Source organism: Lissotriton vulgaris, chromosome 5, assembly GCF_964263255.1.
Source record: "Lissotriton vulgaris chromosome 5, aLisVul1.2, whole genome shotgun sequence".
Classification (NCBI taxonomy): domain Eukaryota; kingdom Metazoa; phylum Chordata; class Amphibia; order Caudata; family Salamandridae; genus Lissotriton; species Lissotriton vulgaris.
The window spans coordinates 1,992,207,797-1,992,351,975 of record NC_141693.1 but is presented as its reverse complement, the minus strand read 5'-3'; the positions used below and the strand labels follow the sequence as shown (position 1 = coordinate 1,992,351,975).

The 144,179-nt window shown below is 45.8% G+C and overlaps 1 protein-coding gene across 1 annotated transcript; it reads left to right on the top strand.

Moving 5' to 3' along the window:
* Positions 1–62,815: 62,815 nt before the first annotated feature.
* Positions 62,816–134,390, top strand: LOC147717966 (bile salt-activated lipase-like). Its single transcript, XM_086924746.1, has 11 exons — positions 62,816–62,982; positions 76,097–76,250; positions 82,576–82,698; positions 85,546–85,743; positions 92,256–92,386; positions 96,709–96,816; positions 98,847–98,964; positions 101,691–101,877; positions 105,893–106,096; positions 122,507–122,704; positions 134,042–134,390. The coding sequence occupies exons 1-11, from the start codon at positions 62,917–62,919 to the stop codon at positions 134,232–134,234; spliced, it is 1,680 nt and encodes a 559-aa protein (XP_086780872.1). The 5' UTR covers positions 62,816–62,916; the 3' UTR covers positions 134,235–134,390.
* Positions 134,391–144,179: the final 9,789 nt, after the last annotated feature.

The following is a 144,179-nucleotide window of genomic DNA, read 5'->3' as shown; positions in this document are numbered from 1 at the left end:
TTCAAGGTTTGATTGGAGCAAATGAAGGGGATTTGAAAGTTAAAGCTATCTCAACTATGATTTATTCAATTGTTTTGGGCGAAGATTCAGTAAATGCTTTCTTAAATTGTACAGATTCATCATATTATAAACGCACACGATTCAAGACAGTTGCCGCAGCTTACAATGTATGGTCTGCTGTTGCAAAAAATTGTGGATTAGGAAGATTTAACAGGTATACTAGATTGTATAGGAATAAGTCCCTACCCCCTTTAATTTTTTCTGATACCATTATGGCAGACTGGGACAGAAAATGTATTAAAAAAATAGGAGATATGCTAGACCTAGATGGAAATATACTTCAATTTTCAGATCTGATGGCTAAATTTAATATAGCAAGATATAGTTTTTTTAAGTATCTGCAGATTAGGAGTTTTTTTTCTAGGAAAAAAGGAGGTGTGGGAGGATTTAATACAAGTAACATTATGGAAGCAATAGCGCAAAGTGGGGTGTGCTCCATTCGATATTTTTATGCCCAATTGGTTGAAACGAAGAAGGACGACACTGACAAATTTGGTAGTAAATGGGCTGGAAAATTGGGAATATCGAGTGAGGTTTTTCTGAAGTCCTTGGAGTTAGGTTGTTCAGCCTTTTATTCTGCCCCACTCCAATCTCAGCATTTCAAAACGTTGTATCAACTTTATCATACGCCAGATCGCATAGCTCAGTGGGGTGCTACTACAGGGATTAATTGCTGGCGATGTAATGCTCTGGCCGCAGATAGTACCCATATTTTTGCGCTCTGTCCCAAATTAAGACCTTTATTGAAGGGTATTGAGGAATTTATGACCCATACACTTGCTTTAAATGTGACTCTAACACCGACAGTAATTATGTTAGGAGTTAGGGGTTGCGAAGGCGACCATAGTGAATTTATATTCGTAGCGATGGCGGTTCTCAGGTTGTTGATTGCTAGAGACTGGCTGGACCCCCTACCCCCGGGAATACAGCAGTGGATTGCTTTATTATTGGGGACGTTTAATCTTGAAAAGGGTATATTTGGGAAAAAAGGTAAAAGGGTAAAAAGGTGGGGAAGGAAAATTTGGGAACCGGTACATCGATGGAAGGAAAGGACAAATGCAAGTATAGTCTGATGCATTATTATATTTGACTAATAGTTTTTTTCTTCTTTCTTCTTCTTTCTGTGTCGAAGGTTATGTTTAGTACTATATTGTTTTTCTTGATAGTAACCTTGGTTTATTATATGTATTAATTTTATTTGTATTCTGTGTTATGTGTGTGCCAGAAAAATTCTTTGTTTTACAATAAAAATATTTTAAAAAAAAATTGCTTTGTAAATGTGAAAATAAAAACAAAGTTACATTATGAGTAATTGTTTCCTTGACATGGTTTCATTTACATTAACTTTACTCTGTGTCTCAGTCAAAATTACAATTATGAATTTTACCCTACTACTTAATGTTGGAAACTACATTTCCCAAGATGCATTGCTTAAAGCATGAATAGATTGCTACTCTGGAGCTGGCAACTTCAGATAATGTAATGTAATAAGTAATTGGTTTTTTAAAAAACAAGCTTTCCCTATGTTTACTTTGGCAAAGGCCACAAGTATTTCATTAAGATTACTTTTCTTACATTTTAAATTAAGACTTACCTTCAGAAGGGGTAATGAGATCAGACGTGTCTATGTTCATGACACCCACAACTGCCTCAGTCAAAAGTGTCCCTTCCACAAGGTCTTCCAAAGGGGTTGTGGGTATGTCTTTGGGGGGACCACCTCCTGTTTTATTTGCTGACTTCATTCTTGACGCAATCTTCTCCTTTGCGCGACTACGCAAGTCGTACCACCTTTTTTGTAAGTTGCTGCTTTCACGGTGGGCAACACCAACAGCATTCACCTTGGTTTGTATGTTAAGCCAAATATTTCTTTTTACAGCATCAGGCACCTTATGTGACAACTTGCCAAAAAGTTGCTCATGCCTGTCAGTCACCTCTTCAATAAGAATTTCAAGTTCCTTCTCTGAAAACTTTATTTTCTTTTTTCTTGAGGGCCCCTCTTCTACTTGGTTTTCCATCTCAATTTCACCTTAAAAGTGAAGAACACAGACTGCAGCAGCAACCTCTCAAAGCAGCCTCAAAGTCCAACTGCCAGAGCTTCAGTCAAACCAGTTCCCAGGTGCCTGTGATTGCCTTACTGGCTTCCTGGCAATCAGATTGATGGAATTCATCATGTGTCGTTTTTTGCAATTTGCGAATTCGCAAAATGCGAATTTGCAATTAAGAATACAAATTTTTGGTGCGAATCGCAAAAAATTTCGATGTTTTGCAATTCGCAAAAAAAAATGCGAAAACAATCATGAATAGACAATTGCGATTCCTTACTTGCGATTCCTTAAAAATCGCAAATAAGAAATCGCAATTTCTAACATTGATGCATGTGGGCCTTAATCTCACCGATGGCTCCCAGTGCCTTGAGACCCCTAAGGGCGATTTGTTTGAGCTTTACAAATACAAGATATTGGTGAACAGATTTTCAGAACCAAAAAAAGGGCAGTCCTAACAATAGTAAAAGGACTAAACTTTGGCCCCTAACTAGATGGAGTGTCACAATGACATTAGACTACAATGCGTAATATACAATTCCATTGAAAAGGGTACATGTAATAAAATGTGTTTCAGAAGTTGTGCACCTTGTTCCAATCCAAAAACGTAAGAACTGCTCACATTCAGTTCGATTTATTTGCATTCTGGGACTTGTAGTCCTGTATTTATAATTTTATAAAACAGGACTGGTAAGCTTCAATTTGTGTTCTGTAAGAGGGGGTTAGTGGTTGTTTCGAGATGAGCGGTTCACCCCACATTCCCCACTGAGATTCGTCCTGCTCCCCGTGACCACTGCCCCCCACCTGCCTCAATCCCGGAGCAGCTCTGAGGGCACCAAACTCTGTCATTCATGACCTTACCACGGTGGGAAGCGTTCCAGGGCACTTGAGGGAGGTGATTTCCGAACCCCAACATTTGGACACCCCAAAATATAGATCACCTTAAATTTTCTCTTGGCGATTCTGCTCCTCACCCTTGATTAGTTAGCAGAGTGATACCATAAGCAACTGGGTCCACTCAATAACTGAGTTCTAGATCAGAGAAAAGCTGAAGGGCCGTATTACAAAATCATAAAATATATAACACTAACCCACTTTTAAAAAAAGCATCAAGCAGCTTCTGCGCGGTTGTTGTCAGGAGCTCCACAACCAAACATGATATATTAATTTGGACAATGGCCCATACACCAGAGCATTCTTTCCGGCCACATTGAAATGCAGTGGAAGAGACCTTGGACTTTAGAACATGAAGAAAAATCCATTGACAGTACTTGTAATGTTGGGCCGGGTCCCAGGCACAGCGCTCCACATGCTGATGTGTCGCTCTTGCTCCTGTCTTCTCCTTGCTTTTCCCCCATTTTTACTGTTTTCCTGTTGCTTTTCCCCTACTTTTTTAAGCACCTTCTCCTTGCCAGGAAATGACTGAAGACCTGGCTGTTCCAATGAACAGATCACCACAAACCCGTTAGCAATTCCAGCGCTTTGAGACCCTCACAGGTGATTTGCGGCGCTTTGTAAATCCTCGATTGATTGATGCACTCTCATGAAAATAACCAGTCACGTCCCAGTCTCTCTTGCTCTGCGAGGAGTGTGGTGAGAGAAGGCACGCAGAGGGACGTGAGAGGACAGGGGAATGAGCAGGAGCCATCTGAACAGAACATCAGAACAGCATCCATGTCATTAACATGATGGCTTCGTGAACATTTGGCACAACTAAATCACATACATTAACACTTATAAATGGCATAATCAATTTATTTTCAGTGCAATGTTATTCATTCATTCTTTGTGTCTAGAATTCATTATAAAATCAATATTCAAAGTGGATCACTGAAATATTATCGACGGTCAAAATATTGAGTAGCAAAAATATCGTTGATAAATTATCGACGACAAAAATATCGACTTTCTATACTTATTATACAAACTACAAAAATATCGAGTAAAATATATCGAGTCTTTAAAATATCGAGAACATAAATATCGACCTACTATATATTGACTACAAATATATCGTTTTTCATCAGATTACATCTAACACTACAAAAATATCGACGACAAAAATATAGAGTACAAACATATTGTCTACTGAAAAATATCGACTTTGATTTATTACCCTTTCATGTCTAAAATACCATATTAATAGTCTAAAAAATGCATGCCACTATAGTTAATACATATTACATATAATACTAGTTACTTTTATTACATCCCTCTTTATCTACATTTTCCATACATTATATGACATGCGTGCTATTATTTTATAAATATTTATTACATTTAACTAATATTTTTATTCTTTATTTTCACTTATACATCTAATTTCTTAAACAACTAACCTGCTTTCATGCAGAAATCAGCACATATCACCATTCCCACATCTACAAACACACCAATTAACTTTAAAAAAATTGAAACTAGCGTATACAATGCTTCTTTTCTTCCTACACCTAATCAAATCAAAGCACACAAAATACACATACTATAAAAGGAATACATGCATACTCCCATTTGTTGCTGCTAACTCTATAGAAAGAAGAAGCCAACACTCAGAGGATCTTGTTCCTGAACAAACATCTTAAATAATCCAGTTTACTACCAAATTATTCAAGTAAGTTACACTTAATTATTTAGAAATCAGAAGTTGTAGTCTACTATTTTTCATATATCTCCTAACTCTTTCACTCATTTTTTTTCATCTCCTCCTACATTTCTGATAGAGACTACTCCTAAAAAATTCTATATAACTGTTCCTATTTGTTCACCAGGAATTTCTGATTGTAAGTATTAAGCATGGGCGGAAAATCCGTTTCGCTCGCGGATTTTGCGGATTTTCGGTAAATTCGCAATCTGCGAGATTCGCGAATCTCCCGCAAAATCCGCAAATCCGCGAGCAGCGGATTTTATGGCTTGCTCGCACTGTTCGCGTGAGTTCGCGGCTTCCCAGTACAACTTCGCGCCCCGCGAATAAGCGCTAAATTGCAGAAATACGATCTTAGCAAAACTGAAACTACTTACCAGGTTCAAAAGTTCAGGCTCATCATTAGTAGCCATTTCCTCTAGTGCTTCCTGAGGGGCCCCTCCAGAGTTCAGTTGCCAGTTGCAACTATTATGTGACCCTGCTCTGAACCTCAGAATAGTTACACATATGCCACAAAGGTCCTGAATTACAGCTAAGGGAGACAAGCAGGAGCCAGGCTGGAAGTTCAAATCCATTAATCAGCCCCTAATTCATTATTGTCAGTTGGGGCAGGGCAGGTGTTGTAACTAATTTTGCAACAATGAAAGCACTTAGCAAGTGCAAAAGATCACTAATCAGGAAGCACTAAGGAAGCAGGTGCCAGCTAAAAAAATATTCTGTGACACATTAATCAGCCCCAAATTAATTCAGGTCACTTGAGGCAGGGAAGGTGTGCTTTGCTTTGCCACAATAATGTACACTGACTGGACAACCAGAGGGTGCTGTGATGAAACAGAGGGTGGCATGGGTGGGCCAGAGGGTGGCATGAGTAGTCAGAGAGTGGCAGTGGTGACAGAGAGTGGCAAACACAAAAAAAAAAAAAAAATCCGCAAATTCGCGAGAATTCGCGGATTTTGCAGATTGCGAGTTCGCAAATTCGCAAAAATTCGCGAACGCGAGATTCGCAACATTCGCCCATGCTTAGTAAGTATATGTTAATGCTCTGTTATACACAAACTGGAGTTCTTAAACAATATTTTACAAGATCCATACTTTATTTTCTCTATTTTCTTAACAGATAGTCAGAGAATTTCCTAATTCGTCTCTACAAATGTCTAAAACTACACAAATTAAACATGTAAGTATATATGTCTTTGTTATTAAACACAGAAAAATAATTAAGCTATTTTCTTAACACCATATCTTGCATATTACATCTTCCCTACAGATCCTGTAAAACATCCTACATCGACTATACCAAAAGACAAGACTACCCTTGTTAAAAAAGTAAGTATACTTGTAATTTTTCTAAAAGTCCCGAAAAATACTAAAGCTATGTTCTAAACACCATGTTATAAATGTTATATATCCTCTACAGATATTCTGAATACATCATACATCTACTCTACCTACAGCTAACAAAACTACATTTTTACAAGTAAGTATTTATTTTTATTTTCCAATTTTCCCAACCATTATTAATATTTTTACTAATAATTTACATTTATTTATTCTATCTTCTCTACAGATCTCAACTTTACAACCTTGATCTACTCCACCAAATACAAAAACTCAACTGTTTAAAAAAGTAAGTATGTCTAATGCTTGGTTCAAATATACTACTAAGCTAAATAGAAAACAGCTTTATCGTAGGAAAAACGTTTGTCATGTGTAAACATTTACTTATCATTTATATGTTTTCATACTAACAGTAATTAAAGAAGAACATACAAGATTATATTTGAAAACACAGTTCTGCATTATTGGAAAAAACTTTTAGTAACTGTAAGTATAAATGCAGCAATAATTAAGTATGCACCACAAACTGAAATATCTCTTTTTTAAATATGTTTCTTTCTACTCTTTCCTAGAACAAGTAAAACAAAATGACAGAAGGTGCAGAATTTGTAATGTCACAGAAAAATAAATTACTGTTATGTTATATGGGGTATGTTTATAATCAGGAAAGACAAAGTGGCAGAAAAGTATTCTGGAAATGTACCAAATATTACTCAAACAAATGCTATGGGAGGGCTACTACTGAAGAAACAAATGTGTTATTTACCAGGGAACACAATCACCCCCCCCAATGTCACCGAAATAGAAATAAGAGATGCATTGGAAAGTATAAAAACTGCTAGCACACAAAGTGATAAACCAACAACACAAATCCTTAAAGAAGAACTGTTAAAAATTCCAGCCCATGCTTCAGGTCAACTACCCTCTATTGACTCCCTTAAACGCACAATAGCAGGCACTAAAAGACTAACTACCACAACACAACCTAACCCTACTACGTTTGAGGAAATTATCATTTCCCCAGAAATGAGCGTAACACACAATAATGACAAATGTATCCTTTTTGACAATGAAAGCAGTACAAACCGAATAATAATGTTTGCAACTGCAAGTAATTTAAGAAAAATCCAACAATGTGACCAATGGATGATGGATGGAACTTTTTAACCATGTCCAAAACCTTTTTATCAACTATATTCCATACATGGTTTATACCATCACTATAACATCCCTTTCATTTACTGTTTGTTACCTAACAAACAGCAAAATACATATACAGAAATATTAAATGTTATCAAAAATGAAATCAATAATTATTTTCCACAAAAAATTATTATTGATTTCGAGTTACCTATGATTAATAGCATTTTGAAAACATTTCCCCACACAGCAATCCAGGGTTGCTACTATCATTTCAATCAGAGTATATGGAGACATCTCCAGAAATCCACCTTAAGTATTCTATACTCAACAGATAGCAACTTTGCATATCAAATTAAAAAATTGATAGCACTAGCCTATGTTCCTGTTACAGATGTAGCGGAACACTATAATTTATTAATTGACAGCACATATTACAAAAAGAATGAAGATAAACTGACCCCATTACTGGACTATTTCGAAGATACTTGGGTGGGAAGGTTACACAGATCTGGACACCGACGCCAACCCAAATTCCACATACCTTGGTGGAATGTATATCTAAGTACATTAAACCAAGAGGCAAAAACTAACAACAGTGTAGAAGGGTGGCACAATGCATTTCAAGCTACCACTAGCAGAACCAAACCCACATTCCAAAACCTACTAGAAGCTATAAAAAAAGAACAAAGCTACCAAGAACTAAGAATCGAACAATCTGTGACCCAAATTGGTCCAAAACTAACTAAACAAACTAAATAAATGTTCAGACTCCTGCAAAGTCAAGTCACACTATATCCTACAACCAGAGGACTAGAATACCTGTCACTAATAGCTAAAAGCCTAACCCTAAAATACAAATGTATTCTTACAATAATGCAAAATATAAAAAACATTAACATTTCCAAATAATTATAAATAATACATATTTGTTTTACATATTAAGAACATTTTGGTACATTATTTCTGAACAAATATGCAATATTTATAATAACATCACACATACACATTACATAAAAATCGACATTTCCCACCCAAATAAAATTAAGTTAAAATACTTACAATTTATGTAGCAGAGAAAGACGTAATCCAGCCAAATATAATCCATACAATCCCTTACAATCCAGGACAAATCCAATATCGGAAACCCTCAAAAACCCGAAAGTTATGTAAAAATAAAATAAACGCTCCAGGAAATCCCGAAAATACAAGTGTGGACACTTTAGTATTTAAAGTGATATACACACACCTTAAAAAAAAACGGTAACGCATATTAGTTTCTCAATCCAATACGAGGCCCTCCAAAAACCCGAAAAATAGAAAAAAAAATTAAAAACCGCTCCAGGCAATCACGAAAAATAGGAGATAGATGTAAAAATATAACCATAATAAGTTATACAGTGCTTTCTCCCCCCAAAAAACGCTTCCTTCCATGGACTTCTCATGCGAGGAACCAGAACCTGTAAAAAAGCATACATAAAGAAACCCACCCACAAATACCCCATAACATTTGTAAATACACTCACAATTAACATTAAAGATGTAAGAAGACATTTCCTAACCCTTAAAAGAAAACTAGAACTGAAACATACACGACGGATCCATAACTACGACATTTCACCTAAAAGATACCTAAACAAGTACTACATACACACAAAAACACTACACAGTTCGAATATACCCTCAAACAGTACCAATCTGTAAAAAATTATATATAAAAATAACCTTACCTCTCTCTACGCGAAGCAACTCCCAACGCGAGCTTCTCCAGTCCTGAATGAAGCTCAATAACCTTACGCGGTAAAAAAGTAGTCCCCTTAAACCATATTAGAAAACGATTCATAGTAAATACAATGTTATAATACAAAATATAAAAATTACCCATACTTATTATATAAAAATAATAGGCCAGACTCATGATAATTTAATGTGTTTAAATAATATTAAATAATATATAATAATTATAATATATTATTAATATTAACAAATTAATAATAAAGGGAAATAATATATGTTAATATTTTATAATCATGTACATTTATTGGAATAACTTTTTCCTTTATTTTATTAACTATACATTATTATTTTTAATGCAAATTATTAATAATAATAAATAATATAATTTATTTATTTTTATTAATATAAATTCAATATAACCATTTGAAATGTAAACAATGGCCTAAATAAAATGTATTTTGTATTTGCTGAATGTATGTGTTTGAGAAAATAAGTTAGAAATAATTATGTTTATTATTTAATAATAATAATAAATATATATTAGTAATTATTATTATTAATTATAACAAAAAAATTGTAATCATTACTAAGTATTATCAATGAAGATAATTACCAAAGTCATTATTTTCCAATACCACATATTATTATTAGACATATTTTTTCCCTATACTGTTATAAACTTTACAACATAATATATGTATATGTATTATTTAATATGAACATTGTATTTAATATGTACCAAATAAATGTCTTACTTTGTATTTTCATATATTGAACAAATATAATAAATTTGCTGTTACTTTATAAAAATTTATATAATCTAAATATATATTTAATAATATTAATATATAAAATATTAACATTATTAAATATAAATGGAAGAAGCTGTTAAAGAAGTGAATATTTATTTTATGAAATATAATTACTTGTTACCCAAACATAAAGAATTAAAAAATTATTTTTTTCTGATTAAATATTGTGAAATATTTCTTTGTGACAATGTACAACATGTACATAAATGATAATGTGTTATTCTGCTAATACTACTTTGCAAACTACTTTTATGATAATTTTGCTTTTCATTGTATTGTACTGTACATAAATAAAAATAAAATATCTGAATAAACTTTTGTGTAATCATCCATGTTTCATTATTTTCTAAGATAATGACACAGTAATGTAACATTTTATGCAAATGTGCTGGACACTGACCAATTACAATGTACTATCCCTACTCCAGTAAAGCTAATATCAAGAAAGGTGCAGGACAATGACCAATTATAATTTACTATTCCAACTCCAGTGAGGCAAAGATCAGAGAAGGTGCTGGACACTGGCCAAGTATTATTTAGTATTCCAACTCCAGTCAGGCAAATATCAGGGAAGGTGCTGGACACTGACCAATAATAATTTACTATTCCAACTCCAGTGAAGCTTATATCAGGGAAGGTGCTGGACACTGACCAATAATAATTTACTATTCCAACTCCAGTGAAGCTTATATCAGGGAAGGTGCTGGACACTGACCAATAATAATTTACTATTCCAACTCCAGTGAAGCTTATATCAGGGAAGGTGCTGGACACTGACCTATGTAAAATTACTATTCCAACTCCAGTCATGCTAATATCTTGGAAAGTGCTGGACACTGACCAAGTATAATTTACTATTCCTACTCCAGTCAAGCTAACATCAGGGAAGGTGCTGGACACTGACCAATAAAAAATTACTATTCCAACTCCAATCATGCTAATATCATGGAAGGTGCTGGACACTGGCCAATTAGAATTTACTATTCCAACTCCAGTCATGGAAATATCTTGGCAAGTGCTGGACACTGACCAAGTAGAATTTACTATTCCTACTCCAGTCAAGCTATTATCAGGGAAGGTGCTGGACACTGACCAATAAAAAATTACTATTCCAACTCCAATCATGCTAATATCAGGGAAGATGCTGGACACTGGCCAATTATAATTTACTATTCCTACTCCAGTCAGACAAATATCAGGGACGGTGCTGGACACTTACCAATTTTAATTTAATATTCCTACTCCAGTCAGGCAAATGTCAAGGAAGGTGCTGGACACTGACCAATAATAAATAACTATTCCAACTCCAGTCAAGCTGATATCAGGGAAGGTGCTGGACATTGCGCAATTATAAATTAATATTCCAACTCCAGTCAGGCAAATGTCAAGGAAGGTGCTGGACACTGACCAATAAAAATTAACTATTCCAACTCCAGTCAAGCTAATATCAGGGAAGTTGCTGGACACTGACCAATTAATAATTTTTATTCTAACTCCAGTCATGCAAATATCAGGGAAAGTGCTGGACACTGACCAAGTATAATTTACTATTCCTACTCCAGTCTAGCTAATATCAGGGAAGGTGCTGGACACAGACCAATTATAATTTACTATTCCTACTCCAGTGAAGCTAATATCATAGAAGGTGCTGGACACTGACCAATTACAAATTACTATTCTAACTCCAGTCATGCAAATATCAAGGAAAGTGCTGGACACTGACCAAGTATAATTTACTATTCCTACTCCAATCTAGCTACTATCAGGGAAGGTGCTGGACACAGACCAATAAAAAATAACTATTCCAACTACAGTCAAACTAATATCAGAGAAGGTGCTGGACACTGACCAATTACAAATTACTATTCTAACTCCAGTCATGCTAATATCATGGAAAGTGCTGTACACTGACCAAGTAAAATTTACTATTCCTACTCCAGTCTAGCTAATATCAGGGAAGTTGCTGGACACAGACCAAATAAAAATTACTATTCCTACTCCAGTCAAGCTAATGTCAGAGAAGGTGCTGGACACTGACTAATTTCAACTTACTAATCTAACTCCAGTCATGCAAATATCAGGGAATGTGCTGGACACTGACCATGTATAATTTACTATTCCTACTCCAGTCTAGCTAAAATCAGGGAAGGTGCTGGACACAGACCAATTAAAAATTACTATTCCTACTCCAGTCAAGCTAATATCAGGGAAGGTGCAGGACACTGTCCAATTATAAATTTGTATTCCAAATCCAGTGTACCAATTGTTGTAAAATGTCCTGTACACTAACCTATCCAAATTTCCTAATCCTACTGAGGTAATAGAAATTTTCAGGTAACCACTGCACCCTATCCATGCACCCATGTTCCTTGTATGTCGTGTAACTTCTTTTCTGTTCATGCTAGAAAGACGCAAATACATTTGCGTCCAACATTAATATGTCAGCTATCCAGTCATGCATGAAAATCCCGTTAATTAAGCTTCTAGGCCTATGGTGCCAACGTCTTTACATGGTGCACTTTCACGTTTTCCTCCACGTTTTCTGGCCCAGTCGAGTTAGGCCCTTAACACCTTGGCTGCTAAGGGTTTTCCCGCTAGGTGCTGGATTTGCAGATTTACCATTGTTCATGACAAGGTCAACTCGTCATAAGCACAGGGCAGGTAAAACCCATGACGAGTTGACCTTGTCATTAGCATGGAAGTGGTTAAACAAGGCTCCAAGTTCTTTTCTCCCTCTGAAAGCTGCCGTTTAGGTATACATCCCTGACCTCTGCCTTACTTCCTGCCTCAGACGAGCGGTGCCCGGCTCGGCCTGGTTCGCTTGCCAAGACGATGTTTTACCTACAAGTTATCTGCTCAGCCTCCTCGAAAACACATTCCAGTCTAGTGAAATAGGTAAACATATTCCCGGCTGCAGAGCAAGGGGCCCTGCCTTTCTGTCTCCATGCAAGTAATGTACTGCTCCCGTTACCATGGTAGGCCCATGGCCCCCGCACACTACATGAAGATTCATATGCACGCACTAGCATTCAGTGATGAACGGCCCCTGCCCGGGAGACTTTTTACTCCAGACACTACATCCTCAAAACATACGATATCATATATGCTATAGGTACAGGTTGTTTTGACACTCCAGACATTAGTCTCCTCTACTCGTGCAAAAGTCAAAGCCCCCAGCTCTTCCCGGTTACACGTCATGCTCAGCTGCGCGCGCATATAGGTAATAGGTTTCTGCTGATTCTGCAAACTTTCTCTATGCATCCACCCACTTGTGACGTTTCATGTGACGATTCTCTGACATGTCCAGTGCACGCCCCGGTGTACGCCTTCTTACACGCCTCCTGTTACGCACATGTGTTCTTATCTCTCTCTTTTCACCTGTTACGCCTACTGTATTCACTTCCATGTATACTGTTTTACTATATATAATGTGTGATGCTAATAAAATGTTGAATGTCCCTTCCTGAACCTGAGTGGTGATGGAACCCGATGTCCCATGCTTCGAAGCATTTCATTAAAGCCCGTATGACTCAGATACCACGGACTCTGCCTCTCATTTGATTGAGCTATCCTTATGACTTTTAATTATATGGCAAAAACGATACGGTAAAATTAATTTACCACATAATTTGGCGCCCGAACAGGGACCCCCCCTTCCCCACTCGCCGGCGATGTTACGCAGGCCTTGACCCCTTCTACAGCCGCAACGGAAACCGTGCACGCCTGCGGGTTTTCCTGCTATCTCCCTCGGGCCCACGGAGGAGACGGAGACTGCGGTCCGGCATCCAGACGAGGCGGTGAGGAATGCGGAGGATCCCGACCAGAGCCCTAGTCGAGAGAGCAAGGTCCGAGGTATCCGGAGGCCCACCTGTTCCGAAGCGCATGCGGCGTAGTAGCAGTCAGATGTCGTAGCAGTCCAGTCCAGTCCAGTCCAGTTTCCGAGGCCTTCAGTTCTTGCTTCCCGGTGAGTACCGTTGTTGGGAACGCATCTAGACGGGTTCATTAATTTGTTCCCGGTCAAGACAGGTCTGGGTACACAGGCCTGGTCCAGACGTGTTCACTTAGGTGGATACGGTCAGACGTGTCTCTTTATGGGACCGGTATTGTCTGTACTGTTTTAGCAGTGCATCTAGTAATTCAGTGATTCAGTATTCTAGTATTGCAACTCGAGATTTCAGTATTTATGTGTTTTCTATGTATCAGGTAATATCTGTCTGAAATGTTTTAATGTGGTTTTAATGTCGTGGTATGAATGATTGTTTTGCTATTCATTACTGTGTTTACTGTGTCCACGTTTTAAAGCAATCCGATAATGCCACTGTTTTCAAAATTACGTCAGATAGGGACCAGGAAAGGGATACTCGAAGAAGCAGTTCCTGTTCCACCTAGGGACACTCCTGGACATTTTATGTATAATAAGCATGGCTTAGATGCCATACTGTATCTAGATTTATGGGTGGACTACACCAAGGGTCTGGAAGAAAAGTATAGATGGCCTGTCTCAGGGACATGGGATGCCGATTGCATCATGAGAGTAGAAGAAGCATTATGGAAAAAGAAAGCCAGACAATCCCAGAAAAATGCCATAGAATTATGGCGTAAAGAAGCGCATAGAAGAACAGAAAAAGAAATCAGGAAAGCAGAGAGAAGTAGAGAAGAATCCGAAAAAGCTAGAGAAAAAGAGTTACTAGAAGAAGGAGAACGAGTCAGAATAGAACAACAAGACCGACAAAGAAATGCCCTTATTACAGGACTGTATCCAGTTCTTGCCGAGGGCCTGCCTAAGGTGACCCCGGAAGCACCCCGTAACTTGCCACCACCATTGGTATCGACTAAACTCCGTCACAAACAAACCGCAGCGGACATTTTTCTTTCGTCCTATTTAGATGACGTAGCTCCTGCATATACCAATGTACGCGTACCACCAACTAATAATGTACAGCAACCTCTCCCGCCTGTTCAAAACATACAGCAGCCTGCTCCGTCCGTACAGTCTGTTCAAGACGCGTCACCTCCACCCCCCCAAGTCACGACAACTTCCTCATCCGTTGTTTTTCCCCCTCCTGTCACCACTGTCCCTGTCACAACTATTCCTGTCACTACTATTACCACTGTTCCTTCTACTGTTGGTCCTTATAATCCGTTCGGTAGACCGACAACTCAGAATCCTACATTACCTGCACCTAATTCCAATTAATGACACCAGCAACAACATCACAGCTAGGTGATGGTTACGCTTCCGCTTCAGGAGGCGCCGTAGGAGGTCACCATCGTACCCCGCCACAAGTAAAACGAACAACGCTTAGAGATCTAGCATTACAACGTACACGCAGGGCAGCGACATACGCAGCCCTTAAAGAGTATGTTACAGACTGCAGATATGACCCAGTACCAGGTGAAGACGGGATGGTACTATACTCATTACGTTTACGGCGAGTTGCAAACTATTTGATTCTTTTACCAGATATGACTAACCATCTAGACAATATATATCATTTTATAAGAACAGGGGAGAGACCAGAATGCATTCGCGAGGCCATGGCACATCAAAAGGTCGAGACACAGAGTATGATCTTACGATTTCTGATAAATTGTTTAATACGGGAACAAGATCGGCCAGATACAAGCAAAGAAGAGATGGATGTACTGATAAATTGGAGTAATCATATAACTGATGGTAAACATGATAAACAGAATAGCATAGAAGTTATGTACAGAAAGATTCGTAAAGAAATTGTAAAAATCCATGAAAAGGAAAACGAAGCTAGGGGAGCCGGGAAAGAGGATGAAAATACAGAGGAGGAAGAGATAGATAGTCCTGAAGAAGAAACGCCAGGAACAATGGCGTATGTAGGAAGAGCGAGACTTCCTAAACAGTATTCTTTTGATAGACCTTTTGACAGACCCATTCGTCTAGAAAACAAGAAACGTTTCCTTTCTCCCATACCAGAACAATGTTCTCTTGAACATGTATTTCAAGACACCGATAAAATGCTGAAAGAAAGAATAGGTTACCATGAACTTAGTACAATGCGAGATCAGGAATTAGCACGGTCAGCAGTCCAATGGGCTGGAAATGATAGCATATATAAAGATGATTCAGTAGCACAAACATTTTTGACTCTTTCCCCAGACGAACAGCGACTTGCTGGTATGTACATGATCCAGCATCTCATTTCACTATATGAGAGTCAGCATTCTGATCCAGGTCCCCTATACAATATATTGGAAGAATTACTCCTAAAAAGATGGAGAGGCCTAGGTACCGATTTAATTAATATCATTCTAGAACAACGACACAAATACAGAACTTTCCTGACTCCACATTTCGTTTCTGTTCCACCCCCAGTAAGACAACCATTTTACATAGACAGACAAAATCCCTTACGAGAAGTTCATCCCGTCCAGACCCCAGGGGGTGAGCTACAGAGAGTATTCGTATACACACCCTTAAGCAAAATGGAACTATTGGAAATGAAGAAAATAGTGCCCTGTCATGATAAAGATCCAGCAGGTTTCCACCGTGAATTAAAAGACATGTTACTCATGGGGGATTATACATATTCCGACATTCTGAAAATGTTAAAGGTATTGTTGCCGGCTGGTATTTACGAAAAGCTGAAAGAGAAAGAATGGGAGGTGGGAGATAAAAAGATTAATTGGGCTGAATTAGAAAACGAAGACAATACACGAGTCCCAGGTACTGGTCTTGGGGACAAAGCTAAAGCATTACCAGGATTATTAGTACAGGTTTTGCCGAGGTTATTGGCAATTAAAAAGGAAGATTGGGATGCAATCTCAGCCTGCAAACAGAAACAAGACGAAGACACTAGTGATTTTTATTCTAGATTCGAGAAATGTTTCATTATAAATAGCGGCCTGAAAACAAGTAGCGAATCATATCCACATCTTTTTGTGACCAAATTAGTCGAGAATTCCTTACCACAAGTCAAAAATAGAGTATTGAAAGTCGAGAGCACATGGCAAGCAAATACCCCTTCCCAAATGTTACAAATGTTACAGTACCATCAGAACAGAATTAGAGAGGAACATGATCATGAACAGAGACGTATGAGAGATACGAAAATAAAAGTACTAGTTGCCCAATCTGTCCCAGCTGACGGTCAGAAAAAGGGTACAGCACCGCCAGGCCAATCTGCAGCTCCTGTTAAAGGGAACTGCAACTACTGTAAGCAGCCAGGTCACTACATAAATGAATGTTTGGTTTTGAAACACAATATTGCTACAGGCAAAACGAAAGAGAGACCGCGTTCACCTAGACCAGAACACGTTCCACAGCATATTCCACAGAACACGCAACCACCACAACAAGCACAACAGACAGTAGCTGTACCCCAACCCCAGCCTATTGCTGCCACGCAACATGTCACGCAACAAATGTACCAGTATGCACAGTCAGATTACCCTGATTATCAGCAGTATACATGAAACAGCCTAGAGAGTGAGGTTGGCTTGCCCCTCATCGAGGTTCCTGTAGATCGAGATGGTCCCTATGTACATAGTCAGGTATTAGGGAAAGACAAAAAATTTTTGATTGACACAGGGGCGAGCAGAACTACCATTAGTCATGACGAGGTTCCAGGGGCACCCCTCTCAGGCTCACAGAATGTTTCCCTGGGTTTTTCAGGAAAGCCTATTGTTAACGAAGTGTCAAAGCCAGTTTCCCTCGAAGTTGGTCCATTGTCCCGTACTACTGACTTGTTACTTACGAAAGCATGTCCTGAAAATCTGCTTGGTATTAAAACGTTGAAAGCACTAGGTGCTGTAATATGTTGTTCTCCAGAAGGAATGAGATTGTTCTTACGTGACTTTAAAGGTCATTATGTGTTACGAGATTTTGATCCAAGATTGCAGAATGTGCCAGCACATTTATGGGCACAAGGTCCCACTGATGTAGGTTGTATGCACATTACACCGTACCGTGTCACTCTCAAGCAAGGAGTTGTACTGCCCCGAATCCGACAATACAAATTGCCACCCGAGGCTGTAACAGCCTTACTGAAGATTATTGACGAGCTCATTGCTCAAGGAGTAGTTATTGAGACTGACTCCAATTTTTTTTTTGAAATATATTTTTATTGCAGGAATTAGCAAATTGTTACATATACGACCAGCAGTATAAATCCAATAAAATCAATGAAATGCATCCCACCATCCCCCAGTAGCATGTACCCATATACCGCCATTCAGCCCACATCCCAACGGTCAGGCGGCAAAATCTAATGGGGGTACAGCAGGGAAGTAAAGCTGGTCCGGATAATTCACTGTCCGTCATCTGCTTTTCTAAACAAGCCTATAAAACCCCAAAGAAAACCCCTCCCATAAAACACTATGACCCAAATCAATCCCCACCCAACCCAACCCCGCCATCAGTGTATGGTAGCAGCCGCAGTAGGATTCATGAGAGGACCCATGAGGAGAGTATCAGAGACAGAAATTGCAATCGCCTAACGGGACTCGGGGCGCGCTGCTCCCTCACTGTCAGAGTCACTGGGGGCGCAATAATCCCTGAGGGCCTGCACTAATGTTTCCCATTCCAGCGCTGCCTCCTGTGCCTTCTCGTTATGCTGTCTCCCAGCTAGTTGGTATCTCAACGTACTTTCACCCGCTGCCCACTTCAAGAGTTCGCTGCGCCACCTGCTCCCGGTCGGACCAGCCCGTGCCTTCCAGTTCCTGGTCACCTCTCGTTTAGCTAGGAGAAGCCCCAAATCAATGAATTTACTGGAAATTTTGTTTTTGGGGGTATGTGGAAACCAATGCAAGAGTCCCACTGCCGCATCAACTGATAAGGATCTCCCTGTCACCTCCTCCAGGGTCTTCCCCACTTCCTCCCAGTAGGAGGACAATCCCGGGCAGGCCCACAACATATGGAGGAGGTCCGCCTCCGGCGCCGGGCATCTAGGGCAGTCCGCCGAGCCCGTGGCGAAATACTGTTGAATTTTCGCCGGAGTCAGATATGCCCTATGGAGTACGTAATAGTGGACCAACTGAAAGCGGGCATGGCGTGTGCCCTTCCAAGCCCGCCGCACGAGTTGGGCCCAGGTCGTCTCCGGAATCTCCTTGCCTATGTCCGCTTCCCAACGGGCTCTCAAGGTCGTGAGGGGGGTCAGCCCCTCATTGATCAGTCTGCCGTAGAGGCAAGTGACCGCCTTCACCGTGCCCGCAGACATCATGACGTATTGGCACACCGGAGACGTAGGGGGTTCCTCTTGCCCGCGTTTCCAGTGCGCCTGGATCGCTCGGACCAGGGCCGAGTGCAATAGGAAGTCTCCGCGGGGAACCTCGAATCTGTCAATGAGCTCCTGAAAGGGCAAGAGCGCCCCATCCTCATAGAGGTCCCCCACCAACTGCAGTCCCGCGTCCTCCCAGTCCGCCAACCGTGACCAATCACCACCATGGGGTAAGGCCGTCAGCATCTCTAAAGGTATTTCAGGCGCATACGGTAATCGCAATTGGCCCCGGGCGTGGGCTCGGTTCCAACACAGGCGGACGGTCTTCTCCTCCAGTGATAGGCCTCCGATTTACAGGATAATCCCGGGCTCAGTCCCGGAGCCGAGCTCTCAGGCGACCATCGCCATCGGCGCCCAAGCCACGCCCCCCCCTTGAGACTGACTCCAATGTATGTATTTCTCCGATCATTCCAATTCTTAAACGAACTGATCCAAATGCACCCCCAGTCTACCGATTGGTGATTGATCTTCGAGAACTGAATAAATGTATCATTCCTCAGTACCCGGTAGTGCCAGACATTTCTTCCCTCTTGACGGCTATTGATTCCGAAGCAGCGTTCTTTACTGTAATTGACCTCAAGAACGCATTCTTTAGTGTCCTCATTCATCCGGAAAGCCAGTATTTATTCGGATTCTCTTTAAATGGCCGAAGCTTCAAATTTGCACGTGCACCTCAAGGGTTCACGGAAAGTCCTAGTATTTACAGCCAAGCACTGAAACGACAACTAGACAGTATCCACATGCCTACTGACACTGCTCTGCTGCAATATGTAGATGACTTGTTGATCACTGCACGGACCGAACGTGACTGCGAGCGCTGCACTGACTGTCTTGTATTTCTTGGCCGAAAAGGGGCATAAAGTGTCCCCTTCGAAGCTACAATTCTGTGCCCAGCAAGTGGTATACCTTGGGCACTTGCTGTCCAAATGGGGGAGACAGCTGACACCAGACCGTATCCAGTTAATTGCACATCTGCCACAACCCAAGACACAAAAGGAGGTACGGGCCTTCATTGGCCTCACTTCTTACTGCAGACAATGGATTCCCCAGTGCGCATATCTAGCAAAACCACTCATACAGTTGACAACACAGGAGGCAGCGAATTCGACTGTACTCCCTTGGACTCAGGAACATACACAAGCTTTTGACGAGTTAAAGAATGCCTTATGTCAAGCACCTGTTTTAGCGACACCATGTTACAGAAAACCTTTTACACTTTTTGTCACTGAACGCGATGGCACAGCATTATCCGTTCTCACACAAGATCAAGCAGGACACCACAAGCCTTGTGCTTATTTTTCTAGTACATTGGATCCAGTGGCCCAGGCTCTGCCTGCGTGCTTCAAATCAGTTGCAGCGACAGCTCTAGCAATCAGACAAAGCGATTCCATAGTGTTAGGACATCCCCTGACAGTACAAGTTCCACACTCAGTGGAAGTACTCCTGAACCGTACCCAGACTCAGCACTTGACTATAGCAAGACTGACAGGATATGAATTGACATTGTTTCAGCCACACATAGAGATCAGACGTTGCAACACATTAAACCCTGCCACATTGTTACCCTCGAGCACAACTGATCCGACACCACATGACTGCGTAGAAGTCATTAATACTGTAACGAAGCCCAGACAAGACTTGACAGACATTGCATTACCCGACCCCGACTTGACACTTTATGTGGATGGTTCATGTATGAGAACAAGCACAGGAGAGTTAGTGGCCGCATATGCAGTGACCACTGAAACTGAAGTCATAGAAACACATCGTATTGACACCCTGTCTGCTCAAGCAGCAGAACTCATTGCTCTGACCCAAGCATGTATACTAGCCAAGAACAAGAAAGTAAACATATACACAGATTCACAGTATGCATTCGGAGTTGTTCACGACTTCGGTATCCTCTGGCAAGAAAGAGGTTTTTTAACTTCTCATGGCGCCAAGATACAGCATGGTCCCCTCATTCAAACTCTGTTAGAAGCAATACACTTACCTGCATCCATTGCTATCATGAAGTGCAAAGCACATACTAAAGTCACCGACACCATTTCTCAGGGTAACCACCTGGCAGATCGAACAGCTAAACTCACAGCTCAGACAGACATCCCAACGGACATGACAAAGACTGACGTTACATCACAGACACATTGTATGACAGTGAAGGATCCCATTCTAGACGTACTCGACATACAGACACATGCTACTCCAGACGAAATCAAGAAATGGACTGAACAAGGAGGGATCCAGACAGATCAGGGATGGATGACGAAGGGAAGAGCCACATGGTTCCTCCCCGACTCTATGGTTCAAGTAATCATTAACACAGCACATAGTCCAGCACACTTAGGAGAAAAAGCCATTTTAGACAGCATTCAACACCTCTGGTTCAACAAGCATTTATGAGCAGCAGCAAAACAGAAAGTGCGTACCTGCATGATCTGTTGTCAGTTCAATCCAGGCAAAGGTGTTCCCGTGGAACAAGGTGGATTCCATCCTCCTGACCATCCTTTTGAAGTCCTCCAGATGGATTATATCCAGATGGACAGATGTAGAGGTTTTAAATATGTCCTCGTAGTTGTATGTGCCCTTTCCAGATGGACAGAAGCATATCCAGTCCCAGATTACACTGCCGCGACCACTGCCAAGCAGTTGGTTCGTGAATTTTTCCCGCGATACGTCTTGCCCCGTGTCGTGTACTCAGATAATGGACAGCCATTCTCGTCCGAGCTTATGAAACAGGTATCACTCCTGTTAAGTTACCAGTGGAAGTTCCACTGCGTACGACACCCTGAAGCAGCTGGTTTCGTAGAGAGACATAATCAAACCCTGAAAACACGTTTAGCCAAAGTCTGTGCAGAAAAAGGTGTAGATTGGATAGTAGCCTTGCCAGTTGCCCTCTTCTATATGCGCATGGTTGCTCATTCCAGAACCGGACTATCTCCTTATGAGGTGGTTTTCGGGCGGCCTCCCAATATGTGGGGTACGCCTATGCCCCGCAAGATCACTGATGTCGATAGTAATATGCTGACAGATTACCTAGCTTCCTTGATGTCTGCACTACAATCTTGTCGTTCACAGGTTGCGGCTGCCTTCCCGGACAACACCCAAGTGAAACCGCATGAAGTCGTTCCGGGAGAGCTGGTTTATGTGAGAAATTTCGACCGATCAAGTCCGCTGGAGCCGAGGTGGAAACAGCCGAAGTTGGTGTTAATGACGACGAGGACTGCAGTCAAGTTGGAAGGACGCAAGGGGTGGTTACACTCCAGCCATATTAAAAAATTTCACGGACTGTGTCCAGAGACTTCGATTAAGGACTGCCCCCTTTCGGACTCTGACTCTAAACTCCCCCTGATAGAAAAAACTCCACAACAGGAGTATCGTGCCAAGTTGAGGTCTAGTAAGTCAGACAGCGTTTAATTGTTTAAGTCCCCCTCGGGTGAAGCGGTTAGACAGGTTTCTGACATGTATAAGATAGACCCAAGTAGTCAGAGAGATAGGCGTATCAAGAAAAGAGAACAATATTGTAAAAATTTGCACAGTCGATGTGTAATCGCATTAATTTTCATGTTTCTTCTGAGTCTTACGATCATATGCATAAGTTTAATGCTACATGTTTTTTTCCCTCTTGATCCTCATATGCATGCTTCCTCTAATGACACTGTAGAGCACTCTTTCAGCGACCTGCCCCCTCATGAATTATCCTATCGATTAGCAATGCGCAACAATACATTCATTCGTATGTTACACCATACTCATCAGGCCAGCAATGCCACCAATTGCTGGGTATGTGGCCGACTCCCACCTTATCAGAAATACAAGGGAGCTCTGCCTCTCTTTCCCTATCCGTTCACACATAATGGTTCATTTGGTGCATGGTTTGCTTTAATGTCCTCCCTAGACAGTAAGTCCAAAGTTTCCCAAGGCAATTGGATATGGGGGAACCTGAATACAGTCATGAATAAAGCATGTTTCCCTGACGCAGACGGTCTTCCCCAAAGGAAAGCGACCGACCTTGAAAATGAAGTGTATGAATTAGGTAACTTTTCCCTCAATCTCATGATCCTGAACGTCCAGTCCGAGACTAATTCGAACTTGCCGTTTATATCAGTTTTGCCAGTAAAGGGCGAACTGTGCGTTAGAAATAATGGCTCAGTGCATCTAGGACACAGTGACTGTAATACTGTGGTCGAATTCAGTGACAAAGGAAAGTCTACTTTTAAAGCCTCTCGCCATTCTTATTTCATTTGTGGTCACACTGCTTATGTACATCTGCCCCTTGATTGGGATGGGACGTGTTACATTGCGTTCCTATTGCCACCTGTTTTTCTAGCCCCACCTGATTATCATAGGAATTCACGTCTTGTGAATGTAAGACATAGAAGGGAGATCAAGACCCCGATTGTCGATCAGACTGAGACAACGTGGGAACAATACACAGATTTCAATAAAGGATTCTTTTTCTTTGTAGGTCCTGTTCAAAACAGTAAATTGATACGCAAATTAACTAGAACTTTGGAAGCGGTAGTGAACGAAACTACTTCTGCTTTAGGTAATCTGACCGAAGAACAATCTGCTATGAGACTTGTAGTTCTTCAAAATCGCCTTGTCCTTGACGTCATCCTGGCCGATAGGGGCGGGGCTTGTAGAGTCATCGGATCCAGTTGTTGCGTGTTTATTCCTAATAACGCGCCTTCTGTGTATAAGGCCATAACACGGCTTCGCGAAATTGCTCACCTGATACACCAGAATCCAGGCTCCTGGACTTGGTCCGGTTGGCTCTGGAGTGTGATATCCGCTTGGGGATGGAAATTGTTATCATTCCTAGGAATAATATTGGTCATAGTATTCAGTTGTTGTCTCTGTCTGCAATGTGGGCCAGCGATTTGCGGCTTGTGCGCCACAGCCTGTATTCCAGGTCCAAGTTCCCGTTCCCGAATGATAAAAGACGAACAAATGATGTTATATGAACAGATAGATGGTCTCATGAATATAGATATATCTTAAAGGGTTTGGTAGGGGCCAAGGAGGGAATGAGGTAATAGAAATTTTCAGGTAACCACTGTGTCCCCCACTCGCACCCTATCCATGCACCCATGTTCCTTGTATGTCGTGTAACTTCTTTTCTGTTCATGCTAGAAAGACGCAAATACATTTGCGTCCAACATTAATATGTCTCAGGGACATGGGATGCTGATTGCATCATGAGAGTAGAAGAAGCATTATGGAAAAAGAAAGCCAGACAATCCCAGAAAAATGCCATAGAATTATGGCGTAAAGAAGCGCATAGAAGAACAGAAAAAGAAATCAGGAAAGCAGAGAGAAGTAGAGAAGAATCCGAAAAAGCTAGAGAAAAAGAGTTACTAGAAGAAGGAGAACGAGTCAGAATAGAACAACAAGACCGACAAAGAAATGCCCTTATTACAGGACTGTATCCAGTTCTTGCCGAGGGCCTGCCTAAGGCGACCCCGGAAGCACAGACCAATTATAATTTACTATTCCTACTCCAGTGAAGCTAATATCATAGAAGGTGCTGGACACTGACCAATTACAAATTACTATTCTAACTCCAGTCATGCAAATATCAAGGAAAGTGCTGGACACTGACCAAGTATAATTTACTATTCCTACTCCAATCTAGCTACTATCAGGGAAGGTGCTGGACACAGACCAATAAAAAATAACTATTCCAACTACAGTCAAACTAATATCAGAGAAGGTGCTGGACACTGACCAATTACAAATTACTATTCTAACTCCAGTCATGCTAATATCATGGAAAGTGCTGTACACTGACCAAGTAAAATTTACTATTCCTACTCCAGTCTAGCTAATATCAGGGAAGGTGCTGGACACAGACCAAATAAAAATGACCATTCCTACTCCAGTCAAGCTAATGTCAGAGAAGGTGCTGGACACTGACTAATTTCAACTTACTAATCTAACTCCAGTCATGCAAATATCAGGGAATGTGCTTGACACTGACCATGTATACCTTACTATTCCTACTCCAGTCTAGCTAAAATCAGGGAAGGTGCTGGACACAGACCAATTAAAAATTACTATTCGTACTCCAGTCAAGCTAATATCAGGGAAGGTGCAGGACACTGTCCAATTATAAATTTGTATTCCAAATCCAGTGTACCAATTGTTGTAAAATGTCCTATACACTAACCTATCCAAATTTCCTAATCCTACACCTGTAAATGTAATATTAAAGCATACCTTTTTAATAATATTATGTTAATAAATAATATCGATGAAAAGTTTCTAATGATATTAAAAGGTTTTATATTATATAATTATTTACTAAATATATTTTCTCAAAAATTGATATTATGATCAATTATTTGTAAATGATATTACATTTATTAAGTAAATAATTATTGATTATTTATTTTTATATATTTTTTTTATGATAAATACTTTATTGTTTATTACATTATTATATGATGAAAATAACATTAATAATTATTTTTCATATTTTCTTATTTGTAATCTATTTTATAATGTTAATAATTTACTATTTTTTATTTATTTTTAATTTTGTTTGTAATTTTAAATTTTAAATTATTTTGCAATAATTATATTCCTTTGACTAATATAATTTACAAATTTAATTTGTAAATTATTTGCAGACTAGTGGTAAATTTATTATTTTGCAAAACAATTTGCAAAATTTTTAATTTTTTTAATTTTTATTTGTAATTTTAAATGATAAATTAATTTTGCACACATTATATTCCTTTGACAAATATAATGTACTATTTTTATTTATAAATTATTTGCAGACTAGTGGTAAATTTATTATTTTTCCCAAAAATTTGCAACATTTTTAATTATTTTAAATTTTATTTGTAATTTTAAAATATAAATTATTTTGCACAAATTATATTCCTCTGACAAATATAATGTACAAATTTTATTTATAAATTATTTGCAGACTAGTGGTAAATTTTTTATTTTGGAAAAAAATTTGCAACTTTTTTATTTGGTAAATTTTTTTTACAATATATAATGTAATCCCTTTTACTATTTTTCTATTTTTGCATTATTTCTAAAAAATTTTCATTTTTTTAAACTATTTTTTTAAATTACTCCCCACCCTTGTCCCCTATTAACCCTACATGCCGCTCCTAAAAATTAACAACATTTTTATTATATTTTAATAAATAATGTTTTAACTAATATTTTTTATATTATCTCAATTCTTTTTTTATTAAATCTACCATATATTATAATTTATGTTTTTTTTTAATTACTCCCCACCCTTATCCCCTATTAACCCAACATCCCGCTCCTAATAATAAACATTCATTTATATATTTATATTAGTTTTTTTAAATATTTTTAAAATTTTATCCTTTTGTCTCCATATTGTCGATATTTTTTCCTTTTACTATGTAACGATATTTTGAGTAGTCGATATTTTTGTGTCGCTATTTTTTTACTCGATATTTTATTAACATTACTTTTTTCGATATTTTGGCCAACGATATTTATTTTTTCGATATTTTATTATTATCGATATTTTTGACACAATATTTTATCCTATCGATATTATGGAGTCGATATTATTCCTAGTTACCATTCAAAGTTAATTTCTGTAAAAAAAGCCTGGACACAATGGATACAAACCTTTTTAAGAACCGCTCTGCTCCGTGAACGGGACAGGACACTCTTTGGGGCTTCTTTACAAGCCCCTTGCCTCACCGGTGTGTCACTTTTTGTGACGCACTGGTGGCGCAACCTGCTACCCCATATTTACAAGTCTAGGTAAAGCCACCCTGCGTGGATTATTGTGTACTTGTAAATATGGCCCCTTTACATGCAACACTTTGCGTAAAAGACACATGCCATGGGTGTTCCTATGCAACACCCATGGCTTCTGCTGCATTTTCAGATTTACAAGAAATTGTAACCCTGAAAATGCGTCAGAAGAATTCTATGCCTCCCCAGGGGAGGCGTAGGGAGGAGCAACAAGGAGAAATGCTTTTATTTCTCCTCGTTTTTTCCTCTTTCTATGTGTGCTGCATTCTGCAGCACATATGAAGAGGAAATCACCTCTTGTGATTGTTTTCCTGCACAAAAACAATCACCCCCATGACGCAGGCACCCTTGCACTATGATGCAAGAGTGCCTGAGTCGGCAAAAGGCAGCTAACTGTGTGCCAGCTCAGGGGAAAGCAAAGGGATCTGTCATATAATTGTAGACATCTTTAGATCTCAACTTAATCAATCCATAAATCGCCCCAAGAAACTTTTCGAAATTGTTAATCAACAATCGATCAATGCGCCCATCTGCATTGACCCTGGTGAAGGCACTCCTACTTGCGATGAATTGGCCGCCTTCTTTGTCAAAAAAACGTAACCGCATCTATATAGACCTAGAATTCAAAAGGGCTCTTCTTCCAAATTCTGGACGCTCTGCTCTACCTAACCACCAGGAGCAGCCGGTCCTCCCTAGTACTAGACCCAGGAATAATGCCTCTTCTTGGCACACATTTACACCCCTCAGTGAAAATGACATCTATAACACTCTTCATTCGATCAAACTTTCCAATCACTTCAATGACCCTCTACCTCTCCCATATTCAAAGAAATTAAGGCTGCCACCCTACCCATTTGGACAAAGATTGTTAATGCTTCTTTACTGCAAGGCATGATACCCGAAGCGCAAATTTCCCCTCTTCTAAAAAAATACAAATGCAAACTGTTCTGATTTGAATATCTTCCGTCCTATCTCCAATATCCCCATGCTGGTGAAACTTTTAGAAAAGTGTGAACAATCTCAACTCTGTGCTCACATTGAGAAAATCCAACAATTGGATCAACATGAATCAGGCTTTCGGAGAGGCCACGGCACAGAATCTGCACTCACTCACACCCTGGATGACATTTTAAAGTAGCTAGAACAAAATGATTCCTGCCTCCTTATTCTCATTGACCTATCTTCTGCCTTCGGCATTGTTAACCACAGCAAATTACTTTCCACGCAAGAACACAAGATGGGTCTATCAGATGTGGTCTTGCAATTGTTCTCTTCCTTTCTTCACAACAAATCTCAACGAGTCAAAGTGAATCCATCCGTATCTCAGCCGGCTACAGTCTTGATGGGGGTTCCACAAGGGTCTGATCTTTCACCCACACCCTTCAATCTATTCCTGGAGCCTCTAGCTAATGCCCTCAATTCAGTGAACATGCTCTTTCACATGTACGCAGATGATACTCAACTTTATTTGAAAGTCTCAACTCCATCTTGATGAACGCCCAAAACTGGCTCACTGAAAACTACCTCTTCCTCAACACCTCCAAAACTGAATTCCTTCTCATTGCTCCCCCTAACCATACCCACAAGATTGACCTTTGGATACATCATCTTTCAGCCTTCAACTGCTCCCCCATATTATCGAGTCCGCTAAATCTCTAGGAATCACCCTTGACAGGCACCAGAACGTGCAGAAACATATTAGCAATGCAACCAAGGGTGCCAAACACCAGATGAGGCTACTGAGGAATCTCAAACCATTCCTCCCACAGGAAGACTTCTAATGGGCGGTGCAAGCTCTAGCATTGCCAAGGATAGACTACGGTAATTCCACGCTCTGTGTCTCCCCAAACAAAGCTTGGTTCCACTTTCGGCTTCCATTAATGCCCCAGCCAGCTTGATTACTGGTACAAAAAAAATGATCACATATCCCCAGCCTTAAAATCCCTAAACTGGCTACCTTATGAAGCTAGACTACAACTAAAGATTGCTTGCTTGACTCACAAAGCACTGCACTTCAAGACCCCATCTATCAGGCTCACAAATTAGAATGATCAGGGGGTGGCTGTCCGTCTTGAAGTGCAAACTCACTGCTCCTGAAACCTCAAATCTTCAACAAAAAGAGAACGAGTTACAGCATTCTCAGGCATGGCCGGAAGATTTGGAATTCCCTTCCTCCGGGGGTCTGCCGAATCCCATCCACCGCTTCCTTCAAAAAAGAAGTGAAAAAATCCTAATGCTGAAGTTCCTACCCTAAAGTCCTGGTTCAACTACTTCAATACTGCTCTCTTCTCCGATGCAATGACTGTCCATTACACAGTTATACTCCTGGGATTAACAGTGTGAACAGGCCACTGCACAGCTTTGCATGTTATTTAAGGAATATTTCACTCGCATTACCTGATCGTTGTCTTTTACATTTGTGTAATCCGGTGATTAATAGTGTTGGCAGGCTATGATTTTACTGGTACCATTTACATTGCCTACTCCTCTCTGTTATTGGATCCGTCCGGTCTTGTTTCTTAAATGCTCTGAATCATGTTGCTTTCATGCTCTCGTCTTGAACCTATTTATAACGATTATGCTTGTCCCACTTTGGTATCCTGCCTTTGTCTACTGTGAAGCGCTCTGATACCTTCCTGGGTCTTGTTCGCGCTATACAAAACTTTATAAATAACATAAAACAAATGATGCATCCCTTTGCTTCGGAATTAATGTAGGGTGGCGCAGCCAAATGGCTTGCCGCACCGTGCTGCGTTAATTCCTTGTAAATAAGGCCCTTTGAGTTATAGAACTTCTAGTTCTCGTGTGAAAAGAAGGCTGGTGAAAATTGTGAGCCAGACCCTGTTGATTCTTCAGTACATGTCTGGCTTGCTTTCCTCACTGCCCTGGAGGGCTGTCCCTCCACTGTTTAGGATGCCAAGTCACTCAACTTTACCAAGGACAGCCTTCTTACCTGCCAAAGCCACATCGCAGCCAAGGGCAATAGTGCCCGATGCCAGCTACAGCAGCTGTGGAGAATCAGACAACTGATCCCAAAAAAGGAACCTAAAACACAGTTGTTCAAGACTGGACTGCGGGATCGCAGTTCTCTCACTCTTTAGAGTTTACCTACAGTGGCATAGCTAGAGCTTTTGCTGCCCCGAGTGGTCCCTGGGTTTGCCACCCTTCATACACACCAAAAATGCTATGGTGGCACTGACTGGTGCACTGGTCCATGGACTGCGGGTAAGTGCATAGGCACTGGGCGGCTTCCCTGTGACAATCGGAGGCGGCCGGAAATAGATCAGTGTGACTCGATTGCTCGCTTGGAGGTGGCTGCCTGCTCACTGGCTCCCTCTCTTGCACTGCCGGCACGCACGCCCGCCACCCTCATATCACGTGCCCAATCATTACGTGCCACCGTCCTCAGCGATGACCCATGTTTGGCCACAACTCCTCCTGCCTCACCACCGACACAGTGCTTTTCAGGGGGTGGTGCCAATCACCTCACGTGAAGTGAAGCCGCCCCCAAAAAAATGTCACCCGGGGCTGACCGCTCTCTCCGTCCCCCCGGCTTCGCCACTATTTACCTAGGCCTGCTTAATGCTTCTTTCCGCAGGCTGCTTTGTGAAGTGTTACAAGAAATGTGACCACATCACTCCTGTACTGCTCACCCGCCAAAGGATTCCCAGAGAGGCGAGAGCACAATTCAAAACCACATGCATTAGTCACAAAGCGCTACACTCATCTTCTCCCTCATACCTGTCTGAGAAACTGAGGGGCTTATTTGAAAGCCACTTGCGGCACTTTTGCGTCATTTTTAACATGGGAAAAGTGACATACGAGTGGCGCAGGGGGCTTGTAAATCAGCCCCTAAACATTTTGGGTGGCAACAGGGGCTCTAGAACTGCTCAATCTGTTCTCGTCGAGTATGTGGCCTTCAACCGAGAACAATTCAAGAGCCAAGCCACTGTCAGAAAATATCTGGAAGTATCCACTGACTTCATCAGGACAAATGCATAATTATATTCATATCCTCTCAGACTCTAGACTCAAAATCAGTAGATGTAAAAAATGATGCTTCTCAAAATGACAGTCATTGAATCATGAGGAGTACTCACCTGGAGGATTTCATATTGAGGAAGCATAATTTCTTACATCTACTGATTTTGAGTCTAGAGACTGAGAGGATATGAATATAATTATGCTTTACCATAAACTTTGGTGCTTTTGCCCTGAGGAAGTCAGTGGATACTGCCACAAGACGAAACGTGTTGGCTGAAGTTGCTTTCTGATGGAAATTGCTGTAACCAAGCTGAATTTAAATGAGATTGAAAGCCATAGAAGATCTCAACGGAAATACTCTGTGGACTTGTATTCTATTTGGACAATTGCTCAGTATATTGACCATTATTGTTTCATATATTTGTAGACTGCAGTCTACAAATTTAGTAACGTCAGGTGGCCATTACCCTTTATCCTTCACTAACCCTGGGCGGAGTATGCGGAGTGGTGCTCCGTGTGGTTCATTCGAGTTTAAAAAAACACTCAGTGGAACTACGCTCCGCGCCCTTCCCCCTCCCAAAGTAATTAAAAATAATTGAAAAAGGCACTTACCTGCCGCGTCTACCTCAGCTGCCTCCTATTTTCACTGAATAACCCCTAACCGGCCATTGCGAGGAGGAGGTAGCCGAATAGACATGGCAGGTAAGTGCCTTTTTAATTATTTTTAATAACTTTGGGAGGGTGGAGGGGCCAGCTAATTACGCTCTGCCACGGAGTTGTAGTTTTGCCTGAACTCCGCATTTACAGCGGAACGCGGAGTAGGCAAAACTACGCAAACTACGTCGGCGGAGCGTAGTTACCCGCCTGGGGTTACCTTTGAACAGTTTTGTTTGCTGTTTGACTTTACACAACATAGCGCAAGTTGTATCCAGCTACCAACCTTTGCTTAGGTTATAGTCTCTATACAGGCTGTTCTGATGAGATTAAATATTAGCTTATCTGTTTGTATTCTTCAGATGCTGTCAGAGGCTGCAGTTTAGGTTCTTCTGTTGTCATGAAACGGGAAACATCCTTTACAACGCAACCATTACATCGCACTACACTTACAACGCAGTCATTACATCGCAACGTCCTTTACTACGCATGTCACAAAAAAAGTATTACAATGCATGACACTACAACGCATGACAGTACCCTCCACCCACCTGTTTGTCATTGTTGTTAGTACATTGCATGTCACCACAACACAGGCATTACAACGCATAGTACTCCTACACTATCCAAAACTTACCCTACTGTTGCACCCCCTGGAGTTAGAATAGTCATTTTTACCCCTACCCTACCATACACTTACCCTACTGTTGCACCCCCTGGAGTTAGAATAGTAATTTTTACCCCTATGCTATCCAATATTTACCTTAAATGCAATATAATCGTATGCGTTGTAATGGTATGCGTTGTAAAGGTATAATGCGATGTAATGGAATGCGTTGTACAGGTAGTTTCTAAAAATGCAATGTAGTGTCATGCGATGTAATGGAGTGCGTTGTAAAGGATGTTGCAATGTAAAACCTGTGTTGTAAAGGCATGCGTTGTAAATGTATGTGTTGTAACGTCATACATTCTCATGAAACATTAGATTCCGTAGAGAGACTCTGAGTTACAGCATTGGTGGTGTATGCCAGCGATAGAGGCTGCTGGTGATCTAGGGTGGAGGCTAGTGATAGATGCTGCTGGTGATCTAGGGTTGAGGCTAGCGATAGAGGCTGCTGGTGATCTAGGGTGGAGACTATCGATAGAGACAGCTGGTGATCTAGGGTTGAGGCTAGAGATAGAAGCTGCTGGTGATCTAGGGTTGAGGCTAGAGATAGAGGCTGCTGGTGATCTAGGGTTGAGGCTAGCGATAGAGGCTGCTGGTGATCTAGGGTGGAGACTATCGATAGAGACAGCTGGTGATCTAGGGTTGAGGCTAGCGATAGAGGCTGCTGGTGATCTAGGGTGGAGACTATCGATAGAGACATCTGGTGATCTAGAGTTGAGGCTAGCGATAGAGGCAGCTGGTGATCTAGGGTGGAGGCTAGCAATAGATGCTGCTGGTGATCTAGGGTTGAGGCTAGCAGTAAAGGCTGCTGGTGATCTAGGGTGGAGACTATCGATAGAGACAGCTGGTGATCTAGGGTTGAGGCTAGCGATAGAGGCTGCTGGTGATCTAGGGTGGAGACTATCGATAGAGACATCTGGTGATCTAGGGTTGAGGCTAGAGATAGAAGCTGCTGTTTATCTAGGGTTGAGGCTAGAGATAGAGGCTGCTGGTGAAATAGGGTTGAGGCTAGCGATAGAGGCTGCTGGTGATCTAGGGTTGAGGCTAGAGATAGAGGCTGCTGGTGATCTAGGGTGGAGACTAGCGATAGAGGCTGCTGGTGATCCAGGGTGGAGACTATCGATAGAGACAGCTGGTGATCTAGGGTTGAGGCTAGAGATAGAGGCTGCTGGTGATCTAGGGTGGAGGCTAGCGATAGAGGCTTCTGGTGATCTAGGGTGGAGACTATCGATAGAGACAGCTGGTGATCTAGGGTTGAGGCTAGCGATAGAGGCTGCTGGAGCTCTAGGGTGGAGACTATCGATAGAGACAGCTGGTGATCTAGGGTTGAGGCTAGTGATAGAGGCTGCTGGTGATCTAGGGTGGAGGCTATCGATAGAGACAGCTGGTGATCTAGGGTTGAGGCTAGTGATAGAGGCTGCTGGTGATCTAGGGTGGAGACTATCGATAGAGACAGCTGGTGATCTAGGGTTGAGGCTAGTGATAGAGGCTGCTGGTGATCTAGGGTGGAGACTATCGATAGAGACAGCTGGTGATCTAGGGTTAAGGCTATCGAAGGAGTCAGCTGGTGATCCAGGGTGGAGGCTAGTGATAGAGGCTGAGGGTGATCTAGGGTGGAGGCTAGCGATAGAGGTTGCCGGTGATCTAGGGAGGATGCTAGTGATCGAAGCTGCTGGTGGTCTAGGGTGAATGCTAGTGATCAAAGCCGGTGGTGATCTAGGGTGGAGGCTAGCGATAGAGGCTGCTGGTGATCTAGGGTGGAGGCTAGCGATAGAGGCTGCTGGTGATCTAGGGTGGAGGCTAGTGATAGAGGCTGCTGGTGATCTAAGGTGGAGGCTATCAAAGGAGACAGCTGGTGATCTAGGGTTGAAGCTAGCGATAGAGACTGACGATAATCTAGGGTGGAGGCTAGCGATAGAGGCTGCTGGTGATCTAGGGTGGAGGCTAGTGATAGAGGCTGCTGGTGATCTAGAATGGAGGCTATCAAAGGAGACAGCTGGTGATCTAGGGTTGAGGCTAGCGATAGATGCTGCTGATGATTTAGGGTGGAGGCTAGCGATAGAGGCTGCTGATGATCTAGGCTGGAGGCTAGTGATAGAGGCAGCTGGTTATCTAGGGTGGAGGCTATCAAAGGAGACTGCTGGTGATCTAGGGTTGAGGCTAGCGATAGGGGCTGCTGGTGATCTAAGGTGGAGGCTAGCGATAGAGGCTGCTGGTGATCTAGGGTGGAGGCTAGTGATAGAGGCTGCTGGTGATCTAGGATGGAGGCTTTCAAAGGAGACAGCTGGTGATCTAGGGTTGAGGCTAGCGATAGAGGCTGCTGATGATTTAGGGTGGAGGCTAGCGATAGAGGCTGCTGGTGATCTAGGCTGGAGGCTAGTGAAAGAGACTGCTGGTAATCTAGGGTGGAGGCTATCGAAGGAGACAGCTGGTGTTCTAGGGTTGAAGCTAGCAATAGAGGCTGCTGGAGATCTAGGGTGGAGGCTAGCGATAGAGGCTGCCGGTGATCTAGGGTGGAGGCTAGTGACATAGGCTGGCAGTGATCTAGGGTGGAGGCTAGCGATAGAGGCTGCTGGTGATCTAGCTTTGAGGCTAGCGATAGAGGTTGCGTTGATCTAGGGTGGAGGCTAGCGATAGAGGCTGCCGGTGATCTAGGGTGGAGGCTAGCGATAGAGGCTACTGGTGATCTAGTGTGGGGACTATTGATAGAGACAGCTGGTGATCTAGGGTTGAGGCTAGCGATAGAGGATTCTGGTGATCTAGGGTGGAGGCTAGCGATAGAGGCTGCTGGTTATCTAGGGTGGAGGCTAGCGATAGAGGCTGCCGGTGATCTAGGGTGGAGTCTAGCGATAGAGGCTGACAGTGATCTAGGGTGGAGGCTAGCGATAGGGGCTGCTGGTGATCTAGGGTGGAGGCTATCGAAGGAGACGGCTGGTGATCTAGGGTGGAGGCTAGTGATAGAGCCTGAGGGTGATCTAGGGTGGAGGCTAGCGATAGAGGCTGCCGGTGATCTAGGGAGGATGATAGTGATCGAAGCTGCTGGTGATCTAGGGTGAATGCTAGTGATCGAAGCTGCTGGTGATCTAGGGTGGATGCTAGCGATAGAGGCTGCTGTTGATCTAGGGTGGAGGCTAGCGATAGAGGCTGCTGGGGATCTAGGGTGGAGGCTAGTGATAGAGGCTGCTGGTGATCTAGGGTTGAGGCTAGAGATAGAGGCTGCTGGTGATCTAGGGTGGAGGATAGTGATAGAGGCTGCTGGTGATCTGGGGTGAAGGCTAGCGACACAGGCTGCCAGTGATTAAGGGAATCCGCAAGGTGAAAGCCAGGCATCCCACTGTGAGGGGCCGTTGTGGAGATTAAGCAAGCTATTGCCCAGAGTCGCAGAGTGTGAACCCGTGAATCGAGTAGGCACCGGACGCGAGACTTGTCAAATCCATGGACATTTTAGGACTCAAGACCCCGCCGAGCCGGGAATTGAACCCTGGTCCCGGGCTGACCTCTGCTTCCAGGTCTGCCTCCTCTAACCAGTGAGCCACACTTCTCCTGATCTAGGGTGGAGGCTAGCTATAGAGGCTGCCAGTGATATAGGGTGGAGGCTAGTGATCGAGGCTGCTGCTGACCTAGGATGGAGGCTAGCGATAGAGGCTGCCGATGATCCAGGGTGGAGGCTAGTGATGGAGGCTGCTGCTGATCTAGGATGGAGGCTAGCGATAGAGGCTGCTGGTGATCTAGGGTGGACGCTAGCGATAGAGGCTGCTGGTGATGTAGGGTTGAGGCTAGTGATTGAGGCTGCTGGTGATCTAGGGTGGAGGCTAGCGACAGAGGCTTCCAGTGATCTAGGGTGGAGGCTAGAGATAGAGGCTGCTGGATTTCTAGGGTGGAGGCTAGTGATAGAAGCTGCTGGTGATCTAGGGTGGAGGCTAGCGATAGAGGCCGCTGGGGATCTAGGGTGGAGGCTAGCGATAGAGGCTGCTGGGGATCTAGGGTTGAGGCTAGAGATAGAGGCTGCCGGTGATCTAGGGTGGAGGCTAGCGATTGAGGCTGCTGGATATCTAGGGTGGAGGCTAGCGATAGAAGCTGCTGGTGATCTAGGGTGGAGGCTAGCGATAGAGGCCGCTGGGGATCTAGGGTGGAGGCTAGCGATAGAGGCCGCTGGGGATCTAGGGTAGAGGCTAGCGATAGAGGCTGCTGGTGATCTAGGGTGGAGGCTAGCGACAGAGGCTGCCAGTGATGACAGAGGCTGCTGGATATCTAGGGTGAAGGCTAGCGATAGAAGCTGCTGGTGATCTAGGGTGGAGGCTAGCGATAGAGGCCGCTGGGGATCTAGGGTGGAGGCTAGCGATAGAGGCCGCTGGGGATCTAGGGTGGAGGCTAGCGATAGAGGCTGCTGGGGATCTAGGGTTGAGGCTAGAGATAGAGGCTGCCAGTGATCTAGGGTGGAGGTTAGTGATAGAGGCTGCCAGTGATCTAGGGTTGAGGCTAGAGATAGTGGCTGGCAGTGATATAGCGTGGAGGCTAGCGATAGAGGCTGCCAGTGATCTAGGCTGGAGGCTAGCGATGGAGGCTGCTGGTGATCTAGGATGGAGGCTAGCGATAGAGGCTGCCGGTGATCTAGGATGGATGCTAGCGATAGAGGCTGCTGGTGATCTAGGGTTGAGGCTAGTGATAGAGACTGCTGGTGATCTAGGGTGGAGGCTAGCGACAGAGGCTGCCAGTGATGATAGAGGCTGCTGGATATCTAGGGTGAAGGCTAGCGATAGAAGCTGCTGGTGATCTAGGGTGGAGGCTAGCGATAGAGGCCGCTGGGGATCTAGGGTGGAGGCTAGCGATAGAGGCCGCTGGGGATCTAGGGTGGAGGCTAGCGATAGAGGCTGCTGGGGATCTAGGGTTGAGGCTAGAGATAGAGGCTGCCAGTGATCTAGGGTGGAGGTTAGTGATAGAGGCTGCCAGTGATCTAGGGTTGAGGCTAGAGATAGTGGCTGGCAGTGATATAGCGTGGAGGCTGGTGATAGAGGCTACCAGTGATCTAGGCTGGAGGCTAGCGATGGAGGCTGCTGCTGATCTAGGATGGAGGCTAGCAATAGAGGCTGCCGGTGATCTAGGATGGACGCTAGCGATAGAGGCTGCTGGTGATCTAGGGTTGAGGCTAGTTATAGAGACTGCTGGTGATCTAGGGTGGAGGCTAGCGACAGAGGCTGCCAGTGATGATAGAGGCTGCTGGATATCTAGGGTGAAGGCTAGCGATAGAAGCTGCTGGTGATCTAGGGTGGAGGCTAGCGATAGAGGCCGCTGGGGATCTAGGGTGGAGGCTAGCGATAGAGGCTTCTGGGGATCTAGGGTTGAGGCTAGAGATAGAGGCTGCCAGTGATCTAGGGTGGAGGCTAGCGATAGAGGATGCCCGTGATCTAGGGTCGAGGCTAGAGATAGTGGCTGGCAGTGATATAGCGCGGAGGCTAGCGATAGAGGCTGCCAGTGATCTAGGCTGGAGGCTAGCAATGGAGGCTGCTGCTTATCTAGGATGGAGGCTAGCGATAAAGGCTGCCGGTGATCTAGGGTGGACGCTAGCGATAGAGGCTGCTGGTGATCTAGGGCTGAGGCTCGTGATAGAGACTACTGGTGAACTAGGGTGGAGGCTAGTGATAGAGGCTGATGATGATCTAGGGTGGAGGCTAGAGATAGAGGCTGCTGGATATCTAGGGTGGAGGCTAGCGATAGAAGCTGCTGGTGATCTAGGGTGGAGGCTAGCGATAGAGGCCGCTGGGGATCTAGGGTTGAGGCTATCGAAGGAGACAGCTGGTGATCTAGGGTGTAGGCTAGAGATGGAAGCTGCTGGTGATCTAGGATGGAGGCTAGCGAGATAGGCTGCTAGTGATCGAGGGTGGAGGCTAGCGATAGAGGCTGCTGGTGATCTAGGGTTGAGGCTATCAAAGGAGACAGCTGGTGATCTAGGGTTGAGGCTAGCGATAGAGGCTGCTGGTGATCTAGGCTGTTGGCTAGTGAAAGAGACTGCTGGTGATCTAGGGTGGAGGCTATCGAAGGAGACAGCTGGTGATCTAGGGTTGAGGCTAGAAATAGAGGCTGCTGGAGATCTAGGGTTGAGGCTAGCGATAGAGGCTGCCGGTGATTTAGGGTGGAGGCTAGTGACATAGGCTGGCAGTGATCTAGGGTGGAGGCTAGCGATAGAGGCTGCTGGTGATCTAGGGTGGAGGCTATTGAAGGAGACAGCTGGTGATCTAGGGTGTAGGCTAGAGATAGAAGCTGCTGGTGATCTAGGATGGAGGCTAGCGAGATAGGCTGCTAGTGATCGAGGGTGGAGGCTAGCGATAGAGGCTGCTGGTGATCTAGGGTTGAGGCTATCGAAGGAGACAGCTGGTGATCTAGGGTTGAGGCTAGCAATAGAGGCTGCTGGAGATCTAGGGTTAAGGCTAGCGATAGAGGCTAGTGACATAGGCTGGCAGCGATCTAGGGTGGAGGCTAGCGATAGAGGCTGCTGGTGATCTAGGGTGGAGGCTAGCGATAGAGGCTGCCGGTGATCTAGGGTGGAGGCTTGCGATAGAGGCTGCTGGTGATCTAGGGTGGGGACTATCGATAGAGACAGCTGGTGATCTAGGGTTGAGGCTAGGGATAGAGGCTTCTGGTGATCTAGGGTGGAGGCTAGCGATAGAGGCTGCTGGTGATCTAGGGTGGAGGCTAGCGATAGAGGCTGCTGGAGATCTAGGGTTGAGGCTAGCGATAGAGGCTGCTGGTGATCTAGGGTGAAGGCTAGTGACATAGGCTGGCAGTGATCTAGGGTGGAGGCTAGCGATAGAGGCTGCTGGTGATCTAGGGTGGAGGCTAGCGATAGAGGCTGCCGCTGATCTAGGGTGGAGGCTAGCGATAGAGGCTGCCGGTGATCTAGGGTGGGGACTATCGATAGAGACAGCTGGTGATCTAGGGTTGAGGCTAGCGATAGAGACTTCTGGTGATCTAGGGTGGAGGCTAGCGATAGAGGCTGCTGGTGATCTAGGGTGGAGGCTAGTGATAGAGGCTGCCGGTGATCTAGGGTGGAGTCTAGCGATAGAGGCTGCAGGTGATCTAGGGTGGAGGCTATCGAAGGAGACGGCTGGTGATCTAGGGTGTAGGCTAGCGATAGAGGCTGAGGGTAATCTAGGGTGGAGGCTAGCGATGGAGGCTGCTGGTGATCTAGGGTTGATGCTAGAGATAGAGGCTGCTGGTGATCTAGGGTGGAGGCTGGTGATAGAGGCTGCTGGTGATCTAGGGTGGAGGCTAGCGACATAGGTTGCCAGTGATCTAGGGTGGAGGCTAGCAATGGAGGCTGCTGGTGATCTAGGGTGGAGGCTAGCTATAGAGGCTGCCAGTGATCTAGGGTGGAGGCTAGTGATCGAGGCTGCTGCTGATCTAGGATGGAGGCTAGCTGTAGAGGCTGCCGGTGATCTAGGGTGGACGCTAGCGATAGAGGCTGCTGGTGATCTAGGGTGGAGACTAGTGATTGAGGCTGCTGGTGATCTAGGGTGGAGGTTAGTGATTGAGGCTGCTGCTGATCTAGGATGGAGGCTAGCGATAGAGGCTGCTGGTGATTTAGGCTGGAGGCTAGCGATAGAGGCTGCTGGTGATCTAGGGTGGGGACTATCGATAGAGACAACTGGTGATCTAGGGTTGAGGCTAGCGATAGAGACTTCTGGTGATCTAGGGTAGAGGCTAGCGATAGAGGCTGCCGGTGATCTAGGGTGGACGCTAGCGATAGAGGCTGCTGGTGATCTAGGGTGGAGGCTAGGGATAGAGGCTGCTGGTGATCTACGGTTGAGGCTAGCGATAGAGGCTTCCGGTGATCTAGGGTGGAGGCTAGCAATAGAGGCTGCTGGTGATCCAGAGACACTTTCCATGCATGAGGGTTGTTTGGAGTCCCCTATTTTGCTCCCCACGCACCCAAATTTGACACCTACTCCAAGCGAGCCCAGTGTAAAAGACATTACATAGTGGCTCACTGCTGCTCTGTTTATTTTTTTTTTACTGAAGGCACAGCACTCTTTTAAGCATAAAGATTGTCCTTGTCCCCGAAGGACATATTAAATCTTCCTCTTTACCTGGGCCTGGCGCCCCACCTGGGATACATTCTGACCCCTCCCGCGCTCAGGGGTGTGGGGCTAGGAGGCATGGGCGGTTGTGAGTCTAGTATGAAACCCTTTGGTTTGCAGTCTCCATGTAGACTCTTTTCATGGGAGCAGAGGTTTGATTTTCGCTAGAGATAGGTCAGATATATGAGCGGGTGTGTCCTCCATGGATCACTGAAATAATATCGAGGGACAAAATATCGACTTGCAAAAATATCGTGGACAAAATATCGACAGTCAAAATATCTAGTTTGTATCTACAAACAGGTAAGTACAAAAATATCGAGTACAAAATATCGTTTACAATAATATAGTTGTAAAAAATATCGACTTTATTAAAAACAGTGTTAAATTAAATTAATATTTAAATTTAATTACTAAAATATACTTAAAAATACTTACATTAACTTATAATAATTAAATAATAAAAGAAAATAATAAAAAAAATGTTTTACAATCTTATTTGTTAAAACATATATATATAGTAACATACTATAATTAAATAAGATACTATTATATTACCGTACGATACCAGAAGTGTAAAAAATACTATTCCCACTCCAAAGAGTGCAAGCGTAGGGAAAGTGTTGGATAGCGTAGGGGTTAAAATTACTATTCCCACTCCAGTGGGTGCAACAGTAGGGAAAACTGACCCTGAACCCTAAAAATACCCCTTTACCCAAAAACCCAAAACTGACCCTGAACCCTAAAAATACCCCTTTACCCAAAAACTGAAAACTGACCCTGAACCCTAAAAATACCCCTTTACCCAAAAACTGAAAACTGACCCTGAACCCAAAAAATACCCCTTTACCCAAAAACTGAAAACTGACCCTGAACCCTAAAAATACCCCTTTACCCAAAAACTGAAATCTGACCCAGAACCCTAAAAATACTCCTTTACCCAAAAACTGAAAACTGACCCTGAACCCTAAAAATACCCCTTTACCCAAAAACTGAAAACTGACCCTGAACCCTAAAAATACCCCTTTACCCAAAAACTGAAAACTGACCCAGAACCCTAAAAATACCCCTTTACCCAAAAACTGAAAACTGACCCAGAACCCTAAAAATACCCCTTTACCCAAAAACTGAAAACTGACCCTGAACCCTAAAAATACTCCTTTACCCAAACTTAATTAATATTATTTAATTACCAATTAATTATTAATTAACAATAACAATAAAGTAAATATATTAGCACATTAGCTGTAATTAATTTAATTTAATAATTAATATTATTTTTTCCCAAATAATTAATTAACAATAACTAAAAATTATATATATAAATAAATTACTCTAATTAATGCAATTAACTAATTAATATTATTTAATTACCAATTAATTACTAATTAAAAATATGTACAAAATTATATTAATTAATTAACGAATTATTTTTAATTAATTACCAATTAATTATTAATTAAAAATATTTACAAACATATTAATTAATTAATTATTATTAAATTACTCCCCACCCTTATCCCCTATTAACCCAACATCCCACTCCTAAACATTAACTACAATTTATATTACTATTAATTTTTTTTTTTTTAACCTTTTTTCTACATATTATTGAAATTTTTTACTTTGACTATTTATATATATTTTGTCGATATTTTTGTACTCGATTTTTTTATCATTATTTTAATCGATATTTTGACCAACGATATTTTTGTTATCGATATTTTATTATTATCGATATTTTTAACTCGATATTTTGTCCATTCGATATTTTGGAGTCGATATTTTGTCTGTGCACCGTCCTCCATGTAGATACGTCTCTGCGTGGACTCTACTCATAGCATTGAGTCTCGATGCTACCGATGGCTTGAAAGGTTGGCTTCTGCCAATAGATTCTAAACTATGGCATTATGGTGGGTTCTTGGGATAGTCATCTGTTGGTTTTGGGCTAGGAATTGTCTTCTCATGAGTCACGGTGAGGTTGGGACCTAGGTGTGGGTTTTGGGATTGGTAGATCCGGCTTGGTTCTTCTGAAAGTTTTGGTGGTACAGTGAGAAGTTTGGTGCTAGGCTAAGACTATGAGAATGCCTTTAGAGATTTCCTTTGTTGAATGCTTTCCTCTGATGCATTTATTAACCCTGCTTCTCTCTTGGCTAGCTTTGTTTTCCAGCACCCCGGAACCTGCTAGCACTGGCAGCAAAGAGCTGCAAGCATGTGAGTCAGGGGATGGGGATGGTGAAGACAAAGAGGAAGATGAGGTTGTATTCCAGCCTTCGGTTGGCAGCGACAATGAAATGGAAACTGAGATCCCTGCCTTTGAGTGAAGGGTATATTGCCTACAACATGAATTGCAGCAGCAAGACTTTTACAGACTGTCAGCAGATGACGTGGACATTGAGCGCATTCCTGATGTTGGTCATGGTTACTCAACAGCACCCCACAAAGAAGGGATCTGATGGAAAAAGACCAGATCACATCTCCCACGCCAGGGCAGTGGCAACAAGGCTTGGTACATCTTTAACCAATCCATCCAATGTGTGCTTTTTATTCAAGAAACCCGTCCGTGCATCCCCCACCCTATGAATGTTTGTTTTCAGGACTTATTTAAAAAACTTCCTTTGGTCTCCTGATCAGTGTGTTCTTAGTTCAGGCTCTTTTTGTTCTTTCTCTTCAGCAGCGCATATCAAGATCATGTCTGGCTGTGTGAGATATGGTCAAAAGACGTGCTAGGTAAATAAGATAATATTGGGTCAACTAAACCACACTCACACTTATGTGGCTGCTTTTTCAGGAATTTAAGGCAAAGAGTATATTCTTTACCCTGTGTTGTGGTCTTTCTGGTAGTTGTCACAACAGGGTTGTGTGGGTAGTTTGCACATGTTACGCCCAGCCCGTTGGCTGTCGGCTCTGTTAACCTGTTCTGAAATCGGGAGATGCTGCAGTGGTCTGACACTGACCTGTCTTGACCCAAGCTGCTTTTGTGGGATTTTATATAGACCTGTGGGGAGAGGTTAGATTGCCTCGCTGTAGCCAGTTTGGACAACTAGACATCATCTCTCTGCTGGCTGCTGGCTGCTGGCTGCTGGCTGCCATGAATATGTACACCTCTCTTGGGTACTGCTGCTCCTCGGGTGCCTACAGGACAACTACTTTAGTGAATTAGTTTAAAATAAGTGGCCCTGAGATGTGCAGTTAGGGGTCTCCTTGTAAAGAGGGCTTTCCAGAGTCTTGAATTTGTCAATCTTTTTGTAATGTTCAGGTTCACTTCCCCCATGCAGTGTGTGATGGGCTTTTTCCTTCCACGCCTGGCTGTACTGTCAGAAGGTTGACAGTTTTAAGTTGGAAAGAGTTAAGAGCCAGGAAAAATAGCTTTTTCATCTGTGGCCACATGCATTTGACATGTCAGCAAACACCAAACACCATTTCAGCCAATCAGAATGGATGGCACTGCGCATATGCGCTGCTCGCGGGGGCGCACCAGGTCACAGAGTTTTGTACACGGTAGAGCTGCCAGGTACTGACTGATGCCAAAGACCATGTTAGCTGAAGGACAGGGGAGTCCAGGTGACTTGTTCCCATTGGCAGCCAAGTGTGGGCGTGGCCATTATCAGAGAACCTCATTGGCTGATTCATATCACTGTTAAGCGCTGCTTTCTGAACATTAACAGTTCCATTGCAGCAAGTGAAGAAGAAGAAGATATAAACTGTTTTTGTTCAATTTTGCTGACATTTTCAAACGAAATGTAATAAAGTATTTATTTTAAAGACAAACCATTTCCTCTTGTTTACAATGCATTTTGCTACTTGCCTGCCTCAGATAAAGTGGGCGGTAAATCTTCCTGTCACATGCTTTCCAAGGCCCATGCTCCAGAGGTTCCTGGCTATCGTGGTGTTGAAACTCTAGTTTTTATTCTATGCTTCAATATCTTAACACATCTTCCCACTGATCCCGGAAACTAAGAACCACAGCACCCCCAACAGCTTCTTAACTGCACCCCCATTTCCCCAAGAGCAGGTTGTTGTTACTAATTTAGCAATTTTGGGACAATCTGTTAGGAGCATTCGCTGAGTTCAGGACCAGGCAAGGTGTGGGTGTTTGTCCTATCCAAGGTCCGAGGCCTTCCACAGAAGGAGTTAAATATAAACAGGGGAGTATCTGAAGGGTGGGAGGAAAGCAGGACAGCAGCAGGTGGGAGCAGGCAGTGAACAGGAGATTGGAAGTCTGCAGGGGAAACTGTGTAATTAACACCAGTCCAAGCAACAGAAAGGGGAAATTGGGGACCCAATGGACACGCTGTCATAAGTGATAGTTCGTCTCCGGCTCCTCGGATGTGGTCTCCCTGCGAGGTGCAAAAGATCTTATAAGAGGCAAGGAGCAGATTAACCTCACAGGGTTCAGGGAGACACCCACAGTTCCTGTAGAGGAGGAGTCCTGGGTGCATCTCTGTGCCAGATACAGCGCATTCCTGTCCTTTTCCGCTGCGCTCGAATTCAATGGGCTGCCGTGCGCCATCGCAGGCACCTTTGCTCCATGGTGCAAGGGTGCCTGCTTGCGGGGATGAATATTTCTGTACAGGAAGGGACACCTTCCTGTACAAAAATAATCACAAGAGACTTTTCGTCTTCCTACGTGTGCTGCAGATTGCAGCACACATAGAAAAACTTAAAATGAGGAGAAATAAAGATAATTCTCCTTGTTGCACCTCCCATACGCCTACTCTGGGGAGGTGTACATTTTTGGCGCTGTCGCAGATTTACACTTTCTCGCAAATCTGGGGCGGTGTCAAAAAGCCATGGATGTTGCTGGGAACGCCGCAAGCAACACCCATTGCACGCCCCTTTAAAGCAGAAAACAGTGTTCTTGGGAACAATATTTACGAGACAGCATTAAGCCAAAAAAAGTGGCTTGGTGCTGCCTGATAAATATCATGCAGAATTCTGCGCCAAGGAACGTCACAAAAATTGACTTTCCAGCAGCGCAAGGGGCCTCATAAATGAGGCCTGAATATACTGGAAACCTGCACACTAACTAGGACAGGACAGGAACATGCAGTTGGAACAGAAGGACAGAAATACAAGACAACGAATCTGCATTCGAAAGACAGGTCTGGATGTATGCCGTCAGAACTGAAAACAAGGCAAACAGAGCAACCAGGAGACAGGGTAAAGAGGAATAAGCATTTGCAATGCAATAGGTCTCGCATTTACGCAAGTTTGAGCCATTGCCATTGTAAATGACAATACCTTTTATTTATGTTTTGTGTTCTAAAACATAAACAAAAGGCATTGTAATTTACAATACTAATGCCTAAACTTTTGCAAATGCAAGACGTATTGCATTGCAATAAAGGGCCTTCTAGACCACTTGTTAGATTGTAAATATCAGAGGAGGAGACCAACCTGCGACATCTTCAGAGTAGTGATAATTAGTGCAGTGAATACGATGTGCAAGTGTTGGAAATTACACAGACAGAAAGTGTAAATTGAGAGTTACATATGATCTAGAGGTGGTGGTACTTGTGCTACTGGTAGTACTAGTGGTGGTGGTGGTACTGGTACTATTGGTGGTGGTGGTACTGGTAGTGATAGTACTGGTGGTGGTGGTGCTGGCAGTGGTAGTAGTGGTGGTGATGGTAGTTCTCATGGTGGTAGTATTGGTGGTGGATGGCACTGATAGTGGTAGTGGTGGTACTGGTGGTGCTAGTACTGGTGGTGGTGGTACTGGTGGTGGTAGTACTGGTGGTGGTGGTACTGGTAGTGGTAGTATTGGTGGTGGTGGTACTGGTAGTGTTAGTACTGGTGGTGGTGGTACTGGTGGTGGTAGTACTGGTGGTGGTGGTGGTAGTACTGGTAGTGGTAGTATTGGTGGTGGTACTGGTAGTAGTTGTACTGGTGGTGGTGGTACTGGAAGTGGTAATATTGGTGGTGGTGGTACTGGTACCAGCAGTATTGGTGGTGGTGGTGGTACTGGTGGCGGTAGTGGTGGCGGTAGTACTGGTAGTATTGGTGGTGGTGGTACTAGTAGTGGTAATACTGGTGGTGGTGGTACTGATGGTGGTAGTACTGGTGGTGGTGGTGGTAGTACTGGTAGTGGTAGTATTGGTTTTGGTGGTACTGGTAGTGGTGGTATTGGTAGTGGTAGTACTGGTGGTGGTAGTGTTGGTGGTTTTGGTAGTGGTAGTATTGGTGGTGGTGGCACTGGTGGTGGTAGTACTGGTGTTGTGGTTGTACTTGTAGTCGCACTGGTGGTTTTAGTGGTGGTACTGGTGGTGGTGTTACTGGTGGTGGTGGTAGTAATGGTGTTGGTATTGGTGGAGGTAGTGTTGGTGGCACTGGTAGTACTGGTACTGGTAGTACTGGTTTTGGTACTGGTAGTACTGGTATTGGTGGTACTGGTGGTGGTCCTGGTACTGGTGGTACTAGTGGTGCTACTGGTACTGAGGTAGTGGTGGTGGTGGTACTGGTATTGGTAGTTTTGGTGGTGGTGGTATTGGAAGTGGTAGTAGTCGTGGTGGTGGTAGTACTGATAGTGGTAGTATTGGTGGTGGTGGTACTGGTAGTATTGGTGGTGGTTGTACTGATAGTGGTAGTACTGGTAGTGGTAGTATTGGTGGTGGTGGTACTAGTGGCAGCAGTATTGGTGGTGGTGATACCGTGAGTGTTAGTACTGGTGGTGGTGGTACTGGTGGTGGTGGTGGTGGTACTGGTGGTGATAGTACTGGTGGTGGTGGTGGGAGTACTGCTAGAGGTATTATTGGCGGTGGTGGTACTGGTGGTGGTAGTACTGGTCGTGGTGGTGGTACTGGTGGTGGTAGTACTGGTGGTGGTGGTTCTAGTGTATGTATGTATTGCGACTTATATAGCGCACGTATCACCCGAAGGCATCAAGGCGCTTGCCTTGGGAACCCGTCCTGGCTTTTCCATGTGAGATAACCCTTACTGGGCATCCCCAAGGTGAAAGCCAGGCATCCCGCAGCGGGTGGGCCGCCGTAGTGGAGATTAAGCAGCTATTGCCCAGAGTTGCAGCGTGGGACCCCATGATTAGAGTAGGCACTGAGGTGAGAATTATCGAGTCCGTGGACATTTTTGGGTTCAGGACCCTGCCGCGTCGGGAATTGAACCCTGGTCCCGGGCCAGACCTCTGCATCAGGGTCTGCCGCTCTAATCAGTGATTCAGAAAAGGGGGTGGTGATGAACAGAGTGTCTGAATTGAGCAGACCACTCTTACCCAGTCCAAAGATCAGGGCTTGATCCATCACCGTTATTTATCTCACTGCCCCATCCCAGCTCAGAACCTGGCTATATGCAAATCAGTCTGTCCCTGGCCCAGTGCATCATGGGAACAGGGCAGACTAAACTACCAAGCCAATTCTTCACCAGAAAGGAAACAAGCTACCGGGGACCGGTTTCTGGCATTTCAGCCGTCTTCGGCCCGGCTTGCTTGAATCCTGATGGAGCAGTGAGAAAGGGACTCATGTCTAAGTATACCCTGCCACACCTATAGTGGCCAAAATCGATTCAGAAAAGGGGGTGGTGATGAACAGAGTGTCTGAATTGAGCAGACCACTCTTACCCAGTCCAAAGATCAGGGCTTGATCCATCACCGTTATTTATCTCACTGCCCCATCCCAGCTCAGAACCTGGCTATATGCAAATCAGTCTGTCCCTGGCCCAGTGCATCATGGGAACAGGGCAGACTAAACTAACAAGCCAATTCTTCACCAGAAAGGAAACAAGCTACCGGGGACCGGTTTCTGGCATTTCAGCCGTCTTCGGCCCGGCTTGCTTGAATCCTGATGGAGCAGTGAGAAAGGGACTCATGTCTGAGTATACCCTGCCACACCTATAGTGGCCAAAATCGATTCAGAAAAGGGGGTGGTGATGAACAGAGTGTCTGAATTGAGCAGACCACTCTTACCCAGTCCAAAGATCAGGGCTTGGTCCATCACCGTTATTTATCTCACTGCCCCATCCCAGCTCAGAACCTGGCTATATGCAAATCAGTCTGTCCCTGGCCCAGTGCATCATGGGAACAGGGCAGACTAAACTACCAAGCCAATTCTTCACCAGAAAGGAAACAAGCTACCGGGGACCGGTTTCTGGCATTTCAGCCGTCTTCGGCCCGGCTTGCTTGAATCCTGATGGAGCAGTGAGAAAGGGACTCATGTCTGAGTATACCCTGCCACACCTATAGTGGCCAAAATCGATTCAGAAAAGGGGGTGGTGATGAACAGAGTGTCTGAATTGAGCAGACCACTCTTACCCAGTCCAAAGATCAGGGCTTGATCCATCACCGTTATTTATCACACTGCCCCATCCCAGCTCAGAACCTGGCTATATGCAAATCAGTCTGTCCCTGGCCCAGTGCATCATGGGAACAGGGCAGACTAAACTACCAAGCCAATTCTTCACCAGAAAGGAAACAAGCTACCGGGGACCGGTTTCTGGCATTTCAGCCGTCTTTGGCCCGGCTTGCTTGAATCCTGATGGAGCAGTGAGAAAGGGACTCATGTCTGAGTATACCCTGCCACACCTATAGTGGCCAAAATCGATTCAGAAAAGGGGGTGGTGATGAACAGAGTGTCTGAATTGAGCAGACCACTCTTACCCAGTCCAAAGATCAGGGCTTGATCCATCACCGTTATTTATCTCACTGCCCCATCCCAGCTCAGAACCTGGCTATATGCAAATCAGTCTGTCCCTGGCCCAGTGCATCATGGGAACAGGGCAGACTAAACTACCAAGCCAATTCTTCACCAGAAAGGAAACAAGCTACCGGGGACCGGTTTCTGGCATTTCAGCCGTCTTCGGCCCGGCTTGCTTGAATCCTGATGGAGCAGTGAGAAAGGGACTCATGTCTGAGTATACCCTGCCACACCTATAGTGGCCAAAATCGATTCAGAAAAGGGGGTGGTGATGAACAGAGTGTCTGAATTGAGAAGACCACTCTTACCCAGTCCAAAGATCAGGGCTTGATCCATCACCGTTATTTATCTCACTGCCCCATCCCAGCTCAGAACCTGGCTATATGCAAATCAGTCTGTCCCTGGCCCAGTGCATCATGGGAACAGGGCAGACTAAACTACCAAGCCAATTCTTCACCAGAAAGGAAACAAGCTACCGGGGACCGGTTTCTGGCATTTCAGCCGTCTTCGGCCCGGCTTGCTTGAATCCTGATGGAGCAGTGAGAAAGGGACTCATGTCTGAGTATACCCTGCCACACCTATAGTGGCCAAAATCGATTCAGAAAAGGGGGTGGTGATGAACAGAGTGTCTGAATTGAGCAGACCACTCTTACCCAGTCCAAAGATCAGGGCTTGGTCCATCACCGTTATTTATCTCACTGCCCCATCCCAGCTCAGAACCTGCCTATATGCAAATCAGTCTGTCCCTGGCCCAGTGCATCATGGGAACAGGGCAGACTAAACTACCAAGCCAATTCTTCACCAGAAAGGAAACAAGCTACCGGGGACCGGTTTCTGGCATTTCAGCCGTCTTCGGCCCGGCTTGCTTGAATCCTGATGGAGCAGTGAGAAAGGGACTCATGTCTGAGTATACCCTGCCACACCTATAGTGGCCAAAATCGATTCAGAAAAGGGGGTGGTGATGAACAGAGTGTCTGAATTGAGCAGACCACTCTTACTCAGTCCAAAGATCAGGGCTTGATCCATCACCGTTATTTATCTCACTGCCCCATCCCAGCTCAGAACCTGGCTATATGCAAATCAGTCTGTCCCTGGCCCAGTGCATCATGGGAACAGGGCAGACTAAACTACCAAGCCAATTCTTCACCAGAAAGGAAACAAGCTACCGGGGACCGGTTTCTGGCATTTCAGCCGTCTTCGGCCCGGCTTGCTTGAATCCTGATGGAGCAGTGAGAAAGGGACTCATGTCTGAGTATACCCTGCCACACCTATAGTGGCCAAAATCGATTCAGAAAAGGGGGTGGTGATGAACAGAGTGTCTGAATTGAGCAGACCACTCTTACCCAGTCCAAAGATCAGGGCTTGATCCATCACCGTTATTTATCTCACTGCCCCATCCCAGCTCAGAACCTGGCTATATGCAAATCAGTCTGTCCCTGGCCCAGTGCATCATGGGAACAGGCCAGACTAAACTACCAAGCCAATTCTTCACCAGAAAGGAAACAAGCTACCGGGGACCGGTTTCTGGCATTTCAGCCGTCTTCGGCCCGGCTTGCTTGAATCCTGATGGAGCAGTGAGAAAGGGACTCATGTCTGAGTATACCCTGCCACACCTATAGTGGCCAAAATCGATTCAGAAAAGGGGGTGGTGATGAACAGAGTGTCTGAATTGAGCAGACCACTCTTACCCAGTCCAAAGATCAGGGCTTGATCCATCACCGCTATTTATCTCACTGCCCCATCCCAGCTCAGAACCTGGCTATATGCAAATCAGTCTGTCCCTGGCCCAGTGCATCATGGGAACAGGGCAGACTAAACTACCAAGCCAATTCTTCACCAGAAAGGAAACAAGCTACCGGGGACCGGTTTCTGGCATTTCAGCCGTCTTCGGCCCGGCTTGCTTGAATCCTGATGGAGCAGTGAGAAAGGGACTCATGTCTGAGTATACCCTGCCACACCTATAGTGGCCAAAATCGATTCAGAAAAGGGGGTGGTGATGAACAGAGTGTCTGAATTGAGCAGACCACTCTTACCCAGTCCAAAGATCAGGGCTTGATCCATCACCGTTATTTATCTCACTGCCCCATCCCAGCTCAGAACCTGGCTATATGCAAATCAGTCTGTCCCTGGCCCAGTGCATCATGGGAACAGGGCAGACTAAACTACCAAGCCAATTCTTCACCAGAAAGGAAACAAGCTACCGGGTATTCTCAGATGTGAGACCCTTGCTCATTGCACCATCAGGATTCAAGCAAACCGGGCCGAAGACGGCTGTAATGCCAGAAACCGGTCCCCGGGAGCTTGTTTCCTTCCCAGTGTAAGAATTGGCTTTTGTAGTTTGGTTTGCCCTGTTCCCATCATGCACTGGGACAGGAACAGACTAATTTGCATACAGCCAGGTTCTGAAACTGGGATGGTGCAGTGAGCTAAAAAACGGTGTTGGATCTAGCCCTGATCTCTTGACTGGGTGAGAGCTTTCTGCTTAATTCAGAGACTCTGTCCCTCACCACCCCTTGTTGTAAATATTTTTGTCCACCCTAAGCGTGGAAGGGTATTCTCAGATGTGAGACCCTTGCTCATTGCACCATCAGGATTCAAGCAAACCGGGCCGAAGACGGCTGTAATGCCAGAAACCGGTCCCCGGGAGCTTGTTTCCTTCCCAGTGTAAGAATTGGCTTTTGTAGTTTGGTTTGCCCTGTTCCCATCATGCACTGGGACAGGAACAGACTAATTTGCATACAGCCAGGTTCTGAAACTGGGATGGTGCAGTGAGCTAAAAAACGGTGTTGGATCTAGCCCTGATCTCTTGACTGAGTGAGAGCTTTCTGCTTAATTCAGAGACTCTGTCCCTCACCACCCCTTGTTGTAAATATTTTTGTCCACCCTAAGCGTGGAAGGGTATTCTCAGATGTGAGACCCTTGCTCATTGCACCACCAGGATTGAAGCAAACCGGGCCGAAGACGGCTGTAATGCCAGAAACCGGTCCCCGGGAGCTTGTTTCCTTCCCAGTGTAAGAATTGGCTTTTGTAGTTTGGTTTGCCCTGTTCCCATCATGCACTGGGACAGGAACAGACTAATTTGCATACAGCCAGGTTCTGAAACTGGGATGGTGCAGTGAGCTAAAAAACGGTGTTGGATCTAGCCCTGATCTCTTGACTGGGTGAGAGCTTTCTGCTTAATTCAGAGACTCTGTCCCTCACCACCCCTTGTTGTAAATATTTTTGTCCACCCTAAGCGTGGAAGGGTATTCTCAGATGTGAGACCCTTGCTCATTGCACCATCAGGATTCAAGCAAACCGGGCCGAAGTTGGCTGTAGTGCCAGAAACCGGTCCCCGGGAGATTGTTTCCTTCCCAGTGTAAGAATTGGCTTTTGTAGTTTGGTTTGCCCTGTTCCCATCATGCACTGGGACAGGAACAGACTAATTTGCATACAGCCAGGTTCTGAAACTGGGATGGTGCAGTGAGCTAAAAAACGGTGTTGGATCTAGCCCTGATCTCTTGACTGGGTGAGAGCTTTCTGCTTAATTCAGAGACTCTGTCCCTCACCACCCCTTGTTGTAAATATTTTTGTCCACCCTAAGCGTGGAAGGGTATTCTCAGATGTGAGACCCTTGCTCATTGCACCATCAGGATTCAAGCAAACCGGGCCGAAGACGGCTGTAATGCCAGAAACCGGTCCCCGGGAGCTTGTTTCCTTCCCAGTGTAAGAATTGGCTTTTGTAGTTTGGTTTGCCCTGTTCCCATCATGCACTGGGACAGGAACAGACTAATTTGCATACAGCCAGGTTCTGAAACTGGGATGGTGCAGTGAGCTAAAAAACGGTGTTGGATCTAGCCCTGATCTCTTGACTGGGTGAGAGCTTTCTGCTTAATTCAGAGACTCTGTCCCTCACCACCCCTTGTTGTAAATGCTCTAATCAGTGAGCCACACTTCTCCACTGGTTTTAGTGGTAGTACTGGTGGTGTTGTTACTGGTGGTACTGGAGGTGGTAGTAGTACTGATGGTGGTATTGGTGGTGGTAGTGTTGGTGGCACTGGTGGTGGTACTAGTGGTGGTACTGGTAGTACTGGTGCTGGTAGTACTGGTACTGGTGGTACTGGTGGTGGTGGTGGTACTGGTGGTGGTAGTACTGGTACTGATGGTGGTGGTACTGGTAGTGGTAGTAGTGGTAGTGGTGGTACTGGTGGTGGTAGTGCTGGTAATGGTGGTGGTAGTACTAGTAGTGGTAGTATTGGTGGTGGTGGTACTGGTAGTTTTGGTGGTGGTGGCACTGGTAGTGGTAGTACTGGTGGTGGTGGTGGTACTGGTAGTGGTAGTACTGGTGGTGATGGTAGTACTCATGGTGGTAGTATTGGTGGTGGATGGTACTGGTAGTGGTAGTATTGGTGGTGGTGGTACTGGTAGTATTGGTGGTGGTGGTACTGGTGGTGGTAGTACTGGTGGTGGTGGTACTGGTGGTGGTATTACTGGTTGAGTTGGTACTGGTTGTGGTAGTACTGGTGGTGGTAGTACTGGTGGTGGTGGTACTGGTAGTATTGGTGGTGCTGGTACTGGTAGTGGTAGTACTGGTGGTGGGAGTACTGGTGGTGGTAGTACTGGTGGTGGTGGCACATTGTAGTGGTACTGGTGGTGTTACTTGTGGTACTGGTGGTGGTGGTAGTACTGGTGGTGGTATTGGTGGTGGCACTGGTAGTACTGGTACTGGTAGTGGTGATAGTGGTACGGTGGTATTGGTGGTACTGGTGATTGTACTGGTGGTGGTAGTATTGTGGTAGTACTGGTGGTACTGGCACTGGTAGTGGTAGTACTGGTAGTGGTGGTACTTGTAGTGGTACTGGTGGTGTTACTGGTGGTACTGGTGGTGGTAGTAGTACTGGTGGTGGTATTGGTCGTGGCACTGGTAGTACTGGTACTGGTAGTGGTGATAGTGGTGCGGTGGTATTGGTGGTACTGGTGGTATTGTGGTGATATTAGTGGAAGTACTGGTGGTAGTGGTTGTACTGGTGGTGGTAGTATTGGTGGTGGTAGTAGTGGTGATGGTGGTACTGGTGGTAGTGGTACTGGTGGTGGTGGTACTGGTGGTGGTGGTACTGGTGGTGGTAGTACTGGTGGTGGTAGTAATGGTGGTGATGGTAATACTCATGGTGGTAGTATTGGTGGTGGATGGAACTGGTAGTGGTAGTATTGGAGGTGGTGGTACTGGTAGTATTGGTGGTGGTGGTACTGGTGGTGGTAGTACTGGTGGTGGTGGTACTGGTGGTGGTAGTACTGGTTGGGTTGGTACTGGTAGTGGTAGTACTGGTGGTGGTAGTACTGGTGGTGGTAGTATTGGTGGTAGTACTGGTGGTGCTGGTACTGGTAGTGGCAGTACTGGTAGTGGCAGTACTGGTGGTGGGAGTACTGGTGGTGGTAGTACTGGTGGTGGTGGTACTGGTGGTGGTAGTACTGGTGGTACTGGTAGTGGTAGTACAGGTAGTGGTGGTACTTGTAGTGGTACTGGTGGTGTTACTGGTGGTACTGGTGGTGGTGGTAGTACTGGTGGTGGTATTGGTCGTGGCACTGGTAGTACTGGTACTGGTAGTGGTGATAGTGGTACAGTGGTATTGGTGGTACTGGTACTGGTGGTATTGTGGTGGTATTAGTGAAAGTACTGGTGGTGGTGGTTGTACTGGTGGTGGTAGTATTGGCGGTGGTAGTAGTGGTGATGGTGGTACTGGTGGTGGTGGTACTGGTGGTGGTGGTACTGGTGGTGGTAGTACTGGTGGTGGTAGTAATGGTGGTGATGGTAATACTCATGGTGGTAGTATTGGTGGTGGATGGTACTGGTAGTGGTAGTATTGGTGGTGGTGGTACTGGTAGTATTGGTGGTGGTACTGGTGGTGGTAGTACTGGTGGTGGTGGTAGTACTGGTTGGGTTGGTACTGGTAGTGGTAGTACTGGTGGTGGTAGTACTGGTGGTGGTAGTATTGGTGGTAGTACTGGTGGTGCTGGTACTGGTAGTGGCAGTACTGGTGGTGGGAGTACTGGTGGTGGTAGTACTGGTGGTGGTGGTACTGGTAGTGGTAGTACTGGTGGTGATGGTAGTACTCATGGTGGTAGTATTGGTGGTGGATGGTACTGGTAGTGGTAGTATTGGTGGTGGTGTTACTGGTAGTATGGGTGGTGGTGGTACTGGTTGGGTTGGTACTGGTTGTGGTAGTACTGGTGGTGGTAGTACTGGTGGTGGTAGTATTGGTGGTAGTACTGGTGGTGCTGGTACTGGTAGTGGTAGTACTGGTGGTGGTGGTACTTGTAGTGGTACTGGTGGTGTTACTGGTGGTACTGGTGGTGGTGGTAGTACTGGTGGTGGTATTGGTGGTAGCACTGGTAGTACTGGTACTGGTAGTGGTGATAGTGGTACGGTGGTATTGGTGGTACTGGTACTTGTGGTATTGTGGTGGTATTAGTGGAAGTACTGGTGGTGGTGGTTGTACTGGTGGTGGTAGTATTGGTGGTGGTAGTAGTGGTGATGGTGGTACTGGTGGTGGTGGTACTGGTGGTGGGGGTGGTACTGGTGGTGGTAGTACTGGTGGTGGTAGTAATGGTGGTGGTGGTGGTGGTACTGGTGGTGGTATTTGTGGTGGTACTGGTAGTACTGGTATTGGTGGTGGTGATAGGGGTACGAGTGGTATTGGTGGTACTGGTACTGGTGGTGATATTAGTGGAAGCACTGGTGGTGGTGGGTGTGGTACTGGTGGTGGTGGTGGTGTTAGTGGTTGTGGTGGTGGTGTTAGTGGTGGTACAAGGTAGGAGCTTGAGGCATATATGCAGGGTGAGGAGCTTCAGGCAACTACGGCTAGTTTATACTATAAGGATCAGTTTGAGGAAAAGATACACAGGGCGAGCTGGAACTCGGGGCATGTACACAGGGTGAGGAAGCGCTTGAGGTATATGCCGAGAGGTGAGGAGCTCGAGCACAGCCAGGTTATACAAAGAGAGGATGAGGAAGGATGAGGAATATATACACAGGGTGAGGAGCCTGATATAGACCGGTGGATTAGAAGTTTGAGGTATGTACAGAACGGGTGAGGCGCTTGAGGCACTGACGGATAAGGTGAGGTGCCTCAGGTATACTGAAAAAGAGAAGCGAGCACGAGGCATGTTTACAGATGCGTGAGGAGTTCTAAGCATATAAACCAGGTGAAGAACGTGACCCACTTTTAGAGACTCTGGACTGTTAAAACGTAAACAGGATGAGGACTTTTGGCACAAAGACAGGCAGTGCGGGGACCCAGTGGCGTAGACAGTTTATATCACTTTCAAGTGCTATAAATAAACTGTTCACATGGACTAAAAAAACGAGTGCATAGAAGCGACTAAGCTTACAGGGAAACAATATATAAATAATCCTGCTACATCTTAAGTCCCACGAACACAGGGGGCGGCAGGAGTCTGAGCAAACGGCTGTGAAATTCCCAACACTTAAAAAAAAAGGAAACCATGCTGGGCTAATTAAGCGTAAACAAGCCGACCGAGAATGATAGGAATCTATTCGTCTGCTGTATCTGCGGGATGCAAATGCATGACAGCAGGACGCTGAGTTTGTCAAGGCCACAAAGGGCACCACTAAAGTTAGGAAAAAAACAATGTTTGCTCTGAGTTTCACTAAATAAAAAATACTGTACTGTATAAAGATGCTGCATAATCCGAAACACAACAAGTTTAGCCTTTAAACACTATCCCTTCCCCATTTGTATTAACGTTCCTGATTTTTACATTAAGCAGATTAAACAAGAACACGCTGCATAAATTTGCCATCTTATAAGAGCCCAGCACCTCTTTTCATGATGCCTTTCGACTATTGTCCCAGTAACAGTGCTTTTTTTAAGCAAAGTAAATAGCGTTGTTTAATATTATGGTTTTATAAATAACAAGTGTGGGGTAAAAAACGTCTATGCAAGTTTTTTACACAGGCTAAACTACAAAATTGATTGGGTAAAGCTATTGCAAGATCAAGCTGTGGCACATCATAGCCCCAGCACTTTCCCCGTCACAAATTAAGCATGGATAGCGTCATACTAAATATAAACTGGTTGATTGTGGCGCTCAGCAGCAGCACATAATAAGAACGAGTAGTGGGAAGCAACACTTGGGAAGGAAGCAGTACAGGGTGTGTGTGATCACTTTCGCGGCCGCTTTGATGTTCTCAGTGGCTGCGCAGCTCACTGAGAACATCATAGCGGCCGCAAAAGTGATCACGCAGGCTAACAAATGGTGCGCACGCCCGGCGCACATGCACTGTACCTGATCCACCTGCAGCCTTTTGGAGCACTTTCAAAAGCCCCTTACTTAATATCTCGCAGAGCATCGCTTACGCAAGAGCTAGGCAAGACCTAAAAAGGCAACAGACACAATAACTAATCAGAATAGGAACATGGAATCAAAACCCATGAAAACAGAAATCGAAAGGCAAGCCTGTAACATTAGTAGGATCAAACAGAGTGCTGAGAGCCTCAGCAGAAGGGTCAGTTGCGAGCCGCTGCATCCTGGGCTCACTGGGCAGAAATAGCAGGAGGCCCAGGAGAGGAGCACAGGTGCAGGAAGAGAGCCGGATGCAAGGAATCAACCAGGTGCAAAGAATCAGGGAACCACCGATGAAAGGAAGGAGAACTGCGACTCGTAAAGGGAAAGACCAGGAAAACCAGCAGAAACAAGACTGGACATGGGAAATCTAGGAATGGATTACAGATCAGAGGCAAGAGAGTGAACAGTTCAGAAGGCAGATGTAAAGAGGTCACAAAAGCCATAGGATCCAGGAATGAAGACAGAGAATAAAGTACCACCACCAGGGTGTGATTGGGGCAGGGTTTGGATTAAAAAAAGACTGTAGGGAATATAATGCATCAGAAAGGTGGTGCAGAAGCCTGGACTGGAATGTGAATACATGTATATAATGATATTCTTATTCAGGGCTAAAGGCAGAACCCCAGAGGACCTTGAGCACCACCTAGTGACCAGATGGTAAAATCCTACAAGTTCTGTGTTATTCAGCTGGGTAGTAAGTACTAAGGCTGCACCTGAAATAACATAACACTAACAAAAAACTTTGAACTATTAAAATGCTTTAGCTTAGGTATTAGTAGAATTCACACTCCAGGCTCTTGTTTTATGCTGTATCTAAAAAACTGATACTCATTCGACAAACTAGAAATGCACTAAAGCCACTGTATGAAACAGAACCTTCCAGCCATGAGCTTTACAGTCTCCCGCCAATCTGTTTAAGCATCTGCAGAAATGTTTAGTTGTTCAGTGGTAGTCAGCGTTCAGATACTGAAGTAGTTGATCATATCATGTGTTCAACTTAAGCCTGTCTGCCTCCTTCTGAAGGACCACTGCAGGTAGATCCCCAACTGACCTCAGTCAAGCTGCGGCTACCCTCAAGGCGAGAGACCCCCTTGGACCACTGAGCCCTACAAAGCAGAACAGGCCTGGGTGTGAATTTTTTGGAGGTGATGCCAAGAGCCAAGGTTGTTGGATGTCTTTCGGGTGTGCTCATCTTTTCTAGGGGTGCTCATGGAGATGACACCCATTGGTTTAGTTGAATTTATGATGTTGATCCTGCAGCAGTATAGGGAGAGGAAGCCCACCGGTGGCTTGAGTCAATGCTGCAAATGAACACAGTTTCATTAGAAGTTGATATTGAGAATCCCAGTCAATGTCTCTGCATTTTGGTTCAATTTATAAAATGCACCTACAAATACCATCATTATCTGTCTAGACAGTTAGGCCTAGAACAATATAAACTGATGCAAGTCAGAAATACAGGGCTTATATACACGCCCGTGTGCCATTTCTGCGTAATTTTTAACATGGGAAAAGTGACATACGGGTGGCGCAAGGGACTTGTAAATAAGCCCCACTGTATTTTATAAATGCACAATCTTGTCCCCTTGGACTTGGACCATCAGGACGTTGATCAATTTATGAAGTTGCTGTCGATGTTCAGAGTAGGAATAAACTTGAATTTGGCCAATAAGTGTGTATTGTTCTTTGTTCTCTTAAACAGTGTCAGGATTGTTGAACAGGACATCACCATGTAGAGGTCTTTTGCAGAATGCCAGGAGTGCTGCGGCTTGGCAGCACGGCCGGCTTCTGCTCTCAATGTTGTGGATCACACGTAGTCTCTTCTGCTGTCATCATCCATGGTGGCTTGTAGATCACTGGAGGAGGCAGAGTGGATGACTATCCAAGCCGCTCGAGGCCTGGCTGGGTCTGCGCCGCTACAGCAGGCAGGACACGGGGAGCAAAGGCCCAGGTGGTGTCTTTCATCTCAACGCTACTTACTAACAGATCACTGAGATGCTCATTTACGAGACTGTTATGCTGCCGGAATGCCACTTTTTGTGACGTTCTGGTGGCGCACAGAGCTTAGCCATATCTACAAGGCCACTTAAAGCCACACTGCGTGGCTTTTCATGGCCTTGTAGATATGGAGTGAGGCAACACAGCAGAAGTCGCTGCTTTGCCTTGTACTGCGATGGCAAGGCGTGCCACGGGCGTTACGGGTTGTGTTCCCATGTAACCCACGGCATTTAATAGATTCCCAGATTTACAACAAGCTGTCAGCCTAGGAATGCTTCAAAAGCCTACGCCTTCCAGGAGGTGGCGACGGAGAGGCGCAACAAGGATAAATAACATTATTTCTCCTCATTTTTCATTTTTTCCATGTGAGCTTCATTCTGCAGCACTCGTAGAAAGTGGAAATCACCTCCATTGACGGTTTTGTGCAGGAAGGGACACCTTCCTGCACAAAAGCAATCATCTATACAATGCAGACACCCTTGCACCATGCCGCAAGGGTGTCTGCGTTGGCGCATGGCAGTCAATTGAGCGCCAGTGCAGAGAAAGAGGGCAAGAACGATAGATACGGTGCATTCCTCCCCTTTTCCTTTGCAGAGGGCAGTGCAGCAGGAGGGCATGTGGTGATGCCCTATGGCAAAATATTGTAAATGAGGCCCTTCATGTTTTTGCACATACTCCTATCTCGACAATTAATATTTACATTTGTTAGCCCCTTCGATGCTTGTGACGGAACCATTCCGTCATCAGTCACGGTTGAGCTGTGCTGATGACGGAATGGTTCCGTCACGACCACACCCAGTTATGGAATGTCCAGCACCGGGGGGAAATCGGGGCAGCACGCAAGGTGTTAAGGTTGTCTGATTAACAGGTAGCGGTATCCTTAAATTCATTAAAAACATACAACAACTAAATATAGTGTGTTATTTTGCAATGATTGACTCCTAATCCCTCTGAGAAGAGAAAATATGAGCTTTTGCTTTGGGGGCAAGCTATTCAGTTAATGTTTTCACCCAAATCAAATCCATACTCAACCTGTCTCTTCCCATCCACTCAAAGTAGAAGTCTGTACATGTGAGGATCTGGTTGTAGTATATGATATGGCTGTGGGGCCTTATCGTGTAGGGCACTCACAGATACCGTCCTGGGTCCAGTCAATATAATGTACTTAATCTTAGCTCAACCCTGGGTAGCTGTGGCTATGAGCAGTAAGGCTTGGCTAGGGAACTTAGAAAAAAGCATTTAACAGCACCAAACAAAATAATCAGAAAATCACACACCAATAAAGAGACACGACAACAATTTATAAGAATAGAGCACATTTTAATGAATTTTTAGAGAGCTTGATACCACTAAAGGGTTCTTGAGACACAGATTTAAAAGCTTTTTATCACTTTTAAATGCAACCACAAACAAGCATTGTCGAAAGAGTTTGTAAACTTTCCAAAAGTTTGAAAGAGTTAGTGTGAGTAGTCAGGCTCAGGTTAGGCAACAAAATGCAGCAGGGAAAAGAACTACGGGGTCAGAAAGGATACTTTGGACAGTTACCTGGCCAACATAGGCTTTTTGAAGCAAGTTTAAAACTTTAAAGGACGACCGGCACAGACATCAATGGAGTCGATTTGATATTGCGGATACAGGTAAAAGATGATCAAAGGATGCTCCGGGTGTGGTATGGCCAGTGGGGGTGTATCTGTAGTAGTTCCTCAGTCCTAGGGTGATGTGGGGTGACTTTGACCATGGAGGTCGGGGTCCCTTGAAGTCCACTATGTTGCAGTAGTCGAACAGCCTATGCTGCATTGCTGGTCTTGTTGCACCGTGGTTGGAGTCAAACACTTAGGTGGAGGCTGGTGTCTTTCGAGTACGATGAATCCAGACTTAGATAACACTCCTGGGTCTGACAGACACGGATGCAACTTTTGGCTATCTCAGATTTGTCCCCTGTTGTGCCCGGCGACTGCTAGTGGCAAAACGTCTGCAGTGGCTACAAGCTTGTCATTCAGGCTCAACCAGCTCATGTGTCCCTAGAGCTGGTTACATGAGATCAGATGTAGGTGGGAAATCAACTTTTCCCCTGTCTCAGGAGCCGCAGGCACAGTCCCAATCTCACTAGCCCAAAAGTGCGGCAGGTGCAGTCCTCTCCAAGGTGCAGCCTCTCTTTGTGAGGGTTAAAGGTAGCAAGGCGGTCCTTCTTCAGCCCCCTCTTTGATACCAGCGTGAATGGAGAGGCAAGGTGCCAGGGGTGCCATATTTATCATATTTATGGACGCTCTCACTAGCCAATGGGCTACTGGGACGCCTCCTAACTAGTGACGAGTTTCCTATGATATGTGGCATCTAGCTATCCCTGAGTGCCCCATTCTTGCCCCTTTACAAATGGCACAACCCTTCCTTTGTTGTAAGGAGCACGATAGCTCACCCTAGAGGTGTGGCTACCAGTGGGCTGTATGCCCATGGGAAAACTGGTTTGCGGGCTCTGTCCCCTAATTGTCTGCAGGAACAAAAGGCCTCCTGCTCAGGGGTGTCATTGCAGTCGTCCCTTCAAAAGCTGCATCTCCTTTCAAGCTCGCCTTTTGGGCTAGCACCCTGAGTGCCATCCTGGGAGAGGAGGTCTCACCTCGCTGTGCAGCAACTGGCTATGTTGCTGGGCCTGAGAATTAGTCCACTGGACCTGCTGGAATGCAGAATGGCAACTTTCTGAAAGTTGCTAACTTTAATAGTGACGTTAAATCTCGCCTGGGCATCAGATTGGATTTATTGCCATGATTAGTTTGAGAACCTACTCAACCTTGTTAGGTAGTCCCATTCAGAGGTTAGCCACGCTGGGATGCCAGACAGTAACTCTGTGTTAGCCAATGGGGCTACTAACCTTTCCACAGCAAAATGACAATTTCGAAGTGTTGCTGCTAAGACATATACAATTCATATGTCCTACTTAATAATATATAGCTAGCTGTCATAGTGCTCCATAGGCCATCCTAAGGGGAGACTTACATATATCCTTAAGGGGAGTGTTGTCTTTGTCATTTGGTGTAAAGGCAAAGTCGGACTCGCAGTGTAAAACACTGCCCTTTCAGTCTGCAGTGGCGGGCTGGGGTCCTCTTTGTCTTTGTCACATTCAGGGAGGCAGAAACAGTGCTGCAGCCCTGGGTGAACACTCAGCCTTACATGACCTGGGTACCAAATACTAGGGACTTATAAGTAAGCAATTACTTGCCAATTGGGTGTATCCGATTTAACATACTTTTCGATAGGGTTTTAACACTGGCACTGCTGTCTGGTTAGCAGGCCTCGGTGCACTCTTCGAGTCGAAAAACCAGCAGCATCAGTCCAGAAATGTGGCGGTGAACCTGCAAAAACAGGCATTTCCTTACAGTATAGATATCCCCAAACTCCCGCCTCACTTTTCCTCCCCATACAGATTTCCGTTTCAAAATAAGTTCTTCCAGCATTTGTTGTGAACAGTAATACTCCTCCCTCCAATGGGAAGCCAGGTGTTGATCAAAGAAGTGGTTCAAAATAGCCCTGGCTTCCCCTGGACAAGAACTTGGCCCGGAGCCTGAAATAACAGCAGCAGCTGCCGGCCTCCTGGGATCTTCCCAGCCCTGAGATTGATGGACGGCTCCAGATAGGTAAATCGCGAGCCCTCCTTATCTGGAGCGGGCGCGGTTATGTCCCCGATGATGCTAAGCGTAGCGGTGGAAGTGTATAAAAGTGACGTCTGTGGGTCACTTTGTGTGATTTGGTTGTCAAGCAGTCGCCATGGTCACCTGGGAGATGCGAGCTGTGGCACTAGCCTGCTGCCTGGCAGCAGTGCAGGCCACCACGGTAAGTCCATGGAAGGGGCACCACACGGGCTTCACTCTGGGCTGGTGCATTGATTTGTTCTCAGAGGTCTTGGGTGTCAATGGCACAAGACTGTAGAATTTGCAATGCCAGCTGGGCAGGGTGCCTTGGGTTGACTGGTTACCCCTGCATTCTGCTGCCACTTCCAAATCTAGAAGGAGAGAATGAATTGGGTAGGTAAGGTAAGAAGAAATGGGTCGCGAGGTGTCATTGGGGTTCAGCAGCGGCAACCCTACGTTTGAAGCTCTTGAAAGCAAGTTACTTACGATCGCGTACGATTGGGCGCTTCCTATCAGTGGGTGAGGGGCACTAGCCCACCTCACTCCATATCAAATCCCATTAACTCCTGATTGCATGGGCTGATGCCGATGGCACAGAGGTTATAAGGCAAACCCTTCACAACATTAGAAAGATTCTTGAGTCCACTTGGTGCCACTTGAGTGTTTACTTGACTGGCAGGTCCTATTAGATTTGCTAAAGCGACTCTCACATGTGATGTACTTAGTGCAGTTGTATTGTCAGTTCTCTCTAATGTATGTCCTGACTCACTAATCACAGCCTACATTCCAAGTCCACTTACAGACGTGCATGTAGATGGTGCTCTGTTTAAATTACGATCAGTTCAGGGAGTAAGATCTTCATTGTACTGGAGCAATGTGTAGCCCCATGCAGTATTGTACAAACGTAGGCCCCTATTTATAAAATATTCATGCAGCACAATGCAGCAAGCCGCCTTGCGGTGCTGCGTGAAGGAGAAAGGGCAGGAAGGAGCTGGATTTGCCATTATATGGCCCATTCCTGTCCTTTCCTAGCACTGGCGCGCTTTTAGCTGCATAGCGCCAATGTAAGTCCCCTTGTGTCATGTTGCAAGGGTGCATGTGGTGCAGGAAGGAGCACTTCCTGCACAAAAACAACCCTTAGAGGTGTTTTCCTCTTTCTACGTGTGCTGCATAATGCTGCACACTAAAATAGAGGAAACAGCAATGAGAATGAAAATATTTCTCCTGGTTGCACCTCTGGTGGGAGGCGTACCAGTCTCACACATTCTCAAGTCTACAAGTGTTGCTAAATCTGGTAATGTATCAGAATCCATGGACGGATGTGTGGGGACACCCACGCTCCTCCCATGGAACGCCTCTCTGGGGCAGAATAATGCAAGGCAGCAATTGGTGCCTTGTGTTCCTCTAGATACGTGGTACTCATAGTATGGCCCGCGGGCCACCAGTGGCCCGGCAGGCGTTCATTGGCGGCCCGCAGACCTTGCCTTGCAGTTTCTAAGTTTCAAGTAAGGCCGACAAGAAACACAGAAGATGACCGCAGGAGCATACGTTGTGAATACGTATTAAATAGGTATTCACTACGTATGCTCCTTCTGTCATCTTCTGTGTTTACTCTGTGAGGTCAGGGCACCATCGGAAAGCTTCCCAAAAGGCCCTTTAGAAGTCAGCTGCAATCTCTTTCACACCTAAGTGCCTTTTGGGAGGCTTCCTGTTTGGGCACAGACACACAGACAGAGACACAGAGAGAGAGACACACAGACACACAGACAGAGACACCCAGACAAATACACACATACAGAGACACACAGACACGCATACAGAGACACATGGACAGAGACATACAGACAGAGACAGAGAGAGAGAGACACAGAGACACACAGACAGAAACACACAGACAAAGACACACAGACACATAGACAGAGACACACAGACAGAGACACATGGACAGAGACACACAGACAGAGACACACAGACAGAGAGAAAGAGACACACAGAAACACACAGACAGTGACACACAGACACAGACAGGCACACATACTCACAGACAGACAGACGGACGTGTGTATGCCAGGTCTGGTGGCTCAGTGGACTAATGCGTCCGCTGCAGGGGACTGTGTTCAACCTCTTGTTTTTTTTTGCTCTAGCCCCCCCCCCCCCCCTCCCCACCCACACTGTAAATTTGGTCCCCGAGAGAAAGTTTCTGAGAACCCATGCTCTAGATTTATCAAGCCACATAAGGCCACTCAAGGTGACCTTGCATGGCTAGTGCCCCTTGCGTGGTGCAAGGGCGTTGCAAAACCTTGATAAATCTGCCCCCATGGGCTGGCTGCCACTACACGGTAATAAGACTGAACTCACGTTCTATTGCCAAAATGGCCTTTAGTCCTTCTCTATTATTTGTTTATCCCTCATTCAGTATCTGAGGCAAATGACAACTTAAAGCTCGTCTTAGGTACAGACGTGTCTCTTCCTCTAGATTGGAGCCGTCGCATCTAGCTGTGGTTTCCAGCTCCGCAAGTCGAGGTGGACTCTTCTTTTCTCATCTAACGCCTGCAAGGTGTTGGAATTGGGCAGCATTGTATGCTAGCGCCTAGACTACTGCTACTCTCTCTAGTTTGGTTTGTGTTTGCGCCTTAGGCAGGAACTGCAGCAAGCCCAGAATGCTGCAGTTTGGAAGCCACCCTAATGAAAGATGTGCACAAGATCCGAATTTAGGAGGGTCCGAAGGACTTACAACTTGATAAAGCGGACCACCTTAGCAGGAGCACATTCTCTCTCTGGCTAGAGACCATTCATCACAGACCTCAACCAGACTCCTGTCTGTGAGCAAAGCCAGAACCACTCCACATGATCCAGAACAGACCACATACGTACAGTAGCAGAATACATGAGGTCTCATTTATGCAAAGTGACGCATTGCTGCGTCAAAACAGCGATGCGTCGCTTTTCATTACGCCCTCCTTGCGACACCAATGATGCGTCATATTTACAGTATGACGCATCATGGCGCAAGGAGTTACAGATGCGTCAGTATTACTGATGTATCTGTATGGCGCAAAAGTGGCGCATTGCTGGAGTGTGTCACAAAAGTGACGCAACTCCAGCAATGTGTCCTTTCACATGGGGCTAGCCCCATGTGAAAGGGCCTGCAACAGTTTTACGCCTGCTGTGAGGCAGGCATAAGAAATTGACGCATTTGCGTCCTAGAAGTGGCGCAGTGAAATCTCATAGATTTCACTGCGTCACTTCTATGACCTTTATTTTGCGTCAGAGCGCCCCCCCTGCATATATTATACCTGGCGCAGGTATAATGTAGCGCATGGGTTTACAAAAGTGACGCAACTACCTAGATGTGTCACTTTGTAAACTTGGTGCAACAAGGCGAATTTTTTATGCTGCTGGTGCGTCACAAAAAGAGACGCACCAGCGGTGTAAAAGTGACGCACGGCCTCATAAATGAGGCCCATGGTTTTTAAGGATGGACCGCTCACACCTCACAAGCACGTCTACCTTCTCCGTGTCCAAATCGTGAGCAAGTCTCCTTCAGGTGCAGCATCTTCTTCTGAGAAGTCAAAAAGGATCCCCCTGCAGGGGGTCTTTGTTTTCCTCTTCTCAGAAGATCTGCGCTGTCTCAACCCCTTCAGACCCGCCCCTCTGCTTCTCAGAGCTGCTGCTCTCACGCCCAGGCCATGAATTCCCCCAAACAACCACACGTTGAGTTGCTGTAGACCCACAAACACCAATCAATAGCCAGGGATTACCATAATCCAATCACCCAGCCACACCAGCTGACACCTGGACAGGATGTATGTCGTTACAACGCATACTTTTACAACGCATAGCTTTACAACACATTTTTTACACCGCAACATCCATTACAACGCATTGCATTACAGCGCATGACATTACAACAAATTCTTTGAAACTACCTTTACAACGCATTCCACTACAACGCATACTACATTTACAATGCATACCATTACAACGCATACCATTACATTGCATGTATGGTAAGTATTGGATAGTGTAGGGGTAAAAATTACTATTCTAACTCCAGGGGGGTGCAACAGTAGGGTAAGTTTTGGATAGTGTAGGGGTAAAAATTACTATTCTAACTCCAGGGGGTGCAACAGTAGGGTAAGTATTGGATAGTGTAGTGGTAAAAATTACTATTCTAACTCCAGGGGGTGCAACAGTAGGGTAAGTGTTGGATAGTGTAGATATGCGTTGTAATGGTATGCGTTGTAATGACTGCGTTGTAATGACATGCGTTGTAGTGGTATGCATTGTAGTGACATGCGTTGTAATGGTTGCGTTGTAATCGCATGCGTTGTAATGGATGTTGCATTGTAAAAGTTTCATTGTAAAGGTAGTGCATTGTAAAAGTTGCATTGTAAGGGTTGTTTCCCCCTGGACAGGACAGTGCTTACGTCAGTGCCTCCCAGTGCTCATGTAAGGTTCTGAGACCGCGATGTACACATGCATTGTACACCAACCCCACACGGACTACACCCCAGAGGCAACCCATGACAGTAAAATTATAAGCACAACTAGTTTAGGCGAGCAAACCAATAAAGGTTTATTTTAAAATCACTGAATGAATAACAGGAACAAAATAGAATGACATTAAAGAAGCTGGCACACAGAAAACTCACTCTAAGACCAACCAGTGTGGAAGGAAGGGGCAGGCAGCAACCCCACACCTTGGTACCCGCCGGCAGGATATTTATTTATTTTTGCAATTTATACAGCGCGAACAAATGCCCGTAGGCGTCTCGGTGCTAGATACTGTGCGTGAGGTTCCCAAAGACTGATTCAGCAGCTATTCTTGATCAAACAGCCAGGTCTTTATTTTTCTGCGGAATTGCATCAAGGACGGGCTTTCTCTGATGGCTGCTGGCAAAGAATTCCACAATCTAGGAGCAGCCACCAAGAAGCGTCTATCGCCCCAAGTGACTGTTTTAGTTTGTGGTATCTGCAAGAGTTTGAGGTTATTGGATCGGAGCGATCTTGTGGATGAATGGAACCTAAGGTGGGATTTCAGGAAATGCGGACCATGGTTGTGCAGTGCTTTGTAGACTATGCATAGCGTTTTAAACTTAATCCTATTTTGAGCCAATGAAGGTCTCTTATGGTCTCGGAGATTGGCATAAACTTCGGGGTTCCTGACAGGAGACGGGCTGCAGCGTTCTGGATTGTCTGCATTTTGTTGGTCACTCTGGCTTGGGCGTTAATAAATAAGCCATTGCAATAGTCGAGGGAGGACAACACTAGGGAGCTTACCAGTGTCTTACCTGCTGCAATTGGTAAGAATGGCATTATTTTCTTAATCAGCCTGAGTTTATGGTGGGCAGTGGCTGCTATTTTGTTTGCATGGGCCATAAAATTCAGGTTCTCGTCAAAAGTAACTCAAAAGTAACTCCAAGATTTCTAACAGTAGGAACTGGTTTAGGGGGGGTTCCATACGTAGGGGGCCACCAGGTAGTAGACCAACTGGGTGAGAGGTGTCCGAAAATGACCACTTCCGTTTTTTCGGAATTTAGTTTATATTGGGGTCATTCGTGGAAGCAGGCCATCTAGCACTCAGCCAACACCAGAAGGACACTGACTTTCAATCTGTCATGCTCCCCTTGCAAAGGGGGGTCTTCCACTCAACCCTCCTTTGTGGACCCAGAAATCTCTGCAGAATTAGAAGTATCCCCTGACCCGAAAACGTCTCAAACACGTCATTGTCCTCAGCAGAGGGTTGCTTCACCACAGCCCCCCGCCCGCCCCAAATTCCACAGACCCACCACCCCAAAACCTCTCCAAACACCACCTTTTCTGCACATCAGGCCCTCTCTAGCAGGTGGTGGCATCCTGGTAATCAAACCAAACTGACAGGCGAGCACCTTGTCGCTCCTTTATGACACAGGCATGAACCAGTCAAACTGCTTCTTTGTGTGAACTACCAGCTCACCAAAGCCTCAGCCAGCAGCAACCAGCCTTGCTCAGTGGTGCTAAGCTCGGGCAGCACACTCCTCATCACAGATGGAGATTCAACTCCACAACAATATATTTTGGACCGGCTGTGGCCCAGACCACCTCCTCCCCCGTCTGCCTGTTTTGAGATCCTAAGAATATGACAGCCTCCCTTTTGGGCTCATCCAAGGATGTCTAGAGAGATATTGCCATTCACTTATTGTTTATACTTAGACCCTCCTCTAACTTACTAAGTTACCCTTGATTTTCACCCTCTTTTTAAATCACCTCAAACCCATATAGCTGACAAAGTGCCAGTCCACTATGATGCAAACACAGCCCATTGGACGAGCTGACTCCCTAAAGCAACCAGCAGTGAACTAAATGAAAGTATGGAAAGCTCTACTTCACAATATCTTCTACTCCTATAAGTTGTAGTTTCTCCAAGTCCCACTGGCTGGCCTGCACTGCTCGCGGATGCCTCTTGTTTGGTGCCACTTCATGCTCTGATTGATAAATGGACTGTTCCATTCTTGTGGGGGTGGTTGTGTGTTCCCCCTGGGGGACTCCTATTCATCGAGGCCACTGGGAGCCCTGTATGACCTGGCTCAGATGTGAATAGGACTGCCTTTTCTCAAGCTTGCAAGGTTGATAAACATAAGCATCCATAACATTTACCATCTTTTTAAGGGCTTCCCTACATTTTGAAGTATTTGGTTCAAAACAGACAAAGCTTTAAAAGGATGGCAGCACGCTGGACCCCGAAGAGGCATATTTTGGGCAGATCACTGCACTGTGTCGCATGACTGTCCCATCCCTCAAAATGATAGGCAGCAGTACTACTGTCGCCCATCCAGATATTCCCCCAGTTCATCAAGTGGTTTCTCTGGTTTAATGACGGAACAACGCACGGAAATACTCTGCATGCCTTTACCACACATTTTTTACCCCGCATTCTTTTGGTACACACATTCTTTTACAAAGAATGCCTTTACCACGCATTGTATATATATATATATATATATATATATATATATATATATATATATATATATATATATATATATATATATATATATATATATATATATATATATATTCCAGTGCTCTATCTCACAGAATCCAATCACCAGCAAGGACTCGGATAGACAAACGCGGAACCCATTTTTTCGTGCTTCATTGTTTATTCAAAATTGTTTCGCCACGCATCCGTATGCCGCCATGACGCGTTTCGGTCCGACCTGGACCTTGATCACATGACGCGTTACAACGGACCCAAGCCAAATTTAAAGTGCCCAGTAACAAATAATTGTAAACAGCTGCAACATTACAAATGAAACTAAAAGACAGACTATGCAATGGACACAAGTGAATGGACCAAACTGCCGATAAAGAAAACAATAACGGTCAGTGATATGTACAGTTAAAACCCCACGTATTTACAAGTGATTTTATAAATGTACATTTTAGTTGATAAAAAAATATAAATGTGTTATATACATAGATCAAAATAGAAAAATATATATATATATATACATCCATTCATAGATTTAGGACATCCTGAGTACTCAGCTCCCTAAGAAGCATTCCTCACATAATCCTCAATATACAATCAACTCTTAGGTCCTATATTGTACAGGGTTCATACACAGTCTGCAATATGCTGTTTACATTAATATAGCCCAAGTGGGCAAACACTTTCACAAAATTATGGCAAAAGGATCCTATATTGGATAGATCGATTTATCAGCTGCCTGAAAATAAGTAGGCGAAAAATTATGTGATAACAAAACCTGTGATTCAGTGAAAAATTACAAATGAAGTTATAACCCAAGGTACTCCATTTGATCACTAAAAAAGCAAAAACCCCTTAGTGTGTAACGAGAATTAAAAAAAAGACAATGCTAGAGATCATCTTGTAGCGCTGATATACATGAGAGAGACATATATCTAGGCCTTATTTATTACACTAGATGGAGATTCTTGATAGTGCCGAAAGGTAATTCAATGCATCAGTAATTAAAATCTATTACTTCTCGTAAGGCCTGTCATAGCATAATGTAAATTATACAATAGTTAACCAAAATCTAGAGACATCATTCATATGCAGGTGTATAAATCCTCTGTGGTGTTGAGACCGTTCGGAACCTTAGAATTTAATTCCAGAATGTATTTTGTCTCTAACACTCTCAGGGCACTATCTCTATTGCCGCCCTTGCGAGTTGGAGGTATGCAGTCAATGGCAAAGTACTGTAGCAGAGTATTATCGCTATTGTGCTTGGCTTCAAAATGCCGGGCTACCGGATAAGTTTGATCCTTATTGTTGATGGCCCTGAGATGTTGCAGGATCCTCGTATGTACCGGTAGTTTAGTACTGCCAATATAACGCAAAGCGCAAGGGCACTCCAACACATAAACGACGTATTCTGTTTTACACGTAATACGTCGCTTGATTTTTGCTGGTTGGGGCAAAAACGGAGTACTATACTCCTTCACATTTTTGGCATTTTTGCAGGCCTTACAGTGGGAGCACTTGAAAAAACCTTTTTGCTTAGAGAGCCAGTTGGACGGGGGTCTGATTTCCGGATTACATCTATCCAAACTGTTACCCATGGTTCTGGCTTTTCGAAAAGTTATGAGAGGTGTAGGGTTGTCTTTAAGCAAATCATTGCCTATGACAGGGTCTTTCAACAGCAAATCCCAATGCCTTCTAAAGATCTTTCTAATGGCCGCCTGTTGTTTGTTATAAGTAACAATGCAACGTACCTTTTTATTTTCATCGCTGGCCATGGCAGGGGTTTTAGGGGATAATATGTTCTCCCGGCTTAAAGATTCGGTTTTCTTAATCGCTTTATCAATGATCGCCGGTTTGTATCCCCTAAGGAGAAACCTCTCTTTACAACTTTTCTGTGCCAGTTTGCATTCCTCATTGTCACTGCAAATGCGTTTGATCCGCAGCATCTCCCCATAGGGGATGCTGTTGATCAAATGCTGGGGATGATGGCTAGAGGCATGAAGAATAGAGTTTCCAGCCGTTGGCTTGCGGTGGAGGCGGGAACATATTTTGTTATTGTTTACATATACCTCCACATCTAGGAAGATTACAGAATCTTTACTTATATGGGCAGTAAACTGTAAATTCAGCAAGTTATCATTTAGCCTTTCAATAAACTTCCTAGCTCCTTCTTCTGACCCTCTCCATAAAATGAAGAGGTCGTCAATATACCTCAGCCATAAGGGAACATGAGTTGTCAAAGTAATTTCATGCTCCCTCTTTAGGACCTGCTCCTCCCACCAGCCCATATGGAGGCAGGCGTAGCTGGGGGAGAAGCAGGCCCCCATAGCTACCCCCCTTATTTGTTGGAAAATGGTGTTGTCGAATGAAAAATAATTATGCTCTAAACATATTTTCACCATATCTACCAACATTTTGTTGTGGAGAGAAAAGCATGCAGGTCTACGATTAAGATAATATTCAATCGCCCTGATCCCATCCTTGTGACTAATGGAAGTGTAAAGGGATTTAACATCCATGGTTATCAGAATAAGATCATCAGACCAATGACCCCGAAGAGGCATATTTTGGGCAGATCACTGCACTGTGTCGCATGACTGTCCCATCCCTCAAAATGATAGGCAGCAGTACTACTGTCGCCCATCCAGATATTCCCCCAGTTCATCAAGTGGTTTCTCTGGTTTAATGACGGAACAACGCACGGAAATACTCTGCATGCCTTTACCACACATTTTTTACCCCGCATTTTTTTGGTACACACATTCTTTTACAAAGAATGCCTTTACCACGCATTGTGTATATATATATATATATACATATATATATATATATATATTCAAGCTCTAGGTGTCCCCTTCTTTTGGAAACGCACTCGAAAAGGTTGGAACCACAATCCTTTATTAGGAACAGACGTCTCCCAGCGCTGTAGGAATTACAGCATGTCGAAAAGCCTTACGCGTTTCAAAGCAGGTTGCTTCTTCCTCAGAGGCTCGACTGATGCAAAGGGACACACCCACAGTTTTAACACATCCCACGCCCATCTCGGGGCTAAGCATTCTGGGTCCTGTAGTGTGTCCTGAAAAATAATAACATCCACAATTTTAGGCGCATCAATGTTTTCTTGCTGCCCTTTTACAGTCCTTTATAAGAGCCCGCAGATGGGCCCCAGCGTAGAGATGCCCCATGCGATACCAACCAAGTCCCACATATGAGGTCATATAAAGTCAGCTCGTGGCCCACGGTTGATGTGGAGGTGCATTTCCCGCGGCTAGGACTGCTGCGTGTTATATTCAAGCTCTAGGTGTCCCCTTCTTTTGGAAACGCACTCGAAAAGGTTGGAATCACAATCCTTTATTAGGAACAGACGTCTCCCAGCGCTGTAGGAATTACAGCATGTCGAAAAGCCTTACGCGTTTCAAAGCAGGTTGCTTCTTCCTCAGAGGCTCGACTGATGCAAAGGGACACACCCACAGTTTTAACACATCCCACGCCCATCTCGGGGCTAAGCATTCTGGGTCCTGTAGTGTGTCCTGAAAAATAATAACATCCACAATTTTAGGCGCATCAATGTTTTCTTGCTGCCCTTTTACAGTCCTTTATAAGAGCCCGCAGATGGGCCCCAGCGTAGAGATGCCCCATGCGATACCAACCAAGTCCCACATATGAGGTCATATAAAGTCAGCTCGTGGCCCACGGTTGATGTGGAGGTGCATTTCCCGCGGCTAGGACTGCCGCGTGTTATATTCAAGCTCTAGGTGTCCCCTTCTTTTGGAAACGCACTCGAAAAGGTTGGAATCACAATCCTTTATTAGGAACAGACGTCTCCCATATATATATATATATATATCTCTCCATTGCTGGTTCCATTTGCCGATTGTGCAGCGCTCAGATCGGGTGCGGTGCCCTGGAGCTGAACCACGCTGCTGACACTTCAAACACTATTCCTCCAAAGGGAGAAACAAACCGGGTCGCACTCCACAGGTCAATTTTGCAATTTTTTTTATTTTATTTACATTTCACAACAAAGGCAGCTGTTTCGATCTACGCGTTTCGGTATTTCAAATACCTTGCTCACGATATATATGTATATATATATATATATATATATATATACATATATATATATATATATGTATATATATATATATATATATATATATATATCAACCAAAAACAGTCATCCACGCTCTCAGAAAAGCACCACTCCACGCCAGCAAGTAAATCCAAGGGTGTGTAATCACACCTACGACATATTTCGGCTTGTAACAAGCCTTGTTACAAGCCGAAACATGTCGTAGGTGTGATTAAACACCCTTGGATTTACTTGCTGGCATGGAGTAGTGCTTTTTTGAGAGCGTGGATAACTGTTTTTGGTTGCTGAATGAAATACCGGCGTGCTCGGCCGGAGTACTCGCCACCTCCCACGGGGACATCTGCAGCCTTTCGGAGCAAACATTGGGGAAAAAAAAATATATATATATATATATCGAAACGCGTAGGAGTTTTGCATGAGACCTGTGAAATAAATATACTGCCAAGAAGAGTGCCGCGTAATTGTTTTTTGTTTTGAAATAAACAGAGACACGCTCCCGGTCTTTACACGCGGGCACCAACACAAGCAGTTCCCTCTGCGACGGGAACATTTGGGACGAATATATATATATATATATATATATATATATATATATATATATATATATATATATATATATATATATGTATGTATATATATATATATATATATATATATATATATATATATATATATATATATATATATATATATATTTATATGCAGCGCGCATGTGAACAAGGCCACTGTGAGTGGCCAAAACGCATCATAGACATAAGTCAAGACAAGTAATAAACACCTATGCACCATAATATGTTGGAGTCTGCGCCCGGTTTACTGGAGAGATGGTTTCGGGATTGACTATTCTATATATATTTATATATATAAACAATGCATTTGTGGGGGGAGACCCCCCAAACTTACCTTAAATGTGTGGTAAAAGCATACGTTATAAAAGCACACACGTTCCAAATATATTTGTGGTAAAAAATGTGTGGTAAAGGTACAACATGGTAAAAACCACGTTGTAAAGGGTATTTTCCGGTTTCTTCCTGCACCTCCCTTTCAGATTTCTGCTCATCAGGACCCCCCTTAAATACACCCACTCATCTGGTCACTGCTCACTCCCATCATATATATATACAACTCACTCAGCTACTACTGCTTCTTTTAAATGCACACTGATCCCTATAGCTGAATATGCACAGCTCATTATGTTACGGTTGTACCCACTGCACAGACGCCTACAGTCATAAGGCCTCCTCAAATGCACCCTATTATTTAGGCTAATTTGGGTGTTGTAAGTCCTGGGCTTAGTATTCTGAAGAAGGTGGCCTAGAGCTTGGAGTTGAAACTCATTTTCAGAAGATTTTCAGGTCTGGGCTAGGAATAATCAAACACTTCCGTATGGGAGAAAGCCAAGAAGTGGATATAGGTGTAGGAAGGATGCCATGGACTCTAGTGCAAGCAAGGGTAATTGGCCACTGACCCATGTTTAGGTAGTAAACTACAGCAGTAATCATATTTCAATTGGTCTCGCTGGGCCCTGGTGCCAATGCACTTGCTGCAACATTGATGGCTAACCACCTAACCACAGATCACCAGGAACATGCCATTGTGTGTATAGGATGAAGTAATGGAGACTATTAAAAATGAGTGATGGTGTCATCGAACCTTTTGAAAATTGTTTTGGCTCCCCCCTGTAATTGTAGCCTTCAAAAATATAAGAAGAGTCCAGAATGTGTGTGGAACTTTGGACTTTAAATAGGGCAGGGATTCAACATAGGTCAAAAGCATTGGATCCATGCCACGTTTTTAAGGTATCCACATATGTTACCTACCCCACATCCCCAGCCTGGCATGCAGTTCTTGGGAGGGTGTTGTTTGACAGTGGGTGAATGGAGGTGGAACTGTGAGGCAAACACTGAACTGTAGTAAGTTATAACAGTAGAGAAGGGGTGTCCTTTTCTCCTCAAAGGTGAGTAGTAATGTCACAACTAAATGTTAACAAGGAATTGTGTGCAGGTTTTAGCACGTGTATTGCCAACATTTATGTTTAACAATAATGGTTTTAATATTATCAACAATGATAAGCATTTGAGAAGGAGGTGTTGTTGGCTTCCATCCTGAGGCATGAAGTTCCATCACTGCAGCTTGATACTACTCTAAGGGCCTGATGTGTCAAAGTGGCTTAACCATTCTGTGACTATGGGAAAATGTGTTAGTACACATGAGTCTAAATCGCTCTTTTTCACCCACTGCACCCAGCTTGGAGTCGTATACACTGAAGGAGGCATGGTCCAGGGTACCAACAAGAAGCTCGGACTCCTATTTGCCGACTACATTGATATTTTTAAAGGAATCCCCTTTGCTGCTCCCACTAAGACCCTTGAGAAGCCGGAGCCTCATCCTGGCTGGCAAGGTAAGACATTCCCACCTATACTGACTTATCCCCCAGGGCTTACTCCCTTTTCACCTTCTCCTCAAAGCTGCACCCTAGCTGGAAAGGTAAACTGATCCCAATCTGTTGTACATCTTCTCAAGGGCTTGGTCCCTTTTTGTCATCTCGACATGGGCACATCGCAGCAAGAAGGGTAAGAAATTCCCACCTACCCAGCACCTGCCCATGGGCATGGGTTCCTGTTCACTGTCTCCACAAACCTTCAGCCCATCTAGAAAGGTAAGAAATGCCCACATACCTAGCACCTTCTTGGGGGCATAGGTTCCTGTTCACTGTCGCCACAAACCTTCAGCCCAGCTAGAAAGGTAAGAAATACCCACCTATCTGGCATTTTCTTCAGGGCTTGGCCCTTTTTTTCCATTTCCTTAGACTTGCCGCCCAGTTGAAAGGTAAGAGATGCCAGTCTAACTGGCACCTTCTCCTCGGCCTGGCCTCCTCTCGCCATCTCAACTCCTGCGAGCTTCATCCTGGCTGGAAAAGTAAGAGATGTCCTTCTAATTGGGGCTTTCTCCTCGATCTGGCACGGTTTCGCTATCTCCGAAACCTTTGCTTTATTGTTCTGTGGCTAAAGTGGACATTTGGCAGGCTCCCAAGAGTATGGCAGCATTCATTAAAAACGAAATTTGGCGCATAAAAAAGTAGAGGCCCAAAAATTGTTAACTCTCTGTGTAAGGTGACAGCTACAAAATATTTAACCTGGTAGATTATATATTAGCGCAGGGATCTTGGTGACATGTCTCCCTCGCCATCTAAACTCTCTGGCTGGCATTCTTCCATGGAGACTTGGTTTTAGATCCATCAAGCTCTTTCTTGCCAAATCTTCCACCCCACAACGCTGAACTTTCATTGCCTTCCATTCTTATGTGGAGCCTGTTCTCAATGTCCTAGAGTTCCCCTCTACCCACCCCATGACTTCTAAATATCTTCTGCCTGAAGTGCTCTGGTTTCTCCATTATCTCTACTCTCTTTCCCTCATTTTAATCACGAATGTAAGGTTCTACATTTGCTGAATTGAAAACTGGACGAATATCTATTATACTTGGCTGAAGAGTATCTTGCTTTATCCCTACTGTTTTCCCGCTTGTAGTGTCCTCCAGGTGTGGCTCTCAAGTGTCTGAGTTGCCTCTATTCCACTCCAATATTTACCCCGGAACCCTATGAAATTCCCTAACATAACTCACTCATTCCTAAGAGACCTGGTGCGCAGTTTTCACTGCTAGGAAATGGTGGTGGGGGAGAGGGTTTCGAATAAAAAGGAAAGGAAAAAAAAGATGACTAACTTGCTGGTCGCCAGTCGCCGCCTGTCTTTGTTCCTGGCTACCCGCAGCTCCCAGACTCCCCTAAGCCAATCACAACGCTGCTATCACCAGCATGACAGCTGCGTCATGATTGGTCTGAAAGACCTGTTAGGCTGCTCAGGCAGTGCCTGGGACAGTTCTCCACCAGCTGTGCAGCACAGCCAGGTTGAGAAATGCGAAGTGCAAAGGACGGTTTGGCCGGCCCAAGACGGCCGGCCAAACTGCTATGCGCACTTGGAGAGGGCCCACAACTCGTCCTCCCTCTGGCAAGAACCCTGCCCAGCCCAGCCCCGCCCAAACCTGGCTTCATACTAAAAATAAGATGATAATAATGTTGTGTTGTTTTCATTTTATTTTTCCTTTGCCCTACTCAGAGCAGTGGGGAGAGGCTCCTCTTCATTAGCGGAGCAACCACCGCTGCATGCACCAAGGAAAGACCCGCAAAGAAAACAGGTCAATGCAAGCAGACGTAAAGCCCCTTTGTGCTCTTAGGTTTTTTCTGCTGCATTTTTTACAGAAAATTGCAACTGCATCAAAATAAAGGGAGGGTAAAAATGGCAGTTCTATGCAAAGAATGTATAGAAGAGTTTAACTCCAGCTAGAGAAGCTGCCCCCTTTCCACAATGATGCACCCACCCCTGAAGGTCTCCAGAAGGATTTGGAAGCAGCCAGCAGGCCGCATGCTCAGGGCTGACACCGACACCCCCTTGTTTATTAACAGTGGACGTAGAGGCATCCAGTGAACCTCACTTGAGAACCTGGGCTTTCAGGAGTAGGAATCGGGGGGCATAAGAAACCCCCGTGAACGGAACTAAAGTGATATGTTGGTACAATGCAATGCTCCAATGAAAGTCCAGTAGCCGAGTTGTAGGTTATAGGTGATGATATCTTGGTCTCAGTTGCAGGTAAGTATATTTATAGGTTCTTAGCTTAGTCCTTAAGACAGCCTCACCAGGAGCAGCCTCCCTGCTGCTCAGCCCATACTCCAACTTACACTCAGCCAATCACCAGGCACCCAAGCATTCCATTGCATCAACATGCACAGCTGCATTCCACACCGCACATTCACACTGGCTGAGCAGCAAGCACCAGAGCACCAGGGAACATGCATAGTAAAGTACACAAGTCATAACATGTGCAGGATCATAGAACGTGGCCAAGCCAGGAGCCTAAATCAGAAGCCGCCGGCCATGAAGCAGCTTCTCGAGCAGGCGCCGACCCCCAAGTGATCTGTTTACAGACCAGACTCCACTGTCCCGCAAAGTGCACCCATCACTGATGCCGGCTATGAGGGTGCAGCCGCAGTGCTTCCAAGGAAGGCCTTTCGGAGACTCTTGAGTGCCATCTCCACCCAAGGAGTTCAGCGTTATTTTCACCTTGGACAGCTCTGAAGTTTACACACAGGGAGTGTGACTGCTGCCCTTGCACAACGCAGCACACATGGAAACAGCAAAACGACAATGATTATAACCATTAAAAAAAAATATGTTTTGCAACTTCTCTGTGTGCTGCATTGAGCAGCACACATAGAAGTTATAAAACGCCATTTAAAGATTGTTTATGTGCAGGAAGGGACACACACACATAAACAATCTGCCCTGCCTCATCTTGGAGGGGCCCAAAAAATTATTTTTTAAAACGACAGCAAAAGGATGACGTAGCTGCAGTGCAAAGATATTGCAATTTGAAATCCTCAAGTCCCTTTTTCAATTGTGATAGACACTAGTGTTTCACTTGTCTTCGGCAGGAGGGGGTCCTGCCTGTTCTGTTGTGACCTGGGCAGTCTGCCGTGCCGGATGCACCCAGCAGGGTCTCAGGCTTGGCCTAGTGTCCCCGCCCCTCCTCTTGGTCTCCTTTTCGGATCCTGTAGGGACCCTTCGAATGCCCGGGTACACCCCACAATGTGCCTCTTACTGGCCCTGCTGAAGGCAGCTGCACACTCCAGGTCCAAACTAACCTATTGTCACCAGATCATACAATACAAAGAATTGTATTGGCATTACAAGGCAGGCGAGTGTTCCCAAAGTAAACATGTAAAATACGTTAACTATTACCCTGTGTCCAGCAGCAGTGGACCCAGAGTCAAGGGTGCTTTGAAGCAGTGCTTTAAATGAACCGGTACTGACCGGTACTGAGTACCGGCACTTCTCAGTTTTCACCTCCTGAGTAACGGAACTTGTTTTTGGGCAAGGAGAGTACCGGTACTCCCAGAAGCAGCAGGGCTTGGGCCCTGAAGTACGGGTACGTGCAATGCAAAAACTACTGCTAATGACCCTTTCAGATGGAGCGTGTTTACGTGCCGCTCTGGAAGGCAACGGGTAGTGTATTCCTGCGCTGGGGTGCTCCTGTGGTGAAGGTTCTATTTGGCATCGCAACAAGAATGAGGATGTGGCCAGAATGAACTGGTTCTATATATGATACATGATTTTTAATATTTTTGCATTCCTTTAAATGTCATATGTGTACATTTTAGTGATAACGAAATATTAATGAAATTGGATTGAGGATGTACTTTTTTATTACTATATGTGGTTGTCATTGCCAAATGTGCTTTTATGGTCTAATATATTTTTGATCGAATAAAGATGAAGAATTGAATTGAGGATGTGGCTAGTGACGCCAACAGTGGAACTGGGGAACCAGGTTTGATTCCTGATGTCGGCTCAGCACCCTGTGATTCTGGGCAGCTCACTTAACCAGTGGTGCTTAAAAAAATGTAGGTTTAATGCAAATGTTCCGACTGTCATGTAGAGCGCTTAAATGCCCATGGCCCAAATTTGCTCAATCTCAATCTGTCAAAAATTAGGCCCTGCACCTATGACATAGAAGCTGGTGCTTGCCATGTCTCCCATGTAAAGAGACAGTTTGATATTGCACGAATTTGGCCCATGGGCGTCCAAGTGCTTTACATGACTATCAGAACATTTGCATTAAAGCTTACTTATGTGGCAAGTGGTACATTCCTAGCTAATAGCCACGCCCCTAACGGCCTACCCAGTCTAATTAGTGAGTACCGGCACTTCTAATTTTCCATTTAAAGCACTGCTTTGTAGGCCCATGTTTTACACACGGTGTCTTTGTTGGTGACGTTGAGCTTTGCTTTCATAAGCAAGGTGGTTCAATGGGCTTCTGGGAGCCCCATGCACCCACCTGGCCAATACATCACTCACTAGGCGCATTGGGCGGCCAAGCCCTGGTCAGTGTCAGTCTGGGACAGACAATAGTCCAGGAATTAAAATAAAAGAGGCCTCCGCTGGTGAGTCGAGTGGTAACACTAGTGGCCACACTTGCAAATCGAGGCAACTCTGACTGCTTCAGGCATGTTGTTTAGATGGCCTGTGAGGAGGGAACCCCAAACACCGGTGGTAATATTAGGGAAACACAGTAGTGACACTCACTTTGCTCTGTGATACTATCTTTCACTCAGGGGCTTCCGTACCCCTGCTTTCTCCAGCCAGGAGCAGAGACCTTCTTTCAAGTACCAGGCCCCTATGCTTGGTCCCTTAATGTGGAGGGTAAATGTAAATGTAAATGTGCTGGACTTGTAAAGCGCACAGCTGCCCGTAAGCGTCCCGGCGCTTGCTTAGGGAACCCGTCCTGGTATTCCCCTGTGAGAAACCACGGCAGGGTGTCCCACAAGGTGAAAGCCAGGCATCCCGCCGCGAGGGGCCGTAGTGGAGATTAAGCAAGCTATTGCCCAGAGTCGCAGAGTGTGACCCCGTGAGTTGAGTAGGCACCAGAGCGAGAATTGTCAAGTCCGTGGAATTTTGAGCCCGAGACCCGCCGAGGCGGGGAATCGAACCCTGGTCCACGGTTGATCTCAGCTTCCGGGTCTGCCGCCTCTAACCACTGAGCCACGCTTCTCCACCCGTACATAACGGGCAACTGAACTATGTCCCCAATTTGCCCCTGTGCGGCTCCTCTGCTGCTGCATCCTCTTCGCCTCCTTTACAATCGACCCTCCTTAGGGTCAGCTACTTAAAGAAATTACAACCCCACAGGCGGCTGAGAGACAGTAATCTCCCACCCGTCATGCCTGGTGTGGTTTGGTGAACCCTTGCTTGCACTGTCTCGAGGGGAAGTGGACCTGACTCGCCCACACCAACCACCACAGACCAATCCACTTCTGCTGGGCATGGGGGGTTTGGGGCAATGAGGTGGCATTGGGCAATGGGTATCCCCTGGTGCATTCAGTAGCTTGCCTGAGTGGGGGTGAGTTAGAACCACTGGCTGGGGCACCTTGATCTGATATGACGCGGCTCCTTCCATACCTCGCGTGCTGCTCAGCACATGCTGCTCTGTGCCCAGAGGAACGTACCATTGCCTGCACTGTGCTGCCTGCTGCTGCATTCTAGTCATTATAAAGAACTATTCAGAACAGTCACAAAACTGGCCCTTCACACCATAAAACTGGCCCCCACTCATCCGACACACTGTCTGGTCAGATAAGTCCAACTCCCACTGCCAGACTGACCTTTAGGCCAGTCCGAGCCTGGCATTCCTTAGCAGGCCCTTTTGACTAGGGGTGGACAAATATTTCCGCTCTGCTGGTGGAGTTCACGGAGTTTTGCCCACTCCGAGTTTCGCTTGGAATATGGAGTTCCAGCAAAATTTCTCCAACTGGTGTGTGAAAGAGTTTTTTCTTGCTCGCAGCTCGTCAACTTTAAGTTGGCAATCGCGAGCGAGAATTTGCATCCCTAGCGCAATTTCCAGGTGCCAGGATGCCTACAGGCGAAATTTCTCAATGCGAGTGGTTGCAGCAGTGATCGACCGTCCGCGTTGAGAAAGCTGCCGCTCGAGTAGAAAATCTAATCGAGCGGCAGAAAGATACAACGTCCTCTGGCGCACCATGCGGTGCCTTTCCTGTTGACTTTACAATGTGGAACAAGCGCCTGGCGCTAAAAGTCAGTGCAGTAGTGCGACGTGCAGAATTCTGAAAAGTGTAGTTGTCGTTTTTAATTGTCCTTGTATTTTTGTTCTTTTTTCAGGAACGCTGAAGACCCAGAAATTCAAGCCCCGCTGTTTGCAGGCTAAGATAGACCAGTCCGAAGCGTTTGGGAGCACCGACTGCCTGTACCTGAACATCTGGATCCCTCAGTCCAGAAAAGGAAGTAAGTGGGGGTGGGGATCACCTGGCAAGGACTATGGCCTCTGGATCCAGGTCTTCAAAGACCACTGTCTCTATCTCTATGCTGGGGAGGACTGCAGAGTCCAGGCTGACACCGGATGTGACTTCCCGATCCAGATAGAAAGAACTTCTGAACTTTGGATCCAGATACACAAAGCCCATGAGTTCTTGATTCAGGCTCATGTAGCTCATGTTCTCAGGCTCCAGGCCCATGTAACCCATGTTCTCAGGCTCCAGGCTCACACAACCCATGTTCTCTGGATCTAGGCTCACACAGCCCATGTTCTCAGGCACAGGCCTCACACAGTCCATGTTCTCCGGCTCATGTAGCCCATGTTCACAAGCTCCTGACTAAAAACAGTCCATGTTTTTAGGATCTAGGCTCAGACAGCCAATGTTCTCTGGATCCAGGCTCACACAGCCCTTGTTCTCTAGATGTAGGCTCACACAGCCCATGTTCTCAAGCTTGGCTCACATGGCCCATGTTCTCAGGCTCCAGTCTCATGTAGCCCATGTTCCCAGGCTCCAGGCTCACACAGCCCATGTTCTCAGGCTCCACGCTCACACAGCCCATGTTCTCAGGCTCCACGCTCACACAGCCCATGTTCTCAGGCTTTGCTCACATAGCCCATGTTCACAGGCTCCAAGCTCATGTAACCCATGTTCTCAGGCTCCAGGCTCACACAGCCCATGTTTTCTGGATCTAAGCTCAGACAGACCTTGTTCTCTAGATCCAAGCTCTTAGAGACCATGTTCTCAGGCTCCAGTCTCGTGTAGCCCATGTTCTCAGGCTCCAGGCTAAGACAGCCAATGTTCTCAGGCTCCAGGCACACACAGCCCATGTACTCTGGATCTAGGCTCAGACAAACAACGTTCTCTGGATCTAGGCTCACACAGCCCATGTTCTCAGCCACAGGCCTCACACATTCCATGTTCTCAGGCTCATGTAGCCCATGTTCACAAGCTCCAGACTCAAACAGCCCATTGTTTTGGAATCTGGGCTCAGACAGCCAATGTTCTCTGGATCCAGGCTCACACAGCCCATGCTCTCAAGCTTGGCTCACATGGCCCATGTTCCCAGGCTCCAGTCTCATGTAGCCCATGTTTTCAGGCTCCAGGCTCACACAGCCCAAGTCCTCTGGATCCAGGCTCATACAGCCCATGTTCTCAGGCTCACACAGCCCTTGTTCTCTGGATCCTGGATCACACAGCCCATGTTCTCAGGCTTGGCTCACAAGAGTCATGTTCTCAGGCTCCAGGCTCATGTAGCCCATGTTCTCATGTGCCAGACTCACACAGCCCATGTTTTCTGGATCTAGGCTCACGTAGCCCATGTTCTCTGGATCCTGGCTCAGACAGCCCATGTTCTCAGGCTTGGCTCTCATAGCTCATGTTCTCTAGATCCAGGCTCACAAAGCCCATGTTCTCAGGCTTGACTCCACGGCCCATGTTCTCATGCTCCAGTCTCATGTAGCCCTTGTCCTTTGGATCCAGGCTCACACAGCCCATGTTCTCTGCATCTAGGTTCACACGGCCCATATTCTCTGGATCCAGGCCCACGTAACCCATGTTCTCTAGATCTGTGCTCATGCAGCCAATGTTCTCTGGATCTAGGCTCATGCAGCCCATGTTCTCTGGATCCAGGCTCACACAGCCCACGCTCTCAGGACAAGCCTCAAACAGCCCATGACCCCAGGATCCAGACTGACACAGCCCATGATCACAGGATCCAGGCTCACACAGCTCATGTTCTCTGGATCCAGGCTCGTGCATCCCATGTTGTGAGGCTCCAGTCTCACACCGCCCATGTTCTCAGGTGCGAGCCTCACACAGCCCATGTTCTCAGGCGCGTGCCTCACACAGTCCATGTTATTTGGATCCAGGCTCATGTAGTCCATGTTCTCTGGATCCAGGCACACACAGCCCATGTTCTCAGGCACAAGCCTCAGACAGCCCATGTGCTCTGGATCCAGGCACACACAGCCCATGTTCTCAGGCTCCCGGCTCACACAGCCCATGTTCTATGGATCCATGCTCACACAGTCCATGTTCTTTGGAACCAAGCACACACAGCCCATGTTCTCAGGCTCCCGGCTCACACAGCCCTTGTTCACTGAATCCAGGCTCGCACAGCCCATGTTCTATGAATCCAGGCGCACACAGCCCATGTTCTATGAATCCAGAAGCACACAGCCCATGTTCTATGAATCCAGGCGCACACAGCCCATGTTCTATGAATCCAGAAGCACACAGCCCATGTTCACTGAATCCAGGCTCACACAGCCCATGTTCTATGAATCCAGGCGCACACAGCCCATGTTCTATGAATCCAGGCGCACACAGCCCATGTTCTATGAATCCAGGCGCATACAGCCCATGTTCTCAGGCTCCAAGTTCACACAGCCCATGTCCTCAGGCTCCAGGCTCACCTAGCCCATGTTCTCATTATCCAGGCGCACACAGCGCATGTTCTCTTTATCCAGTCTCACACCGCCCATGTTCTCTTTATCCAGTCTCACACAGCCCATGTTCTCTTTATCCAGGCGCACACAGCCCATGTTCCGTTTATCCAGGCGCACACAGCGCATGTTCTTTTTATCCAGTCTCACACAGCCCATGTTGTCTTTATCCAGGCTCACACAGCCCATGTTCTCAGGCTCAGTCTGCATCTGCATGCCCTACCTCTAGGGGGAGCTGGCACATACTCTTCTCTCCCACAGTCTCCATGCACATATCCCACCTGCAGGGGGCGTGGCTCCTTCTCTTCCACAGTCTCCACCCACATGCCCTAACTGCAGGGAGCACTGACGCCTTCTCTTCTCTCCTACAGTTTCCACCCACATGCCTGTCATGGTCTGGATCTATGGTGGAGCCTTCCTACTGGGGGCGAGTCAGGGAGCCAACTTCTTGAACAACTACTTGTACGACGGCGAAGAGCTGGCAGTGCGCGGCAACGTCATCGTGGTCACCTTCAACTACCGCGTGGGACCCCTGGGGTTCCTGAGCACCGGAGATGCTAACGCGCCAGGTAAGGGTCACCATTCACAGAGTACCACCACAGTCACTACTGATGCTTGTGGGGAGCAAATGCTGGAGATGCTGGGTGTGGGGGGCAGAGCAGCTATTGGATGGCTGGGGGAAAGTCCAAGCCACCTGCCACATCTGCAGCACTGATCTCTGGAGGTTCTCGCCTCTAAATAAATTAATGAAACGCTGCAGGAATTATGGATCTTGAAGGAATTGCAAAGCACCCTGGAAGCTGCCTCCAAGCACTGAGCTGTTGTCTGGAGTGGACAAATGAGGGAAGAGCCTTGTTGACAAAATGATCTTTCTTTAACCCGAGTATTCACAGACTGAGCTGAAGTGCTTTGTGGATATCTACAGCCAGCCTTAGGCATCTGGTTAACAATGTAATGGAGCGGAGAGGCATGGGCATAGGAAGTGTGTTGGACATGGTGGATATAGCTCCCACAGACAGGGCCGGGCTGGGAACCCAGCAAACTACTAGGCCGACCTCCCTGTGGGGGAGGAGGGGTGCTGCCGAGCTGTTTGCAATCGTTGGTTTCGGTCGATTTTGTTACAGGTTAACAATACCGGCCCCCACCCTAGCGGCCCACTGGGGAAATGCCTGGTGCCCGCTACGCCAGTCCGGTCCTGCCCACAGATTTTGGTTTGGGGGGGACATGGAGGAAAAGGGTGAGGGGGATGAAGGGATAAAACTATTCTCTGTGTCTTCCATGATTTGCAGGGCTATTAGCGTGCAAAAGCGCTGCCTATAAGGGCCCTGGCCTGCACTTGACCTGCTGACCTGCCTCTGGGTATCAGTGACCAATCTGCTGGTCACCGAATGAAGGTGAGTCAGGAGCCCATACACGCCCTGAGCCCTTTTGTTTGTGCTTTTTACACCTGCCCTCTAAGCATGGGCGGAAAATCCGTTCCGCTCGCGGATTTTGCAGATTTTTGGTAAATTCGCAATCCGCGAACCCTCGCAAATTTACCGAAAATCCGCAAATTCGCACGCAGCGGATTTTTTTGCTTGGTGATACAATATTGCGGCGTGCGGCGTGACTTACCGTCATTCAGCGTTTGCCGAGTTGTTTTTCTCGATATTTTGCGAGTGCTGCGCCATTTTGGATCTTGCTGCGGGATCGCGCGGGAGTTTGGCGACGCATCGCAAGAGTTCGCAATTGCGAACATGTAGATGCGGCGGGCAGCAACAATCTCGCACACGCAAAATTACAAAACTTGCAATTCTGCACAAGAAATCCACAGCAAGCAACATAAACCTTCTGAAAATGATGATTTTTATCAGAATAACTCCTCAGGTTGACATTTGCCTGCACTTTTTTGGATTTGAGGCCTTTTTGACTTTCTTTGGATCACTTTTGGATTAGAAATCAACTTTCACAAGTAAGTTTGTTTGGGGCATTACAGTTGCTGTTCTGCAGAAAAACGAGTTTTGCAAAACTGAAAGCACTCAGCAGGTGCAAAAGTTCACTCATCATTAGTAACCATTCCCTGTAGTGCTTCCTGAGGGGCCCCTCCAGAGTTCAGTTGCCTACGTTTGTTTGGGGCATTAGAGTTGCTGTTCTGCAGAAAAACGAGTTTAGCAAAACTGAAAGCACTCAGCAGGTGCAAAAGTTCAAACTCATCATTAGTAACCATTCCCTGTAGTGCTTCCTGACTGGGGCCCCTGCAGAGTTCAGTTGCCTACTTGCAACTATTCTATGACTCTGCTCTGACCCTCACAGCAGGCTCATAGAATAGCTACAAGTAGGCCACAAAGGTTCTGGGGAAAATAATTGCACTGCAACAGAAAGCAAATTACAGATAAGGAAGCAGGTGCCAGACTGGAAGTTTAAATTCAGTGACACATTAATCAACACCAAATTAATTTATGTCAGTTGAAGCAGGGCAGGTGTGCTTGCTTTCCCCCCCCATAATCTACAGTGATGATTCAGAGGGTGGCAGTGATGTACCGGAGGGTGGCATGGGTGAATCAGAGGGTGCCAGTTGTGAAACAGAGGGTGCTGTGAACCTGTGATGATGAACCAGACGTAGAAACAACAAAGTCGCGACCGTTGCGAGCCGACAAGTAAGTTCGCAATTGCGAACTGGTACAAAACCCTCACGAACTGGCAGAAACCCTTGCGATTACACAAAAAAAATCCGCAAATTCGCGAGAGTTCGCGGATTTTGCGGATTGCGAGTTCGCAAATACACAAATTCGCGAACGCCAGATTCGCAAAATTCGCCCATGCTTACTGCCCTCGTTCTGCGTGTGGCAGGACAAAGGGGGGGGTGAAGTTGAAAGCCGTGTTTGCTGTTTGCTGTCTGCATCCTGCAACCCTCGGCCCCACCCCCACCTGCCGCTTTGAATACTAGTCCTGCAGGGCAATGAGAAAGATCTAAAAATGGAAGAGTCCCATTCAGCCTGCAGGCTAAAAAGGAGGATCCCTGAAGTATGACGTTGTCTAGGATCACACCTTTTGGTGAAACAGGGAAGCCGAGACTGGGCCCAGATTTTACATATTCACATGCACAATTCAGCTTCTAGAAGAGTATCTCTTTCTGACATAAACGCTTAATGTTTTTTACCTAATTAATGAAAAGTTAGATTACAGTGTAGGTGACAGGGAGAAGCCACAGATTATTTTGGGCAGTTTTGCCTAGCATTATTATTTATTTATATTGTTATCATCGTTACATACTTGAGCATATAGAAGTATATTGACATCTTTTTTGGTTTTAATATTTTTGTTTGACTTGCATTATAAATTGTTTAATTAATTTTTGCCCCAGAAACTAGTTCTGTGCTGAAAAATCTGCGTGAACGGAACCACACAGCCCACCAGAAGGCAAATCTTCATGAGTTGAATTTGCTGCCGCTCAAGTAGATTTTCTACTCCAGCGGCAGCTTTATGACCGCAAACGGCACCACGCAGCACTCCGGTGGGTGCCTCTTCTCGAGTTGATTTTTCTGCCGCTTGAGTAGATTTTTAACTCAAGCGGCTGCTTTCTGTCCGCAAACATTCATGACCACCAGCGACCGTCTGCGTTGGGGAAATCTCGCCGGTTGCCCTCCTAGTGACTGAAAATTGCTCTAGGGGACGCAAAATCTCACTTGTGCCCACCAACTTACCATTGGTGAGCAAAAACTTTGCCATGCGGCAGTTGCCGGAGTTTGGCCATAACGCGAAGTGGCCACAACTTTGCCATCAGAGTAGGATTTATCGCCCACCCCCCTAACCTTACTACTCAAAGACGACTCCGCAACCAAAAACCTTTTCCATAGCTATTCACAAACGTAGTAACTATGTACTGGACCAATTGGATAGCACTTTGCGGTTTCATTAAGATGTGGGATGGTGCTATACAATTGCTACATACCTGGTCGCTCAGATACCCGCTTGGCTACATAAAAGCTTGTGCATGACAAGTTCTGGACCGTACATTTAGCGTATGTGATGGCAAAAGCAACACAATTATGACAACAAGGCTTTATTTTTCTGTCCCGCAGCCATGGCACAGTCATGCAGAGGCTGGCTTTGGTAGACATATCTCATGCTTCCTCTCCAGGCACAAACCCAATACTGCTTGATAAAGCTCTGCACCTCCCCTTTCACGTAAGGAACCTTTATATATGCTGCCTAGGGATCTCCTGCCTGCCAGGCCTCCCATAAAACTCTCCGGGCTTGCCTTGGCAACCTTACGTAGAAGAGCAAAATACACAAGATGAATCTTGTTTCTTTTACGTGGAAGAGCAGCCCCCCTGCTACCCTCTTCATGCAAGGGACCTTTTCACCTGCTGCCTAGGGATCTCCTACCTGTCCATGCCTCCCTGGCACTCTTCTGGCCTGTCTTTAAAGTAGGGGTGGGTGGTAAACTCGAGTTTTCAGTTCATCAAAAACTCTGCCAGCCTCCATGTGGTGGAGTTTTTCTTGTACGCAGCTCACCAACCTTAAGTTGGCGAGCAAGAAAATAAAAGCGCTCGACCGCCTCCCAGTGATATTTCTCAACGTGGGAAGGCACTGCAAGTCACTACTACTCATGTTGGGAAAGTTGTCGCTGGCGTTGCAAAAGCTGCTGCTCAAATAGAAATTCTGGAGTGGCAGAAAGAAGCAGCGCCCGCTGGCACGCTGCGTGATGCCATTCGTGCAGATTTTACAGCGTGGGACAATCTCCTAGCGTTGAAAATCAGAGTGAGCAGCACGAGGGACCAGAAATCTCCCACTCATGGTACTCTGCCGTACCTCACAAAGTTTTTCAATATCTCTGCGGGATTCTGTGGAGTAAAACTCTGCAAGTTCCGCTCACCCAAGGGAAGCCTCTCACAGAAGAGCAGCCCCCAGCACATAAGGAACCTTCGCACCTGCTGCCTAGGCATCTTGTACCTGTCCAATCAATCAGGTTTCTTGTAAAGCGCGACTACTCACTGGTAAGGTTCTCACGGTTCTGAGAGGAGGGAGGGGGGGCCTGCATATCAGTTAAAGAGCCAGTTCTTGAGGTCCTTCCTGGATTGTGGCAGCGATGGGGATTGCCTGAGCGCAGAGGCAAGGAGTCCCAAGTCTTCATGCGAGGTAGGAGAAGGATCTTCCTCCAGCCATGGTCTTGCGGATTCGTGGGCTGGTGGCCAGGGCCAGGTGGGCAGAGCAGAGATGTGTGGTGGGAGTGTAGAAAGACAGGCAATGGTTGAGGTATGCATGTCTGGTATTGTGGAGGGCGTTGTAGGTGTGCGTGAGGAGCTTGAAGGTAATTCTTTTGTTGATAGTTTGCCAGTGAAGGCCTCTCAGGTGGCCCGTGATGTGGCTGCGTTGTGGTATGTTCAGGATGAGTCCGGCCTCCCAAGGGACTTTCCTAACTTGCCTTGGAAAACTCTTGCAGAAGAGCAAGCCCACCCAGTAGTTGGACAGCCGAGGGGCAGGGCATGATTTAGGGGTCAGTGGGTGGGGGAGACAGGTCTGCACATTGAGCTGGGGTTATCTGGGCTGTTGAGTTTGTCCTCAGAGGAGTGTTTCATTGTCGAGGCTAACAGTGCAAGGAGTGAGTGGAGGGCCTGCAGGGGAGCGGGTAGGGGTGAATCGAGATGTTAGGTATAGGGGCAGCACATACCTTTCTGGAAGGGGCAAATAAGGAAGAATCATGATGGGCTGAGGCAAGTTTGAGAGTTTCAGATGCTGAGAGTCCAACAGACACCTTATAATAATCAGCACTGCCAAAGGGCATCAGGCACCCAGACAAAAGTAACACTATCAATCACCATTAGACAGAGAGCAACAGAAACCACCAGACACACAGAGAATCTGACACCAGACATCACCCATAGATAATTAATACTATAAGACACCAAGGCAAAAGTAAAACTGTCAGCTACCAATAGATGGAGAATAACAGACATCAACAGAGATCCGGGGAGTCTAACACCTGACGTCATCCGGAGATAATATCGGGCAATTGGAGACAAGCAGACATGCAGAGATATTGCACTCAATCAGACACCCATAGATAATGAACACTGTCAGACACCTAGAGATAATGCACACTATCAGACACCCAGAGATAATGCACACTGTCAGCCACCCAGATATAATGCACACTATCAGACACCAGAGATCAACAGAGAGGCAAATGTAATAATGACTATCAGAGACTCAGTGATAATGAACAAAATTGTACTCCAGGAGACCAGCAGACACCCAGAGATACTCTGCACTGTTAGACCCTGGGGGGCTTTATTTACGAGAGGCTTGCACCATGGGAGCGTTACTTTTTTAATGATTAGGTGCATTCGCGGCTTGCATGACTAGTCGGTGGGGGGGTTCGCGTGGGGATTTGAGCGGGGGAATTTAAACATAAACTTAAAAAATGTAACTTACCGTGTCCTGCACCGCCTTTGCTCCTGACCCGGTCCTGCGTCAGGGAGCAGGCATCTTCATTTCCCTTCCCTCCCCTAAGCCAATCACAACGCAGCCTACATAGAGAAAATGCATAGTGCGTATGACTGGTTTGGTCGGCCCCTGAGGGACAACCAAACAGTCAGGGCCCACAGCACGAGAAGCAGAAACATAAAATGCTATTTAAAATACAATGTTTTGTTTCTGCTTCTGGCACTGTGAGAAAGCAGTGGGGCGACGCTCTTCCGCCCTAATGGAGTTGAAACATTCTCTCAGTAGATGTGAATTTCTTTTAACACTTACTCTTTCAGTGCCTGTCTCTTCTAGTTTTCATAGAGGGGGAGGGTGGACTGTGAGGCAGTGGTGTAGCTTCACCTTTGGCTGCCCATGACGTTAAGTGCTTTTGACGCAAGGCCACAGGTAAGAGTGGAGGGGGCGGGGGCGCGGCCTCAAAAACTCATGCCGCCTGGGACAGACACCCCCTCACCCCTCCCCCACCCCCTCCCCCCCTCGATACGCATCTGCTGCGAGGCAATAAGGAATTTGTTTTTTTTTCTCAGGAAAACTGGTGCTTTTGAAAGTCTGGTCAGGTTGGGCTGAGACAGTCCTGTTTTCGATTTTTAAACGCCTTTGTGTTTTTGCTCAGGTAACTATGGACTCTGGGACCAGCACATGGCCATTTCCTGGGTGAAGAGAAACATTGTTGCCTTTGGGGGTGACCCGGATAACATCACCCTCTTCGGGGAGTCTGCTGGGGGAGCCAGTGTCAGTCTACAGGTAAGAAATCTGCGGATTCCTTCCACTGGCGAAAGAACTGATAGGACTGTGTTGTGACGGGCTTCATCCGTTGCCATCTGAGAACTGAGTTCACTGCTGTGGTGTGATGTGAGACGAGAAGGGCAAGCGGGGCTTGTATGCGCATCAATTCACCAAAATGCCATGGGTAGCGGAAGTGACATCACACACTATTTCATCTTTACTTTGTCACACACACATGCTTGAACAGACACACACATTTGCACACTCTCAGATAAACACACACAGACAAGCATGCATACAACATACATTCAAAAGCATTTTTTTCTTACCTTGTCTGTCAGATAGGGAGAAATTCGAGCTAATTATACTCCATTTTTATTACAATAATAGTGAATAATATTATTCACTATTTGGGTAATAATAATTTAACAGAAAACCATGAAAATGGAGCTCCAAACGACGTCCATTAGGGTGAGCTGCTCCTGTGTTCTAGGCACTGATTTGCCACCAGGGGTCGCAAAGCAGGGTCAGGTGTAGCAAGGGTCAAGCCCGGGGTCGCAGCTGCAACCCCCGGCGAACCCTAAATGACATCTATGGGTGCTTGTATGTATGTCTATGTACGCATAGGTATTTGTTGAATGCAAACCTACCTGCAAAGCAACCGAGCGCGCTGAACAAGGGCGGGAGCCCTCAGTGGCGGTTCAAGGGTGTCTACACCTTTTTGCAGTGGCGGCTGCTACCGGCAGGGGTGGTGAGGCTGGAGGGAGGGGAGGTAAATTAACAACAACCAAAACCACACTTACCTTGGAACGGCTGGCCGGCTGCCGCCTTTCCTGCATCCTTTTCCTTCTTCCTGCAGTCCCGGCAGCAGGAAGCACCCGGCACACAGGCTCCCCTGAGCCAATCACAACGCATGGATCGGTGCTCAGACTTGAACAGGGGGCCTGTGCATGTTCCTCACCAGTGTAATGCAGCCTTGTGGGGAACATTCAAAGTGCGCATCAATGTTTCGTCGGCCCAAGAGGGTCGGTCAAACAGTTCATGCGTACTTTGGGAGTGCAAACCACCCCTCCCCTGCTTTGGCAAGCCCCGCTCCACACAGGCCACTGACTTCATGCAATCGTAAAAATAAAATGATCATAGCGATACGTTATTGTCATTTTATTGCTCAGCGGGGCAACGCTCCTCAGCCTTAATTGAGGGGCCGCCACTGCCTTTTTGAACCCATGACTGGCACTGACAGGAACTCGCACTGCCTCTAGCCTCAGTTTTAGACCTCTCAATCGTACGTAGCCTGGTAATAATACTTGGACGTGACACAGTCTAAAGTAAGCGCTATACAAGAGTGATATACTGCCTGAAAAAAATTCATAACACAACTTCCTAGAGAAAGCACACACCATTAGGGAATCCTGAATTAAGCAAAACGTGAAATATAAACAGGAGTGAGACAGATTAACTTGACCTTCTTTAAATTCCTCGTTCAGCAATCGATCTGTGTTTTTGTGTTAAGGAGATGAATACAGGGCCAAAACACGACACATTTTAGTTACTACCAGGACTGAGACCCGGAGAGACCCGGCCCACTTAAAGCCCTGAAGGAAACCGTCACTACTGTGTTTTGAAAATGTCATCTGGATGTTCATTCGGGGAGCTAAATAACTATTGTAGCCTTGAAGTTCATTTTTTTTTAGTAACAAAATCTGTCAGCTGCATTAAGTATGAATAAATGAACCGCTGTCCAGAAAGAAGTGTGGGGACCGCTCCCCCAGGTGGGCACGTTTTATTATTTTTGGGCCACCAGAGCCCTGGTACACAGCCACTTGTAAATGGGGAATGTGTGTGGAAATAATATTTCTGTAAAGTTTATCAAATATATGTGTCTTTACTGATGGCAGACCGACACGTTATGTCCATGTTGTGATGTGTCATCACGAGACATGGAAGCCCTGACACCGCATTATTATAAATCAGCGGCTCCTAACCTTTTGACTTCGGTGTACCCCAACTCAGTGGCGGCTGGTAGGGAACGGGGGGTGAAAGGTTTTGGGGGGCATAAAAACAAAAACACATTTCCTTTTCTGATGGCCACGTCTCTTTTCTGCTCGGGAAGAAGCTGCAGGAAGCACCCGGCACACAGGCTCCCTTAAGCCAATCACAAAGCCGCAATGCAGCGTTGTGGTTGGGTTGAGCGCAGTGAATCGGTGCTCAGATCGCAACAGGGAGCCTGCGCATATTCCCCACCAGACCGTCCATTACAGGCTGGTTGGGAATATGCAAAGTGCGCATGACTGCTTGGCCGGCCGAAAACAGCCGGCAAAGCAGTCATGCGCACTTAGTGTGCATAGTCCACTCTTCCTCCCACCCTGAACCACCAGCCCCGCCCACCTTAACCCAGCCCGAAGCAAACGATAATAACCTTATTATCGTTTTATTGTTTTCCCTTTTTACTGCTCAATGAGCAGTGGGGCGACGCTCCTCCCCTTAGCGGAGGATACGCCACTGCCCCAATTTAGGCGCCTATTAGGATGGCGGACGGACCTGCGTCTGTCCGCCATCCCCGAGATGGAGGGACCGTCCGCAGGGGCAGCGGCGGTCCCTCCGATGGAATTAGGATGTGACCGTATATTTAACATTGCGGCGGGTGGTGCTTTAAGCAGCACCCACCGCAAAGTTAAATATGCATGCTGTGCATTTGCATGCACAGCGGCAGGCACCGCGCGATGCCTGCCGCATTGTGCATGCAAATGCAGGGGGGTACCATAGGTACCCCCCATGTGCACCCCCCAACCCTCCTTCACCCTGGCGGCCCGCAACCTGGCCCCCAAAGAAAAGACCGTATGCAATGCCGCTACGGAAAGGCATGTTCTGAAGCTCATCCTAATATGGCTGGCGGTGTCTGATAGACACCGCCACCATATTAGAGCTTTTCCGCCACGGTCGGAAGGCGACCGCAGCCGAAAAGCGGCGGACGGTCTTCCCGTCCGCCGATGACCCCCCAGCTATCCTAATGTGGCGGGGGGGGGTCTTTTCATTTACCGCAGCGGTGAATCCGCATCCTCCGGGCCGGCGGAAGCCACCGCTGGCACGGAGGATGCGGATTCACCGCAATCCTAATCGACCCCTAAATCACTACTGGAACCTGGGGACCCCCACTGATTCATTATTGGAATTAAGGGACCCCCACTGAGTCATTACTAGAAGCTGGGGAGTCCCACTGAGTCAATACTGGAATCCGGGGATCCCCTCTGCCTCATTACTGGAAGCCGGGGACCCCGACCGAGTCATCACTGGAAGCCGGGGACCCCAGCCTGAGTATTTTTGATGATTTGAGCTGCAAAACAATACACATAAAATACAGTCAAAAGAATTCATCAAACAAATACACAAATAAAAATCAAACAAATACACAAATGATGAAATGAAATATTTTATTTAATTCCCAAATAAATATTTAAAAAATCAAATGTTTAATTTTAGGTGGAATGTTGGAGCTTTGCTAAATTTAATCGGGCCTCTCATCATCCATACTATATCTTGCTTGATGCAGCTGCACTGCTCTCACGAAACAACCTGAGGTTAATAATTAATTTTTAGCCTCCAATTTCACATTTTGTATCTTTATTTATATACATCTTACTTATCTGTTACTAATATTTGATTTTCTAAGCAGTCACAGACCCCCTGTGTAGGTTTTGCAGACTTCAGAGGTCTCTGGACCACAGGCTAAGAACTGGGCACATATTCGGGACGAATTCGACCCCCACTGCTGCTTTGAGTCTTGTCTGAATGTCCTGAGCTAGCCTTCCTGACTCCTGGGCACTTGTCCTCACCCTGCAGAGCCATGGCAGAGCAGAGGTAGCTCAAGCGTACTGCAGTGTGGGCGCTTGAAGGACGCCAAGCAATGCCCCTCAATCAATCAATCATCACATTTGTAAAGCGCACTACATACCCGTGAGGGATTCAAGGCGTTGGGGGGAGGGGAATGCTGCTACTGCTCGAAAAGCCAGGTCTTGTGAAACTGAACACACTCCACAATTTGACCAGAAATGTTCTTATTGGGGGGGTTTCAGAAGGTGGAGTCTTCTGGGATGAGACACTTTGGGCAAGAGTAAGTCTTTCCAAGAATAAAAGAGAAATATTGAAAGTGGGGTAATAATCAAAAAAGACCAAAGACAAACATGGTGAAATGAGGAACATGTTTTAGGCATTGTAAACAAGATCACTAAACACTTTACTGTCTTTAAAAGGGACCATATTTCTGTGTTTTGTAGGAAGAGTAGAGAAATACGTACAACCCGTAAACACTCTTGTCTTTTGTCCCTCTCCGGACGCCGTAGACACTGACACCATACAACGTGGGCAAGTTCAAGCGAGCCATCAGCCAGAGCGGTGTGGGCCTGAGCCCCTTTGCCATCCAAAAGGACCCTCTCTTCTGGGCTACAAAGGTAAAGGCACACAAAGTCAAGAGGTTTGGGCCATGCAAGGGGTAAGAAAGTGTTGTATAAATACCAACACAATGTTACACTAGGAGCAAAGACCACAGTTTGTAAAATAAAGCGGGCCAGATATGTGGGTGTGAAGTGTTGCCGTCCGTCCCCTTGCTGGTTCAGTATGTGACATGTGTGTAGCTCTTGCTTGAAAAGTGTCATTTACAGGATTTTAAACAGTCTGGAGTTGTTAGAGTTATTCGTCCAGGATTATTTAACTACAAGGTATCTGCAGACGGGGCAGGGTTGTGGCAACCCTAAGATGATACGTGGGCCTGGCTCCTAGTTGGACTGATGCATCGTACACAGGGCTTTGGTCTGGAATCCATGTTTAACCAGGAGCCGGTGCGTTTCATTGCGCATTCCATTCCACCTGTTTTTTTGCTTATTTTTAGTTGATGCGGATTGTTTTGACAAAAACAATTGTGAAAATGGCATTCAGACTTCCAATATTTTGTCAATATTCCTGTATCAATCGAACCAGAGGAACGCTGTCACTGTCTCGTTGGCTGTCTTTACACAATCATCACCATTACAAGTCATACATTTGTGTTTTACTCCATTTATTACTAGTGGGGCCTATTCAAAGACTGAACTTTGATATACCTCTAGTCGTACTACAAAATGCTATTCACAAACCTACAAGTGTAAATCTTCTATCCTCTCTGTGGGGAGACCCTCACACATGTAAGTTTACAACTTAGTACATGTGGGATGACCAAGAGGAGTGGATGAAAAAAGGGGCCGCTGTACTACTAAATGGGACGGGATTTTGGAGTAGTGAGGAGTAGTTTAAGGATTGGTAGGGAGGGGTTTAGGGAGACGGATGCACCCACCCATAAAAGAGTAAGCACAAACTGCTGTTCTAAAGTTACTACAGCCAAAAACAAAACAGTTGTAAATTACTCCAGCTCAGAACTGCAGTAAGTCCAGCATCACACATGATCAACCCCAGGTAGTACAACACCATCCCATAGAAAATGATGGAGGTAGAGCCTTAAAAACTTTTTTAAAAACATGGATAATAATGCTAAATTAAGTTAGTTAAAATAGTTTTAAATATTAATTATTATTACTGAATGTTGAAAATATCTATATATAAAGACATATTTATTAATTGATTATGAAACTATTTCAGCAACCTTTTTTGAATCTATAAATGTAACATTAATTATAAAAATATCATTACATCACTTGCAATAAAGCATAATAGAATATATATATTTTTTAACTTCAGGTGGGAATTTACTTTTTAATTTAAACTTCAGGAAAATATTTTTTATTTACTTTATTGTATTTAAATTAATTAAAGATGTAATTAAAATTAAGTTAATTATATTGTAGATCTTTTATTTTGTTCTACAATTTAAATAAATATATAACATTAATTTATGTTAATATTCATTATAAATCTTTTTAACAATTTTCTTTCGACTGAAACTTCTTTTTACTGTTGCCCATACTTTACCATAATTCGACTCTACTCTCTCTATGGTAAAATATGAAAAATGTAAAAAGTGTATTCAACCTTTTAATAAATTGGTAAAATATTTTAATATGAATGTAATGTAAACATTATTTTCAATGGGATTTCATTTCGAACCCTTACCTCTATGGTTTTCTATAGAATGGTTTTGAAGTATTAGTGGCTGGCCATGTGTGATGCTATACTTACTACTGTTTCTGTTTTTTGCAGTAGTAACTCGCATCCCCTTTTTCAGGGCGTGAAGAAGGGTTAGTTTAGAGTTTTGAGTAACTTTATACTCAGATTTTGTAACTAGCCAAAAGCAGTAAAGTTATTCGAAAGTGTAAGAGTAAATTACATGTATAAATTACTCAAAAGTGTACGTAACCTTTGTGAGTGGCCCGAACGTGTTTAGTCGCCTCATCAAATGCACAAAAAATAGACTATCTCTCTAAAGTGACACACCAATGTGAGACCACCATGGCCTTTGACTTGTCTGTGACATCGTTTTTGCTACTTTCAGCTAGCAGAGAAAGTGGGGTGCCCGGTGAGCGACAACGAGGCCATGGTGAACTGCATGAAGTCCACAGACCCACGAGCCATCACCATGGCGCACAAACTGGTCCTTGTTGGCCTGCAGTGTAAGTCTCTCCTCCCAAACCATTTCCTTTCTTTGCTTTAGAAGAACATGCCTATTTCACTCATGTGCTTAGTTTCCATCCCTGCTTTCTTCCTTTGACACTTTTTCCTATTTTCCTTTTTCTCGTTCTTTCTTCCTTTTCTACCCCCTCGCTCTCTCTGTCTCTCTCTGTCGGTCTTCCTCTGGATTAATCCTGCTCCCCCGAAATAAGCACGAGTCCCCCCCAACAGCAACCACCAGCACAAATGAAGACAAGCGAGTGTGGTCGTGAGTGACCTAATGGAGGCCTGACATGGTCAGATGTGCACCTATTCCATTCAGTGGGTGGAGCTACTACTGTTAGTAACGTGGAGCCAGATGTAGAAGGAAGCTGCAAGTTTAGTAGGTCAGGGAACTAGGTGCTAGCATAAAACCCCAGGTTAAATCACAGAGGGCATCCTTCCATCCTTAAGACGTTGCTCAACTGATTATGAGCAGGCCTGGGTGAAGATCGCTGAGTTTTGCTACGCGAAACTCAGCGAAGTTACAAAAAAACTCAGCGAAGTTCTCTGATTGGCGGAGTGCAGTGCGAACTGCTGTTTGTGCTGGTATTCCTGCCGCTCAGGTAGAAATTCTACCCAAGAGGCAGCTCGCGCTCCTGTACTTACCGTTCGTGATCAGGGAAAAAACTCTGCTGCACATCACAAATCGGAGTTTTCTGCACTCCGCGAACTCCGTGGAGTTCGAAGTGCAGAAAACTCCGCGAACAGAGCGATGTTCACTGCCCAGGCCTAATTATGAGTAAATTGGGCAATCATGAGCCACCTGGAGCCAGGAGCACAATTGGGGTTAACATCCGTTTCTGTTCTCTAAAGTCAGTTTTGTGTGTAGTATCAGTAGAAACTGAGATGCCTGCACAGTGTCAAAGGGCGTTCCCAACATGGTGGGGGTGTGGCAACATGCAAATGAAGGCAACCTTTCTGCTTGTGCGCTTGTTCTATGTTATTAAAGTGAGGGAAGAAACAAAAAACGTACTGTGTGTGCGCTAAATGCCTGTAAATTAACCTACCACCAAATCTTTGCCCATCCGCCTTGTCCTTATGGAGGGGCATGGATGGTTACAGAAACCCTCGCTCGGGTGTCCTTCCCACAGAGGTCGCAGTGAGTAGGATCGTAAGGGTACGACGTGCCCATACTTTTTAAAATGTAAGTACAACAGTTCCCCTACTTTGGGTGAAAAGCGAACTCTCCTGGGATGTTGATTCTGATAGTTCAAACGGTGCAGCTGAAGTGTAAGGCTGGGAGTCTCTTGTGTTGTGAAACCAAGGGAAGGGCAGACAGCTAAATAAACCTTCTTGCCAGGGTGCCTGCTGCCTGAAAGAAATGTAAATGTGGGCAACTGGTCACACACACTGTAAAGGGTGCTCGGAAGCCTATCTTTGTGAATGCAAGTTTAATATAATGTCTTGCACACTCACAGTACTTTCTGTCTAGATGTAGCACTAAACATACACACATCACTGTTCTCCACTGCACCAACCAGGATTCAGTTCTGTGGCTCTCTGTTCACAGACACAGACCTCTGCAGTGCACTAATAGGGGTTTCATAATGTACGATAGTGCATTTCCCACTGATTAACTTAACTTGCATTTATGTTTCATTAATTTATATGGATTTACCTGAAGGTGAAATACTGAAAAAAAGATGCAGACTATATAGTTTTTTGCCACGCAGTATCACAGTCCCATACTTTTTTAAATGCACTTCGACCGGTGCCTTTGCATAGGGTTCCAGGCTGAGCTCTCTCAGAGGTTCTTGGTCCCCTTCAAGAGGACTGGAGGTTCCTTGAGCAGAGAAGTCGGTATCCGCGTGGCTGCTAAGGGGGTGTGGCTATGAAGACCATCACAGTGGTGGGTGCAGCCTTTTAAACCACTCACCCACGTGGTATCCTTCGGTGGACCCCTTAACGGTTTGGGGTTCCAGCACACAAAAATTAAGCGGTGAGTGTGTTTCTGTGATGCACTGTTTGCTCCACTGTGTTCTACCCATATGCAAACTCCTTGAGTAGCACATGCTGTGAGTTGCTCTCTTGTTCTCCTGAGCAAAACGCACACAAAATAATTTGCTTCCCCCTCTTTTAATAATCAAATGTATGTGTTTAACAGCACAACCAAGCTTTGAGACTTGGGCAACAACTGCTATATTTAAAAAAAAGTTAATGTTCTGGTAATGCAGCAATACTTACTATTTTCTTTAAAAAAAATTGTGGTTTCCTGTTGTCTTTAAAAACGCAAACCAGCTATTGATCTAACTCAACAGGAGTTACAAAACATGGTTTACTTGCAACTAATAACAGCGAAAAGGCTCCACCTCTCCTTAAATCCACCACTTAACTTACCTCTCTCTTTCTTTGTGTTCATTGTCAGCTGGCATTCTAAAAACAAGCACAACTTCCTGTGAAAAGAAGCCAAATAGGAAAAAACAAATAAGCCCAACTGAATTATCATACGTTTGAGTAGCAACGAAAGAAGTGAGCATGAAATTACAGATTTTTTGCTGTAAACACTTTGACACCCCTAGAGGCAGCTGAAGTTGCTGTGTAATTAGCTAATAGGCTATAGTAAGGTTTAACATCGTCGAAGCATCGAAACAAGTTTGGCCAAGCGCTTTATCAAGGTCCAGTGTTTCTTACTTGCCTTCTGCTATTTACCTCCCTCATCCCTACTCCTGGTATTTCTCTCCGACAGATCCCTTGATATATTATATGCCCTTCTCCCCTGTCATCGATGGTGACTTCATCCCCGCGGAGCCAGAGACCCTCTTCAAGAACGCAGCCAACGTGGACTACTTGGCGGGATTGAACAACATGGACGGCCACCTCTTCGCAGGCATCGACGTGCCTCAAATCAACCAGCCTTTTCAGAAGATCAACCCGTAAGGAGATGAACCCGGGTGCGGGTGGGGGAGGTACTGTCCTTTTAAGGATTTTGGGGCCCTGGGCAAGCCACATTTTTGGGGGCCCCTGGTTAAATTTTTTTTTTACTCATTCCATCCTAATTCAAACCTGCATGATGCCAAACTATTATAAATAGCATATAGAAGAGAAAGGGCAGTGGGGTATAGGCTGTGCAAGTTGATGTAACTATGATTTACCAAGCAATTCTATTCTTTTCGGCTATGATAGTGCTCCAAGAAAATTGAACAACGACCACCCCACATTGTTAGATGGGTGTGAATAATGCCAACACTCATAGTCAAAAACAAATTTAAAGTCCTGAGCCACAGTCATAGGATTGATATCACAATAAATCCACACAATAGTCTTCTCAAGTAGTTTTCTTGTTGTTTTATTCCAATTTTCGTAAAATATGTACTTCAATTCTTCATCTTAACAAGTAGCCACAGTTTGAGCCAACGGTGTTTCGTCTATAGGTAATAACCTAAGACTTTATCAGGGCTACAACAAACAAATACATAGAATACTATTATAATCCACAAAGTAATATCTAATCAATTCTAAAAGAACCTCCACCAAGCTCAGAATCAGAGATGAAACACCTCGTGTGAGACAACAATCAATCCAAAGAAATGTGAATCAACTGAAGAACAGCTGGAATATTCATGAAGGGATGGGACAGTAAAGAATGTGATCATCAGAACTTTAAGTTATGGAGCAAATTCAAATTCATGGTATAAACAACATATGTGAGTTGACTGTTGCTTCCTCTTCTAAGTGGATACATGTTATCTTTCCAAAGAAGAGTATAGATAAGCGGTCCCAACTCTATCAAGAGCTAACCGCAAGCAACGAGTATCTGTAGGTATATTATCAAATGAAGTTTCTGCCACACATTTGAGTATTGCCATCCTCAAAGTCAAAGGGACCCCTGTAGCCTGACAAACAAAGTTGCCCCATTAACCTTCAAGATTCAATACATAAATGTAATTACTAATTTTTGGTATATTCACGAAGTATACACACAGTATGGCAGACACTCGCCACTAAGGACCGAAAGCACAAGGAACAGCAGTGCAGCCTCCTAAGTAAGGACATGATCTTCACGGGTTCAATTACTGGTCTAGAAAGAAAAGGGGGGCGTAAGGCTCATATTACTGATCAGGCCACTTATGTCAAGTTCATATAAAGGAAAGTATCAAACAAAATACCACCCGAAGAGGGAACGTAAGGGTCGCATTGCTAATCCTGCCACTCTTGTCCAATTTGTATAAAACCGAGGGGCATATTATCAAGAACGGCATTAAAATTATCGCCGCTTTAGCGGCAGGAAAAACTAGGCTTCTATTGGAATTCTCAAGGGCATATTATCAAGACCATTATCGCCACTTTAGCTGCAGTTTTCTGCCGCTAAGGAGGCAATAATTTTAACGACGTTCTCGATAATATGCCCCTAAATATTTTAGTTCAGATAAAATACAACCTGCATAAATATAAAAAAATCGATTTCCTATCAACACATGTCTAGTACATGCCATTGGCAATATTAAATCATATACTAACTGTCTAGATGTAGTTCATACCACTAGCAAAATTATAAACAAAATCAAAGTTTACCTAAAAAATATAAAGCTTACGTCAGATAATACTCCGATCTGCATCCAAGTTCCGGCGTGTTGCATCAGCGCCATCTTGGAGTGACTATTTAAGCAACACCATTATATAAACAGTGAAAACGTCTTATCCTAAAAAGGGTTAACCCAACGGTGCTTTTATCAGCGCCATCTTGGAATGGACAAATAGTATTAAGATCGTATTAACCAACTAAAGGAATGGCAGAAAGATTTTCTAGTTATCAACCTCATTATCACATATTCATCCTCATATATAAGATTAATTTAAAAAGTCAAAAGAAGGATTCTAAGTAAAACCGAAAACGCAAACAAAATCAAATGAATGGCACCAGCACATACCTTAGCGAACTACAGTGAATGCATTAGGGCTAAAAAATGAATTAATTCAAAACAACAGATTATTAAATAGAAACTATATCAAAGTTCAGAGCGAGCACGGTGAGAAATATATAATGTCACAGTAGAGACTAGAAAGGAACCTACCCACTAAGGGACATTACCACTATTATATTAAAATAATTAACAACCGTCTTGACACAAATGATCAAGTAGTGTCCCAGACCGATATGTCTATCATTTCGTGCTCTTTATTATTATGCAAAATTAGGTGCTTGTCATGTCGCCAATGCGAACAACCCAGAGTATAACATTCTAATAGCCATTAGAAAGGGAAAAGAAGGGAACCGAACCACAGGAAGAACAGTGAGTCGCCACCACACAATAAAGCAGGTCATATTAAGAACACCTCAAAGAAGAGGAAAATAATGTTCAAAGAGCAAACCAAGGAATGTTAGTGATAATGGGAAGACAGAGACACAAACAAATGTATATAGGGGATTTCAAAGTTCATTTGAAGGAAATATAAGTAGATCGGATAACATGTATCCACTTAGTAGAGGAAGCAACAGTCAACTCACATATGTTATTTATACCATAAATTAGAATTTGTTCCATAACTTAATTTTCTGATGATCACATTCTTTATTGTCCTATCCCTTCACGAATATTACAGCTGTTCTTGAGTTGATTCACATTTCTTTGCATTGATTGTTGTCTCACCCGAGGTGTTTCATCTCTTATTCTGAGCTTGGTGGAGGTTCTTTTAGAATTGATTAGATATTACTTTGTGGATTATAATAGTATTTTATGTATTTGTTTGTTGTAGCCCTGATGAAGCCTTAGGTTATTACCTATAGACGAAACACGTGTTGGCTCAACCTGTGGCTACCTGTTAAGATGAAGAATTGAAGTACATGTTTTACGAAAAATTGAAATAAAACAACAAGACAGCTACTTGAGAAGACTTTGGCATGGATTTATTGTGATATCATTCCTATGACTGTGGCTCAGGACTTTGAATTTGTATTATGAATAACAGGTTAAACTGAAACAGGGTCGCAGAAAAACAGCTGTAATATGTCTTGCCCAGGACCCTCAAAATCCTTAAGATGACACTAGAGAGAGTCAAAGATAGATAAGTGGAGAAAGAGAGAGGTTTAGAGAGAGGAATGTTCTCTGGGGCCCCTGAGCATTTGCCCACTTTGCCTATGACTTAAAACATCTCTGGCGGGAGGTTCTATGCGTGCCACAGCATATAGGTGTGTTGTGTGGTCCCAAGAGAGTGTGTTACCATGTCAGAGGTAGAATTTTAAATTCAGGTAATGTGTAAAAGTGAAGTAAGGGCCCTGTGGTCTTTGCGCATCAGTTTCTGATGTATGGATACCTTTATTTACTGTCCGCTGTGCAGAAGCACAAGCCTGGCCCATCTAGTCTGACAGATGTATTGCAGTACTATAGGTTCTGCTTAGCCACGTATCCCATTTTAGGGGAAATCTCCAGTTTTTGCCTAAAACAGGATGACAAATCGGGCCAAAATGCACCTGAATCAAGGATTCATCGCTTTAATTTGCAGCAGGAAAAACCCACTGGAAATCAAGGGATCAACCTGTGCAAAATTGCGCTTTGCACACACAGCAGTGGATGGATTCATGCACAAATCTAGCGTGATTCTATTAGACAATTTCAAAATGGATTACTCATTTGTCACCCTCTTATAAATATGTACCCTGAGGGTATCCGTTCTGCAACCAGAGGGAACTGCGTAAAACAAAGGCCGCACTTAGATCTCGGTGGGCGGGTTACTCTGTCACAAATAAATCCAATTATATCGTATGGGATTTCTATTTTGGCGGATGGGATATCCTTCACCGTTTTGATGGAGTAACCCTCCGCCGGGATCTAAATCAGACCCAAAACCTTTTTGGACAGGTTTCTTTGTTTTAAAGGACTCCTGGGCGCCCAACCCCCAACAGCACCCATTTCCTTTTGTAAGTGTTTTGTTTTCTCTTTATGTTTGCAGGGACACTGTGCTAAAGCTGGTAGAAAACCTGACATTAGAGAAGGGGGTTCAGGGTGCAAATATGGTCTACAACTTGTACACCCAGGCCTGGGCCGTGTCACCCGACCAGGAGACCATGAAAAGGACAGTCGTGGATTTGGAAACAGACTATTTGTTCCTGGTTCCAACCCAAACCGCCCTGGCCCTGCACCACCGCAATGCCCAGTGAGTATTATGTTATTCAGAAAGGTCAATTTTTTGTGTCATGTGATTGTGAATATATGTCTGTGCTTTTTCCAGATTCAGTGAGTTGTAGGGGGCATCTCGAAGTGTCAAAGGTGACCATGCATGTCTTTTCTAGAACTGGGTGACATTTTTATTACACCGGAGTAATCTGAGTTATGTTATGTTATGTTATGTTATTTTAGACTTCTATAGTGCACGGCTACTCGAAGAGTGTCCCGGCGCTTTATTGTAAACCTGTATCACAACATAACAGACAGAGAAAAACCAGAAAAGTGGAATAAAAAACCCTAACTAACAGTATGGCAGATATCTACAAAGTAAAAAGCCAGGTTTTAAGGCCCTTCCTGAACGCCAACAGATTGGAGATACTGCGCAGTGTCACTGGCAAAGTATTCCACAACTGCGGGGCCAGCAATCTGAAAGAGCGACCTCCTATGCGTGCTCTTTTTATGCGAGGGACCACGGCAAGAAACAAAGACCCGGACCTCAGGGACCTTGCGAGATTTTTTTATTTTTTTTAAATTATATTTTTATTGCAGAGTTATAAACCACAGGATAAAATTAAACAGCCAGTGCACTTGTGGGCTCCCCCCGTCCAATGACAGTTCACAGTTGTACACAGCCATTCAGCCCGCATCCCGGAGGCCGGGCGGCATATCAAATCACTCGAGAGGAACACAGCACAGTGTACGTCCCATTGGGACCCTGGCGGAAGGTCGTTTTACGTATCTGCTTTTACCCCCCCACCCGCAACAACATTCCCGTCAGCCATCTCCGTGGAAATCAACGTAATTGCCCCTGTCGGGGCCCGCTCTAGGCTATTCGGGCCTTCATGCCAGGCCGTCCCACCCAATCAGTCCACCCGCCACTCAATACCCCCTGTCCCAGTATTTCCAAGGCCTCAACCAGCAACCCTCCAATGGCTTCCGGCCCTCCCCGAACCCCCCTACAACTAACCCCCCCAAAGCCCCCCCCCCCTGGCAACTGCTAAGGTGTGTGCTTCGCCCTATTGAACTGGATGGTTCCACTACAGTGCGTAATTGCATACTTCTGTGTTCGCCCCGCGGCGTCCAGCGGCTTAGTCCTCGCCGTCCTCATCCTCAACCAAAGCATCACGCAGAGCCTGTACCACTAACTCCCATGCACGCGCCGCATCCAGAGCCTTCTCATTCCCCAACTTCACTGCTTGCTTCATCCGGAGCACGCTCTCGCAGTCAGACCATCGCAGCAACTCATTCTTCCATCTACGCAATGAGGGACCTCCCCTGGCCTTCCAGTGCCACGATATTTCCCTTTGAGCCAATATCAGACCCAGATCTATGAATTTACTTGTCACCTTGGTGTGCTTAGTATGCGGGAACCAGAGCAATAGACACGCCGCCATGTCGAATTCTACCTCCCTGTCAGTCACTTCATTCAGGAGTTCCCCTACCTCCGCCCAATAGGTTCCCAGTTGTGGACATCCCCAAAACAAGTGGTCCATGTCCGCCCCGAGGGACGAACACCGGGGGCAACAGGCATCCGGCACCCGAAAGTGCCGCTGTAGTTTCTCTGGAGTTAAATAGGCCCTATAGAGCACATAGAAATGGACCTGCTGAAAGCGCGCGTTCCTGGTGCCCTTCCACGTGCGTCGCAGGATATGGCCCCATGCCGTATCCGGTATGGGCCGGCCAACGCTCCCTTCCCATTTAGCTTTGAGCCCCTGGAGTGGTTCCAGCCCTTCGTTCAGCATCCTATTATGGAGGCACGTCACAGCTTTGAATGTACCAGCCGCCATCACCACATATTGGCACGCCATAGTCGTCGCGGGTTCCAGGAGCCCCTCTTTCCAGTGCTTTTGCATGGCAGCCACTACAGCCGCGTGTAGGAGGAAGCCCCCCTCAGGCAGTCCGAACTGGTCCCGGAGCACGTCGAACGGCGCCAACGCCCCATCTATGTACAAGTCACCCACCACCTGCAACCCCGCTTCCTCCCATTCCAACAACGGGGACCAATCTCCTCCGTGCGGCAAAGCCGTCAACATCCCGATCGGGATCTCCGGGGCATAAGGCTGCGGTGCCCTCGCCCTCCGAAGGCTCCTCTGCCAGCACAGCCGGAGCGTCCGCTCCTCCATGGTGAGGGCCCGTAACTCGAGCCGTTGCTGCATGATGATGTATGACAGCACGTGGCGCTGTATCCCCCGACCCCGGTCTTCCTCCGGCCCCCGGAACACCCTGGCTACGTTCTGCGTAAGGACCTGCAACTGCGCCGCTAAATAATACAGCTCAAGGTCGGGCACGGCCATGCCCCCCTCCAACTTGGGGCGAAGTAGCGTGCTCAGGGCTATTCTGCGACGGCCGTGCCCCCACAGAAAGCCAGTAATCATTGACCGCAGTTCCCTAAACACCCCCTGGGGAATCCAGACAGGTAGCGTTCGGAAATAATAAAGGAAGCGGGGGAGCGCCACCATTTTCAACAATGCTATCCTGCCCAGGACTGTCAGCGGGAGGGTCGACCAGAAAGACAAGCTACCCCGCAGTGACCGGACACAACGGCCAATGTTACCCTCCAAAAGGTCAGCAGCCGAGTGGTAAATGCGGACACCCAAGTAGGTGATGCAAGAGGGTTCCCATGCCACACCCAAGTCGCTGCTAGGGGCTGGCGATCCCGCTCTCAGCGGAAACACGCAGGTCTTTGCCCAGTTGACCTTAAGGCCCGACAGCCGGCCGAACTCGGACAGCAGCTCCATCGCTCCAACCAGTGCCCCCGAGGTGTCAGCTAGGTACAGAAGCAGGTCATCCGCATAGAGCGATATATAATGCCATTGCCCATCACTCGCTATTCCCGCGTATCGGTCGCCCGACCTCGCATGGACCGCCAAGGGTTCCATCGCCAGGGCAAACAACAGAGGGGAGAGAGAGCATCCCTGTCGTGTTCCCCTGCCCACCGGGTACGCGGCAGATACCAGGCCGCCCAATCGAACTCTCGCCGTCGCCGAGTTATACAAGACTCTCGTCCACCTTCGAAACCCGTCGCCCATGCCAAACCGCTCCAGCACTCCATCCAAGAAAGGCCATTCCAAACTATCGAAGGCCTTCTCGATATCCACGGACAGAACCGCCGGCGCTCCCTCCCCATCCAAGATGGCGTCCATTATTCCCACCAGGCGGCGGATATTCGTCGCCGTGCTCCTCGTGGGTATAAACCCGGCCTGATCCCTGTGCACCAGGCCCGTCATGTGCGGGGCCAGTCTAGAGGCTAGGATGCGACTCAGGATCTTATAGTCCACCGTCAGCATGGACAGCGGGCGATAAGACCTCACGTCCGCGGCATCCCGGCCAGGCTTGAGAAGTGGTACTATCAAGGCCTCCCGCATGGAGCCAGGCAATGCCCCCTTCTCGAAGGCCTCCGTATACACCACCAGCAGCCTGGGCGCCAGAGCGTCCACGTAGTGCTGATAGAACTCGATCGGCAGTCCGTCCACCCCGGGCGTCTTGTTACGGGCCATATGTTTGATAGCCACTCGAATTTCCGTAAGTGTGATCGGGCTACCCAGGTCCTTCGCGTCGTCCTCATCCAGGACCGGAAGCGGCCTCTCCCCCAGGTACTCCACGATGTCCTGAACCCCCACTCCCAACTGACTCCGGTACAAGTCCTCATAATATCCCCTGAAGCGGTCCAAAACAGCTGCCTGGGAGTACACCATCTCTCCCTGCGCATTAGTAATGCTGAGGATCGGGCAACCCCTAAGTTCCGGGCTAGCTAGTCTGGCTAAGAGGGTACCCACCTTGTCCCTTTCTGCGTGTGCCCTGATAATGTACTGCCTATAGTCATAACATCTCAAGCGTTCCGTCTCCGCAGCTACCACTTCCTTCGCCTCCAATAACTGGGCCCGTAGACCTGGCCTAGTTGGCCTGCGGCGCTCCAAGTCCCTCAAAGTTTCCTCCGCTTTCATTAAGTCATTCAGCACAGTCGTTCGAGCGTTCGAGAACCTGCCCAAGCACACCCCTCTCACCACCACTTTCATTGCATCCCATTCAGTAGACCTACTCGTCGCCGTTCCTTCATTCACACCGAAATAACTATCAATGCCCTGCCTTGACCGCATCGTCGAACACAGAATCCTCTAGCGTCTCCGGCCGAAGCCGCCATGTTGGTATTACTGAGCGCTCCCTCTGCCACTGAATATGCACCAACAGGGGGTTATGATCGGATATAGTCCTAGCAAGGTACTCAGCGTGGGTAATCAATGGGGCTAGGGAGCTCCCGCAAAGCACCGAATCGATCCTGACATGTAAATCATGGAGAGCGGAATAAAAGGAGTAATCCCTGGTTCCCCTGTGCCTCTCCCTCCAGACATCCAGCAACTCCCATCGTTCTTGCCAGTCCTTCCTGTGCGCGGCCAGCCTGCGCACAGGAGAGTCTACTAGGGGGGGATGGGACCTATCCAGAGCCACATCCGTAATCGAGTTGAAGTCCCCCCCTAGCACTATCGGACCCGCCAGGAAAGAGGCCAAGGACCCCGAGAGGCTATCAAAGTATCGGCCTTGGTCAGTGTTCGGTGCATAAACACAACAGAAAACCACATCCCGTCCATACAATCTCCCCTCCACCGCTACAAACCTGCCATCCGGATCTATTACCTGATTCAGCACTTGAAAGGGTATCCCCGCCCTCACCCAGATCAAGACCCCCCTGGCATACGCTGAGTAAGTGGTGCCAAAAACCTGGCCCCGCCATCTTTTCTGCAAGGCAGCGCACTCTTTTTTGGTGAGATGAGTCTCCTGGAGCATAGCTATCTGAACCCCCCTTCGTACCAGGTATGCATGTACTTTATGACGTTTCACCATAGTCCGCAGCCCCCGGACATTCCACGTTAGGCATTTCAAATTAGGTAATGTCCCCATTCCAATTCCGTACAGTCCGAATCAAACAACAACGGTCCATGACCCCCCCCATGCAGTTGCCCCCCCCCAAACAATCCCAAAACTGAAACATTCCCCAAACCCCACTCCCCAGGACAGAGCACACGAACCCAATGGCCGCCCCCATCCAAACCTTGATCCAACTTCTCGCACACTTACCCTGTGGTCTCCACCACAGTCGACCTTAAGGGCCTAGGGGGGGTGAGTCGCCGCCGACCCCAGCTAGCGGAGCCCGCGTCCCGCCCTTCATCCCCTCCGAAACACTCAGCTCCCCCACCCGGCAACCCGCCCTCCAGCAACAGGATATCACCCTACCATGAAGTCCCGGTCTAGCCCCAAGTCTATCTCAGCCGCAGAAAATGTCGTCCGAAGTCTGTGGGGTCACTTTCGGCCCCTTCTGGCTCTCCGCCTCCGAAAGTTCCTCTCCTGTTCTGCTGCCTTCTCCACCCGAGTCCGTTTCGGCCCGTTCACTGTTCTGTTGCGACCCTGTAATGGCCGCCGTCGCCGCGAGTGCATCCCTCTTCTCCGCCGCCATTTGAGCCTCCCGTTTCTCCCGCTGGCGCCTGTTGCGGGACCTGATGCGTTGTGACTGCCGCACCCGGGGCTGCTTGGGCTGGTCTCGCCGACTTTGGTGCGTCCTGTCCGTCCCCGCTCTGTACGACTCAAGCCATTGCCAGACTTCGTCCGGAGTCTGGAAAACGTGTGTGGTGCCATCCATGATAATCCGCAGCTTGGCCGGGTAGAGCAAGGAGTATTGGATGCCTTCCTCCCTGAGCTCCTTCTTCACAGCAAGGAACGATGCCCTGTCCTTCTGGACCGCCTGCGTATAATCCGGAAAGATCGTTACCTTGCTGTTCTCCATCTCATAAGGGCCCGACATCCTGGCCCGCTGGATGAGGAGGTCTCGGTCCTTATAGTGGAGGAGCCGCACCACCATCGGTCGGGGGGGGGCGGCCAAGCCCCGGCGGGCGAGCGGGCACCCGGTGAGCTCGCTCCAGAGTGAAAAATGGAGTAAGCCCCTCCGGCGCCACCACAGTGCGGAACCAGTTCTCCATGTAGGCCACCGCATCCTCCCCCTCAATCCGTTCCGGCAGGCCTACGACCCGCACGTTGTTCCGCCTATTGCGGCCTTCGGCATCCTCCGCCCTCCGCTCTAAAGTGTCCAGTCGGGCCAAGATGTCCGTGATCCTGTGCTCCGCGGTCACCACCGATGGCTTCAGGTCCAGCAACAGTTGGTCATGATCCTTGACCCGGACCGCCAACTTCGCGTGATCCGCGCGTAGCAGCCCCAGGCCAGTGGCCACTTGGGCAATGTCATTGTGCAATGCCTCCTTAGTGGAGGTGATCGCCTCAAGGATGGCATCCAAGCGCCGGTTCAGCCGCTGTTCCTGGTCAAGCTCCGGGGAGGGACTCTCACTCAGCCGGGTCGATGTCGCCGAGTCCCCCTCGCGGCTCCCGGGCATCGGCCCTCCGATCGCCGCCATATCAGGGCGCTGCGTCACAAGTCCGGCCACCCGTACTACGGGACACCCGTGGGTCCGTGCCGGCCACCGGGCACCGGGCAGTGCTATGTCCCCGCCAATGGTCTCAGGAGCAATGACCAGGCGGACGAGCTCCGTTCCGTCACCCCCACCGGGCCTGTAGGGGGAGGATGAGTCTTAGGGCGGAGGCCGACGAGAACCCCTGATCTCCTGGGTGAATCGGGCAACGTCCCCCGGTCTCAGGGCATCGCGCCACCAGTCCCAGTGCGTCGGGCAGTCGGGTGCAGGGTCCCTCGCTGCTTGGCGACAGCCGGACTCAGGGCTGAAGTTCGGGACCGTCCGACCTCACCGCCGCCATTTTCTTCACACCCCGGACTACACCTCGGCCGCCTCTTCCTCGATCTCCTCGGGGCCAGCAGTCCCCCAGCGACTCTCCGAGTACGTCCAGCTGTCCCCATACACTTCAGAGGGCAGGAACGTCGTCTCCGGGTCGCCTAGGGTCCCGAAAAACAGGAGAATTAGCGGGATTCCGCGCGGAGCTGCGAGCTCACGCCGCCATCCCGATCGGCGTCCAAGCCACGCCCCCACCTCAGGGACCTTGCGAGATGATAAAAGGCTAGCCTTTTCTGAAGAAATTTTGCTCCTGAAGCATGTAGAGCTTTATGAGCCAAGGTCAGGGCCTTGAAAACTATCCGCTTCCGGATAGGGAGCCAATGGAGTGACTGCAGGAGGCCCGAAGTTCTAGCACGGCCGGATAGTCCAAAAATGGCCCGCACTGCCGAGTTCTGGACCACCTGTAGTCGTTGTAACAAATACTCCGGCAGGCCGAGATAGAGGATGTTCGAGTAATCCATTCTCGAACCAATTATGGCCTGAACCGTTATTTTCCTATGTTCCTCCGGTAGTATAGGAAGAAACTTACGGAGCATCCGGAGAAGCCCGAAGCAAGTGCCAGTGAGCCCTAGAATCTGAGATCGCAGAGTCAGGCCACTATCTATCTTAATTCCCAGGTTCTTAGCTAACCCGGAAGAGCCTGCAGGACGAAACATATTCGCAGGCCACCATTCCTGCCAGTCTGGGTCTGGAGTAATTTCTCTTTACTCTTGTAATGTGGAATTAATAAAATGATGTGATTACACCTTCCTGCCTGTGTAATTCAGAATAATTTGGAACAAAAATGCCTACAGTGAGAGCACAGGAACAGAGTGGCTGCTACTGTTCGTGTTCTTTTCCATTTAGCTCTATTTTCTCGGTATAAAATACATCCTCTTGTCCCCTTTGGACGCAAGAGTGGATTTTGCACTAAGGAAATAGCGCTAAACGCTGGGTTACGTTCTTCGTGTAATTCTGCATAATCTCATGTAAAATTGCTGTATTTTCGTATTACTCTAAAGTGAATGGTGCAGTTATGCCACCGGCACATGATTCAGCACAACATGTTTACTCTGATGCAAACAAAAAATACCCCCTACTGCAATTTATCTTCTCAGTGCTCCTTTCCTCATATTCATGTACAACTTTTCTCTCTCTCCATTGCCTTCTCACTTTTTCTTGGTCGCTCCTGCTCTGAAATCCAGTATTTGTATTTGTAAAGCGCACATTTACCCAAGGGTGTCAAGGCGCTGTGGGCCATCGGGAAGATTAAGGGAGCTCTGCCCTGGAACCTTCTTCCACTATCTCGTACTCATCAACTTTCATAGGCTTCATGACAAAGGACTTCAAAGCACCGTCCTGCTGTAGGTTGCATCCTACCACGCTGAACAGATGCCTCACCGCGAGTCTTCACCCCTTTTCCTTTGCAGCATTGAATCCCTTCAATGGGTATTTCTCAAGACTCAATTATGACTCCATTACTGTCCAACATCTACCTTATTCAACCACCTACCTTGAAATCCTCCTTTAATCTCAACCCCCTGTAACTACGCTGATGAAATGAAATCATTCCAAACTTTATCTGAACTTGGTACCACGCCACATGGAAATCCCAAAAAGCAGTGGTCTCATGATGTTTGGAACCACCCCAAGGGCAGAAAAATGGAGATTCCAACCTTTGCCCACTGGATGGACCACCAAATAAAGTAGACAACACTGTCGCTGTGCACGGAAAAACTTTATTGAGGACAATCAATGGCCGTTAACCGTCTGTCTCCCCTTTTACCATTGAAACTTCCAACCAACTTTTGTCTTGTGCAGAGTACTGCATGGGGACAACAACCACACTTCTCCAACCTTTACAGAGCACAAAACTAAACAAGTTACCGACAACTAAATAATCTTACTTCTACATGAATTATACATATAACTCCATACAATATTCTATAACTAAACAGTATAAGAGGTATTGTGCATACAACAACAAAACTCTTCAGCATACCCATAAAAATGAAAATTCCAAAAATTAAATATTCAGCTTGCAACAAAATCCTTCAATTTCTCTGATGGTACAAGTGCTCTCCCACTTCTCTCCCACTTCTAGTAACCTTCCATGGGGGAATAGATTTATGACCTACGGAATTATTCATGTCAAAACACTTGGATGCTTGGAAATCTCCTCCTAGCCCAACCTCAGACTCAGACACAGCTTCCTCTAGTCCACTAACAATGCTTCGCGCTCACTTCTCAACCCCACTCTATCCATCAGACACAAATTGCGGCCCATTATCACTCAGCAATACTTTAGGAATTCCTTCTCTAAGGAAAACTTTCGCCAGAAAAGATATTGCAGCTTGGAATCCATGTTAGACCCAAAATGTATTTCTGGTCACTTCAAAAACAAATCAACCAGTACCATCACATACATAGGAGTAACATATAAATCTAAAACAGGTCCCAAAATGTTAACAGCCAGTAACTCCCAGTGACCTTCCAGACATTCCATAGGACAAAGTGGTAGTCTTAACACATTTAAGCTTTTGTGTGCATTGGTACATTGAATACAATCACACAAAAACCTCTCTATCTCAAGGCCAAGTCCAGGCTACCAATATGAAACCTTAGCCCTGAATTTGGGTTTGATTACTCCAAGATGCCTCTTGTGTATCACATTTAAAATATCAACTTTCACACCTCAACGTGGAGCTGTTCTTCCACCTCTTCAAAGAAAAGCACGTTTATCCACAGAAAGTTAATTCCTCCCTTCCCAGAGTTTCTAGAAATCCCCATCCAATAAACTTCTCTTAGGCCACCAAACTCTGGTTTTCATTATACTATACATTCCACTGTTTTTCCAAAATTGCACTTGCAACAGAATAGCTGACATCCAACAATGCCACATAATACTCATCTCATCCATTATGCACATTCTCTTCCATGGGCACCGGAGACTTTCTCAGGGAATCTGCCACCTATTTGTATGTTCCTGGATTCTACTCAATACCACAGTTACCTCCAAGCAACATCAATGACATCCTTGCTAAGCCTGTAGATGCTGTCAAAATACCAGAAGTGGTGAGTATCTTGGTGAGTGGTTTATGAATGTGTGCAGTAAGAATTTCAAACCCCACACATACTGTCTGAATGTGTCCACACACATGCAAATATTTCCTGGTCAATTACTGAAAATCTCTCTTTGTAAGGGGAAAGAGATCGTGAAGCAATAGACAGGATAAATACCTCACCATTTTCCATAACTTGCGAAAGTAAAGCATCCAACCCCTTTCCACTGGCATCAGTCGAAATCACCGAGTGAGCAGAAAAGTCAAAACCCTGCCCAGCCAATGTAATTTTTGATAGACTCAAACTCCTTTTGAAATATATCATCCCATTGGAATACTTGTTGATGTTATGTTATGTTATGTTATGTTATGGGTGGTCTTATAAAGCGCTCAGCTACTTGGGCAGAGTGTCCCAGCGCTATACAGACCTGCAGAGGCTGGGCCGAAGAGCAGGAAAACTACTGTCCAAACAACCAGGTCTTAAGCTCCTTCCTAAAGGAGAGCAAGTTGTCTAGTTTCCTGAGTGAAAGAAGCAGTTTTTTCCACAGTTGAGGCGCCAATAGTCTGTATGAGCGTCCTCCAATGCGTGCTCGTTTGGTTGCAGGAACAATAGCCAGCGCTTGAGAGGCGGATAGTAGAGATCTAGAAGGAAAATAGAAACGCACTCATCTCCTTAAATAGAAGGCGCTGGTGCCGTGAAGATTTTTAAACGCCGTGATGAGAGTCTTAAAATGAATGCGTTTGCGCACCGGCAACCAATGGAGCGAATTGAAAAGATCAGAGGTATTAGACCTTCGGCTAAGGCCAAAGATGGCTCTTGCTGCCGAATTTTGAACAGATTGTAAAGGGGTGAGGAGATATTCCGGGAGGCCTAGATAAAGTATATTGGCATAGTCCAACCGTGAGCCGATCAGAGCCTGTACCGTAATCCTCCTGTGGGCAAGTGACAAAAAGGGAAGACATTTCCTATGAGTTTTTAGAAGGCCGAAACATTGGCCAACTACACTGAGAATCTGGGGTTTAAGGGTCAGGCCATTGTCAATTTCAACGCCCAAATTTTTCACCATAGAAGTAGCAGACGATGGAGGATACATATCGGCAGGCCACCAAGATTTCCAATTGGCATCAGGGGAACAGCCGAAAAAAAGGACCTCTGATTCATCAGAGTTGCATCTAAGTTGATTCAGTTGGAACCACGAGAAAACAGCCTTGAGGCAGCTCATGATGTTATCGCCGGCGAAGTCTGTGTTCTTATCGCAAGTGAATAGAAGCTGCACATTGGCGTAGGAAGCAATCCGGGCTCCTTGAGATTCAACCAAATCAGCCAAGAGGGACATGTAAATATTAAAAAGAGTGGGACTCAAAATCGATCCCTGTGGGACCCCCACCTCCAGCGGAGGAACTGAAGCTGAGAATGCAGGGGCCCAAATCGATTGTTGGCGACCAGATAGAAAAGATTCGAACCAACTGAATACCGTCCCTCTCAGACCAATCTCCTGGAGTCTTGAAAAAAGACGGCTGTGAGGGACAGTATCAAAAGCCGACGAAAGATCGAGTAGAATCAACATCGCCTTCCCTCCGTTGTCCAAGACCTCCTTAATAGACTCGGTAACCTCCAGCAACGCCGTCTCTGTGCTCAAGTTCGAGTGGAAGCCGGATTGAGTGTGATGGAGGATATCACGAATTTCGAGAAAATTGGAGAGGGAGGAGTGGACATGTTTTTCCCAAATTTTAGCAAAAGCAGGGAGTAACGAAATAGGTCTATAATTATAATGGGCGAGGGCGTCCAGATTAGGTTTTTTCAGTAGGGGAAGGATGTGAGCCATTTTCCTAGTACTGGGAACAATGCCGGATTTAAGAGAAGAATTGAGAACCGGATTAATGATAGGATTGATAATGTTGCCATCTTGGCCAAGAACTTCGCAGGACAAGGATCCGATGGAGAGCCGGACTTTAATTTAAATAGTAGGTCCAGTGATGCTTGTGGGGAGAGGGTAGGAAAAATTGAGAGCGTATGGCTCTCGGTGAGAGAAGGAAGTGCGGAGAGATTTAAACCCGAGTCGCTTATTGAGCCAATTGGCGTGAAAGAGGCCTGGATGCTTTTGATTTTATTGGCAAAAAAACTGGCCAGTTGTTTGATCCAAAGTTCCGTGGGTGAAAATTTAGATATCAATGAAGCAGGGGAGGTGAATTCCTTAACTATTGTAAAAATGTCTTTGCTAATATTGGCTGCTGATTCAATTCTTTTAGAAAAATTTGATTTTTTCTCTGTAACTCTATCCTTATGGTAAATTTTGATAAGTTCCTTGTATACCTCTTTTAATGAGGCATCAAAGTTTTTACGCCAAACTCTCTCAGCTTTCTTACAAAGCCTTCTTCTATCGTGTAGCGCAGGGGTGAACCAAGGTGCAGAAGCACACAAATTTCTTTTGGACCGGATAGAGAGAGGTGCTAGCTCGTCAAGACGCTGCGTGAGCCATGACTGAAAGAGAGCTAAGTCACTGGCCAGATCACCTGTTTGCTGGCATGCATGCTTGATTAACTGCCTTAGCCCATAAGTCTTGCTAGCAAAGTCCATCACAAACTTAACTCTGCCAACCCTAAAAAATATCTCATTTCATCTTTACTCGTGGGTGATGCAGCTTCCCTTATAGAGTTGAAAATCTCCATCTTGAGTTTAATGCCAAATTCACTAACTTCATGACCAAGATACGTGACAGACTTCACAGCAAATTTTCACTTTTTACGTCTGCATTCATACCCCTCTACTTCGGGATACCCAAAACGCTCCTTCATTTTCTGTCATGATTTTCCTTGCTCTTTCCCATAACAAGTATATCATCCTGGAAAACCCATTTAACTTCCTTGAACAGTTTGAACATCATCCTCTGGAATGCCACTGCAGTAGAGGCCAACCCAAAGAGCATCTGCGCAAATCTAAAGTAATCTGGTAACAAGGGCAGTACTTTTGGCATGTAGAGCTATCTGATGGTATGGTGAGGTCAGATCTATTGTGGCAAACCATTTTCACCACTGGTCTCTGCCAACATCTCATTTATCTTAGGCAGTAAACTTGTCAATGACAATATTCCTATTAAGGTCTCTAAGCTAGACGTATAACCTCATCTGGCCACTCGCTTTGCACACAACAACCAAAGGGGCCAACCATTCTGTAATATATGCAGACTCTATAATACTTTTCTTCAACAATTTGGTTAATTCGGACTGAACAATTCCTTACGCCCTCTGATACATCCAACCCAAGACAGATGGTCCATATTCAGATACATACAGCTTATACCACCCCTGGCTAGTTTTAAATACAAACAATATGTCTCTGTCCCCTAGCCTAGGAATTTCTTACCCTGTGTAACTCAATGGGTGCACTTCAGATGGCAGTAAACCACTCCCCAGGACATCTTCAACTTTACTATCCCAAAAAAATGTGTTCACAACATAAGGCGATCTCCAATCTGCCACAATTTGTATATCAACACCCTGATGGTCATGTCACAAACGTGTTTGTTCTTCCTGGTATTGACATTTTAACCGCATCGCTGCGGTGGCTTTTCCCGCTGTGTGCGGCAAATTACGAAAAGCAGTTTACATGACGAGCTGAGCTTGTCATCAGCAGCGAAGGGGTTAAACAACATCATCAATGCTTAGCACATATTCTGAATTAATATTTTCTTCATCTCTAGGTGATTCGGACTCTGACTTCTCAAGAAGACATTTTACAGACATCTTTTTTCTTACATACACAAAATGGCTTAGTTAACTCCATTATTCTTCAAAGCAGCTTTAGTACATCTCTTGGATTACTCTGCCTTCTTCGCAAAGGCCCTTTTAAAGAAGCGTCTCCTCTTACCCACAGCCATTCCTGAAGATTGACATAATTGGTGTGCATGATAATTTGATCACTTATGAGTTCTTTAAGCAAAGTTCCAAATTTGCAGGGAATAGCTAACTTCTTCAAAGCTGTATCGTCATCTATTGGCTCTTAAGTACCTTGTCTGTGATGGAAAAATTAATTCTGTCAGTCACTATACATCCTATAGGTTTGGAAATAATTATCAAGATTATCTATAGCATTGTTAAATACACCATCCTTTTTTTTCAGATCTAACCACCTTTTCCATTTTGCCATAAACTTTTGACCTTTCAGGGCCTAAAGTGTGCAACAAAATATTTTTCTTTCTTAGCGCTGTATTTCTTCTAAAGAATCATCTTCAATAGTTGATATATTATCTAAAATATTATTCATATATTTCAGGCCATCTCATAGGAGGTTCTCCAGGCAATGGTTGGAGAGCTTAAGGAAGAGTGAGGGTAAAGGTCGCACAGCTGCACACATGTTGGTAACAAGTGTGACAGAAGATGAGGAAATAGACATCTGCAAAACAATAATACCAAAATGTGTCCCCTAACGAATGTACAGCGTCATGGATTTCCAGTGGAGTAAGCCCCATTCCACTTTTCGGGAATGTAGGCATCCAGATGAGAGCCTTACAAGATGGCCGCCACATCGGTCACATAGAAACATTGTAGGTGCAAAAGATCCTCGCACACAGGCTGGGCACGAGGAAGCCTGCGACTCATCTGACCCTCACGTGTTGTAGATGTGCAGAAAGAAGCTCGCACTCGCACCTATGACCCTGCTGCAACAGGATGAAACGGTGTTCCACAACAGTAGAGCCACTGAGTTTGGAGTCTGCAACTCTGAAAAGATGCGGCGAGCAGCAGGCAGGACTCCGAGCAGGATCACAGCAAGACGAATCAAAGCAGGAATATCAACAACGAACTCTGGAGCACCAGCCAGTTACAACCCAGCATCGCAGCCCCTGAAGTATGGCTCCAACGTAGGCAAGATTTCCCGCTTTTTGCCAATATGAAGAAGGCCACACCATAGCTGCACAGGGACATTTTTTATTGCAGACAACATAGAATGTGTCCAGCTCAACCCCTGCCGTACAACCAATGACCATTACCCGTCCATCCCACCTTCCACGATGAACATTCTACCAACTATTGACTCCTGCAGAGTACCGATCGGGGACAACTATTACACACCAGCACCTGACCACAGACTACAACCTCACCATCATGCCACAAATAAATCAAGCGGCTAACGACCACTTGATGAGTCGCTATCAGTAAGTTTTCTCATTGATCGGGCTCAAGCTACCTTTGCACTGGTACTCTTCCAACTTGACTACACCGCTGGGCTTCACCTTGGAACTCACTTGTTAATACTTCGGAAACTGCAGAGAATCCCAAATGGTCTCTCAACCCACCAATGCAAACCTATATCACGCCCGGGCCCATTTCCCTTCACCGCCCCCTGTGCTTCACAAATCACATTCAAAGCAACGCACTTAACTCAGAGTGATCCTCAGGACTGAGCCACTCTTGCTTCATCAAAAACTCTATTATCATCAAGGTAGGCCTCTGATCCTGGCTGGCTCCTTTACCGACTGAGGCTTCCTTCGGGAAGACATGACCTAGAACCTCCATCTCCGTCCAGTGCGCCAAACTTTGTAACTGTTGTTTGCACAAACGTGGAGAATTGACAACTATTGCCAATTGTGGAAAGCATTAAACATGGCCTGCTTAGCCACGTATAACAAGAATAAGCGGAATATGAAATGTAAGTATCTACTCACAGCTTCGTCTCTCTTACTACTCTCCCCATCACGGAATACTAATGTGTCGCATATGTGGGGCATATCCTCAAACTTCAAGCAACCCAGCCAACATCTCTCACAAGGAGCAAACCTAAACCAAAACTCTCCCAACCATTCACTCTGAGAACAGTGCTCAAGAACCAGTGGAAGTCAGCTTGTTTTGCAAGCAACAGGTCATTTACTAATGTTTTTCTGATGAATATAGATAAAGTGCATTCTGCTCAATACTTGTGACTCATACAGGAGTGTCTGTTTTATCTGGAAGGATGGGTCCTTCCAGCCATAGCTGCCCCTAATCCTAAATATTCAATTCCATCATTTCTATAGTGCTTTTCTGCCACTGAGAAGGCCTCGAAGCTCTTTCTGGGAGTACATGTAAAGGAGCTTTCAGTTTGCTTTGCATGACTGAGTGTTGGCTTCAGGTATGGTCTGGGAGTAGAATTATTTACTGGAGTGTGTAAGGTCCCTAGGTGTGCTCCGCCATGTCGCAGCGCATGTTTGGGTGCGTCAGAGATGAGGTAAGGTCCGCCTTAGGCATGCACATGACTGTATATAAGCAACCGGCTGGCTGATGCCTGTGTTCCACATAAACAATGCGGTCTTTATGGGTTTTTGAAATTCTAGATGGTTTTTGATTATCCCTATTCCTGCTGGGAAGATGTTTTAAAACTGCTCTTTGTACAGAGACAGGTCTTACCTCACCTCCCTCCAATCTCTAAGTGATGTTTTTCACAATTTCAATCCAAATTTGCAGTTGAATGAAGAGCATTTGGCAAAAGCCTTGTCATCGCCTCAGATGGATGCAGTCTTGGTGCTCATACTTAGGGTTTTTGATGGTGCTGAACCCTGTGTTTGATACTCGGTCTCTCCTTTCTCTTTATTATAGGAACGCTAAGACCTACAGTTACCTGTTCTCCCACGCCTCGCGAATGCCCATCTACCCAAGCTGGGTAGGGGCAGACCACGCAGACGATCTCCAGTACATCTACGGCAAGCCCTTCACCACCCCCATCGCCTACCGGCCTCGGGACCGAGATGTCGCAAAATACATGATCGCATACTGGACGAACTTCGCAAAAACAGGGTAAGTACCCAGACCACTGCTCAAGCTCCCAAACATCTGGGAGCTGCTACCTTAGGGCAAGGGTCAAAAATCTCAGTCTACATGCACTGACCTACGGCTGCATGCGGAGCATTACTCCTGTAGATCATATATATGTCTGTCTATCTATCTATACCCTATATAGGTGTATATATGATGCAGAGAAAATAAAGAAATATATATATTTATATATATATATATATATATATATATATATATATATATTTATATATATATACACACACACACACACACACACACATATATATATATTCTACAGAGAAAATAAATATGGCTAATAACATGGTATTTAGAGCACCTGTATCAATAAACACTTTCACTCTATTACTACCACAGTGCAAACTCCAAATTTTTGTTTATTATCACAGTAGAGCAAACTTCACATGAGGAAATAGCATATTACATTTTGTGCACCAACATACAGAGACAGATTTACCAACTTCCCATGCAGCACGTTACAGCAGTTGCATATGATGTGCTGCACGAGAAGGAGAGAGCAGAAGTGCACCAGATTAGATGAAATAGGGCACCCTACTCTCTTCTCCCTAGCGCCGGTGCTAACATTAACTGCCATGTGCCACAGAGCCACCTTTGTGCCATAGTGCATAGGTGTCTCCTTGAGCATAGGTTTTGTACTTGTAGTGTACCCTTCCAGGACAAAATACTATGCTAGACTAATTTAAAAAATGCTCCCACTTTGTATGGAGGCTGTGCAGTGCACCACACACGTGAAGTCGAAAAATAAAGGTGAGAAAAACATTTCTCCTTCATAGCGCCTGGTTGAAGGGTGCGCTATTTTCTGATGCTTATCCCTCCCTACTTTATTTAGTCAATTGCGTGAAGCGTCAGAAACCTTGGCTGGTTGCATGGGAATGCCCATGCACCACCCATAGTACGCCCCCTTGGCACTAAGTAATTGCTGCTTCGCGTTACTTTCACATTATTTCCAGCGCTGAACAAGTTTAGCGGCAGAAAGAAAATCAGATATAGAGATTTTGCGTCAATTTGCATAACTATAGTGATGCAAACAAAATGTAAAATCTTAGTAAATCTGCCCATAATGTTTATACTGTGGTATTTTTCTATGTTTGATTTTAAAATGATAAATAACTAAAACCTGGACGCAAATAATTGAATTAGAACAGAGACATAAAGTCACAGTCACTTGACCATAAAGAGAGTTGTTTTTATGGGCAAAGCAATTGTAACATACAATATGTGAGGCAGTAAATAGTGATTTATAAACATTGTTGAAGGAGGAGGGGGGCTTCCTGACCTACTCACGACTTTCCTTCTCGTGAGTCGTGGCCCCTCCCTATGCTCAACAATGGTAGTAAATAGAATATTACGCTCTGTGGATGGTAACCATTGTATAGTTATGGTCCGGTCTGGAGTCCCATTGAAAGGCATTTTAGGATTTCTTCTTCACTTTTGCGTCATTCGATGAATCTGCACGAAACTCTCCAATTAAGTGAATCCAATTTCGGGTCTGCATAGCAAGTTTAGAGCAGCTCTGTCAAGCGGAGCCATATGGTGGCGGTGGATGAGGGTGGGAGTGAAATCCTTCTCCCTTCAAATAACTGACTAATATCCACCACTGAAATTACTTAATATTTCACCATATTAATTCACCACCAATCCTTTATGGGCTTCCTGAATAGCGTGCGTCAACACCCCATATGGGGTAACAAGCGCTATATAAATACAAATCTTTTTCCTCCTCTATCCTTCTGCTATCTTTCCAAATCCAAATAACTTTCTAACCTAGCCACCACTTAAAATGTACTTGCATGTTTCACTATACTAATTCAACACTAATCCTCTATGGGTTCCGGAGTAGCGTGCTACTCGCCGGAAAAGCGCTTTGACGCCTCGTCATGGGTAGTAAGCGCTATATAAATGCAATTACTATGAAATACAATACATCAAACGTGTGATGAAAGTTGCACTCTACTCCAGAAAGTGGGATTGCTTGGTTTGGTCTGATCGTGTTCAGTAGTTTCCTAAAAATGTACATTTAAAATATTTTGGTGAACTTGAAAGGATTAAAAATAGAGTTAATTGACCTTGCAAATGTGTATCTTTGGTGTGCTTATAACGTTAGTGGTGTTTGATACATTCACACAAGCTTTGGCAGAGGCCCATTTTATTTAGCTTACGATAGGTATTTTAAATGTGTTTACATTTGTCAGGGGGGCACAGTTAAAAGAAGGGGTGTAAAAGGTGTTCATTTGGTAATTACTGTTGCAGTATCAGATACAGTCACATGAAAGATGGCAGACGTTGGGCGTCTGTGGGTATGACAAGGTTCATGCAGATCCATCCGGGTGGGGGGTGGGGCAAGTTAAAAAAGCATTTGCAATGCAATAGGTCTCGCATTAGGAAAGTTTGAGCTATTGGTATTGTAAATTTTTTATTTATGTGTTGGTTTTGAAAATAGCGAAATTAATAGCCTTGTCATTTACAATGCCAATACTTTTAACTTTTGCAAATGTTACAATGTGGAAGGGAACAGAATATCAGCAAGGGAGAAGAGAACAGGGAGTTAAAGAAGGAGGTGGGGTGGGAGAGAGCAGCAGATCAGCACATGAGAAGAGAACAGGGAGTTAAAGAAGGAGGCGGGGTGGAAGAGAGCAGCAGATCAGTACAGGAGAAAAGAACAGGGAGTTAAAGAAGGAGGCGGTGGAAGGGAACAGCAGATCAGCACGGGAGAAGAGAACAGGGAGTTAAAGAAGGAGGTGGGGTGGAAGAGAGCAGCAGATCAGCACAGGAGAAAAGAACAGGGAGTTAAAGAAGGAGGTGGGGTGGAAGGGAACAGCAGATCAGCACGGGAGAAGAGAACAGGGAGTTGGAGAAGGGACGGGGTGGAAGAGAGCAGCAGATCGGCATGGGAGAACAGAACAGGGAGTTAAAGAAGGAGGTGGGGTGGAAGAGAGCAGCAGATCAGCACAGGAGAAGAGAACCGGGAGTTACAGAAGGAGGCGGTGGAAGAGAGCAGCAGATCAGTACAGGAGAAGAGAACAGGGAGTTAAAGAAGGAGGTGGGGTGGAAGAGAGCAGCAGATCAGCACAGGAGAAAAGAACAGGGAGTTAAAGAAGGAGGTGGGGTGGAAGAGAGCAGCAGATCAGCACAGGAGAAGAGAACAGGGAGTTAGAGAATGAGGCGGGAGGAAGAGAACAGCAGATCAGCACAGGAGAAAAGAACAGGGAGTTAAAGAAGGAGGTGGGGTGGAAGAGCAGCAGATCAGCACAGGAGAAGAGAACAGGGAGTTAGAGAATGAGGCGGGAGGAAGAGAACAGCAGATCAGCACAGGAGAAGAGAACAGGGAGTTAGAGAATGAGGCGGGAGGAAGAGAACAGCAGATCAGCACAGGAGAAGAGGGCAGGGAGTTAGAACAGCCGGCTGGGCGGGAGAGGGCTGCAGATTAGCAATTGTTGCCAATTTAGCTCTGTCACTTAAAAGATTGGTTTGCAGCTCTGCCATGATGTGCAGCCAGTAGTTTGTTTTCCTGCCGGGATGTGTTTTCCATCCTTCCGAGGTTGGTATTTGAAGTACGATTAAAAGCTGGTAATAGCAGTAATGGCTATTTACAGCGCTTACAATCTGCAAACAAGATGGTTTAGGGTAAAAACTAACACAGAAGGTCCTGTGGGTCCATTTTACACCCGGTCAGTGCCACATATGTAGACCAGTAAACACTCAAGACAACAGTTTCTGACGTAAAAGCAAAAACCAATTTCACTGGTCATGTTTTACAAAATGATATTCTCCTTGACATGTCAAAAACAGTCTTGTAAGTGAAGACGGCGCCGTGCTCAAAAGTGCAAGTGTGGAACAAAAGTGACACCCAAATGTATACACAATCATGGATCCATGCTAATTCTTTGTGAGTTGAATACTAAGTAATAAAGCCTCAGAGACATTTCAAACCTTTCCTAAGATGTTGAGGCTTCATCACACCCAAAAGTGTGCCATCTATCTCATGTACCTAAGGGAGTAGAGAAAGGCCTGTTGGGCACTCGTTAGTGCATAATGGCCCAATCTATGTGGGTGACCTACCTCCAACTCCGTAATAGGTACACTTCAGAAAGGAGGTGCCTTCAATGAATGCACTACACAGGAAAGAAAGCACATTGTCTATTTTCCATCTGGTATTAACCACAACATATTGAACTAAGGGACCCGAATTCCCGCCATTTTCAAAATCATGCAACCGAGCCTCATGTTGACCACTAAGGCCAAATTGCAACTGTGTGCACGCAGTCTGTGTATGATATGTACCACAGCAAGTCTACCCTATACTATACTTATTTCTCTGTTGTGTTTATACTCTTGGTAACCAGGGCCATCCATGATTATGGAAGCAGCCAACCAGTTACACATGCCAGCTTAGTAATTCCGGACAAAAGCACAAATCAGCTACAAAATAACTTGAATTACAAATATACACTCAAATATTATATTGTTGCCATCAAAATATCCAAAACTGGTTTAACAGTTCTGGATCTAAGTGCAATGAAATAAAACAACCATTTGCTTACACTTAAGCTATTGGCATTGTAAATGACAATGCCTTTTTATTTATGTGTTTTGAAAACCAATATATAAATAAATAAATAGCATTGTCATTTATAATGCCAATGGCTCAAACTTTCACAAGTGCGAGACCTCACTCCAAGCACACTGAAAGGAAGTGGGTGGAGGGGAATGCTGCAGGGGGAGACCTATGTCTTTAAGGAAGGTGCTCAGCTGTGCAAGCAGCGCCGACAAGGTGAATCCGATGAGCTGCCATTAAAGGGAGGGGCACGGATGCCATTGAAGTGCAAGCCCGCATGGGGTGATTTCACAAAAAAGCATTTGTTTAAAGAGCAGTTATGGAGACAGCCACAAAGTGCTCTATACACATGCACGAGAAACTGCAAGCTTTGAGACAGACGTGGAAAAAATGTACATAGACTGGTGGAACAGAAAGAAAGTGCTGCTTGTTGACTGGATGGAAAGTTGAAGTGCAGGCAGAAAATAAACAAGTGTGAAAATCCACTAATCACTTGCAAGAACCAGAAGGATCGGAAACAAATGTGAACGGAGGAACACCAGAGCATGCGATTCACTCATGAATATGAGGGTGAGAATGTCATGGCAGTGGTGTTTGTCCACATCTGCTCATGTCACAATCGAAGTTATCTAAGCAAGCACGGACTCAGTCACCAGCCTCCTTTGCGGACCTGGAACTACAGCTGGGGCAGATGGTCCGGTGTGGACAAGAGGGGTGAGCAGAGGCAGAGAGAGAGGCCACTGGAGATGGGCAGAGAGCAGCTAAGACAGGCAGACGGTGGCAGAGACAGAGGGTCTAGCAGAGGCAGACATAGGTCACTGGAGACAGCTAGCAGGAGAGACAGACAAGGGCGGCAGAGAGAGATGGGCGAACAGCGGCAGAGAGGCCACTGGAGACAGTCAGAGAGCAGCCGGAACAGGCAAAGGGCATCCAAGAGAGAGGGGAAACCAGCAGCAGAAGGAGCCCACTGGAGACAGTCCGAGAGCAGCTGAGACAGGTGAAAGGACGTTAGCGAGAGAGGAGTGACCAGAGACAGACAGAGGCCACTGGAGACAGTCGGAGAGCAGCCTAGACAGATAGACGGCGGCAGAGAGAGAGGGGCGAGCAGCAACAGGGAGAGGTCACTGAAGACGGTCAGAGAGCAGCCAAGGGGCGGCAGAGAAAGAGAGAGAGGCAGGGAGACGTCACTGGAGACAGCCAGAGAGCAGGCGAACGGGAGTTGCAGAGACAGAGGAGAGACGACAGGGAGGCCAACAAGGGGAGGAGAGCAGAGACAGAGATAGACCAGAAAGACAGGTGAGAAGTTTGCAGGAAGAGAAAAATTTCAACGTAACGGGATGCTTTAGCTTTGAGAATTATTTATGCATTTTTTCAATCTGTAGATTTAACATCATTCTATATACCGATATATTTAGTATAGATTCTGGTGTAGTCACTGATGTGGTCTGCATAATTAATCCTAAGCTGAAAGGAAATAGAAAACTGCACATAGGAAGACGATTTAATCGATGTGCGCGAGGAAACAAAGGCTCACGAGAGCGAGGCTAGCAAGTTCGGGAGTGCATTCCTTTGAAGTCTGATAGGGACATCAAAGGAAGGGTGGGAGGGAACGAGCAGACCTGCAGAGCACGTGGATGGGAAGAGTGGCAGTGCGAGGTGGGAGGGGAAGTAGGAGAGTGGTGGTGTGCGATGTGCACGCGGGGGCGGGGGAGCCGCAGCCTTTGAAGTGTGATTGGGGGGGAGCGGCAGCCTTTGAAGTCTGATGCGAGGCACAGACAAATGGTGGTGTGTGACGTGGCTGGCCTCGTGCATGCACCTGTCTCACATGAACTGTGTCTAATCTGCCGTTTTGGTACACTGTTCTTTTGCCCTTACTATAAGCTCGCCAGCAATGCGCAAGCGCATTGGCAGGCGAGACCTAAAAGGCAGGCACAAACATTTTCAGTGGCTAATAACTGTGAAATTCTTAAATAAATCTGCTTCAGATTTGGCAGGCTGGCCACACATTCAACCTAGTGCAGGGCTCTTGGGTTTCATGCGGATAGGACTGGGGGAGGGGCACAGGTAATGGGGGGCAAAAGAAACCATTGAATTGCTAATACCTCTAGTGCAGTTTTACTGATCTGCAACACTTAGCTTCCTTTCGCAATGTTGAGTTTCTGCAAATCTGTTAGGGGAAGGGCTCCTAATCGGATGATAAAAATCAACATTTCCCACTTTATGTCAGTAGGATTGTTTGCGACAGAAAAAACCCTGGAGCGGAATTACACCGAACATGAGGCTTGGTATGGTGGAACTCTGCCCAGTTAAAAAAAAAATTAGCATTAATAGTTAGAGATAGTTGGACCATTAGTTCGCAGATTGTCCTTAAATGTGGGTTTGTAGACTGCGGGCATAAATTTAAAGGAATAAAAGCCTCCCCCATTAGACAATGAGACTATTTGTTCCTACAGACTATTTTGAAAATTGTTTTAAAAAAAATTATGTTGCAGGCCGCAGCGAAAGCTAACCCCGCTGCTCAGTTTGTTAGAACACACACGCTTCCAACTGTTAGAAGTAATATATAATCGAAAACCACAGAAATTCACTGAAAAAAACAGAAGGTTAAAATTAAGGTTTGGTAACGTTTGGTAATAACACCTCAGCATATATTTAAAAATAACCTTAGAAATTCACTTAAACATCACAGTTAAAGTTCTGTTATGGGTAGAAGACATGATAAAAACCTCTGAAGTTTATTGCTAAAGTGCAGTTACAGTTACACAACAAAACCTTAAAACCACTGAAATTCGCCACTTACGGTTAGGTAAACATCCTATAACTCATGCACCACCCACTCACTGCTCGGGAGCCCACATCATTCCACTGGTGATGTTAAATGGCATCAGTGTGACGTCATTGATGACCTCATCAATAATGACCCATCAATATCTTAACTTTTGTTTAAGAAACGTATTATGATATAATTAACATTGACTGCGTAATTCCGATATCCAAACTAATCTCTCATTCATTGCAAAAATGTTACACCACATAACCTGCCTATCAATGCACCGTATAATAAAACAAGCACTGCTACATAAACAGAATTCTTTCATGCATGAATGCACCTACATTCAGATTAAAAATTGTTTGTATTAAACACATACAACATTTTAAGTAATAGAGCAAGAGCTATTATAAACCACTCTATAAAAGTCAACAGACACCGACTATTACTTACAATACATCCATCACCGCAACATGGAATAAAAAATATACCAAACAATTACTCTAAAAATTAAAACACTTATTATACAACTTCAATGGACCCACCATACTATACAAACACAGCCAAGTAATAAAACAATACAGCCATATTCACTATTAAATTCAACCACAAAAACATCAGAGAGTCATTCAAAGTACCAGCATGAAGAGCCAGAGAGACAGTACCACCTCTAACAGAGCCACACACCTGGTGCCATACAGACACAAAGGAGCTGATATAACCCGCTCAATGTTATGTTATGTTATGTTAAATCATTTTATATAGCGCACAGCTGCCTCAGCGAAGAGGCGTCCCGGCGCTAGTGGTAGTGTCAATGAAGAGATACGGGATTAAGCCACGGGAAAGAGAAAGGTCTTACCAATGATCTCACAATACATAAAACTACAACTTAAAAGTGTTGTTGCAGATTTCTATTCTGCATTTTATGCGTTTATTGGTCATGCATGGAACACCTCATGGGGAACTGGGAGAGAGGGTCCCTGGAGTCAGGAATGTCCAGGGAATCTCGAGAGGGGAAAATCAAGAGTCACAGATGAAAGGAAGTGACAAAATGATGTCAAGCCAACATGGGGACTATGTGACGGGACCGCGTAGAAATTTAATCCACAATTGGAACACGCTCCTATGCAGCGTATTTGAAAGATTGTCAGTGTTGCTTTATTGTCTGTAAACAGCCTTACAACTGTTCTGTGGTTTTTCTAAAGGAGAAATACAACAAAACCAGTAGCTCCCAATCCACTGCTGAGTTGTTCGAGCGAAATAATTGCACGAAATTGACGTAAAGAAATGCAAACAAGCATTGATATAGCCAGTACATATCATCCATGACACCAGGTGGCAGATTTATTGGACTTAACAACCTCATTTGAGTTTGACCCTTGTTTACTATGGCAGAATCCATTGTAAGATGGTCTCCCACGTGTGCGCATGCACGGTGCCCATCTAGTAATGTTTTTTCTTAAAGCAAAAGAAAATGAATATAGCCAATCGTATGCATACACAGAGTCCACCTTGAAACCTTGAAAACGTTTTCAACAAAAAAAAGAATTCCAAGATGGCGCCCATGAGCATGTATGCACATGGGGGCCATCTTTGAAGGATTTGAAAAAAACATTCTGTGATGGCCACCCGCCGATACAGCAGTTTACAGTGGGATGAGCATAGACTGAATGAGAGGGTGGAGGATCAAGGGGTGCTGGGTGAGAAAATTATTTAAATTCAGCGAGGTTTGGGCAAAGGGGATGAGGAGCATGTAGAGCAAAGAGTCAGAGAGGATATAGTCCCTCGTGCAGTTCAATGCAAGGTATTGGCTTCAGCGGTGGAATGATACAACTCCTCCAATCAAAACAATGAGACTGGAACACTCTTTGAATGGGACAAACACTAGAATAGGGAGGAAATCCATTGAGTCAGAAGCAGAGAAGTGAGAAAGAAGAATAGGATTGAATTATTGGCTAGCAACGCACGCCAAGATCCCTCTAATTCTATAACTGGCACAACAGACAGCTGAAGTGGTGTGTAGGCAAGACCTAAAAAGCAAAACACATTCTTTAGTGGTATCTTTCTTATAGTGGGCAGAGCATTAAATGGAAATAGAAAAGTGCAGGTACTTTCTACTGAAAAATGTTGGTACTCTTTCATTAAAAGTATTGCCCCTCCTCTGAGAAGTGCAGGTACTCTCCCCTTCAGATTAAAGTGTTGCTAGTTCTCAGCTCCTGCCAATTTAAACCACCGCACTGATGGTGGAGTAAAAAGTCTGGAAACGTTGTCTGAGGTGGAGTTTAACATCACCGACCCATATCCCTTACGTCTGCATTGTTTCATCCAGGATGGACAGTAATTCAAGAAGCGAGGAAATAGCTGCTGAAAAGAAGCGTGGACCAATAAGTGCCTTGCGGCAGCCGCTTTCACGCCATCCCCTGCTGCCAGACCGCTAGGTGGGGTTGGGAGGGAAGAGGTCTAAACTTCTGGAGGCAAGAAACCGAGCTGCCATGGAAGACAGAATTTGATAGTTGAATAAGTAGCAGTTGCGACACACGTTCTTCCCTGAGGAGAAAGATCTTCTTGCTTTCTCTCGCAGGACCTATTTTTTTTAGGTCTTGGCTAGACAGAGCATGCGCTGTATCACAAAGACAAGTTGTTTTCAATCTGTGGGGTTCAGCTTGCCCACAGGCTTTACATTTTCTCACTCCATCGTTGCTCTCATGTCCTGTGTCCTCATTTATCCATGGCATACATACATCTGGCCTCTTCTTGTGTTTAGCCCTCGCTCTGAGCCAGAGCCGGACTGGCTCTGTTGGGCACTAGGTGTGTCCCCAGTGGGCTGCCAGGGTGGGGACCGGTTTTGGGCCCCTGGGGCTGTTTTAGTTACCATTGGTCCCCTATAATAAAATCAGCCGCAACCGGCCCTAGCAAACAGTCAAACAGCTCGGCTGCACACCCAAACACCCCCTCCTCCCCCCACCCAGGCTGGTTGTGGTTCCAGTGCAGCCCTGCCCTGAGCATAGCCCAAGTACCTGTGTCCCTCCACTGCTCCCATTTTAAGAGCTACTTTTTCCTTTGTGTTTGAGCACTCCACACGAGCGCTTGTGTTTTTACAAGCTTTGTCTCCTACACTCGGTCTTCATTTTGAACAAAACAATTAGGAATCTGAGCACAAAGGCTGCCTTTAAAAAAGGAGGAACGATTAAACACTTTGATGTTGATCATTTTTAAAAACTTTGCACAAAGATAGTTTTCAAAGTTCTTTTTGGCTTGAGATGTCAAAGCATAATTTTAAACGTGCATGAAGGGGCATTGTGCCGCTCGGTCCATTTCAATACGAGGCTTGTTTTACAGTGTGGCGGGTCCTTCTAGCGTCTGACAACAGAGTATCCCGTCACATTCTATTTGCATTATGCAGTGCAGGCTGGGTCATAGCGCTTTGTACAGGAGTTTCAGCCATGCTGAACAGGGGCCGTGCTGCTATTCAACATGGCTAAAAGACATTGACAGTGCCAATAGCTCTCGGATTGCTGAGACCTATTGGCGTTGAATGCTGTGCGCTACACAAAACTAGCAACGCTTTAAAAAAGAAATTGCAAAGTTGGGACGAATTGAATTGCACATATTCCAATCCTTGCTGCACAGCGTCATCATCTAGAACTCTGATACTTTGTAAAGGGGCGAAGGTGGCCCCAAAGGCAGGACACATGGGCTCAGGGCTAATTCACAGGTCCTAGCCACAGGTATAAACTGTGAAAAGTATGGGGAGACAAATATCAGGAATCTGAGGATTAAAAAAATGATTCTCGTACAGTTGTGCATGGTCCCACATCTGTGCCGCTGGTCTGGATATCTCATCTTTTCACTTGAGTTTTAAAAAAATGCACCCCTTGGCATTGATCATGGGGCATTGCACTCTGCGAATGGTCATAACTGCTCACCTCTGTCATCTTCCCAACTAACCTGTGGTCTTTCTTCACTCTTACAGCGACCCGAACCAAGGAGATTCCAAGGTCCCGACTCCTTGGCTGCCATACTCCCCAGAGCACCAGGAATATTTGGAAATCACTCACAAAATCAACCTGCAGTCCATGAAGCAGTACCTGAGAAGGGACTTTGTGCAGTTCTGGGCGCAATCCTACCAGAACCTGCCCAGCGCGTCCAAGCCAGAACCCTACTGAAAATCAGCCTCAAAATCACCCATCAATCCCTGAAGTAGAACCTGAGAAGGGACTTTGTGAGGTTCTGGGTGCAACCCCACCAGGACCTGCCCAGCTAGTCCCAGCTAGAACCATACTAATGTTAGATACAAAGCTTCAATAAAGGCATTAAAGGCACCAAAACTCTCTTGTGGTTTGTTAAGTCAAGTCAGAATTTATATGGCGCACTACATACCCAGAGGGTCTCAAGGTGCTTGAGGAAGGGGGGGGGGGATTTACTTGTCGAATATCCAGGTTTTAAGCTGTTTTCTGAAGGCTAGGTGGTTTTGAGTAAGGCGGAGGTGGGTGGGAAGGGAATTCCAGGTTTTGGCCGCTAAGTAGGAGAAGGATCTTCCCCCCATGGTGGCTTTGTGGATGCGCGGGACATCGGCGAGGGCTTGGTTGGACGAACGCAGCTGGCGGGGGGGGTATAAAAGGAAAGGCGCGTGTTGAGACAGTCAGGTCCAAGTTCGTATAGGGCTTTGTGTGCGTGGGTGAGGAGACGGAACGTTATCCTCTTGTTGACGGGGAGCCAGTGAAGGTCTTTCAGGTGAACGGAAATGTGGTCTGTGCGGGGGATGTCTAGTATGAGTCTGGCTGAGGCATTTTGGATGCGTTGGAGTTTTTTCTGCAGTTTTGCGGAGGTACCGGTGTAAAGGGTGTTTCCGTAGTCCAGACGGCTTGTGACCAGTGCGTGGGTGACCGTTTTTCTTGTTTCGGTGGGGATCCAGCGAAATGTTTTTTTGAGCATGCGTAGGATGTTGAAGCATGATGAAGAGACGGCGTTGACTTGTCTGGTCATCGAGAGTGAGGAGTCCAGGATGATGCCCAGGTTCCGTGCGTGATCCATCGGTATGGGGGCTTTTCCTAGGGCCGTTGGCCACCAAGAGTCGTCCCAGGCGGAAGGGAATGCACCTAAGATGAGGACTTCCGTTTTGTCTGAGTTCAGTTTCAGACGGCTGTCCTTCATCCACTTGGCTACTTCTTTCATCCCTTCATGTAGGTTGGTTTTGGCGGTGATTGGGTCTTTGGTGAGTGAGAGGATCAGCTGAGTGTCATCAGCGTAGGAGATGATGTTGAGGTTGTGTTGACGTGCGATGGTTGCGTGGGGGCTCATGTAGACGTTGAAGAGGGTGGGGCTGAGTGATGATCCTTGCGGGACGCCGCAGATGTCTTCTGTAGCCTCTGACTTAAAAGGGGGGAGGGGGACTCTCTGAGTTCTTCCAGTGAGGAACGAGATGATCCAGTCCAACGCTTTACCTTGAATTCCGATGTTTCTGAGGCGTTGTATCAGGGTGCTATGGCAGACTGTGTCGAAGAAGGCTGCAGAGAGGTCAAGGAGGATGAGGGCGACTTTGTCTCTGTTGTCCAGTAGTGTTCGAATGTCGTCTGTTGCTTCGATGAGGGCGGTCTCGGTGCTGTGTTTGGCTCGGAAGCCAGACTGTGAGGAGTCAAGTGATTTGTTGGTTTCGAGGAAGGCGGCAAGCTGATTGTTGATGGCTTTCTCAATGACTTTGGCAGGGAATGGGAGTAGCGAGATGGGGCGGTAGTTTTTGAGCTCGGTGGGGTCAGCTGTGGGTTTCTTCAGAAGGGCGCTGAGTTCGGCGTGTTTCCAGCTTTCTGGGAATGTGGCGGAGTTGAGGGAGCTGTTAATGACGTCTCGGAGATGGGGTGCGATGATGGAGTCTGCTTTGTTGAAGATGTGATGGGGGCATGGGTCTGTAGGGGATCCTGAGTGGATGGAGTTCATCAGGCGAATGGTGTCTTCTGTTGTGATTGGGTTCCTGTCGGAAAGGTTATTCGGAGGAGGTGCAGGTTCGGAGGTGAGTGGGGTGGACTGGTTTGCGGGTTGGCTGTCAAAGCTGTTATGAATGTCGCCGATTTTGTCATGGAAAAATGAGGTGAGGGAGTCGCAGAGGACTTGAGAGGGGGTGATGTCGTTTGAGCTGGTGGTGGGGTTGGTGAATTCTTTGATGATGTTGAAAAGTTCCTTGCTGTTGTGGGCGTTGTTGTCTAGTCGGTTTTTGAGTGCTGATTTCTTGGCTGTCCGGATTAGTTGGTGGTGTTTGCGGGTGGCGTTTTTGAAGGCGGCTTGGTTGAGAGTGTTTGGGTCTTTTTTCCAAGTTTTCTCAAGGGAACGACAGAGCTTCTTGGATTTCTTAAGGTCATCGTTGAACCAGGGGGCATTCTTGCTTCCTTGCTTGATTTGATGTTTTTTCAAGGGTGCTAGTTTGTCGGCGGTTTGGGTTAACCATTGCGTGAGGTTAATGGCGGCTTGGTTAGGGTTCGTTGAATGGGCAGGGGGTTTTTGAAGAAGCGATGTGGAGATCTGGTCGATGGTGATTTTGTTCCAATTTCTTCGCAGAGTTGGTTGAGGGTGGTTGTGGATCGTGGTCTTGTTGTAAATGAAGTGGATGCAACTGTGGTCCGTCCAGTGGAGGGGTGTGGTGTGAGTGAAGGAGATATGCTTGCTGGAAGTGAAGATAGGGTCGAGTGTGTGTCCTGCATAGTGTGTGGGGGTGTTAACAAGTTGTTTAAGTCCGAGATTGGCGAGATTGTCCAGAAGGGTGGTAGTGTTACTGTCGTTGCTCTTTTCCAGATGGAAATTGAGGTCTCCCAGTAGAATGTATTCTTCCGAGGGGAGGGCGTGTGGGGTGATGAAATCAGTGATGTCTTCGCTGAATTTTGTACGGGGACCTGGTGGCCTGTAGAGGAGGGTGCCTCTGAGTGTGGTCTTGGGGTCGGTGTGGATCTGGAAGTGGAGGTGGAGGTGTTCGGCGATAGCGAGGTTTTCTTCTGCGCTGGTTGAGACGCGGATGGTGTTCTTGTGGACGATGGCGATGCCTCCTCCTGTTTGGATGGTGCGGTCCTTACGGATGATCTTGAAGCCGTCCAGGATGGCTATGGTGATGTTTGTGAACTGAGCGGGTGTTGAGAAGGATGCATTTAAGGTGGATGGCGTTGGATCTCGCTTTGGTGTTTGTGGGTTTGGTGTGGGTCTTGATGCAGGTGAATTTGCAGGAGTGGCAGGTGAAGGGTCCATGGGTGTGTCCTGGTACTGCTTGGGCGCAGTTAGGGATTCGGCCAGGGTTAAGTGATGAGAGGGTGGAGGCGTCGTAAGTGATGCGGGAGGGGTGGGAGAAGCGGGGACCAGGGGGTCTGGCGCTGGGTGCGGTCCAGGCACGGACGGGCGTAGACGGGCTTACCTTTGGCGCACCTTCGGCGCGACCGCTGCGCGTGGACGCTGCACGTATGTCCATCTGTCTTAAAAGGAGAGTGGGTGGGGGCGGAGCGTGGGAGGGGCAGCTGGGAGGCGGGAGTGAGGTGCAGGGAGGGTCTGGGACGGGCAAACAAACCAAACAAAATGGCAGAAACAATAACAATACTGCGAGGGTCCCCCAGTAGAGGAGCTATTTCAGCAGTGAAGCGCTATGGGACAAATTACGGGTGAAAATCAGTGGCGAGAGTTCTAAGTGCAACACGATTTATAACTATAGCGGAGATATTTGCTCAAAGCGTTTCAAAGCGAAGCCCTGATTGTAATGACCACACACAAAAGCGTTTCAAGGCGCAGCCCATATTGTAAAGACCACACACAAAAGCGTTTCAAAGCGCAGCCCAGATTGTAATGACCACACACAAAAGCGTTTCAAGGCGCAGCCCAGATTGTAAGCACAGCAGAAATACTTGCGAGGCAAATTAGCATGAAGCCAGGAGAGGAGTTGAGGGGAGCGGCCGCTTCTGCCGAGGGCAGGACGGTCACAGCTCTCCAAGAGGGCGAGGGCAGCCTGTAATTTCAGTGGGTGGGAGGGGCAGCTGGGAGGCGGGAGTGAGGTGCAGGGAGGGTCTGGGACGGGCAAACAAACCAAACAAAATGGCAGAAACAATAAAATATCCCTTCTATGACACCCCATGGGAAAGAAAGGGGTGCCCTGGTCATTTATATGTAGATATGGGACGTGCAGTGCACTGGCAGCAGGGCGTGCTGGAGGCCAGAGTCACTGTTAGAGCTTGCTTTAGGTCAGGAGTATCGGCTGAACTGTGTGCAAGGGGGTAACCAGAAAATCAAAATACCCCCCACTTCGAACCAAAGCTCTTATGGCACCAAGCAGACAAAGCAAGTCATCATGATCCTCCCAGAAGAGCACTCTTTTGTTTTCCATCCGAGTATCGATCCATTTATCCTTTCATCCTTCCATTCACCGGCTTAAATACACACTTTCATCTTTGCATTCAACCATCCAATCACTCTTTCGTCTATCATTCAGTCTTGCACCGTTCTGTCTGTCCGCACATCCATATACATATCTATCCATCAAACCTTTCCATCCATCCATCTTGCTGCCTGTCCATCCATCCTTTCACTCATCCATCTCCATCCACCCTTTCATGCATCCTTCCATCCTTTCAGTCATTCATCCAACCATCCATCGAGCCACCCTTTCACTCCATCCATCTATACATCCACCATTTCACTCCATCCATGTATCCTCCCTTTCACTCCACTCATCCAACCATCCACCTTTTCACTCACCCTTCCCATCTTCAACTCATTTATCCATTTACCCTTTCACTCATCCATCCACACTTTCACTCATCCATTCTTCCACTCATCCATTCATCCTTTGACTTGTCTCATCCACCCTTCCTTTCACTCAGATATCCATCCACTCAGCTGTCCATCCTTTCACTCACCCATCCATCCATCCATCCGTCCTTTCACTCACTCAACCCTTTCACATTATTTATGAGTCTTTGTCTGCCGAGCTGCAGACAGAAGCGGCCCATCAAGAGCTCCACCCCCGCTGTAGCTGCTAAAGCGGGGGTGAGGGGTGTTGATGACGCACCTGTGGCTCTAATACTGGTAGAATACCATGGAGTGATGCTGGCCAGGATTGAACTGCCAGTGGTGTGAGGAGGTGTAAACTGTGGGTCCTAATGAAATAAAGAAAAAGACTCCCCACCCCGTCAGCCCCCCGGATCCCCGAGTTCACACCAACTCTCATCAGTGTCCCGCATTATAATCTGAACATTTTGAATAAAGGGGGCAAAACAGTGCTTTTTACAGCACAATGTGTCAGAGAAATGGGCAAAAGGTCTTGGTATTACTGGCAGGTCAAAAGCAGCAGCCATGACATATGGCATTGCATGTTTCATGGCTGGGAACCTACAGGCAGGATTGGAAAGGTAAGTCTTTCCCAGATCCTGCAAGGTGATGCCTTACAGAACAGAGCTATCGCCTGTGCTTGACAGGCAGACCATGCAGCTCAGACAGCAGGCACAGCCCTTAAATGACACCCGTTTCACAGGCAGGGTGAAGACAGCGGAGCGACAATGTAAACCAGGTCATAAAAGGCATCTGTAAAGGCCATGAAAGGCATCTGTAAAGGTCATGAAAGGCTCCATCGACTCATGAACTGACCACCACACCAGGTACAAAGGTCTCCTGGGCTCCAAGGGAGAGAGGCCAGGCCATTGGGAGTGTCCCCGGTCTGAATGAATGACTCTCGCCAGCAGAAACATTTTGGAAGTGCACTAATTCAGTCCCAAACAAATCAGTTTTTCAGTTTCCGTAAATGCGCCAAATTTGTCAAATTGGAGCTTTCCATTTCCGGTACATAACCTCTTGGAGCCAGGCATAGGTTCATGTGTCTGGTTCTAGGAAACTCGTTAGTTACCCGGACCACTCAATTTTGCAGTGTGGACTGCTTCTAGATTTATGTGTTGCTTTATTCCGCCATCTAGTGGTTGGGTCTGGAAATCTTGAATCAGTACAACGATTTTATTTTTGGGGCATCGACTATGAGTGAGCGGTGTGTATACTGTCAAGCATAAGCCCACGAGGCTTCGGTTAGTCGTCTTGTTTGTCTGATTCTTTATTTCTTCTTTAGAAACGAGTTTTATTACCCGTCCCCTTCACCAGGGAGGTGGAGTAAGATAACATATTCCCCCTAGGCAAGTTAATTGTTTGTTATATAGTGAAAACTCTTGGGGGGATAGTTACCAATTTGTCACCCAACCCAGGGCAGCATGCAAAGTTGTTGTTATTTTGCTGTGTGTGGAAAGAGCGGAGAAATATTCAATATTTACAAACATATGCAGCATTTCTGCTCTCTTCTAGCGCTGGTGCGCTGCCTAGGACCAATGCAAGCACCCTTGCACCACGGTACTTGTGTGCCTGCGTTGCAGGGTTGATTGTGTTTGTGCAGTACGGGATACCTTCCTGCACCTAATTAATCCTTAAAGGCTGTGCGCTGCCTTGCGTTACTTTTGTAGAAAAATCCCACACAAACCTGATATGCGTTGCTTTGTAAATCACAACTATTTTGCATCGTGACTGCATCAAAAGAGTGATGCAACCATGACACAAAATGTTAGTAAGTAAGGGCCTCAATACACAAACTTTGTATAGTTTATTCAGCAGATGCACCCCTTACCGAGTTGCCTGTGAAGGGTGATGTGCGTCATCGCTGAATGTCCCATGTGCTCACCCATCCTTGCCTGTATGTCTACACAATGCTGCGTGTAAAGGTGTGTGCTGAAGACCATCCCCCAGATGCATCAAGAACCCATTTTGCTATTCCTTAATAGCGAAAAATAACGATTCGCTATTAGGGATTGCAAAATGCAATGCTTGAAGAAATCACTAAAAAAAATAGCGATGTCTTAAAATTTCTTAATTGCCACTCGCAAATTGCGAGTCGCAATTAAGGTATACCTCCCCATTCATTCCTATGGGCCTCTAGCCACTTATCTTGAGGGTTCTCATGTAGGCGCCCCACCATGTGCGTGATGTATCTGTTGTTACACCCACAGAGGGAGGAGGCCACCTGAAAGACCTGCTTCTTATGTTCTCCGTCGTTCAGTGGTTTAGCATTAGCCCCTGCAGCACCTAATGTGCGGGGGCCCGTGCTCCAAGGGGCCTATTCACCACAATACACTCACTGTGTCTGGGACCAAAGTGGTAGGTGTTGAGCCGGGGTGGCCTGGCCTCCATGTACTTTGCAGGGGAACCCCTCAAGTTTTGTTACCGCCCTTGATCACCACTTTAGCGCTTTGAATTTGCGTTTTGACAACCACTAGATAATCCCACTTCCCTCTGTTTGATGACTGTGGACTCACTAGCCACGCCTGCAGTGTCTTCCTGTGCAGTCCGGCATGCAGTATAATAATCGTGCTGGTAAGTTAAAGGGTCCAACCCTCCCATATTCTTCTACGGGAGCCTGGTAGGCTCGATTTGATAAGGCCACCTGGTAATGTATGAATGATATATGCAAAGCCATGCGTACAGTTGCTACTTTGATTCACCAGCGAGACACAGTGAGTAAATGTGTATGTGTGTGATTTTATCCCGTGTGCAACCACAGGTACAATAAAGGGAGAATCTAGACGTGCAGTATTCACGCTGACCCAAAACCCTGACGAAATTGCCGGTAAAGGAAATTCGGCGATGAAACATGTTGGTTGTTTTTAATTAGAGCGGGCACACAGCACGGAATAAAGTTGGAGTTGCCAGTGTAGCTCAGCTCTTTTTACGGTGGTGGGCCCAGATCTCGAGCACAGGAGGTTTGGTATACCACAGTGGGTCACTAACACATAGAAAACACACAGTTTTTTCTTTTCTCTGCACAGTTTATATCCCCGTTCTTTTACTAGTTGGCAGATGATGAGATGATGAGAACGTGAGGGTACAGGCGAGTACCAGCCTGTTATACCCTCCCCCGGGTGTTGCTCCCGTGAGGCTCTGCCAACTTCCCTCCCCCTTTTTTCCTCAGAGAAAGGTTTAGTGAGGTGTGGGGTTAGCACGTGGGGCTCACGCACACACATTACTTGTTTTAGAGTTTTTATCCTTTTATTGGTAAAATGGTGACTTAATGTAGCACATGTAGGTAGAAGGTTGTACAACACCCTCTGTCTAACTGATTAACATACAAAGAAGTAGGGGTCCCTGAGCTCATAGTGTGTAAGGGCAGGCGACTGGTTGTCTAAAATGTATTGAGTGGGGGCGGCCTGTATAAACCCTCTTTCTTTCCCTCTGAGGCTCCTTGTAGTTTAGAGTAACTAAAATGTCTGCCAGGAACAAAATGGCTTTTAGCTCATGCTAACAGCAATTCCTGTAAACTTAAACAAACGGTCCTTTTAGCATGAGCTAAAGACATCCCTATGTTCTAGAAGGAACATAGAAAATATTTTGCACATTGATTCTCATAAATTCATCAATATTCTGATTCATTGCTAGGTGGGCATTTTTCATTCTAAATATTGTTAAGTGGGCATTTTTAAGGTATAGACAGAAGCACAAAGGGAACAGAGCATTGGGTCATACAGATAGCAGGAGAGAGTAATGACTATTATCACAAACAGAACTATCAATATATTTCAACCCTAAGCAGAAAGCAAATCCCAAAACCATCTAGTCCAGTTCTAAGTTTCAGGGCTCCTATGTATTCCAGTGACCATCTATTTCAATTTCAGAATAGCCAACAACACATATCTAATAAAAACATTTTCAATAGACTTTTCCAGTGTTCCTTTTCATGAGTGCTAGAGATTCTATTAATATACTAAAGGAAAGGGCAAAGCAACATTTGTCAACTGCTCAGAAGAACATTTCTCTTGCAGAGTAAACATTTTCCCAAACAATAATATTAAGGAAAGTACAAGGATCATTACAAATATTATCTTGGCTGCAGGGGACCATGAGGACCAAACGGGGCCATGGGAATTAGGACGAGGAGCCGCAAAGGGCTGCTCCTCCTCAAAAATGGGAAGACCAAAGGGGTACATTGCTAACAAAAAGAGGTCCTTGTGAAATTGAAGCCGCTGTACAACCAGCCAGAGGGGAGTCTTCTCTCTGTGTCCGTTTGAGCCTCACAGGCAGGCTCTTGTTGTTCCCAGGGTGGAGCTGCACAGCTCGCAACTCAAGAAAACAATCACGGCCCAGTTTGAGAAGAAAAAGTCTTTCTTTCAGGATAGGGCAATCCCCTTCCAGGGCAAATACCCTAACGATCCCGTCCAGTCTCTCAGGCAGTTCACCAGTCTTCTTCACTTTCATCTAACAGGCACCAAGGGGCACAGCACCTGTACCCTAAACTCAAGTCCTTCCCTAACTCCTGTATTGCTCAGCTGGTGCACTGCTCTTTTGTTGGGACCACAGATTGTACCCACTGTGCCCAGGTATCTCTTGATCAACAAACAGAGGTGCAGACTTTCATTCACTTTGGGACCAGGATTCAGGGGAGTGATGCTGAAGTACCTGAAGCAACCCTTATTTCAAGCAAAAGCCTCCTTGTCTTTCTGGTCTTTCTGTGACTCTCAGCTGGGCATCAAAAACTTAATCCACAACTTCTCCTTTGTGATTTGTGACCCCGTCTTTCGCCCAAGACAGTGGCAGGGGTACACACTTCACATCCCAGTCTTCTACCTTCACTGAGGTCCTAGTTGGCAGCAACACCTGTGCTGGTTACCTTCACCTTGGCTTCAGGCTGGACTGGTGCTGACTCCCCAGGCTGGATCTGATGTCCGGGCCCCTCTGGCAATGGTTGTAGGGCAGCAAATATCTATTGGTGGACAGAACAAAAAGTCTTTAGACAAGGCACAGAAATAATCTATCAACAGAGAGGACAGTCTCAGAATACTTCCTTAGTCTTGGGGCGCCCCATACGTTAGTAAGGCAGCCAAGAACCACTTCCATCTATCTGAGAGTAAAAAAAATAACAGCCTGGACCTATTGGCAAGTATACAAGGAGCTCTTTGGTGAATTGACAAGAGTAATACGTTACATTATTTAATTTGTTACTCCCAATCCCAAGCAGCTTAGAAGTCTGTGTTCATTTACTAAATTCTGAGGAATAAAGAAAAACAATACAGAAATACTCCAAATCCTTACATTTGTGTATTCCTATATTATTCAGCTGAAAACCCTCA

Bases quoted from the DNA above. Each gene is read 5' to 3' on its own strand.
- LOC147717966 (XM_086924746.1), top strand. From the start codon at position 62,917: ATGGTCACCTGGGAGATGCGAGCTGTGGCACTAGCCTGCTGCCTGGCA. The intron at 98,965-101,690 runs GTAAGTCTCTCC...TCTCTCCGACAG, and splicing joins GGTCCTTGTTGGCCTGCAGT to ATCCCTTGATATATTATATG. The intron at 101,878-105,892 runs GTAAGGAGATGA...TTATGTTTGCAG, and splicing joins CCTTTTCAGAAGATCAACCC to GGACACTGTGCTAAAGCTGG.